Source organism: Periophthalmus magnuspinnatus, chromosome 21, assembly GCF_009829125.3.
Source record: "Periophthalmus magnuspinnatus isolate fPerMag1 chromosome 21, fPerMag1.2.pri, whole genome shotgun sequence".
Lineage (NCBI taxonomy): Eukaryota > Metazoa > Chordata > Actinopteri > Gobiiformes > Gobiidae > Periophthalmus > Periophthalmus magnuspinnatus.
The window spans coordinates 20848815-20988172 of NC_047146.1; the positions used below are offsets into that span (position 1 = coordinate 20848815).

Genomic DNA, 139358 nt, shown 5'->3' on the forward strand with positions numbered 1-139358 from the left:
AGGCCCTTCATTGAAAAAGTTACATAGTGCACTTTAATAACATCTCTGTCTAGATTTCAATGCAAAGCCTGAAGAAGGTTTTATACTTGGTTTCAAATTAAATTAAGAAGCTTATAATAGCGATATGACACTAGAAATAAAAAATAAAAATAAAAAGATATTAGTGTTTTACAAATTAGCAGCAAAGAGAAAATCGCTTTTGCCCCTTAGGAGAGAGTTTAAAATCATATGTCAGAAAATGCCTTTTAAAGACTGGTCAGTTTTAGTCAAACTTCAAATCCCCCCCAAATTTCAAATCCCTTTAAATTGTTAAGGAAAAGTGAAAAGAAAAGATGCAGTAATGTCGTGTCTTATGGCCATGTCTTATGCAAACAGTTCATTCACTCTCTATGAAGATGATATGTCAAGAAAATGGTGCAAAAATGTTCAATTTACAAACAACATCCTTTTGAAATTTAAAAATAAAAATAAAATAATGACAGAAATGGTTGAATGGCAGCAGTGCTTTTTTTCATTCTTTCTTTTTAACAGAAATTAGGCTATGCTAAATGGTACTTAAAATGAACAATTTTAAGGTTGTAGCTACATGTACATGTTTTTTTTCACCCTTTCAAATAATTGACCTATTACATTATCTGCAAAATTAATCAATTTATCAATATAAACTTAACTAAACTTTTCTTTTTTTTTTTTTTTTTTTTTTTTTTTTACAGTAGGAGGCTAATTAGCTTGTAACCCGTGATACAACTTACAGAATAACTTTATTTAAAAATTTAGAGAGGGGGTATTTTATTTTACTATAAATTTTTTACTGCTAATACACAACATATTTAGATCACCATGTTAGCTTTTATTGTTTTGAAAATGCTATATTTGCAGAAAACAATGTGTTAACATGTTTCATAAGTTTCACTTTCATTTTTGATGCTTTGAGTCTCCCTTCCCTTTGCTCTCCACACTAAGTCACTCCCCATTCAGAGCGCTAATACATTACAATTGGCCTACATCCCGCTAATGAAACTACTGCACACTGCAGCAGTAAAACTCTTCAAAAAGTTGATTTTGCATAATACCCCTCATTAAGTTACAATTACATTTGACAATATTTTCAATATTTATTTTCTTTATTATTTAAAGTTATGACTCTCACAATAGTTGATTCCCCTCCATCATGCCTTTAACCTATGAGAAATTTGTAATAAAATTTTTAATTTGGATTCAGAGGTCATAAAGATACACTACATAACTTTTCTAGTGGTGGATCCATTAAAGACTTTTCTCCAGGATGCTATTTAAGTATGATATTAAATTAAACTAGCCCCAAGCCTGAAATGCAAACAGGCTAAGTTCCAGGTCAGATCTGTGGATTCTGAGGAGCATTCAGGGGCAAAGCAATAATATTTTCATGGAGACAAACAGACTGTGAACCCATAGAAAACTTACATAATGTACCTTTAAATATTATTCTTTTTATGGGATATCTCTACTTTGAATTCTCATTTTAAGTTTGACCCAAACGTGCAGAAATATATCTATTTTCATATTCATGTACATGTAGCCAACCTCTACCAACATTTAATTTCCTGCTTGATTTTTTTAATAATTTGGTTTGTGTAATTTGTAAAGAATAAACATTAAGTTTTTTAGAGTGACAAAAATCTAACTTAGCACCAGCATCAGTGTGCACCTATGTGTTTCTTATGTGGCTTTCTTCACTATTCCACATATGTTTTTTACAGTGATATTCTGTCATTATAATACATCATATTCACAATATTATTACACTGTGGAGGACGTTTTCCAGTTCAAACTATGAATGTACAAAACCTACCCAAGTCGATGCTTTATCAGTGCTTTGTGTAAAGTTGCTAGTTCAGTTCCTATTCCTCTGGGCTTGGGTTGTTTGCGAATGGCAAAGTGACTGCGTGCTCTTGAGCCAGGGCAGCCAGCTCCTTCAGAAACTCACAGAAGATAACTGCGGAGTAGACAGCGTTCTTCATTCTGAGTGCTTCGGCTTGTTTTTCCAGTCCACCTGCTGCTCCTCCTCCTGTGCTCCTGAAGAGGGCGCTGTGCAGAGACTGGCCTCCATCCCGTACGTGGGCAAGGGCGATCTGGGCGGCGTGGCGGGCGCGCGTCGGACTGTTTGTATGGCGAAGGATGAGGTCGCCCAGAGACGGTTTACGGCTCTTCACTGGAAGGAGAGAAAGTATTGGTATTGGTGATATCTGAGGCTTTTTCTCGATATATCGTATCGGTCTGATATTAAAAATGTAGCTGATGTTTAGCGCAGACGTCCCAGTCTGTGTGTGCCCATGTGTTATTCTCAGATCGTCCTCAGTGCATCAGATTTGTCTTGTTGAACAGACTCATGAGTGAGAAAACGGAGACATCTGGCTAAATTATGGATGTTCGCGGACACATGCAACACATTTCCTTGATTAAGTAAAACGTTAATCTGTGTTAGCCTTCAACAGTTTTTCAAAAGTCTGTTTATTGCTCATGCAGCAAGAAAAACACTGAATGTTGATACTAAAAACTCCTCCAGGCTTTGTACGTAACAATTCTAAATACATCACTCCTGGAAGGGGCTATATGTCAACTTCCCTGTATCAGTACTCTGGCCAAACTCTGAAAAACCTCCTCTCCTCTCTGCGCCCTGAGGAATTACAGAGGTGTTGTGGTGTATTTCATACCCAGAGAGTCAGATCTGCGGAGTGGTGGCACAGAGGACAGGTCGCTCCAGTCCACTCGGCCTCTGAACACCAAGTACTGCTGCGCCTTCCTCAGCATCACAGGAAAGTCCTCATGGGAGGCAGCAAACGCCTCGATACGATTCTTCACAGAGCCCAACACCTGAAGCAAACACAAGAGGGAAAACAGAGGGAATGAAAAAGGGGGAGACAGAGGGAGAGACAAAGTAAAAAAAAAATTAGACTCAGAGATTTATTGTCATAGAAAAATGCCACAATTACGTTTAGAGCATTACGCAACACGGCATTAATAAAAAATTCATTAATTACCGGCTCTATAGTGTTACCTGTATCAGAGACTTGACACTCGGCTGGAAGACCATGTTGGTGTTGAGGAGGAAGGAGCGGAGCAAAGGTTGTGGGTACGCCGCCAGCTGAGCCACGATGCCAGTGAGCAGGATGTTCACATACAGAGAGTTCTGCAACATGTTCTCCAGTTTCGAGAAGATCACTACCATGAATGGACCTGCAGGGGGAGACAGAGGGTAAAACTCTTAAGACTCTAGCCCTCAACTCCTTTACCTTCAGAGCTACATCACGGGGTCAGCCATAACACTAATAGGTAGATAGGAGAAGGAGCTTCAGTTGCTTCTGGAGAATCAGACTGTCCTAACCAGTGGCAGGAACAACATAGTAGCCACATGACACCATTGCGGTTTAATAAAAAAAACACAACACCCACAAATGGACTACAGTTAGCTCTCCTCATTCTCCTCTACTGCTCTGATTTTAATTTCAACATGATAGTGTAGTGCAATAAACCTCACAGACTGTAGCTCTGTGAATCTGAGAAGTTTAAACATGAACCACCTCCAAAAATAGGATATGCTCCCATTCACAGGATAGTTAAATATTCCTCAAACTTACCGTCAGCTGCAGCCACTGATCTCTCCTCAGAATCAACAAATATTCCACCAAATCCTTTAGTCCGTCTGCAGCAGAGCATCGAGGACTGCATGGGGTACCATCAGCTCCATCAGGGGAATTCATGCAAATTAGCCATGTGGCTTTAAGTTTTCTATAAATGTATTAAACAATGTGTGCAATGTGTCCCTTATGTCATTATGTAGTCTACAAATAAAGCGAGTGAAGCCCTGAGATGGGCCTAAAGCTTTTATTGTCACTCTTACATAAAGTTAGGTTTATTCAGATAGTTTTAATGTATAATGTCTGTGGAAATAAAACTTTTACTGCATTATAAACTCTTTGTGCAGAGATCAGCCAAGTTTAGAAACCTTAGGGGAAAATATGCACTGTATTGTGGGATGCTTATAGCTCTTTACCGTTGCTTAAGAAGCTCCTGAGGTTCCTATGCTAAAGGAGGAAAGGCTCCTTTTTATAACTCCTTCCTAACTCAGCGAACTATTTGGACAGTCCTTATTATGGCAGATGGTGATGCACATCCAGTTTTGGCTTAAGGAGCTAGGAGCTTCGTAACATGAATTCGGAACCGAGATGTTGAGTGAGCAAAAAAGTAGGAAAAAGTAAGTACTTTTATTATCAGAAAGGAGAATGAGTCTCACATGAGGCTCTCATTTGGGGTGTCAGTTTCAATACTGAAATCCAGTTTGTTTAAACTTAAAATAGTTTTTCTGATCTGAATCGTCACTACCTAAACCCCAGCACCCAATCATTAATCAGTGCTGCAGCTCAGGGAGTGATTTCACATGAGGCACAGTCCATATACTGACAATGAGACTAACGCATGTCCCCTATTTGCAGGTTAAGGCACTGGCGGCCCAGGTTCAGTTGTGATAGTAGTGCCGTTTCTGTAATTTATCAAATCTAGATAAATAATGATAGAGAAATTAAACAATATATGTCCTTTAAAAAAATGAAAAATGTCTCTTGTTTAATATTCTGCAGGAAAATTGGGTAGTAATGACTGCTTTTAAATGTGAAATATATGAGCATTAGCTAAATTAGCAAGATCTATCTGCATTATTATTTAACCCTGGTAAACCATAACATACAGCCATAGTTGCTCAGGTGTAAACATTCTTTTTACCTGTATATGGCTGAGCTGTAGGCTGGTTCAGGGGTCTTGCTGGACTGCAAAGGCCCACCACACTGCTGTCTCCTCTCTCCTCCGCTCCTACTCCTCCTGTCATCCCCGTCTCGTCCTCCAGGGGGTGTTGCTGCTGTGTCTGCCTCTCCTCTTTGTTTGGTTCCTCTTGTTGGCACACCTCCTTCACCCTCTCCTTTACTCTATCCTCCAGCTCCCTTAGCTCCTGTGTAAATGCCTCAATGCTAATCCCCTGTCCATTCGATTCTATGGGACACTTTGAATCTTCTGGCGACTGCTCCAATAACTCCTCAATCAAACTTTCAACAGATTGGTTACCATCTTCCAAATCTTGCGTTACGATTGAACTACTACTTGTCCCTTCACTTGAATCATTACTAAAGATACTACAACTCTGTGACATGCATTTCGTAACAGACCCATTTTGATTTGCATTTTCGTCCAGGTATTGCCTCTCATCCAAGTCTCTCTTCACCTTTTTAACTTCTAAATCTCTATCTTGGCTGTCATTTTGCGTCGCCGTGCCGTTGAGCAAGGGTTTGTAGGTGACGGTAATGGTGGTAGATTGGTTATGGGAAGCAGGAGATGTGTGCGAAGTTGTCAAATTTGTTGTTGAAGTTGCAGAAATTGGCACTAAAGGAGGGACAGGTTTTGGCAAAAGTTCTTCTCGCTGCAAGCTACGTTTTTTCGATCTTGGTGTTAAACTTATACAATTATTTTTCCCGATAGTAACATCCCATTCGCCGCTATCTCGTTCCGAACTACTCCACTCCGATCTGGCAGCCGCTACTATCGCCGCTCTTTGATTAGGAGGTGTATTATAACTACTACTACTATTACCTTGTATGGAAAAGTGCTCAGGAAACATGGCCATAGATGGATTTGAAGTGGGAGGGGGAGGTGGCAAGAGGGCGGAGTTAGGGGAGGGGTTTTCGCCATCGTAAGGGGCGGACCAATTTCGGCAAGCCCAAGAGCAGAATTCCACACTTTTCCGGGCGTCTTTGAGGTACTCCAGGTATCCGCAGTCCCATTCCAGGCATTCGGTGAGGTTTTGTTGGGTGGTTGGGGTGGTCTCGGGGGAGAGAGTGTGGTCCGTGGTTGGCGGAGTGGACTGGGTGGAGCTTGAGGACGGGGTGGTACCGGTGCTCTGTTGTCTCATGAAGAAGGAGAGGCGGGATGGCGTGCTGGGTCGGTGTGGAGCAGGCGATTCGGAGGAGGGGCTGGAGAGCACTGTGATGAAAGAACAGGCAGTTAATAATGTAAATACACTGCCTGGCCAAAAAAAAGTTGCAATCCAAAAAGAAAAAGGTAACACACTCTAATATTTTGTTGGACCACCTTTGATTACACACATTCACTGTGGCATTGTTTTAATAAGCTTCTGCAATGTCCTAAGATTTATTTCCATCCAGTGTTACATTAATTTTTCACTAAGATGTTGCATTGATGATGATCGGGACTGACCACTGCACAAAGCCTTCTCCAGCACATCCCAAAGATTCTCAATGGGGTTAAGGTCTGGACTCTGTGGTGGACAATCCATGAGTGAAAATTATGTCTCATGCTCCTGAACCACTCTTTCACAATTTGAGCCCGATGAATCCTGGCATTGTCGTCTTGTCATCTTGTCCGTGTCATCAGGGAAGAAAAAATCCATTGATGGAATAACCTGGTCATTCAGTATATTCAGGTGTCAGCTGACCTCATTCTTTGAGCACAGACTGTTCATAAACCTAGACCTGACCAACTGCAGCAGGCTCGTACCTCTTTGCTTAGTTAAAGCCACGTGGTGTCTTTTTTTGGCCAGGCAGTGTAAGTAATAATGCCATATCGTGGAACATTCCCTGTGAAGCAATTATATCATTTGTAGCTGAAGTCATCAACGTTACCTGGGGGGGGCTCACTGGAGGCACTACTCTGTCTGAAACTATTACCCAAGTTGGACTTAAATTAGTTTTAACACCATCTGACCATAAACAACTGAATTAGTTGGAACTACAACAGGAGAGATGATTTTGTACTGTGAAACAAGTCCCTCTCAAATTACATTACAGTCATAAGTTGGCAAGGAACAGTGTTTCAGTTAGTGACTCTCACTTTAGCTGGAGCACAAGTCAAAATTCTGTGGTGGAATTTGCAGATATGTTGACCTGGTTTATGGTGAATATCCAATTCTTGGGGCTAGCCAGTTGAAACTAAAACTGGCACAAATTCACTGTCTTCTCTCTCAATATAAATAAACTAAACTGAAATAATTTTTTGACAATAGCTTCATGAAGTGGTGCCATTATTCAACCACAAAGACATGGTAGTTGTCTGTTGACAAAATAATAAGGTCCAATATCTGTTGATCACAAGTTTGGCTATTTCTTTCAAAAACAGAGTTTATGTAAACCTGAAATTGCGACATTATCAAATTCTAGATCATGAACACAACCTATTGCAGTCCATACAGGTTAATTTATTCTGACCTTTTCCCCAGAAGGCATTGTCATCCTCTCGGTCCATAGAGGGCGCTGTGCTCTGTCTGCAGCACTCAGGGATCAGGGACAGGAACTTGTTGGCAGATTTCCCATATAGGTCGGTCTCTCTGATGGCTCTGCGCTGGCTCAGCATTACATGAGTACAGGGCAGCAGATACCTGGAGAAGGCAAAGAGAACAAGGAAAAATGTATGTCAGGTTTATACAGGCGACAATAAGTCAAATTATTAAGTTATGATGTTATTAAACTCCATGCTTACTGATAGCTGACATGCTTATATCTATCCTTAAATGCTTTCTAATGCTATTTTAACACAAATTTAAAAGGTGTAGAATATAACTTTTCTGTTGGAAGGTCTGCCACCTGCTTATCTCAAAAGTAGAAGTATTGGCCATTGACCTTATTCCACCCCGCCCACTTTTGCCTCTAAACGCCATTAAACCATGTTGTGGTGGCACTTATTTGCTGTGATGAATGGCAGCTCCATGCAAAATAATACCACCCGAATGACAATGGTGGCGCCCACAACAACCTCCAGAAAAAGGAATAAAGTTATCCATCTCCATGGAAACACACAGCCAGACCAAGCTACAAGTGAGTACTATAGAGGCTCAATAAGAATGAGATAATACAACACGTTTTTCACTGTATGTTTCAAGGCAATAAAATCCCTTAAAATTAAAGTTACTTAGTGCGCCTTTAATGCCACAGACAACCATCAAAACACAACTAATATACCTGTTTATCTGGGAGATTTGCATTTACATTTTTGACAGCTTTTTATCCACCAGCGGCAAAACTGTTGTGTTCTTAGGCAAGACATGCCACCCCAAAACATAATTTAGTTTATTATACTTAAACTAAAACATCTTTAAGTTTTACCTGAGAATGAGCTGCAGCATCACGTCTTCACAATGTAAAGACAGAAGAGTCCTGAACAGGCTCAGAGACACCATACAGAGCTGCAACACAACAACATGGCACTGTATAACTAGTCAGAACAACTTGAATTAGAACAAAAAAAAATGTTATGATGTTTCCCAGTTTTATTCATTGTGGGGTATTTTTTATGCAAGCATTAACTCTTTATAAATGTGAATTCATAATATATGTGGATAACCATACTTTGGTTTATAAGCTAATAACTTATTATTTTACCATTTTAATTTAAGAACAAAAGTTAATATATTAGCAGTACACTGATATTTTCCAATCACTTCTTTGCTCCTGGCCCACACGCTGCCCACACAATGTTTGTCTAAATGTCTTCAGGCTTATTGAGACACACAATAAAGATTTGTTGTATGCTAATAAATAGTAAGAGTTTAAGTGATTATTTTCAATACCAAATAGCAAATATAATATTGGGGTAAAGGTAGGGGTTGTCTCTAATATTAAACTACTTAAAACATTTCCAAAGACACATACATTCATTTTCTGTGCAATGATTAATGTGATGTGTGAGTTTTACCACAAAATGGTACCATTATAAAATCTTGTAAACTTCAAAATAGTATAAGAATGTGATATTTCTGCCCCTTTATGGAAGAGTTTGCAGCCTTTTCACATTTGTGTGATACTTACATATTATACTGAATATTGTTAACCGGGATACGGCAACAATTATCCAAAATGTTGTCAATATTCCCCCCTCTAATCAGTAAGTTTGAAAGGGCATGTGACTCATTTCACTTAAACAGACAAAATACTTACATGATTATTACTATACCATTACTTTTTTACTATAAATCTTACCTATTTTTATCTAGTTTTTTTTGTCTGCTTCCTGGTTGGACATGAGCAGCAGATATGAAAGATATGGTTATCTAGCAACCATATTGTTAACAAGGGGTAAAATTATTTAAATTACACAATAGTTTTAATTGTGTAATTTAATTTTTTTTAATTTTGTTAAATTGCCAGAAAAAACACCTTCCTTGTGCATAAATTGTCCGGCATTCTGGATATAATTTTCTGTGTTGATGACATAAGAACAGGTATTCAGTTTTAAAACTCACTGCTGCTTCCTGTAATTTTGTGAGTTTTTCCAACTTCTTCTCCACAAACCGCCAACTGAAGTAAAACAATGATAAATATTTACCACAGTTACTATCCCACCCAAACAAGTCATAATTAGAAATCATGAAAACCTGTCATATGCATATTGATATCGTGACACCCCTGGTTCATAGATACAAACCCTGGAGTTGCTGCTGATTCGAGTGAGCAGAGTATCTAAGATGGTGTCGTTGTCATGGCGATGGAGCAGGATGAACCGGAGGAAAGTCCTGAGGAGAGAGGTCTCAGACACAGAGCGCAGAAACAGATCCAGGTACGCCGTGCTTGCGATCATCTCATCCACTGAGGACTGGAAAGAGAGAGGGACAGGAGAGTAACACGTGTTAAAGCAATACCATGTAACTTTCTCAATACACGATTCTATGGAAATATAATGTTAAAACCATACTTCAGAGCATTCTCCATTGAGACAGATAAGCTTTATCACATACTGTGAAATATTATAGTGCAATAAAAACATCCAAAATAAGTGTAGAGAAAATTTCAGCAGTAGTCATCTGGACACTGTTTTTGAAATCAAGATGTTTCAACTCCCATCCAGAAGCCATTTTCAATTGATGGCACTGGTTTGAGATGCAAGGATTTATACTAACTTATCCAAAATAATTCATCAATTTATTCTAATCTATTTTTTTTCCCTAAAAGGTTCCGTGTGAGACTTTAAATAAGGGCGATGGGGAGATGTCAAGTCACATTGAGTGACTTGACATCTGCAGGACAAGAGGTTTATACTGAGAAATATTCTGATAGGAAAAGGGCCAGAATATAGAGCAGTTTTTCATTTAAACAAGGGATAGAATTAGCATGAAAACTACATGAATAGTAATTGCTCTATACATAATTTAATATTTGTATTATATGATAATAATAACTGAATTCTGCTAGGACACTGCACTAACTAAGCATTAAAAAACAATCAACACAGATGGTTCAGGTGCAAAGTTTCACTTTTCTTCATGAATGTTATTGCTTTTGCCTGGAAGATAAACATGTCAATCTCTATGGATATACAGGTCAGACCTGTGGAGTGACAAAAGAATACATGTTTCTTCAGTAGTAAAAAAAAAACAAAAAAAAACAAAACACTTTCAATTCAACAAATGCAAGATAGGCAAAGCAATAACCACTGCATGAAGGACACAAGCCGGTGCATGTTTAAGAGAGTAGTTTCAAACAATTGATAATTTCTCAAAAGTAATTGACAAATACTTTACCTTATGGAGTGCGGGGCCCATCACTGGCACCAGGAAGCCATTGTGTAGGTAGTCAAGGAGCTGCGTTCGGACCAAAGGATGAGAGACTTGGACCACAGCGTTACAAAACTCCAGAGAATTCATGAAGAGGACCAGAGAAGACACACCCATCCAGTCCTCCCTCCTCAGCGCGTGCCAGTCATCCCCACGAACATCAATCTTTCTGGGCAGAGACGAGTAGAGAGCGCTGAGACCTGTGGCCAGCACCTGAAGGGGGAAAGGAAGAAGAAAGGAGTAAGAGGCTGAAAAACATTATAATGTTCACAAACTCAATAATGGACTTTACAGACTCTAAAACACATTTTTATACTAAAGACATAAAAAAGATTATTAAACCAAAATGTCAAAAAAGAATGTTTGCAATTTTCATAAAAAATACACTATATTTGTAAATATTTAGAAGACTTCAGTCTCATTTTTTGGTAGAAAATCAGTAAAAAACTAAATTATCAAAATACTAGTTGACTACTCATAAAAATAATCACTGACTAGTCAACTAAAATAATCATTAGTTGCAGCTCTATCCTCAAAATTATATCAGTTAAAAATAAGTATGGATAAACTTCATCTTCAAACAGCAAATATATTACAATTTTAATGGTGGGAAATAAATGATCGTGTTTTCTGTGTAGTTCAGATAAGACTGGTGTTAGTGTGGTTGAACGATGACTCACAGATAAAGACAGTGGGAGGGTTATGCAATATGCATTGCTTGTGCATATGCATATGTATAGGTCTGTGTGAGGCCAGCTAAAGATATATAAAATGTAAATGTGTCAATTTCGTCAACTGTTTGCTGTCATGCTCAGGTTTAGATGCCATATAACCAAATCCAATTCAGATTATGATTCAGCAGCAAGAAGGATCAAATATTGTATTATGACTGTAACTTGTTACTCATTTATAACAAGTGAGTAAAATCATCAGCGACATTTAAACTTTGCTTATAAACTCATTGTGGTGGAATGTATAAGGTAACTGAAGAATACATTTAAATTAACTTGTTAAATGAACAAATTTCTGTATCAGAATTAGTACGACCTCACACAGACTAGTATACACCCATGGACCACTATGGAACATGCCTGGATGACTGCGGCATTACACACATATAAAGGACAACGATTTAATGTTGAAAATAACATTCTGTTGTCTAAATAAATAGTGTTTTTAATTGTCACTGTGGTACTGGAGTCTATTCCTTAGTATCAAAATTGAGTTTGAAATTTTAGTATCGTGAGAACACTACTCACTGGACAGAAGTAGGAGTTCTCTGCGATGTATCGGGCCACAGCTTCATGAGAGGCAGAAGCCGCCATCACAAGCAGCAGAGCGTCCCTAGCCTGTTGCCCCAGAGCTCCGTCACGATGGATGAAGGGGACCAGGAGAGAGAAGATTAGGAGGTTTGTGGAGCCATGCTGAGCAGGAGCTGCTCTGAACAGGAGCTCCAGGACCACAGGCTGACGGGCCATAGTCACACACACCTGAGGAGGACAAGAGATATTAAAGAGATATTATTTTACTTATATGGAGTATTAATTGCTAACACATGGCATATTTAGACCACAATGTTACCTTCAATTTTTTTCATAATACTATATTTGCCAAAAACAACGCATTAACGCAATTAATTTATTTTATAAGTTTCAGTTTCATTTTTGATACTCTTTGCCTCCCCTCCTTTGCTATTTAATAATAATGGCTTACACTTGTAATGCGCTTTTTCAAAGCCTCTCAAAGTGCTACACTATAGTCATTATTCATTCATTTCCACACTTGGTGATGGTAAGCTACTACTGTAGCCACAGCTGCCCTGGGCAGACTGACTGATTTGTGCTAAGTCACTACCCCTTCAGAGCACTATCACAATCAGCATGCATCCCACGAATTAAACTACTGCACATTGCATCGTGGCATGTCGTGTTAAAGAAGGAGCTGAGTCAAAAGGCAAAGCTCTTGATTTACCGGTCAAGCTATGTTCCTACCCTCCCATGTGACCTAGATCGGCCACATGGGAGGAGCTCAGAGCAGAGCTGCTGCTCCTTCACGTGTATATATATATATATATATATATATATATATATATATATAAATACAGTATGATCACTGTACCTGGTTGAGCAGCAGCACGAGACTGTTCTCAAGTGCCGGAGGACAGCCCAGCTCAGTGTCCCCACAGGCCCCAAGTAGCCGGAGCAGAGGGTGGAGCACCGCTGTGTGCTGCAGCAAGGGCTGATGGGACTGTCCGATCAGCATCTCAAACAGCTTCAGCAGCGCCCCCTGGCTGTCAAGGTCCAGACCACGGCGAATGTGCCACTGCACCACTCTCTCCAAAACATTCTCCGTCACCACCAGCTCCAAGATAGGGCCAATAGGAGACACAGAGTCACCCAGATCTGGACTCTCACCTGGGGGGTTCATGATTACAAAATTAAACAACAGTTCAAATTATAATTTATAATGTCATCTCTAGGGATGTCACAATATCACATTATTGTCTTACAATTAATGTCAGAAGAAATATCATGTGTATTCACGATATACAATTATTGACACCATGAACACACAACAGTGAAATCTTACTGGGTACATTTACAAGCCTAGTGAAAATCTTATAAACTAGAATGTAATAATCCCATAATTACATCTGATTTTTGATGTGTGCACCGAGGTAATCCGATTATCAAAAACACTTGGCGACGTGTGTCAGTTAATCAACGAACTGTTGCATTAGGGGATTCATTAATTTTAAAATAACTTTCAATGATTAACATTCTTTCTTTCATTTTTGCCTTTACCACAATAGTTTGCCTTTTAATTTTCACATAATTTTCTTTGTCAAACCTGCACAAGTCTGAACGATCACATTTGGCTCTTTATGCAACATTTAAATCTGTCAAGTGTGAAGTCCAGAAATCAGATAATGATCAGATTTGTTGGTGTGGATGTGAACAGAGCCAATGTCTAAAATAGATCTCAATTCATGTCTTCTGTAAACAGCTTTATGAAATCACACTGAATGAATAAGTAATATTAATGTGACATAAACAAAGAGATACAAAAGGAACTTTACATTTAGAATATATTTGATTTAAATTATTTAATTTTGCTTTTAAAACTTTCACAATTATTATGTGAGCTGAATAATCATGATTATCAGTTAACCACATAATCTTGACAGGCCTAATTCAAGATCACACTCTTGTATTTTCCTAATAGTAATTTAGTAATTTAAAGGCTCCCTCATCACCTGGGCGCTCCTCTGCTAACAAACAGAGCATCTGATCTGTGTGGTTCCTCACTGCGGTCAGATCATCGCTGGAGGAGGAGGGCTCACGCTGCTCCAAGATCCAAGACGCCTGAACAGACAGGGAAAAGAAGGAAAATAATGTGTGAAATTTGCATATAAAGAAAACTATCTCATACATTATTAGGGTGGTCAATGTTGACAAAAATGAATCTCTTGATATTTTCAGGAAACAAATGCATCTTTATATGCTTTAGTTGATATTTAAGTGAAAGCTCTCTAAAATTACTCACAAAATTATTTCAAAAACCGCAGCCTTGGCAATTACATCCACTGAAACAGCCTTGTCAATTCAAAATGGTTAATGATTATTTGAGATCAATATTTTCTTTTTAAATTTTTTAAAATAAGCACTACACCCAATCGTAAAATCGTATTATTAACAATTCAGTTCTTGCCCTGCACTGTCGAAGCATTTCCAACACACCACAATCAATGTTTTTCCCTGTTTTGTTTTTGTCTTCAGTCCAGTGCACTATAATTGACTGTGATGCATGGTTAAACAGAATGTCTTCACTCTGTCTGAACTCACAGACAAATAGCAGAGTTTAGTAACATTATTGACTCAGACGCCTTGAGTCAGTGTGACCACAGGAGCCGATAATCATCACAAACTGGACCTGATCGGAGTGTTACAAAACATTTTTAAACCTTACACAAATATCATGGGAGAAAATACTTATGCTCCTGTCTGATCTGGATATTTGTTAAGAGTGAAAATATGTCTAATTTAATGATATTAATAATAATGCATTAGTCTTACATAGTGCTTTTCCAGATGCTCAAAGTTGTTTCACAGTTTCATGCATTATTCACTCACTCCACACTTGGTGGTGGTAAGCTACTATTGTAGTCACAGCTGCCCTGGGGCAGACTGACAAAAACAAGGCTGCCAACCTGCACAATTGGTCCCCCCAACCACCCCAAAGACTCACACCACATTCATACTAGGCAAGGGTGAAGTATCTTGCCTGAAGACACAATGACACTGTGGCACCTTGTATTCTCAGTAGTCCAGCAGTCTCTCACTGTAGTACTAACCAGGCCCAGCCCTACTTAGCTTCTGAGAACACAAGTTCAAGCTTTGACAAGGACAGGCACTGCTGGACATTTGGTTTAGTTTATTTTATGTCAATGGAGGAGCAGTAATAAGAGTAGTGTTGTTAAATAATTTATCCCTCCATTTTGACCAGGGTTCATCCAGTACTTATTGAAACAGAAATTTGAGTTGGTGCAAATATTTACCTAACAGAATGTCCACTGTAAATAATAACACACCTTATATCCCAAACAAAAGTCTTTCAAATGAGCACTAATCTATGAACAGATTCTTACTTTATGCACAACAAAAAAATCAAACCACATTCTTAATATTTGTCTGATAAATATGCAGCCATATTTTTATCTTAAAGTTGTACATGGTGTCACATGCTTGAGTATGGCGGATTCTTCTTATCTGTTCAAATCCACTGAAACGCAAGTCTATTTCACTATCTAAGTTTGTCCAAACATGCATACCAGAGAAAATCCTGCATTGCAAATGACATCCACAGCCAATCTCTACCAGTCCAAGTCAATATGATTCTTGTATTAGCCTTTTCTTCTAGAGATGTCACAATATCAATTTAACTGGTTTTCCAATTATGGTCCAATTCCAGACTCTTGTGGATTTGAACAGAATGTAAAAGGGACTGGCTGGTCAGGCAAGGAAACAAGCAGATGCAGACCCTCTATCAGAAAAAATGATATACAATATCAATATTTATCAGAAAAGTTACAATCAATAAATTATTAATCTATAAAATGTTATAAAATGTAAAATACCTTAAAAGATCGAGTTAGGTTTTCCCAGTAGCCTACCTGTCTCCAGTGGTTCTGAAACACCATGAGACAAGTCTCCGGGTCAGCAATGCAGTGGCCAGAGGGGGCAGTATTTCGCCCGGTTCTCACCCCGGGACCGCGCGGGTTCAACCTGCTCAGCCAGCTCATGGTCATCCAAGAGTTTAGTCAAGACTTATGAAGATGTCGAGTTAAAATGTAAAAATTAGAAGCAGAAAAGGGGAGAGCTTGAGGGTAGAGAGAGTGGGAGGAGGAGAAGGGGAAGAGGCGGTTGGAGAAGTGACCAGGCGATTTATTTGGTGTCAGTTTGTGGTAAAAAGTTTTAAGTTTTGTTCAGGAAAATGGTCCTGTCGTTTAGACAATGTCATCCAGTCTGAAGACAACTCCACTCCATATCCAGTCAGGACGCCACACAGCTCTGTGGAAACAAGAGGAGAGATGGAGGACCATTAGAACAATGACGTTCAACAAGCCTTGCCTAAGCCAAGCTTAATTTTGAAGTGTTGTGAGCAATTTTAAACCAAAACAAAACAACAATTAGCCAAATAGACACAGGGACAACATTTATTTTTGCAATAAATGGTGTAATTTGGTAATATTTTTGTGGGTGGATTTATAATATAATTAATGAGGAAAAACACAAAATGAACTCTCTTACTCCACAATATAAAACCATTTTCACCTAGCTGTCCCTGTCACTGTGGTTTCTGCAGGTTTGTTTAAGATGAGTGGATGTTCTGGTTAAACGTGTTTAAGGATTAACTGTAGTTAGTCCTGTATCTTCACAGCAGAGGCAGGAATAAACTGGAAAATCCCAAAGAATGTCAGTACTTGTTACGGACCACTCAATGTACATTCAACTGTACAAAGCAACCATCACCAGGGCTGAAAAATTTGGGAAAAATATCTCATAAATGCATTAATATTAAATTTAAATTTATTTAATAACAATTTCATGCCATTTTCAGATAAAACCAACTCAAGTTTACCTTTTTGGCAATGGTTCCAAAATGTATCAGAACGATTTAACATTAAGTCTGTGTTTAAACCACTTTTTAATATTATTTTTGGTACATTTAATGCATTTCAATTTTAACTGAGACAGAAATCTCCTAGCTATAAATAAGGTAAGCAGTATACTCAAATGATGGCCGCATACGGACAATAGATTTATGCACAATAGCAGGACTTTCCAAATCAATAAAGTTCATTTAGTGCAACAGAAGCCAGAGAGACGCAGCAATTTCCTGTGAGTGAGTCAACAAGTTAATGACGGTTTATTAAAAATTTATTCAATCAGATAGTGCCATGGTAACAACAGATGAGGATTATAAATACGTAACTAACACTCCAATATATTTTTATGTAGTTTATATGTAGAGGAGGAGAATAGTAGGGCTGCAATTCAAAGTTTCACAAAATGGATTCTTGTGAGCTTTTAGCCATGTTAGAATGTTGTTACCTCCTCAAAAATATACCTGGAGTTGTGTCTTTTTCATTCACACACGTGTGAGTAACCCTTTATTATTAGTCTGCCTACATCTCCAAAGCTCAAAATGCTCTGTTCCACCTTGTGATGTCATGAAACAATAGTTTGAGTTAACAGCTCCTTTTTTTTTAGTAGAGATTGGCAATTCCAGGGCTAAAATCATCCAAATGATGCTAGTGAAGGTGTGTGGAGTTCAAAAATACAGTGGAGCAGTTTTGTTTGTTTTTTTTATACTCAAGAGTAGTTGATTAAACATTGCAGCCTTTGCAATATTTGCAAAAAATTTTATTGTGACATTTGATATCATCACCATTCCCAGAGGTATGATAGGCCCTACTGTATCTGAGGCTTGTTAGACTTTAATCTGAGCATTATTTTAACACAATCTGATCAGAAAGAGCTGGTTTAGTTTGAACTACAACAGGTGATTTGCACTGTTAAACAAGTCCCTCTTAAATAAAATTACAGTCACAGAACAGAACCATGAACGCTTGTATTTATCACAAGCTCCGGAGAATTAGTTGTTTAAATCCATTTTGTATATTTTCTTGAGTTTTCAGAGTTATTTGGCAGTGTTTGCTAATGTATGCATAGTGTCACCATGGTAACTGCTGAATATTGCACCATACATATACATGTGGTCCACCCCAGCATGGTGTCACTAAAAAATATCAAAAGATCACCAGCAAAATGTTATGGCCCACCCCTAGTATACAGGATGAAATGTGAGGTGTTTTTAACGACTTGTTTGAACCTTGTAAATGCCATTTATCATATCCTGGTCATATACAGAGAAGCCATAAACCACTAGTCCAGAGTCCATAGTTCACCTAAGAATTCCAGGAAAGGGAGGGAGCTACATAAGAAGACTGTCAAGTACGTTTGGTATGTTATAATCGACATAAGACTTCCTTATTCCTTGGCTTGGAATGTTCCTCAGTATGGCATTAAATACAACTATCCTGCATGTACCTAATTACAGGTGGTTTTATAGGCCAAAAATGGAAAACTTGCATTCTCCCTGTGAGCAGGCTTGCCTCTGGCTTGGTGGTACTTGTCTAAATCGAGATCGGCAAGTTTAAAGCCATACAGGGAATTTTCCATGCAAAAGCAATAAGCATGTTTTGGACCCTCAAACAGAAAAGTTACAAAATGCACCTTCAAAAATTAAAAAACAGCATTCTTTATGGATTATGTGTGGGTTTGTAGGAAAAAATGACACTTTTTCACTACAACAACATGTAAGCTACTGCACAAACCGCAAATTTTCTTTGGCTTTCTCTGTTCAATAAACTTAACTATATGTTGGCTAAAATGTATCTTATGACTTGAAATTTACAAAAAGGATATACTTGGCAACTAAGTTCACATACACACCAAAATGTAATTATTATCTGATTTCTGGGGCTTTAAGACAATTTAAAAGACATTTAAAGCACAAAACCTGATGTGAGTGATCAGAGGGACCATGATCAGAAGAAATCAGATGATTTTTTTCTTTTCTTTTTTATATGCCATTTTAAATATCTTATAACTCCAAACATCTGATCATAATCAGACTTTGAGTGTGCATGTATGACAGCCACTGGTTAGCATCATTGTATAGGTGGCATAAAAGTGGAAACCTTAACAATGCTTTATTGATAACAGTGGGGAACATCTACTTACATGCCATTTCTGACATGAAAAACAACAGATCTACAAGCTTTGACAATCAACTCATCAAGTTGCAAGTACCGGCATTTCTTCTAAAAATGTAACCACACATTGCAGAATAGCCCTGAGTTTGCGTTTTGTTGACAGGTGTTTTAAACACATGTCCACAGTGACAGGTGAGACACAAAAACAGAGGAGCTGCTGAGAAGAGAGAAAAGACATTTTTACAAAAACCTGAGTGCAGCTGCTGTTACCCAAATACTTTATGACAGTGTTACACATTCACTACAACAACAACCACAAAGCTTCAAAGACACTCAGGTAGTAAAGCAGAAACTAGACCAGGACTGGAGGGAACGCATCTTTACTTTATTTACAGTTTAAAGTAATTTTTTCCATCAATGCTTAAGTAGAGATTATCTGGTATGGATTTTTTCAACCATTACTAACCAATGTATAATCAATACTTTGAATCTGTAAATTATATTCCTATTGGTTTTACTTTTTTAAATTATATGATACAACAAACTATCTAGTTTATAACCGATTCTGTTGTATTTTTCATGATGATATATAAATATAGGTAACAAGCTATAAATTCATTGCTCTGTCCCTGTCTGCCCAATCAACACTAAAAAAATTGGTGACTAAACACCAGGGCTGAATGATATGAGAACAACATCCTGTTGAAAAATTTCAACAAGCACTGCGATTAGATGTGTGATATATGTTTTAATAATAGGACTCTGTACAAAGTTCACATTTTAAATGCGTCCAGAAGAACTGAAAAAAACACTGAAATATTAATTGGATTTCAGAACATGTTTTCAAAGTAACACTGGAAAAACACTAGATTGGGTCAATGAATCTCCAATACCAACACACCTCTCAATACAATGTAGTCTTTTGCTTTTGAAAGTTGACTTATTAACAGAGTTGTCAGTTCAGTTCCTCAGAAATGAAAGTGGCTCTCCATATGGTAATACAAGATGAGTGTATTTTTCATAAGATAGCTTTAGTTACAAAAAGGACAAATTTGGTCAACTTTTACCAAATCTAATAAACAAAAATACTAAAACATACACCAGACACAGTTTATTGCTTAGTTAATTTAGCTTTGTTGTAAACTAGTTAGAATTTAAAGCACTTTTTAACGAAATCAATTGATTTTTCCATAAGTCATTTAGCTCTTTAAGCTTTCCCAATTTAAACTGTAAACAAAGCACAATATCTAGAGCTATAGACAAGAAATAATCATGTTGCAACTCAATGCAATACAGCAAACAGCTTACTCAAATGATCCTATGACTATAAACTAAAGTGTTGATGTAATGATTTGGAAATATGAAGTCTAGCCTACACTATTATGAGGATATTTCAATAACTATTAATCATTCACTTGCACTGTTGTTCTGCCCACACTGTATATTTTGCATTTGTATATCAACTTCTGTTTTTATTGACCTTATTTGAATGCATGTCCCTTATTTTTATTAGATCATAGCTTGTATTCACCATTACCAGTCATTGTTTTATGTTGCACCACAATGCCTAAACAAGTTTCTAGTTTGTGAATTTTGCTCACTGACAGTGGCACTAAAAATGATTCTGATTCTTAAATATATCACCAATTTTGTTACGATTTGGTTATTCCAGTTCTAATTCATAACTCGGTATAGACACAACTAAAGCTAAAAGCAGTTATATGGCACATTAGCACTTTAAACAAGTTTCAGAACAGATTTCATAATAATTAGCTCATGTGTTAGCACTGATGTCTGCTAAGAACCAAAAATCAGTTCAATCCAATGGGGAGATGATGTAGCAAGCTCCAAGGTACACCCCAACTAATTAGCACTTAGCTTAGAAATAACAACATTGCAATACGATTGTTCAAGTATTTAACGTGTCAGTTGCGTATACGACTAGAAAATATTTTATTACTTACCTTATTTGTGTGTAAATTGTAAAATTTCGGCTAAAAAGTGCTTTCCAGTAGGCTCGTTGATGCTAAGTGGTCGTAAGCGCTGCTCGGAGGCTAACAGCTAACTAATGTATTCACAATGTCAGATAGCAAAACGGGCTATAACAGCTCAGATATCTAGAAAACAGGGGTGTTGTTGCGGTAAACGGAGTCATGGCAGTCGGAACACGAAGCTCTCCTCTTTTAGGTTACTGTGCATCCCGTGAGTCACAGATAAACATCCGATTTGGTGGATTTTGAAAAGCTTTGGTCGCTCCCGCAGCCGCCATCTTGGTACAGTCTCCGCCTACTGTCATGAGTCAGAGCGGGCGCGAGGAGAGCAGAGGAAAGATTAGAAATGTATTATAAAAAAGTATTTATGTCAAACTTAATTATAGTACGTGGAGATTAAATGCTCTAAAATGTATAATTATAACGCTATATACTTAAATTATAGGTTTGTCAACAGTAAACTAATTATTTTAAACTATTACCTGGTTTTAATATGCGCAGCTATATAGCTTATACAAAGCTTGTAACTTTTTCTGATGGCTTGTCACAATTAAGCCGTTACTGCTTAGTCGGGCGTGCAAAATGCATAAAACCTCTCCCCCTAATCAAAAAAATAAATAAAAAAATAAATGTTGCAGTCTATTAGTCATGTCATGTCATGTTTGTTTGTTTTTTTTTTTAATAAATAAAATATGCACTATGTAAGTTTCAGGTGGAGAGTTAGCTACCTGCAACAGCAAAGCGAGTTGTGAACTTTGCTTGGAATGTGTCACAGTATGGCATTAAATTTATATCACTATGGAGACAGGTGTAATCTTTACATAGCAGCTTTAAAAACAGAGTTTACAAAGTGCATCACAACAAATAAAAAAAAAGGAAAAACAAAACAAAAACACAATACACACCCAGCAGATAAAATACAAAGATAAGATGCACATATTAAGTAGAATGTAAGTTTTATAATGCATTTTATCAATAAAAACACCCGCAATTGAATAAATGCAGGGTGGATATGTTTATACCATACTGCAGAACATTCCAGACAAAGCAAGAGCATCTCCATGGGAACAAGAAGCAAGAAGTAGTGGTCCCTCTACAAGAAAAAGTACACAGTGCACCTTTAAGTCAGCTGGGTTAATTGGCTTTATATTTTCAAAGAATTTGCAGCTATAGGTGATGTTTTAAAAACTTATTATATTGGACATTAATGTGAACTAATCCTCTTAACCATCACTCCCTACATTACCACTGACTTAATGACCCTCTTCTCTCCTCTTAGCCCCTGTAGAGCTGCTGTCATTGGTCTAACTGTGATAACATCACCCTCTGAGTGGAAGGAGCCTGGAGTTGTCCTGGAGAAGCTATTCCCCAAGGAACCATGGCACTTGTTGTTACCCTGCCCTCCTCCATGGAGACCAGTGTCACTCCACTAACATGTAATGCAAGTCAGCCGGATGCACATAGTCATGTGAAGGTGGAAAAACTACGAAGAAAAGCGAAATTTAGGGTCTAAAATCAGGTCACAAGATGGATGATTTGGGTAATGTCACTGTCAAGAGTAACCAGTGGCAAAGGCTTTTGAACTGGCACAGAAGGAGGAGGGTGAATGTACAAGAGGAAGGAGAGAATCGGCCAGAAGAGCTAAGCAAAAAATCGGATCGGCTTGCAAAAATCAAGTAAGTAATTTATTGTTTTGATGTTGTGATTTTTCTTAAGATTCTCTAAAGAATTAAACTAAATATCTTGCTTTTTTGATGTATTTGGTCATAAATGTGTTTCTTACTTCATAGTGATGATTCTTAGATGACACCAGAGAAACAGAGAATCATGTTGTATAAACACTGGATTTTTACTAAAAGGTGTACAACATAACGTTTCTGATGGGGGTCCTACATTTGCTCATTTGCTGGTTTTTCTGAAATGTTCCACAGTATGGCATTAAAAATACACTGTCTGGCCAAATAAAGGCCACCAAAAAAAAGATCACACACTAATATTTGGTTGATCTGCCTTTAGCTTTGATTACAGCACACATTCGCTGTGGCATAGTTTCAACTTCGCTTCTACAATGTCACAAGATTTATTTCCATCCAGTGTTGCAATAATTTTTCATCAAGATCTTGCATTGATGATGGTCGAGTCTGACCTCTGCACAAAGCCTTCTCCAGCACATCCCAAAGATTCCAATGGGGTTAAGGTCTGGACTCTGTGGTGGACAATCCATGTGTGAAAATTATGTCTCATGCTCCTGAACCACTCTTTCACAATTTGAGCCCGATGGATCCTGGCATTGTCATCTTGGAATATGCCCGTGCCATCAGGGAAGAAACAATCCATTTATGGAATAACCTGGTCATTCAGTATATTCAGGTGTCAGCTGACCTCATTCTTTGAGCACAGACTGTTGCTGAACCTAGACCTGACTCGTAGGTATAGGCGCGTACCTATTTGCTTAGTTAAATCCAGATGGCGACTTTTTTTTTGGCCAAGCAGTGTATCTGTCCTGCATATTTCATTTTGGATGTTTTTATTGCTCAAAAATTCCTTCCTTCTCCACAATCTGACCTGTAACATGATAGTGCAACCTGCTTACCTGACAGAAGTTTAATATTTTACTGCGGAAGGTTCTAGCCAAACCAATAACATTTCCATGGAGACACGCAGGTGACAAACCCTCTACCACAAAGGATACATAGTTGACTTTAAATCCACAGTTTTTAGTATCTACACTGGCCAGGATGACTACTCCATTTGTGTACACATTTTTTTTTTTTTAAACAATATTAAGTTTTGCAATTAAAGTATTTAAGTTGAATATTATTGAATAATCCTTGTTGTTTCCAGTTGGAGAGACTGGGTAGTGGACCCCGCAGAGCAGTTTTACTATGTGTGGCTTCAGGTTATAATCTTCCCCATTGTCTACAACTGGGTCATCATTATTTTAAGGTAAAACATGTCAGCAACATTCAATATACATTTGCTCAATTACCACTCCACATTAAGGAATATTTCTAAGAGTCAAAAAAACGCTGTCATTTCAATATTAACTTGATTGTGCTTTTACTGTGAGATATTTATGATTGGTGTTCTAATTAAAAACAAAACTCTGAATACAATACAAAAAAGGCAACAAAATATTTATGGAAAATCTTCTTACTCCATGGGCAAGTCCAAAAGGATAGAACCAAGAATTAAATAAATAATTCTAAGACGGTCAAATCTCAAATTTTGAAAGACATTTTTGTAGAATATACAGTTTACAGTGAATCTCTATAAACATGTCTTTCAAGGGCCTATATTACGCATTCGTCTGATCTATAAATGTATAAAAATCTGTCAACTGGACAAAACATTATAAGAGTGAAGACGTGTCGCTGCTCATCCGAGCCATTTCTTCAGTTCTGGTCAGATTACTGGTGGACACGTTTTTCCAGTTGACAGATTTTATATTTTTCTGATCTGTTATAATGTTGTTTCCTCATCAATAATATACCTGGGATTGTATTTTGTTTCATTCACACATGTTTAACACACAAATCCTGCATACTTAGGCTGACTTCTTCTCTCAAACAGAAAACACTCTGTTCCACCTTGTGATGTCATCATGTGGCGATATGGGAAACACTCCACTGTCTTTTTAAAACAGAATCACTAGAATTATTTGGATAATTTCAGCCTAGAAATATCCAATCTCTACTAAACAAAACATAAAAGGTAACTGTTTGCACCACTACATGACATCACAGGGTGGAACAGAGCATTTTGATCTTTGGAGATGTAGACAGACTAATAATAAAGGGCTACTCAAACAACAAAAAACACAACTCCAGGTATTTGTTGATAAGGTAACAACATTCTGACATGGCTAAAAGCTCGCAGGAGTCAGTTTTGCATAATGTAGGACCTTTAAACTTCTTTAGGACCTGCTTCACCTCCATTGCGCTGAACTACCTGCCTGTGTGGTTGACCCTGGACTATCTGTCAGACATGATGTATGTAGCAGACATGGTCATCGCTCTGCGCACAGGTACAGTTTTATATTTTAAGTAAGAATGGGTGATGTATCATATGGGGTGATATTGTCCAATTTGTTTGATATCGGTTGATACTGATATTTGATACCAGTATTTTTTGGTGCTGCCCCATTCTCTGTGTGCCCATGTGTCATTTCCAGATTTGTCTTTTTAAGGTAAAAGTCAAAATAGAATATAGAGTGTTATGTTGCTCGCCTCTCCAAAGATCTGACCTCTAACCTGTGTCCCGTGGTGCCGTCACCTTCTTGCCTCCATGGAGATAGATGCATTTAATTCCACGCTGTAGAGCATTCAAGAAAAAGCACTAACATCACCATGGAGACAAGCAGGTGGCCCCCCTCCACCAGAAAAGTTACATAGTGCACCTTAAATTATGGTAAGAAAAAATAGGCAAACTTTTACAGCTTACAGAATGATTTATGTATATTTATGCCCCATCCCATATTTTGTAACTAACCCCATCTTGGTCTTTTAGGGTACTTGGAGCAGGGAATCCTCATCACAGAAAGGTCCAAACTGAAAAAACACTATCTCCACTCCAGGTTTTTCCTTCGGGACATTGTGTCTTTGCTCCCAACGGACTTCCTTTACTTTGCATTCGGGATTCAGACTCCTCTAGTCCGGATAAACCGACTTTTACGCACTCCACGCCTCAACGAAGCTTTGGATCGCATGGAAACAAGAACTTCCTATCCCAACACATTCCGAATTTCCAAATTAATGATCTATATTTTTGTACTTATTCACTGGAATGCTTGTCTATATTTTGCTCTTTCGAACTACATTGGATTTGGTAGTGATAGGTGGGTCTATCCAAACATCTCCAACCCAGTTTTTGCTTCAACACGTCGACAATATTTCTACTGTTTTTGGTTTTCGGCACAGATTTTCACTACAGTTGGGGATACTCCACTCCCCGACAGAGAGGAGGAGTACTTGTTTATGATAGCAGATCTGCTCATTGCGGTGCTCGTGTTTGCTTCCATTGTAGGAAATGTGGGAAACGTGATTTCAAGTCTAAGGGACAGGGACAATGTCTTCTTTCCAAATCATGAGCTGGTAAGATTGATTTATGTCATTGGAGTAGAGACAGTGGCTCTAGTGCAAACTGTTGTTGTGTTCTTAAGCAAGACACTTCACCCACATTGGCTAGTATGAATGTGATGAGTGAGTGTTTGTTGAAAGGTCTGATCGCTACCCTCGCTACCATCAGTCTATCCCAAGGCAGCTGAAGCTACAATAGAAAGTGTGAATGAATAATGTACTGTAAAGTGCTTTGGGCAGTATACACATCAAGCATATTATTAAAAACACAACACTTATAAAGGATGCAGTAACCTACAGGTATAAGATAAATAATGCTCTTAACATTTATAGCATGATACAATATAATAAAACCCACTTTACATTGCAGTATTCAATATTGCAACTGTAGCTTTAACCATCCTGGGGCTGGATAAGAGAGAAATCACTACATACAAATCAGTCAGCTGTATTTACTTAACAAACTTGTCACATTAATCTTATGGATTTAAGTCCTATAAACTGACGATAATCACATCTTTGAGAATGATAGCACCATTTTCTGAGACTATTTTGAAACCATAATCTTACTTTTGTTCATTTATGCTGGCAGAGAAGACATTGAACTTTGTGAAAAGTTTTTATTTCATGTGGATAGGATAAGTAATTACAGAGATCTAAGCCATAAACCAGGTCAACAAATCTGTTTAACAGTTAAACAGCAAAATTCACCACAGTATTCTGACCTGTCCAGTTTAAACCAGGGACTACAGAATGTTGTGATGTCACGTGAATGCAACCTATGAGACCAATTTTAAGTTCTGTTCCTTGATCTGGTCCTGGAGATATTTGAAAGGTCAAAAATTTGTGGAATATTTATGTACTGGTTAAATTGTAATTTCTATGTAAATTACTCATTCTATTTTTTCCTTGTGTGTTTAGGTGAAGGCGTACCTGCGCAGCCACCACATCAGTAAAGAGCTGAGGCAGAGGATAGACAACTGGTACCAGCACCTGCACATCAACAAGAAGATCATGAGAGAAAACGAGATCCTGCAGCAGCTGCCTCTGCACCTGCGCACAGAGATCGCTGTCAGTGTGCACCTGCCCACCCTGTCGAAAGTCACCATCTTCCAAAACTGTGAGACCAGTCTGCTAGAAGAGCTGGTGCTGAAATTAAACCCACAGGTGACGAGGGGCTGAGAGAGGGGGCTGAACAATTATGTGCAGAGATATCAAAGCCAACATTTGTGATTCATTCATTCTAATCAAGATTCAGTTCAGATTCCACATTTTAAGCATGTCCTGGAGCATTTTAGAGTAGACATGCACGCGTACATGTTTCTAGATCTTTTAAAGGTACACTATGTAACTTTTCTGGTGGAGGGTTCGCCATCTGCTTGTCTCCATGGAGATATTATTGCTTTGCCTTCCAAAGTATATCATTAAATTTATCTCTATCTTTATGGAGACAAGACGGTTGCCATCAGGTCAAGTTACTGGTCAGATCTGTTCACAGTAAGAATATATGCGTTTCACAGTATTTTTATTTATGTATTCATTTTTTTTTATAAATACAAGATAAATAAATGTAATGCCTCCATGGAGACAAGTAGATGACCCTCCAAAGGTTACACTGTCCACATTTAAATCAGTCTGTGGTGAAATATTCGTAGATTTGCCAAGACAAATGAACATTCTTCTTCTCTGTAGTGCCAGTAAATGACTAAAAATACTATCTATTGCTTTAATTCTCCAAAACTAATTCTGCATAATACTTAAAAATGTTTTACAAAAAAGTCTTAATATTTTCAAAGTTAAAATAAAAGCACAAAGTACTGTTTCATAGCTTCCTCTACAGCAGGGGTGTCAAACACATTTTTATCGAGGGCCACATCAGCAAAATAGCTGCTCTCAAAAGGCCAGATGTAAAATAAATCAAACAAATTTCATAACTTGTTAATTAACTGTTTCTGTATTTATTATTTATTCAAGTTACAAATATTCCATATGCTTTTTCCTAGATGTAAAAATATGGCTGTGTAACTGTGTATCTCCTGATAAATTGAGATCTTAAGACCATCATACCTTTTAATTTACCCTGTCGAGGACCACATAAAATGATGTGGAGGGCCACATTTGGCCCCCGGGCCTTCAGTTTGACACATGTGCTCTACAGGCACAAAGTATAAAGAAATCTCCCTTCCTGCATTTAATTAATAACAGTACAAACTGACAATAACATAACATTTTTATATTGGATGAACTCGAACTGTGAAATTAGGTGAAATGTTTAAAATGGTCATTAAACAAAATAACATATGACTAACTTTTCCAGTGTAGCTAATGATCATGACCTATGGTGCTTTTCAATGCTTTTGTCTCAAAGGTGTTCAGTCCTGGAGAGTACGTGTGCAGAAAAGGTGATGTGGGCCATGAGATGTACATCATTAAAGAGGGCAAACTGGCCGTAGTGGCAGACGATGGAGTCACTGAGTTTGCTGTTCTGAGTGAAGGGAACTTCTTTGGAGAAATCAGCATCCTCAATATCAAAGGTCAGGTCATTGTTTACAATGTATAGCAAAAGAGAAACATACCAAAAATGTTATATGACCAATAACCATAATATCTTTCAACACTTCTTTTTTATTTGATTTAATTTAAAGGTCATGTACCCAATTTTTCTCATGTATTCCCATGAGCAAATTTTGTCTTACCCCAACACAGTTATATTGTATAAGCAGCTCTTGAAGTCTGCATCTATTACAAAACGTTTTATTGTCTGAGAATCAGGAAGTTCATATGCTAGTAGTTGTTAGCATTAATTGTCCCATCTTATTTCAGGAAACAAATCTGGAAACCGTCGAACCGCCAACATCCGCAGCATCGGCTACTCTGACCTCTTCAGCCTGTCCAAAGAAGACCTGACAGATGTGCTTTCAGAGTTCCCTGCAGCAAAGCGCCACCTAGAAGAGAAAGGGCGCCAAATCCTCACCAAAATGGGCATGCTGGAGGAGAGTGCTGAAGGAGGGGAGGATGAGAAAGAAAAAGTGGAGACAAGAATCAAGCGATTACAGGAAAACTTGGAAATACTTCAAACTAAATTAGCAAGACTTATGGTTGAATTGGAGTCTAGTAATAGAAAACTGAAAGCAAGAGTTGAGCAGCTAGAATGGGAAGTTGCTACACTGGCAGTCCCAGATGATGCATTGGAAATTGAGGATGAGGAATTAGGACAAGGCAGAGGTGAAGGGGTGGGTGGAGAGATTGAACTACAAAGAGAGGAAGCAGAGGGAGAAGAGGAGATCGATGAAAATGGGAAAAAACAAGCGCAAAATCAAGATGGTGGCAGTGAAGACATGGCCAAAGAAGGGGATGGAGAAAGCACAAAAAGTACCAAAGAAAATGGAGAGGGTGTAGGGGAAGGAGGTAAGGAAGGAAGGAAGGAAGCAAGGAGTCAAGTGGAGGAAGCAGAGGAGAGGAAGGAGCGAGGAGATGCCAGACCGGGACCAGGAGACGGAGCAGAGATAGAGAGCAGGGAGAAGAGTAACACAGGGAATACAGAGGAGGAGAGAGGAGAGGGAGAGATAGAAGGGGAGAAAGAAGAGAGAAAAGAGGAGAAAGAGGAGTGATAGATTTTGAGGGGAGAGGGGAGAAGAGGGAGAACAGTGGTAGAGTTTGAGGGGAGAGGGCAGAGGAGAGAGAGCATTGATAGAGTTTGTTCCTATTACTGACTAAACTGCTTTGTAAATAAATTAGGTATTTTCTTTTACAAAATAAATGTTGCATACTGGAATAAAAAACTGTTGTTGTGTCACTAACCAACACAAACAGCACATTGTGTGAGTACATTGCTGCACTACAGTCTATATAATACATTTTGAGATTCTAATCATAGAGATTAGACTAATATGTTATAACTGAAAATTGTCAACGTTGTAATATTTATACTTGGATGTACAATTCCATGAAAGACCACAAGATGACACCCTCGCTCTATTCATAGCCAAGTAGACCTATAGTTTGACCTATTGTTTGCTTTATATAAGATGCAACTCCAAGATGGAGTATAATGTCTTACGACCTATTTTCTTACGCACCATGTATCAAGTTTGATTTAGTTAAGATCTAGGTGAAAATTAAAATAATAATAATATAAAAAAAAAAATAATAAAAAAAATAAAGAGGTTACCTTTAGTGACGCACAGGTGACGTACTTCCCGGAAGTGCAGTGGGGACACAGGCCCCATCGATTCAACACAACTGCAGAGATAAGCACTTACTAATAATAAAGCCGCGTTTGTATGTCATTTTCATGGATCGGCACCGCTAACACATATGGAGTGTCCAGAGGAAAAGCCGATCATCTACACCATGGAGAACAAACCGATCGTGACATGTGAGTTTGTGCTACATTTCTCCTGACAGCTAGCTCAGTGCATTAGCTTTCCTTTAGCCTTAGCCTGACGATACCGAGCTGAGGGCGCCGCTTCGGTTTCATGTGTCCCGTTCATCTGTGCATGTTAGAGCTGTCTTTTTTAACGTGCTTTCCCTCCTCACTTATGTCTCTATACCGCGGATAACACGGGTGTTAGCCTGTTAGCATCTTAACCACTGAGACTGACAGGCCGTGGACACGTCAAAGCAAGATGCTGCAGTTTGAGGAATGCCCTTAACGTTTCCATAGCTTGTCAATCTTATAATTCACTTTAATTTAAAATCTATTTCCTGATATTATTTTCGACTTGTTTGTAGGTTTTCATTCATAAATCCCGGGACGTCTCTGGAATCTTCCTAAGTGGTTTATTTTAAGACTTGAGGGGCCAGTCCAGTGTCCACTTAGCGCTAGTTCCATTTTTAGTTTCAGTTCACAGGTGCGTGTCTTTGCTGCGCTGTAACTCGCATAAAATGATCTAAATCTCATCTGTCAGGTGTGGCTTACAGCTGCAGGCCATGGCATTTCAGTAATAACAACATAATAATATCACAGAGAATATGTAGACTTGAATAGACAGTTGTTCATGAGAATCTAGTACAGTGATAACAGCACTATGGCTGAAAGATTTGGAAATATATCTAACTGATTTTTCTTACAAGCATTGTGATTATTTTTTTTTTTTTTAAATAATAAGATGTTCAAAGTTTTAAACCCATCCAGAAGAACTAGCAAAAAGACTGACAAACTAATACAAGAATTACATTTCATCTTTGTACAGTTCTAAACTACAGGGTTTGTAATTTTATACAGAGTAAAACAGGAGATTTAGTCATTTGTAGAGGATGAAATGAAAAATGTCAACTTTTGCGATTTGCTAATTGCATCCCTTCAAATTGCAATTTCTACAGATCTTTTGATTGATCTTGCAGCCCTACATAGCACTGTTGTCAAAGCCAATAAAGGGAAACCATGCATAGTTTTCTTGTTAGCTGAACCATGTAATGTCTAATCAAGTACAGTATTGTTAGTATAGTATAGCCTGCATACCACAACCACAATTGGGTGACCATCTAAAATAGCTGAAGTAGAGTTGAAGAGTTGTAGTTGAAGGCGGTGGCACATGCAAGGACTGATTTCTGACCTTCTAAGCTCATCCTATAATATCTGTATAACACCTTATGTTTGTCAGTTGTTGAGTAAACTTAATGGATATCATGCAGATGAAGGGAGGGAAAGTGCGTGATGTTAAGGTTTTGCCAGTCAACTTTTAAAGGTGTTCAAAGTCTGGCTTAAAATTACTTCTGTTATAAGTGGATTCCATTCTAGGACAGAACATCCTACGATCAACTTGTTCCTATGAGCGGCATATGAACTTCCTAAGAACAACGCACAGAGGCATAACTCATAAACCCATTAATTTTCTATATTTTTTAGCCTTCGGTCCACAGATTCGCAGATTTTTTTTTTATGTCATAAGCTTCAGATTTTTAAACATAGGAAATCTTCGAGATGTGTGAAAAGCTACATATTCTTATAACCCATCAGCTGAGGTTTGGGTTTGGAGGAAAGTAAACTCTACTGTTTTGCCATTAAGTTGGCCTTTAAGCTCTGACTATAGGCCGCTCTATCGAGAGCTTTCGGGGACCAAGCAACCAATGTGTGTTAAATCATTGGATAGGTTACATTTGTGCAACAGCAGCTGGATAATCTGTCATCATTCGAGCGCTTAGTTTTGGGCACAGATGTGTAATGTAGGTCAAGTGTATGAAGTTCTCGTGACAGCTGTGTGTCATCAAGATGTCCCCTGTTTTCTCATTTATTTCAATTTTCTCTTGTCGTTCTGTTTTGTTTGGTCCATGTAGCCACTGAAAACTCTGCTAAATCCCATTCATGCAGAAGCCTGATCTGTAAAAAGTGCACTAAACAGAATACATTCCGCAAAATATGTCAAAAGCTGTAAGATCTTGATTACAACTTGACAGCGCTTGAAGTTGTACACAAAGCGAACATACAGCAGCCGTGCCATAAAACGCACCAGTAGGACTGATGTAAAGATGCATTAGAAAATTAGAAAACCTGGACAGCGCACTTGAGATCAATGTAACGGCTTTGATTTTTCCAGAACGTGTTAACTTGTTATTGAGAATATAAAGGCAGCTGTGTAAACATCTTAAGAAGGAACACTTCCCTCCTCCATAACGTCTACATTTTCCAGAGTTTGTACGAACCTGGGAGATTTGTACGAGTGAATCATTCATACGATTCATTGTGCCCTAGGCTTAAAGTGCTGTGCATGACAACCAAAAGAGGAACAATTGGCCACTCTAATCACAATAAACAATAATATTCAAATACTATATGCCAATCACACAATAACCCAAAAGCATGCTATACCCCATAAACCCATTTTTAAATGTTCAAAATCTGTGAAGCATGAGCTGAAGTAAAAACAAATAGTCAATTGAAACGCGTAAGTACCTATAATAATGTAATAGATGTTACTGATCGGTACCTCTTCAGCTCATTACAATTTAGAGGCCTAATACTTTAATTGAGATGTAAATTGTGGCCTCCCTAAGTCTGTACTTTCCAAATAGTTCTAATTACTGTAAATTTTGGACTATCGAGTGCATCTGAATATAGGCAGCCCCAGCTAAAATTTAAAAGAAGATACATTTTGTACATATATAGGCTGCACTCACATATAAGCCACGTTACAAATATGTTGTAACTGTGACTGAAAATCGACAGTACAGCATCAACATGGGATGAACATACCTGCAGGTTTAGAGAATAAAACAGCACCAACACGGGCCATCTGCTTTTATTTCCTCTGAAAGCTTTTGTCGTGTTTTTACATTGACTAAGTTCTTCCCACTGATGCCTCCAACATCTCCATCGATTCATTGATGCCAAACTTACGTGCAGTGGCTCCATTTCCTTCTTTGATGCCAGATCGATTGCTTTTAACTTAAAAGCTGCTTCATAGGCATTTCTTTGTATTTTTCATGATGAGGGTGTTTGCATGATGCACAAAATGACAGTTAAAAATCAAAACTTGTGTATTCTTGAGCGCATAATATTTCCCCATGTCTGTCTCCCTTTTGTGTTTACTGGTAGAGTGCCCCCTAGTGGCCGTTAGCCAGTAAAAATCTGTAAATTAGCGGCGACGTTGTATAGGCCACAGGGTTCAAAGTGTGGGAAAACAGTAGCGGTTTATAGTCTGAACTACTGTACAGTACTACAGCTAACATCATAGTTTGAATCTTTCACAGGCTATTGGTGGGTTATAGATGACATCGCAACAACTTAGTATTAGATACAGATGGATGGCAAATAAAATGAATATTGTTAGAATGCTAATTTTTGTTGTACTGAAAACCACTAATCATTACATTGGTCTATTTTATCTACAGTTGAAACCAGAAATTTACATACACTATAAAAAGACACAAACATTTTTTTTCCTCACTGTCTGACATGAACATGACATGACATGATTTTTAAAGACAATTTTGCATTACTTTGTTTAAAGTCAGAAGTTTACATAGAGTAATTACTACGCCTTAAAACAGTTTGGGAGCACCCAGATGATGATGTCATGTCTTTGGAAGCTTCAGATACTTCTGATAGGTTTATTGACAATATTAAGCTAATTAGAGACACACCTGTAGATGTATTTTAAGGCACACCTGAAACATACTGCTTCTTTCTGTAACATCATGAGAAAGTCAAGCCAAGATATCAGGAACAGAACTGTGGACTTGCACAAGTCTGGTTCATCCTTGGGTGCAATTTCCAGGTGCCTGAAGGTACCATGATCATCTCTTCAAACAATTATATGTAAGTATAAACATCATGAGAATGTCCAGCCATCATATCACTCAGGAAGAAGATGAGTTGTATGTCCCAGAGATGAATGTGCTTTGGTCCAAAATGTGCATGTATTAAATCAAGAACAAAAGAAAAAGACCCTGTGAAGATGATGACTGAAGCTGGTAATAGTTTGTCATTATCTACAGTGAAACGAGGACTGCACCGACATGGGCTGAAAGGCCACTCTGCCAGGAAGAAGCCATTACTCTAAAAGAAACATTTAAAAAAATCCAGATTACAGTGTGTAAATGCACACAGGGGCAAAGACCTTAATTTTGGAGACATGTCCTCTGGTCTGACAGAAAAAAAAAATTGAACAGTTTGGCCATAATGAGCATCGTTGCGTTTGGAGAACGAAAAAGGGGGAAGCTTGCAAGCCTGAGAACACCATCCCAAGTGTGAAATACAGGGGTGTCAGCATCATATTGTGGGGCTGTTTTGCTGCAGGAGGGACTGGTTCACATCATAAAATGGACCAAAATTCCTGCCAACTATTGTGAGCAGCTTGTGGAAGGATATCCAAAATGTTTCATACAGTTTAAAGGCAATGTTAACAAATACTAATGAAATCTATGTAAACTTCTAACTTACTACTAATGAAAAAATGCACAACACAAATCCTCTTATTATTCTGGCATTTAGCAAATAGAAAAAAGTTCATGTCAGACAGTGAGAAAAAAGTGTATCTGTGCAGGGTTCTAGACTAACAATTTGAGTTGGGTTCATCGGTGCGCCTAGGATTTTCATTTGGGTTCACCAAAACCCACCACTTATTTAAGCCATCGTGATATATTGTTCTTAAATTGCCTCAACAATAAGGGCTAAATAAATAGCTTTTACGTGGATATATAATTCATACTTGATATATCACACTTATTAAAGAAAAAACAAAAAACAAATAATTTTACCAATAAGTTTAGTTTTTGAAGCAAGTATTTTTTTCATAGTTTTTTATTAGTCAGAGTGAGAGGTCTGTGCTTTTAAGGATCTTTAGATTCGTTACAGTACGTGCAGAGTGAGCCCTCAATTTCTATAGGTGATCTTTGAAGTTTTTTGCCATTTAACTGCATTTTCTTTTTCATTTTGTGTGACAGTAGCCCTGCTTGAGTAACTAAACACAGTGTGGGGGGTCTGCAGGTTTGATGATGCTGTTTAAATGCAAATACTGGAAGAAAAAATGGAAGAAAAAAGCCAAACTTATGACCTCTGTGGTGCATTCAGCTCTGTGCACCAGAGTGTGACCTGAGTGCATGGGCCTCAGCTCGTCGGCTGTAGCGGTCTGGTCGGAGAGGGCAGAGCGAGTGAATTAATGCTTTTTCTTTTAGTTGTCAATTCAATCAAAATTAAATTGAGTGTATTCTATACTATCTAATCTACATTTATAATGAGCAGAAGGGACACAGGAGAGGGCATGTGATGAGGATGTGTCAGGTGCGTTGGTGCGATCAAATTGGTCTCGCTCTGGAGCCCTGGTGTATCATGGTTGAGTGCTAATTGCTCTTTCGTCTTTGAGGTTGTGTCTTGTGATGTTGCTGAGAAAGTTGGTGCTACGTTTTAATTGTCGTTTTGCTAGGTAATAATTATAGAGCAGTGAAAACATTAAATAAATGCTTCCTCTTGCAGGCCAAGTATCATTGCACACAAAAAAGCTAAATTTTATATAAGAATCACTGCATTTCCTAAATAGTAGGCCTGTAGTTGATTAAAGAAATTCTTGGTGGACCAAAAACGTCCTGCTGTTCAATTAGTCTTCTGAAAAGTGTCCGTGGCAAAATCTCTCAAAGCTGTTTTGTATCTGACCCAAACTTGACTCACAAGACTACACTACACCTACGTGGAAGTTCATGCAAAAACAAATATTTATACAGAAACAAAGTACTAGGAAACAATGTATTTATATAAAGACAAATTACACTTTTGAATCAGGAGTTTAATCTGCCTTTTTTATATAAATACCAAAAAAATGAAATATTCAGCCAAAGCACTCATTTCTGCTATTTCCCCATATACATCCTTATAATCTAAATAAAATGACTAATTGCCCAATACTATACAATGTGATCTGGCATGTGTTTAAAGGTACAATATGAAACCTTGATGTTGGAGGGTCTGGCACCTGCTTGTCTCCATGTAGATGTCAATACTTTGCCTGGAATCTTCTAAAGTAGCTATAAATGCAACATACTAAATGTATCTTGCATTTATACAATTACAAGTGTTTCGCCGAGGCTACACGTCGACCGGGGCGCAACCGTTGGATTGGGACACGGCATATAAGTGGGCTCGCCTCTCCACAGATCTGACCTGTTACTTGGTCTGGTGGCATGCTCATGGATAGGAAAAATACATTGGTGCTTATTTAACATATTGAGGATTAAAAGGATATATAGCTAATCAAAACAACTAACATTAGCGCATATAGTCATTGTCCCATTTCAGATGTGTTAGAATATCAACCAAAACCATATACATCATATTTGAAGACTTATTGGCGTTTAACTTGCTCTAAAACTAATTTGTGGAGGTTCTTTTTTTGACCTATATCTCAAAGGGCCTGTCCTACCTCCACTACATGAACACACTGTTGACTTAAGAGTGCTACAACCAGACAATGTTTGACTTTGAGCAATAACAAACTGTACTGCAAATATTTTTAACTGATAGATTTAATAAAAGTCTTACTTGTGCTCAGGGACGGGACAATAAACAATGATGTCGTTTATCGTGATGAAAAAGGTACACAATACTAGACCTGTCATAACAAATTTTGAAGCATTACATATCGCTACAGAGAATACTGCGATAAACGGTAACACTGAAATTACTTTATGCCACTGTTTAAGATTGAAATCATGCAAGAAAATCCCAGTAAACCATTTTTAAATAGACTGTTTCATTAAAAGACATGAGCTGCAACAAATAAATAGCAGAATGTACCAATAATTAGCCATAAAAGAGACTTACTCACCGCTCCACAGCTGAAATATTATTGTATTATAACAAAAATACTCCCCAGTTTTGTGAAGAAAACAAAGTACTAAAAATTGAGGTCTAATATATATTGTTCCAGCTTTCATATATTGAACGATAAGTCGATAGTAATGATCGTATCAGGCCCACACAATAATGGTTGGGACATTTTATATAATCATATTAATCGCCAACAAAGATAATCCCCATTATATCACGAGAATGTGCAGAAAAAGTATTTATCCATAATGTTCTCTTCTAGATCATTGTTATATATTCAATCTTCTACAGCTAAAATGTTCTCGTATTGCAAAAAAATAACAAAAATTATCAAAAAAATATTGTTCCAGCTTTCATATAAGTTGATACGGTTATTATCTTGACAGGCCTAGTACTGTAAGAGTAGTTTAAATTTGGAATTATTCATTTCCGTAACATTTTTAAACTGTCAGCAACTTTAATAATTGTCGTAATGTAATTGTCACAACCATGATCATCGTCGCACCAAATTCGGCCCGTGGCTATACTTGCTCAAATTAGTATCTAGTTTCGATGTTAGATTTAGTATCGACTGGTATCTGATTTTCAATGCTTTTATCAAACATACTACTAACCCATGTAGTCTGTTGCTTGTTAAGGTTGTTAAGCTTTAAAATGAGAAAACGAGCGAAGGTAGAGTTTATGGCTGCGGCTCACCCACTGAGAGAGCTCTCAGGACTGCAGGGTTCAGTTGAGGTGCCCTTTCACTTTCACTGCTGCTTTTATTGTCTCTGCAGTGAACAGAAATAGGACCACAGTATAAAGCTTCTCACAGGACTGGCACTCACACTGTTAAACCAGGTCTCTCCTTTGTAATTTACAGGAGGACTGAAGACACATTGCCAAAAATACTGCAGAATGGGGCTGCATTTTTACGTTGTGCTGATAAAACCCAAAATGAAATTGTTCAGGAAAGGGATAATTTTATTTGTTTTTAATATAGATACTTATATAAATTAGTATCTAGTTTTGTTACTAGTTTTATTATCAATTAGTTTCTGATTTTGGAACATTTTTGACAACCCTCGAACATGATATTTCTTAGGGGACTTTAGGGGATCTATAAAAATCACAATCATTAGTGTTTTGTGTTTTCAGAGTAGTTATTAGATGTTGTTCCCGGATGCTTCTTGTAAGAAAATGTCATGTGCTTCTATAATAAGTTTGAACTTGAAAAATGTGCATGATTCTAATTTGAGTTCTTTTTTGTAATTTTGGTAATAGTTTAAACTGTTGTAACTTTTATGCAGCCAATACTTACTCATTAGACTAAACAAAGTTGTTTTGTACAATTTGAACAGTTTGAATCTACTCTTGCCTGAGTTGAACTTGACTCTGTGCAGGCCAATGCTCGTCCAAACAGAGGCAGAATATTAATAGTCTCCTCTTTCTTCTCTTCACATTTTGCGATAAAACTGTCTAATCATTTTAACAGTCTCTGCTGTGACATGGCCTGATTCTGCTCAGAGGGGCACCCTAAATCCAATGAGCAATTGAAACGGTCCTTTTTATGACATAGATCTGGCAGGGATGTTACACTATGGGGCACCAGTGGCAAAAATTGTAGTTGTGTCCTTAGGCAAGACGCTTCACCCTCCTTGCCTAGTATGAATGTGGTGTGTGTGTGTGAGTGCTGCTGGTGCAGATTGGCAGTCTCATCTGCCCCAGGGCAGCTGTGGCTACACTTACCACTAAGTGCGGAGTGAATCAATGATGCACAAAACTGTAAAGTGGAATTGTGAAAGCTCAATTTTTCTAATGCATTATTCTTGTTACTCGTGCTCTCACATTACAATACTACTGTTAAAAGTTTACCCTGTAAAAGATATTCTATTTCTTTTGCCTAAGTTTGTCCCTCTGTGCTTCCCATCAGGTGCTGGAGACCAGGCTCTGTTTACGTCCCTCTACACCACTCTGGCCCAGCAGCTGCCCCGAGAGCCCATGGAGTGGAGGAGGTCAGTCCCAACGCAAACCTGATTTGATATTTTTCAAAAAATTGAACTCTGCATTTTTGGGGACAGTAACATCCAAAGATTTGTAAAGGAACCAGCATTTTACATTTTTTCTTTATAGCTCATACTGGCACATGTATGTCTTTTTTTTGCAAGTTGCAAGTAGGTACAGAGCTGTGGGTGGAGATAGTGGATAGGTGAAAACTGAAATTTTCAGAGCACTTAAGCCTCAGTGCCAGACAACAGAGGATTACTCAAACATATGAGTCAGTTTAAATACAACTGTAAGTAAGCTTGAGTGAACAGTCATAGCTGTCATAACATGATTAAAAGCAATTTACAATTTTACATAATGTCCCCTTTAAAGAAATGTTGATTCATTATGGTCCATGGTTTTGCCATCATGATATTTTAACAAAAAGCTGACAAAACCAACCAACTTATGTCTACATTTTTGAAGAGTTTGCAATGGGATTTTTTGTTTTTTTTAACCAGTAAAATAAAGTATATAATAGCAGTATATTTACATTTTATTTACAATTTATTTCTTCCCAAGCTTGTTTCAAGCTTGTTTACTGCCTAAATTGTCAAATATTATTTAAATATAAACATGATCATTCTGTTTGTTATGAATTCTTTACCTTTTTGGCATTTAACATTATAATCCCTTCAGTCTTTTAAACCAATGGTTCTGTGTGCTATTTCTATGCAGGACTTACGGCCGCGCCCCCAAAATGATCCACCTGGAGGCCAACTTTGTGCAGTTCAAAGAGGAGCTTCTGCCTAAAGAAGGAAACAAGGCCTTGCTCACGTTTCCCTTTCTGCACATCTACTGGACCGACTGCTGCGTAAGGACTAAACACTGCAAAAACATTATCGTTCATTCAGATTTCATTAATTTAACCAAAATGAAATGGAGATGTAGATTCAGTCATTTGTCAGGGATCAACTTGGGCGTTTTTTTTTAATGGATTTGGCTTTTTTTTTAATAGCCAGCGCTCCTCCAGACCACATGCTTTTACTAACAGACTTTGTGAACTTTTAACACAGATATCTTCCTCCAGTGTCCTGGAGAATTGGCCAAAGACTATCTTAAATATGAACTAATACAAGAATCACATTTCACAACATGTTTGTACAGATCTAAACAACAATCCTGGCTGTTTTATGCCAAATAAAACAGTATTTAGTTGTGATGAAAATGATGGTACTTAAAAAAATGGGGCTGTGCAATTGGCAAATCGCAAAGGTTGCAGTCTAACATTTATTGAAATATTCTAGTGTTACTTTTTATGAACACATTATTAGGGATTAGGATGAGAAACGGAGCCCCAGGGCATCTGTGGCTTCAGTAGTAACTCAAAGGTAAATGCACTTGTTGAAGCATATTTGGGAAAAAAGTAGAAGTACAAACAGCAGTGACAGGAAGCGCAGCTTTGTCAGCACGTGATGCGTTTAAGGAAGTTCGTAAACTTGAGTCATGAGTTTTCCAGGGAACATTCTGATCTGTGTACTGTTCAGTTGGACTGTGCAAAGTTCACTGTTTGATCTAACACATAGAACATGTTTTAAATGTAAATGAGAGTTAGCCCATATTCAGCTTAACACTCTTTTGAGCTTTTAAACGTTGTGTCATTCAACATTCCTGTTAAATTAGTCACAATAATTGATTAATTGTGTTAACACCCGGCAGTTACAAAAATCACATAATTGAGATTCAAATATCATTTACATTAACACTAAGTTTTGGAATAATTTAATAATAGTCATTTGATTTCAATTTCGTCCCTTTGGGATGCTGCATATTCAGCCAATTTTCTTCATGTTTTTACACTCCATTCATTTGAATTTATATGCGCATTTAGTATTGACACTTTGTAAAGTATTGTTGAGTGTCATGAAAGATGGTGTTAAGTAATACAAATTGTTATTACAAAAAAGAAAATGTGTTTGTGCCAGCTTACAGGATTTCCAAATTGAAAATACATTTACCACCGAGCAAAACATCAATCATTATAAATGCCTATTCTTAGATTTACATTCATACTATCACTAATCTATTCATTGCATTTAACAAAATTTGTTTGATTTATTTACTGTCTCAGGCATTTCACTTCTGTATTGTGGTGAACCACAGCTTGAAGTGAATTTTGTTTTATTGTGCAACAGGACTTTAGAGCTGGTGGAGCTGTCACATAAGAACCTATACAATAAATCAGATCAAACCTCCACTGTGTTTGGTCCAAAAACAGAACTATTTCAGGGTAAGCATTTATTGGCACATACAAACTGTAAAGCTAACATTATCAGAGAATAATTAACGCGATGCATTTGTGGTACTATAAAGTATCAAATATCTGTTTCAGGATAGGTTTCAACCAACTTCCTACTAGAGCCAATGCAATGATAATTAGTCACATAACACGTTTGAATCAGTTATGACATGTTTTAATGAAATGAATGCTATTTTTAGTTCCTGCTGGTATCTGTTGATATTGGATATTGGCAGATTCTTACACTAATGTAGCTTTTTCAGTTCCAAAATTGATATCACTTGTTCAGCTGTGTCTCTCTAAATAAATATTTTTTATCAATTAAATTAAGTAACAATATTTTGCTTTTTTAACAAATTATCTTAAAATTATGCTTGGAAAAAAACTTGATGAACTACTTAGAAAAGCATGCATATTCTTAAAGGGACAATATGTAACTTTCTGGAGGTGGTACGTCATCTGCCTGATAAAAAAGAGAAACTTAAACTCATACTCATAGAACATTCTCTATGGAAACGAGAACCACCAGAACACCAGGGCAACTGTATGCACAACAAAATACAAAGACTACCCACCCTAAACTCTGGTCTGGAAAAATAATCTGTTAAAATAATTAATGAGGTCCATTTGGCCTTTAATAAACAAGCCACAGCCTCCTTAGTCACATCTAACTTAGTCAAATGAATTGTGTAGTGGAGCACACGGTAGCAACTCAGATTTCATGTCCTTGTAAACAGTGATACATGAGTTCATATGTTTCAGTCTGGTTTTATAAATAGATCAAAGCCTCTTCTCTGGCAGAGTCGTTAACACCTGTCTGTCACAGTCCACACATGACTCTGCTCTCAACACCCATCAACACAGAAGTAATTTAAACACATGGAGGAGTCTGTGTAGGGATAGTTAGGTCTCTTGTACATTAATTATTTTGTTTAGCAGTTTTATTTTTCCACTTTGGTTACTGTTTATTCACAAGAGCTACAAATGCATTTATATGAGTTAGGAATGGTGTCTGGTGAAAATTTAACTGGGAACCTTTTCTTTAATTTTTTTGTCATCTCCTCAATACATTTGGAATTGTTTCTTTTACCCTTTAGCTAGTCCTAATAGGGTTGTAAAAAGTATTGAAAACCAGATACTAGTCGATACTAAACTAGTATCCTAACTAGATACTAATTTAAGCAAGTATCAATGTTGAAAAAGAATCACATAACTGGATAAAATTTGCCTTTTCCTGAAGAGCTTTATCTTGAGTTTTATCTGAACTAGCTTTTTTATTTAGTATCAAAATTGAGTTTGATATTTTAGTATTGTGACAACACTAACTAACCTGCCGCGCTACTAACCTGCACTTCTGTTGTTGTTGGCACATCCAGTTAAATGGGAATCACATTAATTTGAATGCAGAATTTGAGAAGTCACGCAGCTTTATTATATTAAGTACTAAAAGTAGGTTGATTCATGTAAAATGTTCAGTGTCCAAAAGCACAAACAAGTGAACAATGCCCCTTTTTCTGAGAGGCTTGAAAATTGCTTTGACGTCTGTATAGAATATTCTGTTGAGATTGGTAGCTCTATGCAAAAATACATCTGGAAAGATTATGGCGGCACCTGTGGCAACTTGGGGAGTAAGATCAATTACCCAGAATAAAATAGATCCTTGTCAAACCTCCTGTTTCTTCTCTGTCAGGACACTGAGGCGTACAAAGGCTCTGTGAAGGAGGACATGTTGCGGTGGCAGAACAGTTTGAGGACGCACGGGTCAGCGGACTGGGTCATCATTGTCGTGGAGAACAATGAAACCAAGAAGAAGAACAAGACCAACATTTTGCCGCGCTCGTCCATCATTGACAAGATCCGCAGTGACTTCTGTAACAAGCAGAACGACAGGTGAGGAGCATCTCTGCGGTGACACGGAGGCTCAGTGGCTAACACTTTAGCCTCACAGTAAGAAGGTTCTGGTTTTAACTCACTGCTCACTTGGGCCTTTCTGGTCCTTTCTGTGAGGAGTTTGCATGTTTCTCCCTCTCCTCTGGGCACTCCAGTGTTCCACATCAACCCAAAACATGCACAATAGGTCCAGATAAACCAGATAAAATCAGCTGCACTTAAATGTATGAGGAAACACTGTCTTTGACTTTGAATAACACAAACTCTGATATTGCAGTATGTGTAGGGCTCAGTGATATAGTGATAAAAATCGAATCATGGTCTCATCCTGATGACAATGTGCTATTTTGGTAAAATCATGTATATTCCCTGCTTTTTTGTTTAATGCAGCTCTGTGGTCAAAAAACAATGCTTTCCCCGCCTATTCCTCCCATTGTTCATCCTCCATCATGCTTTGAGTGACTGGTGGAGTTGAACATTCACAGTGAAACAGTAGCACAGCACATGGCTTTAGTTGCCTCTTAAAGGATGTATTGAAGGTACTAAGAAACATGAATCATGTTAAAAAATGTTAAAATCAAAATTGTGATCTGGCTCTAAGAAAATCATGTTATTGAGTTTTTTTTGCATATTACCCATCCCTACTTTGGTCCATTACTTTAACAGTATTTCTCTGGTTAATTGCAGGTGTGTGGTTCTGTCTGAGCCCCTTAAGGACTCCTCTCGCTCTCAGGAGTCCTGGAGCGCTCTGCTGTTGAAGCTCCGCACGCTGCTGCTCATGTCCTTCACCAAAAACCTTGGACGCTTTGAGGATGACATGAGGACTCTGAGAGAGAAGAGGACGCAGCCTGGGTGGAGCTTCTGTGACTACTTCATGGTCCAGGTAAAGGGAAAACACAGATACAGACAAGGTAAAAGTACTCATTCAGATACATATGAAAAGAGAGAAAAGAGAGAAAGCAACCTGGATGTGGCTTTTAATGACTACTTCATGGTTCAGGTAAAGTGTAGTAAACAACATCCAAAATATTCTAAAAAGATTTTAGATAGATATATTCAGATATAGATGATAAAGAGAGAGTTGGAGGGAAAGGCAGCTCAGCCTGGCCAGACTATGTCATGGTGTGAGGTAAAACAATAAACAAAATGAAGATATCACAAAAAGTCTCAGAGCTATGTCGGAAGAGATCTAAATTGTATCATGAAGCCACAGTTTGTAACTTTTTAGCATTTTAAAGCATGTTTCAGTTTGTTTTGTTGTCGAATTTTTTTGTTTTTTTCAATCCACTGAAAAACATGTGTTCTTATTCTAAGCAAGTGTGCATCTCCATAAACCTGACTCTTACTTGTCCTGGAGGAGGGCGTCCTCTTGCTTGTTTCCTTTGGCTTTAATATTCCACAAAATGACAAACAATTTATCTATCACCATTGAGAATATTCGAAAGTATGGGTTTATCTTTGTTTCAATGGAAACATCCATTTGACCTGCCACCTCCAGAAAGTTGCATACTGTACCATTTTAGATCACAAGTGACTCTGATTATTATGCACTGTTGCATAAATTTTACAAATAGAATTAAGAAACATTCTTAATTCTATTTGATTATTATACCCCATCTGCCAACCCTGGCTGTTGGCAGAAATTATCTATGTTGGAAGTGTCAGAATGCCACAGGTATTTTGATTCATTATAGGTGGTCAGCACTAGTTTTGCTTTGTGTTTAGTTTGCCCTGTGTTGCACACTGTTTATTGTATACATTTCCTGGTGTATTTTGTGTTCCAGGAGGAGCTGGCCTTTGTGTTTGAGATGCTGCAGCAGTTTGAAGATGCTCTGGTCCAATACGACGAACTGGATGCTCTGTTTACACAATATGTCCTTAACTTCGGAGCAGGAGGTGAATACCACATTATTACCACATATTATATACATTATTTGACCCTGGGAGCTCAATTTAATTATCCAAAGTTACTGAATGCCCTATTTTTATTAGGTTGAATTCTTGATCTTATCTTGTAGTAACATCTAAGAATCATCATGACATCATGAAATTAAAATATAAAACTTAATCTACTTTATGTTGGTTTTACCTTAAATATTGTTTGCTTGGTCCCCATGATGCAAGAGTGTGCAGATTTTAATTCTCACAATGTGGTAAATACCTGTAAACGTTGCAATAAAAACATTAAATGATGCTACTTTTCTTCCCTCAAGACACAGCAAACTGGTTGGGTTCCTTCTGTGCTCCTGTCCGCTGTTGGAACGGTCTTTTGCTGCGGCGGCCAATCGACATGGAGAAAAGAGACCTGATCCAGAGGGGAGAGGCCAGTCTGCTGGACCTCAGGAGCTACCTCTTCTCCAGACAGTGCACACTCCTCATCTTTCTCCAAAGACCCTGGGAGGTGACACAGAGGGCACTGGAACTACTGCATAACTGTGTACAAGAGCTACGACTACTGGAGGTATGATACCTGGACCTGGTTTGGTCCTGGTTTAGTCCTGGTTAGGCCTGTTTAGGGAATACAATTTGCAGTGGGCTCCCAACGTAAAGAATTCAGAGTGCCATTGCCATTGCACTGCACGACATGCAGTCTGACCTTGTTCTTTTAATTATACCACATTTTTGCAGTGTGTGCAGTCTGAGCCTGGGGTTAGTAGTGGTTCAATCTTGGTTTGAAATAAACACTTTTTACAATTTTTGAAAATAAAAATGTATCTTAATCTACCCCATAATCTCTCCCATGTCCATTATTGTTCATTTTTAACTAATTTTTAACACTAATAATTAGCTCTGGTTTGTTCAGGTGTCTGTCCTGGAGGGGGCGCTGGACTGCTGGGTTTTCCTCAGCTGTTTGGAGGTTTTGCACAGAATTGAAGGTTGCTGTGACCAGGCGCAGCTGGCAGCCAACTGTTCACACACTGTGGGGCTATGGGCCTATGCTACTGACAAGGTAACACATTATGATCTCTATTTACAGTCAGTCAATCAAAGTTTATTTGTAGGGCACTTTACAACAAACCAGAAAGGACCAAAGTGCTTGACAGAACAAAGGAACTTCTAAAAAAAAACAACACTGAAATACACACCTTTTAAAATGTTGAATGAAATAAAGGAATTAATCATAAAAATATTAAAAAGACCTCGAAGATGAACCAAAGAAGCCGCCATTTTGGATTTAATGGCCTGCACTCATTGGCACTTGTCGCCCACCTCATATTGACAGAAACGTGCACCACGTCATCAGTTCTGAGCAGTCGACGAGAGCATAGCGGGCACTGGCTCAAATCTTAACAACAAATCTAACTTTGAGATGCTTTGAGCATTTACATTTGTTTTAAAGTTCACATTGTGGAAATAGGGAAGAGTCCCTTCTGACCATTGTGAAAGCTGTAGGTCCCTGTCAGCCAAACACACTTTGATTTCACATGAATTCAATGTGGTCTATTGGAGAATTGTTTGTGGGCAGGAGCTGTGGAGCGGCTGCTAATTGAGCTCGATCAGGACAGAGAACAGACCGTCTTATTATAGATTATATAGATCCATGGTCTTTAACCTGAACTTAAACAGGGACAGGGAATTCACACACAGACTGAGGGGAAGACATTTCCACAATTTTGAAGCAGCAACAACAAAAGAACGATCACCTCACTGTTTATACTCTTGTTACACTTGTTCAGTGATTACTTAGAGATGCTTTGTTTTACAGTTGAAGAGCCTGGGGGAGTTGTGTGGGCTGGTCTCAGAGAAAGGGCCCACGTCTGAAGACTTGAACAAGACTGTGGATCTGCTGGCCGGACTGGGAGACGAGAGGCCCGAAACTGGTACAGACTTAAAGAAAACATGTTATACTTGTGTCAGTTATATAGTAATATTTACTGAAAAACACAAGTAATTTAATATTTTACATCATAATATTGATCTGAAAGATCTTAATAAAAGTCTGTTGTAGGGTTGTGGGTCGTTTAGTTGATTAATTGATCGAAAGTGTCTTAGTCGACCAATAGTTGTATTTGTCGACTAACTATTTTATTTAGATTATAAGATGAAGATTTTGCATTTTTGGTACTCTGCCTTTTTTCATATGTCTTTATATAGACAAGAATTTCTTTAGTTGACAACAGCCCTAGTTCGCTGCCTTCCTGAGGTTTCCTTCAGTTTGTTTTTTGTTTTTTCATTTGTGCCAAAATGGCTATGCGACATTGCTCAATGCTAATAAAGAACATGCATGAATCACTGTAACATGCTGTTACATATTTCAGTCTTCTTTCAAAGGTCAGTGCTCCCAGCCTTGTTTAAATTGTGATTTGTAAAAATAGCATAGTATAACTTACTGATAAAGAAAACATTTTAAATAATTGTGATCGAATATTTTAACTGTATTGTTCTTCTTTTACAGTAAACAGTCTACAGAGTCCTTACAAGAAACTAAAAGAAGCTTTATCATCGGTAGAAGCTTTTGAAAGACACTATCTTGTAAGTCTGCTCCTTATTGAGTTTCAGCGTATTTCAACTTTAAACATTTATTTTAATGTGTTTTATTTTATAGGAACTTTCTCATGCTGCTATGGAAATGTACCAGGCAATCAGTCGGATGAGGTCTGCGCGGCTGGTGGGCAAAAGCCTGGCTGAGTTTTACATGTAAGAAACAGAACTGTAATAATTAGAGATGGGCCGGTATATAGTGCTGATATTTGTACTTTTGAGCGTATCGGTTATCTGTCTTAAATCTCCAGCAAGGTTTTATTTTATTAATATGAAGAAATAACTGCACAAAATGACACTGCACAGCTCTAATGGTTTGTGGTAGAAAGGGGCTGTGGGTGAGTTGGTAGTGATTTTAAATTACATATTTTAGTGGAAATGATCTAAATCTGTTTCTCATATTGACCCAAAAATATTGGCAGAACTTATTGACCATCAATCGGTATCTACACTGACCATGAAAAACCACAAACATGGTCAGTCTTTAGTAATAATGACAATAATATTATTCAGTTCAGTTATTGTAAGTGCACTACTGTTTTGTTTTATTTTTTTATATTGTGAGTCTGTAAACACTCCCACACAGAGCCGTGGAGTCACCCGCACCACTATAATGGTGTGCTACTAAAGTGTTTAAATGGTAAATAGTAAAATTATCATGAACAAGTTATTACAGAGACTTCTATTTTTAGTAAAAAATGATTTATAACCACAGGCAATTTCACTAAGTAAAGTCTATCAGATGAATTTAAAGTTTAAAGTAAACTTCACATTTCACTAAAGATAAAATGATTAGATTTTTAGGATTTTTCTTCTTGGCTAGTTTTGACTAATTTGCTCATTTGGGGGAAGTTAATTTAGTAAGTAATTAATTGTACTTCCTGGTTGGGCAGCAGATGTGACGAACTGTTACCTCATCTAATTTACACAATATTTATGATTTGACGGATACAAATATATGATGACGTCTTTATTTAGTTAAATTAATGTTTAAACAGTGAGAAAACTGTGTTCCTTGTGCTTCAATTGGTTGTGCATTTTTGGACAGATTTTTGTTGTATTGATGAGACACAAAGAAAAAAAAAATTACTGTTAGTTCCTGAGATAAAATTACTTGTTTTTATGAACTTTTTTCCATCAAACTGCCATTTAACTGAAGTACTACAGGTATTATCCAATAATTTGCACTTAAACCATTCATGGGTGTTGCTATGACCACGGAGGATGATTGCAATAGAAACCAATGAATATGTGTTTTGTGCACTTGTGTACAGGAGGAAAGGTGACCCTGAGCGTGCAGAGTCCTTCCTGCAGGAGGCGCTAAAGTGTTATGTGTCAGAGGGTTGGAGTCTTCCTCTTACTCACACCAGGAAACAGATTGCACAGTGTCAAAGATTGCTCAACCGCACAGAGGAGTATCCTACAAAAAACATTTATAACAACAAGTGATACAGGTCGTTATAATAAGTGTAGAATCTTAGGTTTACTACTGTAATATTGTGTTTATGTTACTATACTACAGTAGTACTAGTGTTAATGCTTTGGCTGGAATCCCAGTATGGTTTTGTCATTATTTCTCAAAAATACTTAGGAAATACTTATACTGTGAGCGGGGTCTCATTTATAAAGTCACATTTGTACAAAAGTGTTTCATGTGTGACTTTCCATGTTAGGTTTGTGATCTATAAGAACATAACTTGATGTGTGGTCCAGTCTATAAACTTTAAACTTTGGGAGTGTTGCTTTCAGAGGTGAGACAGAAGGAGCTCAGAGAAACAAGAAGTGAGCAGAGGTTTATGTAAGTTCTTGTTTTGTCCATGCATACACTTTTAGTACGAATTCTGTAACATAAAATTTTATAAATGAGACCCCTGACCTGTAACTTCAAACTCCAAATACTTACTCCAAATACAGTAAGTAAATAAGCTTAATGTCTTATGTGGAATGATGCAGGTAAATAAGCAGCATGCAAGCAGGTGGTGGACCCTCAACCAAAAAGGTTACGTAGGTGGTTGGTTCTTACTCTAGCAGTATTCAGTATTGAACCTTAATGATGCGCTCAGTTACCTTCAGACCAGTGCCTTGCTGGCCGGTGATGAGAACCTGAGCTCAGAGGAGAGGGAGCACTTCTGTCAAGAAATCCTCAACTTTGCCTCAAAGTCTGGAGACCAGGGTGAGCCATATATGTATAGTGATTTTTTATTTATTTATTTATTTTAACTTTATTTTTTTTTACAAAATATCACTAACAATTGCCAGTAGATCTTTCAGTTTTTTATTTGATTTCAGCACCATCTTGTACAACCAGTATAAATGTATTTTTGCTAGAATAAATCAAACATTAAAACTAAAATGCCTTTCTACCCAGAACATCCACTATTTTGTATTCTACTATAAAAATAGCATCAAATTGGGAAAAATTAGCAAATGCTATATTGAGGTAAGTGTTGTCGCACCTATTGACTTTTAGTACATCTCACTATTTCTAACTATTAAGAATTCATTGACACATGCACCACATAAAAATGGGACTAAACCCGGAACTAAGCCTGGACTAGACCAAGACTAAAGTAAAAGATCAAACCTAAGTGTATATCAACACTAAACATGAGCTCAAACTATGACCAAACAAAGACAAATATGAACACACGTCAAAACTACTAATATATGTCCCTCTTCCTCCTCTTTAGCTCAGAAAGTCACCTTGTCTATGGGTGTATTTGCTCACCTCACCCGGCTCCAGTTCCACCCATCCACCGCCTCCGTCCACTCTGGTGCTGATCTGCAGGTGGAGCTAGTGCTGCGCTGCCTCATGCCGGTTTCTGTGCACTTACAACAGCTCGTGGCTAGCATCCATTTTGACATTGAACAAACCAGTGGGACATTGGGACGCTCCAAGGGGAGTCAGAGACTTACAAACCCTGGTATAGTTGAGTTTACGCAGACTACAAACTCCCCTTCTTCAAATGGGACGCCTGCTTTAGAGTTAGATGAAATTTACGATAGAAGTCCCACGGATAATTCTCTTAACTCTACTGGAGTGATCTGTAAAAATACACACCTGTTAATTCGGAGGCACAATAGCTCGTCGCCGTCAGAAACACCAAATGGTGCTAGTCCGCTAACGATGAAGGAGGAGGCGCAGATGCTAAAGGTCCACGATGTGACGCTACATCCAGGAATCAACAGCATCAAGCTAAAAGTACCGGTGAGATATGAACTTAAGTTGTGTCCTTAGGCAAGACACTTCACCCACATTGCCTAGTATTAGTGTGGTGTGCGAGTGAGTGTTGCTGGTTGTCATAAGAGCTGATGGCGCAGATTGGCAGCCTTGTTTCTGTTAGTCTGCCCCAGGGCAACTAGTGTGTGTGTGGAGTGAATAAAACACTTGAGTGTCTGGAAAACACTTTATAAGAAAAATGCATTATTATTAAAATCATTACAATAATTATAATGAATTTAATATAAGGTTCAGATGGCTGGACAAACAGCTGTGGTTTTACTGTTCTCATCAGACTGTTGATGTGCAGGTGACATATTAATCAGTTTGAGTTTCTGCAGGTTAGGAAATGTGTTCTTTTTTTTAAGTGGGACTAAACACTAAATCTACATTTTTTGCTTCTTAAGTGTGTCTTAGTAGCCTTTTTCTGTTCCTACTAACAATTTTATTGCAAACAAGGATAAACTCTACCACTCTCACAGTCATCCAGACCCAGCCCAGTTTAACAGCTCATTGGGATTGTGGATGGATTTGTTGACAGTTGTTCCTCTTTCTAACATGCCTCTCCCTCTTGTGTCAGAGCGTTGATCCAGGCACGTACACCCTTCGACAGCTCTGTGTGACTCTGGGCCAGGTGCAGTTCATTCTGCCTCATGTTTATCCTTCAGTTCAGTATGAAGTCTACTCTCAGGAGCCCCAGCTCACCGTCGAGCCGCTAGAAGGTTTGGAAACATGCCATTTTATTAATTCAATGTTCTACATAGAGCTACTGTTATCTGCTACCCCATTACGGGCTTCCTTTGACTGAACAAGGAAAGTGCCTCAAGCTCAGTTGCTGTTATTTCCTTGAAAAATGGCTAATTACCACTAAAAACACCACTCTCACATTGTCCCTCTTAGAGCCTCTGCTGGCCGGCCTGCCTCAGTTCGTTCAGTTCACTCTTCTGACGGGACACTACACTGTGAAGAAGGGCGACGCTCTGCAGCTCAGCAACTCAGAGTCTATGCCCATCCTACCCTCTGCCACCTGTAGCGCCAGGATCTGCAACACCGCTGGAGGTAATCAGGCTGAACTACAAAATATGAGACACTTAGTGTTTTGTAATATTTAATAAGGTTTAAATATTTCACTTTTTGTTTTTTTCTCGTTAAGCAGAGTATGTATGATTTGACAACATCTATAATGATCGAATATGTCTCTTACCCTCAGAACTTGTAGGGGAGCAGGTTTTGTCCATCCAGTCCTCAGAGAAGGTGACCAGTATCTCCCTGCCCCCCGCGGCCCCGTACCACAGCCTGATGTTCCAGCTGCAGGTCCTGTGTCTGATCCCGACTGGAGCTGAGAGACCCCCAAACGAGAGACTGACCAACGGAGAGGTCCGACACCGACCGCGGAGCTACAGCCACCCAGACACACCCATGACTGCCATAGACCAAAGGGTGAGGAGAATACCATTTTAATCCTGTATATCTTACTACAAATGTTTTATAGTTTTTAAAGTTCATATATATTTAGTTTGTGATTGTGATTGAAGCTACTTCTTCAGTTCCGGTCAGATTGCTGGAGGACACTGCCTCCCATAGATATGGATTGGATGAGGAGCAAAACGTCTTCATTCTTAAAACATTTTTTCCAGTTGACAGATTTTAATTTTTCTTTGATTGTATTATATATATTCTTGTCTTTTTCTCAGATGTCCATAGACTGTCCGTGGTCGATCTACTCCACGCTGCTTGCCCTCACCTTCTACATCCCCTTTAAAACCAAACACTCGTTGCTCTCTGCTGGAAACAGGTCTGTCTACAGCCCAAATACAAGATACACACATGAACAGAGCATGTTTGTAGACGTCTAGTGCAATTTTGGCATTATTGGACATACAATAACTAAATGTTAAAGAGCATACATTGCCAGTTTGGACACATTTCTTGATTAATTTACATGACTATTTATGTTGTAGAATCAAAATATGAATGGACACATATGGAATAAAAAAAAAAACATATACTTGATGTCTTCTGTATGCATAAAATGTAGAAAGTAGTAAACACACAGGGGGAAAAAATCATTGAATGAGAAGGTGTGTCCAAATTTTGACTGGTAGAGTATGACAGTTAGACTACTCATTTCACAAAAACATAGTTAACATGTTAATAATAATTATATTTAAGGATTTGCTAAAACTCTTGTCTAATTTTTCAGATTTTTTACTTTTGATGAAGTTTAGAGTGTGACATACGCAGAGGTAGTTCCATACTAAACCGGGCAAACATTATGTTGGGTCAAAATTTGTCTAAATTACACACTCGTTTCGTCGCATGAATAGACTAGTAAAAGTAACACATTTATTTTGTGAAATGAAGAAGTGAACTGTCAGAAACATACCTTCCTTGTGCATAAATTGTCCTCATATTTTGAAAGGAATCTTTTTAGAACTCACCGCTACTTTCTGTATTTTTGAACATTTCGTCTCAACTTTTATAAACGATAAATATTTAGTGCAGGTACTATCCCTCCAAAACAACTTATAATTGGAAAAATATGAAAATCTGTCATGCACTTTAAGACATTATACTAAGAAATTATGGCCTATGCATTTTGATAATTATGTCTTTTCAAAGTGTGGTTAAAACTTTTTTTGTTGTGTGACCAAACAGGAAGTATGTGCAGGTGTGTTTGCAGAACGTGTCGGATGAAGACTTTAAACTTGAGGAAGTAAAGCTATTGGAGAAAGAGGACTCTTCACTACAGCTGCTCTGCTTAAACAACAAAACACAACAGGTCAATATCACATCTATGTTCTTGCATTGTCCTTTTTAAAATGATTATAATTAATAATTAACTCTTTCTCAGTATTTATTGACCAACAATGACATTGAGAGGGTGACCAGTGCAAATGGCGAAGGCACTAACCAAAATAACAGTACTGTAGTTTAACTTTAAACAGATGATTCTGTCCATGATTTTAATGAAACCCTGATCTGTAACATATCAGTGAGCAATGATAGAAAATGCATCTGTGTGAAAGATAAATAACCTGTCTTTCTGGCCTCTTATTTTGTCTTTTATTTGCCTAAGTCAAACTTTTTGTTCACCTTTTTAGAAAGCCCAGGCCTACAATTCCTGTCTGTGTGTGTCCTTAAATATCACGTACGATCATCTTCCCCAGAGGGTAGTGAGTTAAAATGATGCATTTTATGGAAATATATTTAAAGGGTGTCGAACATCAAAACCTCAGCAACTTCAAAGACGAAATGAGGATTGAAATGAAGTTTTTCATCCTATGAAGAAGGCTCAAATTTGAGAGTCAAATGGTTTTGTTTCTAGGCCCAATTTATATGCATCCAATTCTAACTATAAAATGTGTACAGATGAAAATATAATAAAAGAACAAGACATGCATGGCAGACCATTTAGAGCTGCTAGACAAGAAAACATCCATTTGGGTCCGCACTAGAGCCATCTCACCCAGTGCGTCCTGTGCGTCGAGAATTTTCACTGTCTTTCATTTAATTCCATCAGATTCATAAACCTTTCATTCTGCTCCAAGATTTTCACACATATAGAAAAATACTTTATCTACAAAATAAGGAGGTAAGTTTCCCTGGTTATACTTTGGGCTGTGGACAGTTCACAAAGAATATAATACTCACAGATGTTGTGGCTCCAGGTGAGGTATCTGCTGTGATCGTGGATAGTGTTCCCTATACCTTCAGTGATGGGCCCATCTCTCTCCATGCATACAACCAAGAGTAAACCAGGGAGCTCCACACACTATAATACATAGTTCCAGTAGTACATTTGTTTGTCAACTTGTCTTGTGATGAAAAATATCCAGTAGTATCCCACCATGACCACGGCAGCCTGGCTCACAGGTCGGTCCCACCCGCCATTGAAATATTGGTTGGTACTGTATGAATACTAGGGTCTGAGAGGTTTCTTACTGCCTTCCTAACAGATTTATGTGACACTCTATCTGGTTGCGTGCGTGCAGTTTTCCACGCAGCATTTCTTTCTTTCTTATATTTACCTCAAGGCAGCTGTGGCTACAATAATATCTTGCCACCACAGAGTATGGTGTAAGTGAATAATGCACTTTATAAATCTGTTGCACGTTTGTAACAGTCTCTTTCTTTCTGTCTTTTTCGTGTGTTTGTGCAGACTCTGTGCAGCAAACACAGTCTGTTCTGTTTGTGGGAGGTGCGGTGGAGTGATGAACTGCCCTCTTCTCTGCACTGTCTCTTCTCTGCACACTTCTCACCCCTGAACCACGAGCTCTCAGGTTCAAAACCCTTCCACTACAGCTTCCAACTCGACCGTGTCACTGTGAGTATTAATCAACATATTTACACATATCAAATACACTGTTTTTTATTGGGATATTCTACAGTTCCCTTGAAACTTACCGGTAATCCTAAAATATTTTCCCCATCATACTATCACAAATTTTGTTGAAGTTGGACTATGTAACTTTTGCTGGTGGAGGGTCCGTCATCGTTTGTCTCCACGGCGATGTTATTGCTTTGCCTGAAATGTTACACAGTATAGCAATAAACTTGTCTATCACCATGGAGACACGCAGGTGGCATCATCAGGCCATGATACAGGTTAGATCTGTGACATGTGAGTCCACTAAATCTATTTTTGTTGCCAATAAACACGCCTGTAATTGAATAAATGCAAGACAGAAAAGAGTAATGCCGTACAGTGGCAGAGCAGTAACATGAGTTCGCAGTTCAACACACCAGAAAAGTTACACAGGGCACCTTTTAAAATTAAAGTTGATGTGGCGTAATCTTGACAAATAAATTAAATGAATGAATGGAAAATAAAACAAAAAAAATGTATTGAAATAAATTAATGTCTAAATGTGCTTTCTTCACCTGTCCTTGTTGACAGACCTTGTACAGCGTGAGAGCGGAAATACTGCCCCCTGCTGGAGAGTCTCACTGTCGCTGTGGTCTGCTCTGTGCTCTGGAGGTCCACATCACACGGCTCACTGATGCAGCTGAGGGGGAGGTGATCGAGGAGAGCAAAAGCGAAACAGAGGCGCCAAAGACCACCAAGCTCATGTATGAAGGTATGACCAGGCAGGAGGATGTAAGGATGTTCATCTTTGCATTATTATTAATAGCTTTGCAAATACATCACTGGGTTTATGCAACACCTTTTTGAACACCCAAACATGCAATAAAACAAGATAATAGATAAATAGTTTAAAATAATTTTAAAAATATACTTAAAAATAAACTAAAAATAGACTCTAATATAACATCTTCGTAAAGATCGATTATGGATCGATCGACTTCCTTTTCAAATTTGCGGAAATGACAGACCCCACCAGCAGATTTTAATGTACTTGTTTTCATTGTTCAAAACAGCAAATTCCACCAGAATTCCGATCTGTGCCCCGGCTCAATTTAAAACTACTGGGATTCCGGAATGTTGTAACGTTACATTATTTAGGTTGTTGTTGCCATGGTGACCCGTCTCCATGGTGACCCGTCTCCATAGTGACATGACATCATTGTCTTTTTCTTTGTGACTCAACAAAGCTATGAGACTTAAAGCACACACAACTGCAGGTACCATCAGTTCAACTACTACTGCTATTACTACAAGCACTACTGCTATTACTACAAGCACTACTGCTATTACTACAAGCACTACTGCTATTACTACAAGCACTGCTGCTATTACTACAAGCACTACTGCTATTACTACAAGCACTACTGCTATTACTAGTATCAGCACTACTATTACTACTACCAGTACTAGAAAAAGAGGCACATTCATTCATTTTGCCCCATTGAGAGAAATTCTATCAATGGCTACTGTTAACGGATTGCAGAATATATTGGACGCCATGACCCAGGAGCTGTATAAGTCAGCAAAGACGCACGGCCTGCAGGTTGAGGCTTTCTTTAACTGTTCGGTTCATTTGAAGGTAGGACATATGCACGTGGATGCTCATGGACCCACCAGACTTCAGGCTTCAATTAAAGCTGTAAAACTGGCCCTAGAAAAGCTACTGGACTTAACTGGGTCTGGAAGTTCCTTTGATAATATGTCAAGTGATAAGATCAGAGTAGAGCCAGGAACTGAACCATCAACTGCAGGATATTCTGTATCTGAAATCACATCTTCAGAGACCAGTTTAAACCTCAGCAGGGACAAAGTTGAAAGTGCAGAGGAAGAGGAGATTTCTGTATCAGAGTTACACCCCAAAGGTGCAGAGGAGGAGAAAGAGAGCGCTGATAAGGAAACAAGAGATGCAGAGGAGGCGAGAGTGGACTCAGAGGAGGCGAGGGTGGACTCAGAGGAGGCGAGGGTGGACTCAGAGGAGGAGAGAGTGGACTCAGAGGAGGAGAGAGTGGACTCAGAGGAGGAGAGAGTGGACTCAGAGGAGGAGAGAGTGGACTCAGAGGAGGAGAGAGTGGACTCAGAGGAGGAGAGAGTGGACTCAGAGGAGGAGAGAGTGGACTCAGAGGAGGAGAGAGTGGACTCAGAGGAGGAGAGAGAGGACTCAGAGGAGGAGAGAGTGGACCCAGAGGGGGAGAGAGTGGACTCAGAGGGGGATAGAGCGCACTTGTGGGAGAGAGCGCACTTGTGGGAGAGCGTGGACTCAGAGCGGGAGAGCGTGGACTCAGAGCGGGAGAGCGTGGACTCAGAGCGGGAGAGTGTGGACTCAGAGTGGGAGAGAGTGCACTCGTGGGAGAGAGTGCACTCGTGGGAGAGCACGGACTCAGAGCGGGAGAGCGTGGACTCAGAGCGGGAGAGCGTGGACTCAGAGCGGGAGAGCGTGGACTCAGAGTGGGAGAGAGTGCACTCGTGGGAGAGAGTGCACTCGTGGGAGAGCGCGGACTCAGAGCGAGAGAGCGCGGACTCAGAGCGGGAGAGCGCGGACTCAGAGCGGGAGAGCGCGGACTCAGAGCGGGAGAGCGCGGACTCAGAGCGGGAGAGCGTGGACTCAGAGTGGGACACAAAAGATGCAGAGGAGGAGGAGACTTCTGTATGTGGGTCAGATGATGAAATGTATGAAACCTCTGTGCTGCAGAGGAATAGTCAGAGCAAGATTACTACAGATTCAGAACTCCTTTCAAGTTTGTCTGAGGAGCTAAAAGCGTTCTGGGAAGAAGACAATGGTGAGGAGCAGAGGTACATAAATGGACTAGAGCAAAGTGCATCTATTCCCGCCTCCTCTGAGCTTTCTGATGAGACAGAGAGCTTAATTGATGAGACAAGCGATACAGAGTTCCACCCACAAGAAGCAGAGGAGGAGAAAGAGAGCTCTGACAAGGAGACAAAAAATGCAGGCAAAACAAGACTTAAAGAGAAGGAGAGCTTGAACTCAGAGGGGGGAAAAAATGTTGCAGAGGAGAAGACAGAGGACACAGTGTCATGCTATTCAGGGCAGGATAGAGAGGAGTCCTACTCTTCAGTGGAGGAGAGAGAGATGCAATTGAGCTCAAGGGACACTGACGCAGAGGATGACAGCAATGAATATGTTTATTTCTTTCTGGAGAGTCTGATCTACATCCCCAAAGATGACTCCCTCACTCCGCAGCAGATGAGACAACTGGGAGAAGACCAAGCCCAAGTGCTTCGCCATGCACCTCCTCTGCCCCAAATCAGTGACCCCCAAATCATCGCTTACGTCCATAAAGACCCACTGTTTGAGTACGAGCGTGGGGTCTATAAATGCAGAGAGGAGACAGAGGAGGAGAGACGAAAGATTAAGAAGAAGGTGAAAGTGTGCGCTCTGCATTGCTTTTTCAAGGTGCCCAAAAGTCATTCTGTGACTTCTGAGCAGATGAACATGTTGATGGCAGAGGCGACAAGAGACCTAAAGGAGGAGTTTAAGAGTCTTGAGGAGCTGGAGCGACTTGCACGGACCCCCAATGACCCCACCTTAAGGAAAGCCCTGTGGAAACACCTGCTCAAGAGATACAAGCATCTGAGGAGGACCATGGTACACAACCAGTGAGGCCTGGTCCGGGGGGAAGAAAGGAGAATGTACTGTAGAGAGGGAGGAAATGAGAGGAGTGGAGGGAAGGTTGACCAGGTTTAGTCCTGGCTCAGTCCTGATAAGGCCTTAGTCCTGGATTAGACTTTGTTTAGACCTGGTTTAGTCCTGGCTCAATCCTGATAAAACCCTAAGGTTTTATCCAGCATTAGACTTTGTTTAGACCTGGTTTAGTCCTGGCTCAAACCTGATAAAACCCTAAGGTTTTATCAGGTTTTTCTTGTTTTGTCTGATTTTTCCTGTTGTTTTGTTTTTGTGTGTAGGCGGCACGGTGGCTGAGTGGTAACACTCATGCCTCACAGCAAGAGGGTTTGGTTCGATCCCCGGGTCGCCAGGCCCTTCTGTGTGGAGTTTTTCATGTGTCTCCCCGTGTCTGGATGGGTTTCCTCCGGGTACTCCGGTTTCCCCCATCAACCAAAACATGAATGCCATTTGAGACAACTGTTGTTGTGATTTTGGGCGTTACAAAAATAATTGAATTGAATTTTATCCAGGATTAGGCTTTGTTTAGACCCGGTTTAGTCCTGGCTCAATCCTGATAAAACGATAAGGTTTTATCCAGGATTAGACTTTGCTTAGACCTGGTTTAGTCCTGGATTAAATGTGTTTTTATTTTCTATAATTTATGTTTTTTTTAAATAAAAACACCGAAACATCAATGTTTATGGTTATTTCTTGGTTATTTTAAACAATGTAACTTGGGCTAAGACACAAAGAGAGATATTCAAAGAATAATAGTAATAATAATAAAGAATGTATTAGTGCATTTTCTGTTCACTCCATAATCAGAGTTGATAAGCTTCTATTGCAGCCACAGCCGCCCTGGACTGAGGAGTCGAAGGCGCAGATTGGCAGGCTAGCTTCCTGCTTCAACTCCTCCGACCACCACCAGCACTCACACACACAGAGACAGAGAATGCCTAAACCTTGCTTGGTTCAGGCATTCTCTGAGTGTGGTATTTCTGTAAAAACTCGGCAAACATAGTATTAGGTGAGTTCTGGAGATGAGCGATGTATTGTCTTAAATCAAAATTGGTGTAATTAAAAATAGATGACCAATTGTATCTGTTAAAATGGTCAGAAAAAGTTGAACAGAAATAGAACTTGCAATGTCGGCTAATCTTTCAAACAAGGATATGGAGCGATATGTTCGCGATTTTGTGATCCTTTTGTTTTGAACTGATAAAATTTGATACTTTTTTTTTATTTTTAATGTTCTATCCCTAATTTGCATATTTTGCATATACTTTAACCTATTTTTCCCTCTCCTCTTCAGTGGCGGACAGCAGCAGTAACTGGGCGGTGTGTGGGCGTAGTTCTGGGATGGTCCTGATGCCTCTGAGTCCAAACGCGACACATAAAGTCCAGATCGAAGTCATGCCTCTGTTTGCGGGTCATCTGCCTTTCCCCCGAATCCAAGTGCTCAAATACCTGCCCCACTCTGCCGCCCCCAACATACAACCCGACCCCGGTGAGGAATACACTTATACTTTTTATTATGTATATCACCAAAAACACCAGTCCCCAACTTTTTTCCTCATAAGAACCTGTATTTTCGAGGTTCTGGCCTCTGCAAGTTGTGAGTTCATTGTGGTGGTAGCGGTGGTAGCGGTGGTAGCGGTGGTAGCGGTGGTAGCGGTGGTAGCGGTGGTAGCGGTGGTAGCGGTGGTAGCGGTGGTAGCGGTGGTGGTGGGGAGAGTAAATAATGAAGAAGCTATAGCAATGCATAAGGAAGGTGAGGGTGAGGACCACTGCAAAAAAAATGTGCTAGTTCTGTTTTTTATATTTTTTCCATGAACAACTTGAAAGGAGCAGTAACGACAGCAAAAAATGCATACAACTCCTAGTCCTACATAATCGTAAAATACAGGAACAAAAGCCATAAGAGCCATGAAGACACAGGGAAAGCAATTAATATTCAATATTGATAAAATCGTAAAATTCAGTGCAGTATAGATATATTGTAAAAGCAGCTCTTATAGTCAGAATGAGACCGATATGTGCTGTGTGTATCTAATTATGAAGCATTTTATTGTCAGTGAACCAGGAAGTAGCATTACTGTGGCATCAAAACTCTGCTATGGTCTCAGAGTTGTGAAACGTACTTATAAACTCATCACTGTGAATAATTAGGATGCTCTGTATGGATAAGGTAAGTGAGGAATAACTTTGGACAACTGCAAACCGTTTAAAATGAACTACTTCTGTTTTTCACATTTTTAAGACGATAGAATCTTATGTAAAAGATTCTTAAATACTATTTTTTCTCCTCTACAGACAGTTGTGTGGAGAATGACAGCCTCTCTCTCCTGGACAAATCTTTGGACGACCAGGCCGACACAGCGAGTATCCGAAGCCGTGGAAGTGTTCACTCTGTGGGCAGTAGCAGTGACCCCGCGGCCCCCTCCTCTCACCAGCAGAGGGCACTCAACATGCCCCGCCTCGAACCTTTTAGTCCGGGACAAGTTTTCAACCACAGCCTAACGCAACAAGTGCTAGTCCTCCCCACGTCGGACGACCACATAATGGAAGTTAACGCTACATGACACCAAAACTTTTACTTAATGACTAAACCAGAACTAAACCAGGACTCCAAAATCCTGTTCCAGTCTCCTTGAAGTCCACATCGAAGGGACTAAAGAGCAAGCTCTTTCAAAACGCTGGAGACAAGAGTACTACAGACCAGAGGAGCAGGAGTATTTAAATAGCGAGTTTCTTTGCCATATCTTGTACATAGCTCATTGAAAAAATATTTGTAGGTAATTCTAAATATATAAGAATCTATATTATGGACTTATTAAGATTGCACCAAAGCCCATGGATTATGTGTTTGACTGGGAGCGTCCAGGCTGTCTGTGGTGAAAGAGGAGATTAAAAAGGTTTGCACAAAATTCAAGTTATAGAAATTAAGAAAAATATGAAATTTAGGTGTTTCAATGTTAATTATTTACAAAGCTGAGAAGTTTCCCTTTTACATGTTCCATTGCATTTGTTCGTAATGGCTCTATTTCTTCTTAAAGGCAATGTAGCTTTTTTGGTGCTTGTCTCCATGGAGATGTTATTAATCCTGCTCACTTCATGCAGATGACTCCACTAGTCCAGGTTAGAAGTCAGATCTATGGGGAGGCGAACCCATTCATAATAAGAATGCTTGTTTTTAAGCTATTTCTAAGAAATCATGGCAGTTTCGTGGAGACAGGCAGGTTGTGTAACTTACACAGTGCACCTTTACATTACTACATCAAATGATATGTCTTGGTCAGATCTGTCGCCTCATTGCAGAAACGTCTCAAGTTTGATTCCTGTATCAGCCTCTGTGCGAGGTTTGCATATTCTTCCTGTGTTTCTTAGTATCCTTGTTTCCCCCGTCGACTCAAAACATGCACTGTAGATTTACTCATATATTTTAGAGCGAGCTTTTCTTTAACGTGCAATTGTGTTACAATATACAATATTTCAAAAACATACCTGGAGTTGTTTTGTTTCATTTGCACTTGAATAGTCTTGCACATTTATTTTATCTCCCTCTCCACAGCTCAAAGCTTGCACCCACCTAGTGATGTCATCAGGTAGTAGTCCAGAAGTGCTCCTCTGTGTTTCTTAAGTCCATACAACTTCACTACATTCACTCTGATCATGTCAGTGCTCAAATTGTCTTCACTACACAACCATGTCACGATCTGATCCATGTGACAATGTTTGGTTTTTTTTGTGTTTTTTTTTCTTTTGGGTGAAATTGTTTTAGAGATTCAGGGCTTCTCTGTTAAAAGGTGCACTGTGTAACTTTTCTGGTGGATGGTGAGTTTGTCTTATGACATGCGTTAAATGTTTCACAGTATGGACAACTTATCCATCTTTACTCTATTAAAAGCATTTTTGCTGTCAAAAAATACTTGGTTTGGTGGAGTCATCTGCTTCTCTTTATGGAGAATGCCATGTTTTATGCCATTACGTGAAACATTTCAGACAAAACATCATCCCCATAGAGACAGGAAGGCACATAATGCAGCTATTAAAAACAGATTGGAAGACCAAGATTTCCAAAAGTACTTTATAAACAATGCACAAATGTGACCTTTAAACCGCACTACCAGATATTGTTAATATTTTAGCGGTAGAAATGACTTAAATTAGTTGAACATTGCAAACCTTTTTTAATTCTCTCCTTTAACCCTGTTCCTGGTTTAGCTGTGTGTCCGTCCAGTTTTTTGTTTTGTTTTTTATGTGATAACTGTAGAAGGAATATCACTGTCTTTTGTGTCTTTATAATGGATGTATATTTATTGTGCGCGTGCATGTGGGCTGGGTATGCGCGCGCCTTGACAAATCCGTGTCCGAGCAGCTATGCACACGGCGCCCTCTGCTGGTCACCCTCTAGAAACACAAACACTGGACTAAAAGGACAGCCTAATGCTCTGATCACTGCTGTACATATGACAACTGTAAATACGGATTCAGAAATCACCTTTGGTTGCCAACTATATTAAAAAAAATCAACGGAACTCAACTGTTTTTATGAAAGTCTTGATTTAATAGTAGTTTTGTCTTTCACGGTCTAGATAATATTTTTGCAGATTAAAAGAAGTTAAATTAATGGTCAAAATGCAATAGAGGCAATGAGTGACAAGAAAAAAATGGCAAAAAAATACATCTTGACTACTACAATTAAGTTATTTTGTAGGGTTCCTATTTTAATGCATTTCCTTATTTCTTAAATTGCATTGAAGAAATTAGAATAACATGTACTTGAGTAAAACCAGAAATGGGTGGAGTAGTTTTAGGCCTACAAAACAATATTTCTCAAGTAGAAATACAAAGTAGTGGTCTAAGAAATTGCTCAAGTCAGAGTTAAAATGTTTGCCAAACCCAGAATGATATCTCTAGTTTTATACAGATTGCTGTCATATTGTGTATAGGATATAATATTCTGTATCCTAGTAAGTTCATCCTTGGGTACAATTTAACTAGTACCCAAGTAAGATTAACTTATCTGAATTATAATTTGAAGGATGAAATGTTAAATAATGTACAAAGTCTAGTATCTAAAATCTAGTATTTTCAAAGGATAGACCACACAAATTAGAAAAACTCAACCATATGTGAAGGAGTGCTGCAAGAAAAACAAATGTTCAAATCATTTAATATGCTCAACAAACCTTTTGATACTTGCAGGCAGTGTGAATACAAACCAAAACCTTTAGAACAGTGGTTCTTAACCTTGTTGGAGGTACTGAACCCCACCAGTTCCATATGCACATTCACCGAACCCTTCTTTATTGAAAAATAAAATATAATTTTTTTCAAATTCAAGACATATGTATGTTTTACTGGTGCACAAAATAAACCGTGTATTGACATCACTGTTTTCAAAGAATAAAACCAATACAATGCATAAACTCACAACAAATTACATACATACCTTTAAACAAAGACATGACCTTTTTTAATACTACCACACTGAAATTATTTAAATTTTGTATTGCATTATGTATTCCAATAATGAACTTACTGTATTTATGCTTTTTATTATTTTTCACATTTTAACACACACTCATCATCTAATTTCCATTAGGCTACAATAATGAATATTTACTGAAAATCAGTGTGACTTCTGCTGTTGCCTTTGAGACACCAGGTCAGAAATGCATGGCTTCACCTTGGCCACTCTCATGTCATTTTCACAGCAAAGTCTGTTCCTTTTCTTCATTTTTATGTCGTTGTATGTTTTTATGCCGTTCAAAGTGACAGTATTCAATGACCAATAGACAGAGAGGAATCTGTGTCTGCACACCCAGCTGCTCTATTACTGCAGATTGGCATTAGCTAATGCTAATGATTACACATAATACACATTTGACCCACAATTAAGTCAATAGCAGAATAAACCACGCTTACCGATCAGGAACAGCATCCAGTCCATCAAATCATAAGGTCCTCTGCTCCTCAGTCCATCATGAGATCTTCAGTCGGTTCCACGAACCGCTCCGGGTCCGAGATGCCTCTAGTTTAACTTGTACAAACATCCACAGTGTCCTCGGTCGCGTACTTCCTTTGTTTTGTCCGTTTCGTCATGTTTAAAACGCAAAACTGCTGCAAAACAGTGCGTAAAACGCAATTACGCGCGCGTAATTTTACGCGCGGATCTATGCCCGAGGGCGGGCCGTCGGAACATTAAGGGGTTAAACAGCACTTAGAATCTTCAGCGAGTTTTCACTCCACATCAGCCACATCGGCTAAAACTCTGGTAGCGGCTCATGAGGACGCCTGACTGGAGCAGCTCGTCCCCGGTCACACTCACTGACTCACCCCGAAAAATAGCGCAGAATGAATTGTTGTGTGTTTATTTTATTTTCAACTCCGGTTCGATTTTTCTGTGCGCGGATACCGTGTCAGCAGTGCGCAATTGAGCACGCGCGCAGCTTAGAGGGAGCAGTGTTCGATAGGCACAGCAAAGGGTGCATTTGTCGAATTAGGACACGGCCAGCGTCTGGAGACGCTCGCAGTCCGCGAATCATATGAGTCTGGTGCGTGTCTTGACCTCCGCCGAACCCCTAGGGTTCGATCGAACCCAGGTTAAGAACCACTACTCTAAGTACATCTTAAACAGGTACTTTCTTTGCTCCTCTATGTGGACTTTTACTTTTTAATTAGCAAAACTGAGTATTTCATCCACCCCTGGTTATAGGTCACGCAAAGATGCGCGCGTGCTGACGTCAGTGCGCACATGCGTCCTGTTTTTGTTGTGGTTGTTGTTGCCAAGCGCCTCACTGCAAACTTTGCAAACCTCGGCTGCGCCAAAACCTGCACTTGTGAACTTCATTTGACGATTTCATCGGAAAAGACATCACTTTGGGACCCAGACTTCACCCACACTTCTACTGACCACCTCCTGACTCTGACTGCGAGACTTCTGGGAGAAAAACACGTGAGGTTTGTGACTTTCCATGTTCACGTTAGTCCTTATGGCAGGGGTGTTCATTACGTCCATCGCGAAGGCATTTTGGGTAGACCACGTCCCGTCATCCATCCAGTCACACGACTAATATACAGGACAACAGTCAGATTACACCTGACCGTAGGTCACATCATGGGCGCTGCACACGCATAAACAAGCGCGAGTTAGTTTAACCCTATAGCGTCGGATCCTATCGTCGCCGATAGAGCGGGTTGCGGACTTTTCAGCAGCGTAACTCCGCAACCAGTCGTGCTCTCATGTAAATTCAAACGGCGTCTCAAAGCGGAGACATGGGGCTATCTAAATATTTTACCATCATTACAGTAATCTGCCTCTGTTGTCCCTCGAAGGTGACGAATGAGAGCGCGGGGCTGCAGGGATTTTCCCAATCATTTATTCGATGCGTAAAGGCAAGGCAAGTTTATTTGTATAGCACAATTCCTACACAAAGTAATTCAAAGTGCTTTACAGAATAAGAAGGACGTTAAAATCACACAAATAAAAACATGAATAATCACAAATAATCATCATAAATCATCGTAAAAGAAAAAATACGGATGGATGTGTAAAATAGAAGTAGTGTGAAAAAATGGCGTAAATTTTGATACTTCGTTTAACATGATTTTTATGGCTATAAAAAAAAAGACAAAACCGTAATCAACATGATTAGCTCTGTTATCGCTTTCAAACGGAAAATGCAATTTTACTCCTGGCTGGCTGTCAGAAGCTACTGCCCGAACTATGCATCCCTCACTCATCCCATTCAGTGTCATCAGAGCAGTAATCATCATTCAAGTAATTATGAACATGTAAGAGGTTCAATTGTGTTGTGCAGTATTATCTCATGACGTTGTGCAAGGTACATCAAAATGCACTGTACATGTAAGAATTCATAATACATTTACAAATAAATATATGTTTAACATTTTTGTATTAGGTGGTAGATCTTTCAGACGCGATCAGTGTGTGTGAGTTTATGATTTCCGTTTCATACAAAATGAAAATGATTAGGCTGTGTGTATAGGCCACAGAGGCTGGGAGTACTCAGTACTCAAATACAGTAGCATATTTACTCTAGTAACTTTTTAAAGAAATTGTAGTTATTTCACAGTGCTTTTCTAGCAACATACTTTTACTTGAGTAATAGCTTATTATTGGAGTAACAGTACTCTTACTTGAGTAAAAGTTTGGGCTACTTTCTCTTCTCACTGTGAGTAAGATTACAAGTTTTTGTTGACAATACAGTACTACATTGTTTGAACATTTGTGTTTCTTGCAATATGCCTCCAGATGTGATTTCATTTTGCTAATTTTTATGGTCTGTCATTTGAAAATACCAGATTTTGTGCATTATTCAATATTTTGTCCTTTCAAAAAAACTATTAACCTTCTGGACTTAACGTTAGACTCCCAGGAGACCATACGTTTTCACCTACTGCTTTTTGCATTGTTGCCTTTCAGTGGCTGAGAATAAAGTGTTGTACAGGACACTTTTGAGGTCCACACAGTGTGTCAAATGAATGTGTATGTTGAAATAGAGATGCACTCACTAATTGGGTACCTCTGTGCATAAAAGCATTGTAACATGTGTAACATGTCTTCGCTCTACAAATATAGTTGACCTTAAAACATGACAAATTCACTTTATTAGTTCAGAGTAATACATAAGTTACATAAATCAATCAAAGTACTGTTGATCAAAACCACTGTTGATCTAGTACTGCAGACACTGTGAGGCCAAGCATATATATATATATATATATATATATATATATATATATATATATATATATATATATATATATATAGTGAGGCAAATAAGTATTTGAACACCTTGTGATTTTGCAAGTTCTCCCACTTAGGCTGTCATTTCTCAGCGACAGCCCAGAAACTTTACTGATCTAGGGAAGATCTGTGTGGAGGAGTGCGCCAAAATACCTCCTGCAGTGTGGTGGTGAAAAACTACAGGAAACGTTTGACCTCTAATTGCAAACAAAGGCTACTTTACCAAATATTAGCACTGATTTTCTTAGGTGTTCAAATACTTATTTGCAGCAGTAACATACAAATACATTATTTAAAAAAATCATACAATGTGATTTCCAGATTTTTTTTTATTATGTCTCTCACAGTGGACATGTACCTAAGATGAACATTTCAGACCCCTCCATTTGCTGTATTCTTGTATGTGAGCCCTGTTTGCAACATCAATGTCTGACACAAATGTTTCTCTCCACAGATCTGTGTGAGCCAAAACCCAGACCTCCTGCTCAGGTCCAGACCTCCTGCACAGGTCCAGACCTCCTGCACACGTCCAGACCTCCTGCACAGGTCCAGACCTCCTGCACAGGTCCTCATATCTGAAGTCCTCACACACTCATGGACACACTCGTATACACATTTAGGCAAACACACACCTACATAAGCATACACATGTACACTCACCCACTCATGCAAACACACACACTGCCTCCTTCTTTCACTGCTCCTGCTATGCCCACCTTTGCTGCTCCTTCTGTGCCTCTCCCTCCTGCTATCCCCCTCGCTGCTCCTGCTACCCCCATCCCTGCTCCTCCTGCTAGCCCCCTCCCTGCTGCGCCCCTCCCTGCTGCTCCTTCTATGCCTCTCCCTGCTGCTCCTGCTATTCCCCTCCCTGCTCCTTGTGCTATGCCCCTCCCTGCTCCTCCTGCTAGCCCCCTCCCTGCTCCTCCTGCTAGCCCCCTCCCTGCTGCGCCCCTCCCTGCTGCTCCTTCTATGCCTCTCCCTGCTGCTCCTGCTATTCCCCTCCCTGCTCCTTGTGCTATGCCTCTCCCTGCTACTCCTGCTAAGCGCCGCAATGTTCCTCTTCTTGTCCCTGCTCGTCTTGCCATGGCCCGCCCTGTTCCCTTTGCTAAGCCCTGCGTTGCTCCTCCTGCTACTACTGCTGTGCCCCGCCCTGTTCCTCTTGCTAAGCCTCTCCCTACTGCTCCTGCTCTGCCCACCTCTGCTGCTCCTGCTATGCCACTCCTTACTTCTCATTCTCTCTCCGACCCTGCTCCTCCTGCTTTGCCCTACTCTGCTCCTCGTTGGCGGCTCAGGCTCCCCCCTGCTCCTCCGACTAGGAGACCAAAGTACCCCTTTCCTGCTCCTGCTCGACCTAAGCTCATCATTCCTACTCGTGTAAATTCTCTCGCTGCTCCTCTTGTTGAGTTCCTCACTCCTCCTCCTCCTCCTCCTCCTCTTAAGCCTTTCTTGGATCCTCTTCCTATGCCCCTCTTTCCCTCTATCGCTAGGCGTGCAAAGCTACCCTCTGCTCCTCCTACTGTGTCTCTCTTTGCTCCTTCTGCTAAGCCCCGCCCTGCTCCTCTTGCTAAGCTCCACCCTGCTCCTCTTGCTAAGCCCTGCCCTGCTCCTCTTGCTAAGCCCCGCCCTGCTCCTCTTGCTAAGCCCCGCCCTGCTCCTCTTGCTAAGTCCCTTCCTATTCGTCACCCTGTTCCTTTTGCTAAACCCCGCATTGCTCCTCCTGCTAAGTCCCTCTTTGCTCCTTTTGCTGCTGCTATTGCCTGGCCCTTCAGACCATTCATCTCCCATGTTCTATCATTTCTGCCCTGGCACTCCACAGATCCCAACTAACTATGACACACATTATATTGTACATAGGTGTGGGGGAAAAAAAAAAAAAATCTGTAGTTTGTTGTAAATAATGTGGTTCTTGAAAAAAAAAAATATATATATATATAAAAAAAAAAATATGACAGATGTTTAGTATAGTGTTGTGTGTTTTAGTTATCATTGTGTTATTTCTGTTGTAAATCGATTGTAAATAGTGTGATTGTTGTGTTTTAGTGTGAAACAAAAAACAAAAAAACACAAAAAAACAAAAAATTTTTTTGAAATCTGCCAAAATATGACAGATGTTTAGTATAGTGCTGTGTGTTTTAGTTATCATTGTGTTATTTCTGTTGTAAATCGATTGTAAATAGTGTGATTCTTGTGTTTTAGTGTGAAACAAAAAACAAAAAAACACAAAAAAAAAATTTTTTTTTAGAAATCTGCCAAAATATGACAGATGTTTAGTATAGTGCTGTGTGTTTTAGTTATCATTGTGTTATTTCTGTTGTAAATAGTGTGGTTCTTGTGCTTTAGTGTTAAACAAACAAAAAAAACAACATAAATAAGATGTTAAGGATCAGATATTGTGTTTTCTGCTCCTCCTCTTCTTGTGTTTGTTCTTACAGAGCTGGTGGTGACGAGGGCTCCTCCTGCAGCAGACCAGACCAAGCTCCCCCATGCAGAGATGGAGAAAGACGGATGGCCCAAAACAAAAAAACAAAAAAAAAGAAATATCGATCAACTTACAACAAAAAATTACTTTAATAACATTGTTTTTTAATCTGTAACAGAAAATACGTAAAACGCATCAATTTCCCTAAAATTCATAAACAATATAATCCTCATTTAAACTATAGATATTTTTTAACCAACTGATTTTCGATACTGAAAAAATATATATAATAAAATTAAATAAATATCAAAATAATACATTTAAATTAAATATCAAGCTAAAACATTCAAATTAAATAAATGTCAAAATAATACATTTAAATTAAATATCAAGCTAAAACATTGAAATTAAATAAATATCAAAATAATACATTTAAATTAAATATCAAGCTAAAACATTCAAATTAAATAAATATCAAAATAATACATTTAAATTAAATATCAAGCTAAAACATTGAAATTAAATAAATATCAAAATAATACATTTAAATTAAATATCAAGCTAAAACATTCAAATTAAATAAATGTCAAAATAATACATTTAAATTAAATATCAAGCTAAAACATTCAAATTAAATAAATGTCAAAATAATACATTTAAATTAAATATCAAGCTAAAACATTCAAATTAAATAAATGTCAAAATAATACATTAAAATCAAATAAAATCAATAAACTTTTAAATTAAATTAAATTGTGTTTGTTTTTTGTGAGTTTTGCCAAATGCCATTTGAGAGAATAAATAAAGTTACTTAAAATAAAGTTCACAGTTTTTGTCCTTTGTGTTCAATGCACTTTGTTCAGTGGAATATTTCTTGTGAAATATATAGAAAAGTTACAAACTACATTAACTTCCATTACCTGGTTTTCCTGATTAAGAATCACTGTTGTATCATTTGTGTACACTGCACATAGGGCCTTTATGTGTGGAGTTTGCATGTTTCTCCCTGTGTCTTGGTGGGTTTCAATGAGCAACACAATAAACTTTAAGGTGAGAGAATTTTCCTTGTGTTCAAAATGATAAGTGACCAATGAGCAACTTTGTTTCACGCATCGCTGAAATAAACAAATCTGTTTGCACAGTAGCCTACTGTCTGGCTTGAGGCACGATGAGGGAGTGGTGCCCAGACCAATACCCTGTTTAAAAATACAGAGGTGTATAGTGTGGATTTGCCAGGTGACTAGTTAAAAGTAATTCCATAGTTTGCACAACACCCTTGAGGTCATCACTCACTACTCTGGCACGTGACCTGTTTGGTTAGAAGGTGGTTAATTTACCAAGGATACACCTTACATTACCCATAATTCACCAAAATAATTTAGAAGAAAAAAGAGGCATGGATACATATTGCCTTTGAATATATTTAAGTTTGATTAAATAGGCTAAAAACTAAAACAAGGTGAGGTAAATAGGACAAAAAATCTTCAATTTTGCTATATCAATTTGAAACTTGTTTACTTAGCCTACATAATTACAAGTTTTTCATCATTAATTAATTAATATTTTCTCATAAAATATATAGGCAACATAAATATCCCAATAATCCTAAATAAAAAAAAAAAAAAAAGATCCTGATTTAAATGTATCTATTTTGTTGACATAAGCCTATTAGGGTATTTTGGATATTTTTAGAAATTGTTTTTTTTTTTTTTTTTTTTTTTTTTTAAATTACATGGGATCCAGAAGACACACTTCCTAATCCTTCATGAAGATGTGACTGAACACTTAATAATAAAAGGTATACAACATGTGTGGCATATCCATAAGATTTAGATTGTCTATTACAGTTTTATGTCTTATAGCATCTTTCTTTTCCATAAAACTTACAGATGAGAAAAAAGTTCTTTATGAAATATGAGGAAGGATGGTTTGTTTTTTTAAGAACGTACACTGAACATACAAAGAATTTACCCATAACAAAGATTACAAGTTTAGAAGTTTTGTAGTAGGCCAAAAACATGTCTAAGTTACTCATCAAAATGCACTTGGTTGGTCGACTATGTTTTCTGGGCTTTTGTACTTAGAGAGACATATAATATTGTTTTATATGCTAAATGTTTGTTTGTTTGCTTGTTTTTAGTTTATTATGTATATACTATTTAAATACAACCTACAAAAACTAGACGATTTGAGCTTTTTCTAACTGATAAACTGATTTTTATCATTTGGCTTACCTGTCTAGATAAGATGACCCCACCCCTTTCCGTGTTATCATCGGGGTCACGGGGTCAAACACTCTTCTAATTCGTTCATATCTCCACCTCCAAACCTCCAGCCCTCACTGTCCCTCACTCCCCCTCACCATGAGACCCTGCGTGGCGCGCGTCGTGGCGTGCGTCCTTCTGGCCTTCTGTCTCCTCTCCACGCGCTCTGCTCCCTCTCCGGGGGATCTAAACGCCCAGGAGCGGCTCTTCCTCTCCTCTCTCGGTCTGAGCTCCAGACCGCGGCCCGCTGATTCTCGCCCGCAGCGTCGCCATGTGCCATCGGCGCTGTGGAGGATGTTCCGGAGCTCTGAACACCGGAAAAAGGCGCAGGACAGTGACCCGTGCACCGTGGCTGAATACGGGGTGAAAGGAAACATCATCCGCTACGTGCAGGACCAAGGTGAGGGTTAAATAAAACATAATCACTGGAATATATTGGCTGAGAGTGGTCTAGAGTTCGGTTGGTCTGTGGTGTGGATTGAATTTAATCTTTCTGTCCTTATTTCATCCTTTGCTTTTAGTTTTATGTAGGCCTTTAGATAAATTAGAGTCTATGTGTGTATTGCATCAGTTCATTTTTGTCAACACGTGGTTTTAGTAGATTTCCTCACTGTTAAAGGTGCAACATGTAACTTTGATAGAGGGTCTGTCAACTGCTTGTCCCTATGAAGATTTTAATGGTTGGCCCACAGACTTCCACATCATTTGGTGGTGGTCACTTCTACTTTCTCTTTGAATCCAGAAGAATCTAGATTTGGACCATACAGTGTGAAAAAACTATGTTCTAACTTGACATGGCCAACCACAACTACTCATTTGTTGCACATAATAATAATAATAATAATAATAATAATAATAATAATAATAATAATAATAATAATAATATTCATTCCATAGAATCTCAGAGTGCAACAATAAAACAGGAACTTTAAACCAATACTAAATTGCTGAATGCTAAAAACACCAACAATAAGCTTTTCTAAATAAAAAGGTCTTTAAATTAGCCTTAAAATAGTCCAGTCTCTGTGTGGCTCTCAGCTGGACAGGGAGGCAATTCCAGAGTTGTGGTGCAGCGGGACAGAAGGCTCGGTCCCCCATTATACAGAGCCTAATGGGTGGGGAGGACCTGAAGGAGCCACCTGAAGATCTGAGGGTGCGGTTTGAAGATTGCAAAGTTGCTCAGGTCTCGCAGATACAGTGGTGCATTTATGGGTCAGCAGAAGGATTTTTGTATTCAGTCCGAGATGAAACGGAGCCAGTGCAGTGATTTGAGGATAGGAGTGATGTGTTCAAATTTTCTGACTTTCATTAGGATTCTGGTGGCGCTGTTTTGAATGTATTGTAGTATTTGAATGTCCTTGGCAATAATCCCCCCCAAAAAGTCCATTGCAATAATCCAACTTTGAGGAGGTAAAGGCATGGACAAGTTTCTCTGCATCTTGGATGTTTAGGTTAGTGACATGTGTCTCATGTAGAAGATGTCTCCTCTAGAAAATCTATAACCGCTTTTACCTGAGATAAATAACAGTTTAGTTATTTCTGTCAAATCAATAATTGATATCCTGTGTGTGTATATGTTGTTTGTTTTTTTGTTTTTTTTGGTAAGCTGCTGTGTTTGTTCTGATTAGATGGATCTATTCATCCATTTGTTAAATATATTTGTAAATATTTACAGATAAAATGTATTATTGATGAAAATTTGAAATAGTTTATTCTTTTTGACATTTTGATTTTAAAAATGCCACTGTCTTTGTTACAAACAGGTCTTTTTGTATTGTATGTGTTTGAGTAAGTACTATAATTATTTTCTAGTTGACTTGTCATGATTAACTCATTAATAATTGCAGCTCTTTTAACCAGCTCAATTAACAATTTATATCTTTTTAATATGAAAATCTCAAATGTTGCTTATAACAGGAAGCTAAAACCCCAAGAAATCTGTGTGCCGTCACAATGTTCTCACTATCCTCTACTTGCATGGATCTATTGAAATTAGTTGGGGCACTTTTTAGGGGGTATGCAATTTTTAGTAGTGTTCAAATCCAGTGACTGAAAAAGCTGTGCACTCAAAATTTCTCACAATGCACCTTGAAAAGTAGTGCCCACTGCTGGTGATTTCATACCAAGCCCTGAGGCCTAAACATGAAGCCACCTATTGAAGCCAATGGGCCGTGCTCAATGGCACATGATGCTAGTTTAGCCTTTAGCGGCTAGGTACATCCGGCCCCGCCCTGCCCATTGACCATGAGCAGTGGAGCTACTGCCCACGAGACTTTGCATGAAGGAGGCAAGGGAATAATAAATAATGCATTTGAAATTGTTTATGCTTTCAGAGAAACATGTTCTAAAACCTGCACCTCATTTATTACATTGGCTCGTTCACATCACACATGTCACTCGTTCATGTCGTACCACGTGACCGCTCTAACCAATCAGCACTCGAGCTTAGCAAGAGTGGATATAGAGCATGGTTGAAACTAACGATTAAAAAGACAATTTTATGATCTGAAAATGGGTATGTGTGTGTGTGTGTGTATATATATATATATATATATATATATATATATATATATATATATATATATATATATATATATATATATATATATATATATATATATATATAATGTGTGTGTAAACACCACAAAATTAGACTCTGTGAAAGCTGTAGGTGCTCTGTCAGCGAGCAGTTTGTGATTGCCTTCCATGACAAAAATAATTTCTGGACAGCAGGGATTTTTACGTTGTGACAACTAATCCAACTGAAGACAGCTCTAAGCTAGCAATACCCTATCCAGTTATTTTAACAGATCCATGTTTCATACGTATTAACCCTCCTTGTTATTGTTGCCCCCTGCAGGTGGAGAAGTGCCGAGCTGGAATGGTTTGGAGAAGCAGCTCTTTTTTAACATGTCGGTTCTTCAACCTGTGGAGCAGTTGACTCTGGCTCGACTGGAGGTTCGATTCCACTGGGGACCTCTGCTCTCCTCTGAGCTCCTGTCTTCTGACCGTGGGCTCAGTGTGACCCTCTACAGGGTTATACGCGCCACACTCAAAGGTGACTAGAAAATGTTTTGCTTGTTTTTTTATACATATACTCTACCAGTCAAAATTTTGGACACACTATCATTCAGTGTTTATTTTCTTTGTTTACTTTTTACATTTGTTATACAAGCGTGCATTTCATTACTTTCTTCTTTTAGAAGTTTACACACTGGGATAAATTTGGGAAAACCCAGATGATGCCATGTCTTTGGAAGCTTCTGATAGGTTTATTGACAACATTTGAGTTAAATAGAGCCACACTTGTGGTTGTATTTCAAGACAAGCCTGAAAAACACTACTTCTTTTTATGAAATCATGGGAAAGTTAAAAAAAAAGCAGCCAAGATATCAGGAAGAGAATTCTGGACTTGCACAAGTCTGGTTCATCCTTGGGTGCAATTTCCAGATGCCTGAAGGTGCCACATTCGTCTGTTCAAACAATTATACACAAGTAAAAACACCATGCGAATGTTCACCTTAGGAAGGAAGGAGACTAGTTCTGTGTCACAGAGATGAACGTGCTTTGGCCCGAAATGTACATATCAACCCAAGAACAAAAGTAAAAGACCTTGTGAAGATGCTGCTGAAGTTGCTGCTAAGTGTGTCATTGTCCACAGCAAAACTAGTACTGTACCGACATGGGCTGACAGTCCACTCTGCCAGGAAAAAGGCATTAAATCAAAAAAGCCAGATTACAGTTTGCAAATGCTCACAGGGATAAAGACCTTAATTTCTGGAGACATTTCTTGTGGTCTGACAAAACTAAAATCGAACTGTTTGACCACAATAATCATTATTACTTTTGGAGGAAAAAGGGGGAAGTCTACAAGAAAACCATCCCAACTGTGAAATACGGGGGTGGCAGCATCGTGTTGTGGGGTTGTTTTGCTGCAGGAGGGACTAAAATAAAATAGATGGCATCATAAGAAAAGACCATTATGTAGAAACACTGAAGCAACATCAGCCAGGAAGTTAAAGCTTAAGCACATGTGGGTCTTCCAAATGGACAGTGGTGTGAAGCATACAGCCAAATGGGTTACAAAGTGACTTAAGGATAAAAAAGTCAATGTTTTTGGGTGGCATCACAAAGCCCAGATCCTGACCCTATCGAAAATGTATAGACAAGGCGGCCTACAAACTTGGCTCAGTTACACCAGTTCTGTCAGGAGAAATGGGCCAAAATTCCTGCCAACTATTGTGAGAAGCTTGTGGAAGAATATCCAAAACATTTGACCCGTCATACAGTTTAAAGGCAATGGTACGAAAGAGTAATGAAATGTATGTAAATTTTCTTGTGAAGAAAAGAATGAAATTAAAAAAAAAAATCCTTCTCTCATTATTTTGAGAAATAATTTTGGTGTGACCTAAAACAGAAAAAGCTTAGTCTAATTTCATTTCACAGTGAGGAAAAAAGCCTGTGTATTTTTATATAGTGTATATAAACTTCTAGTTTCAACTATAAGGGCTGTACCACCACAAGCAGGTACAGCTGCTCAACCACCTCATGTCATGTAGCACCCGTTTCCAGATGCTACTTATGCTCTGGCAGTGCTACCTTTGTCCTACCCTGGTTTAGAGACAATGAGTGCCTCCTCCTATGGTATTCTCAAACCAGCACTTCTCACCTTTGACACTGGTCAAGAAAGTGATTCTATTCAACTGAAGATGGCGTCGAATGACCTTCATCAGTCCTATCTGCACATTCCCATTGAGTTTCCATATACTGAACTCGTCAAGAATGTCAAATGCCTTTGGTATGTCGATACACTTGCATATGTCGGCAAGAAAATTCAATCTTGTTCTAAACAGGATTAGCAACCGTTCATCCTTTTACATACCTCTGAACAGGTGTCTTTTGATGGCACCCAGCACTTCGGTACTCCTCTCTTGCCCCGCCAACCAGTCACTCCACTGTGTGCGTCTCCAGACGCCCCGATGCCCAATCTATGCAACATGCACAGCCTCTTACTGCAAGGACATGGATAAACTTGTTAGTTATGTCATTGAGATCCCCTCTGAAGAAGCAGAAGGAGTGAGTTGTCTTTCGGGACAAACCTGTAGCCCTTGTTGTGCAGTGTACGCCCTACAGCAGCACCATGAGCCACCAAACTCTTTACACAGAATGAGCACTTGATCGCTTGCATGAGCAGACAACTGCCTCCATAGTATGAGTCAAGCTGAAGATGCCAAGGCCCTGATTGACAAACTGTGCACACTGCTCAGCAAGGGAGGATTTGGCAGGGGGCTTGCAATGTGTCCGAAGTTCTCAGACATGTCTTCAGTGTTCATGCCAAGCTGTGATCCACTAGGCTGCATTGAGCCATTCACCACCAGATGTAAGGTGCTTAGACAGACATGTGGAAGTCCAACTGGGACGACCAGATCCAACCCACAGATTTACTGAACAAATGTTTGAGCTGGGTACAGGAGATTCCTGCTCTTTAGCGTCTCAAGTTGCCATGTCCATCTGCCCCAGCTTCCACTGATGTATTTGACGCTTTCACAATACGGAAGACATCAAATATATGAAGCAAAATATATGGAATTGAATTATATAGCAAAAGAAGAAAAGGAACTTGACTAAATATTTTTATGTTTTTATATTCAAATACTCAAAGTAGCCACCCTTTGCTTTGGTGACAGTTCTGCAAACCCTTGGCCTTCTCTCAATGAGCTTCATGATGAAGTCTTCAGAAATGGTTTTCAAAACCATTTTTTTCTACATTCCATATGTGTATATTCATAATTTTGATGTCTTCAGTAAAAATCTACAGTATTAATAATAATCGTGCAATACACTTAGCACTTTAGAACTCGTGCAATACACACAGCACTTTAGAACTCGTGCAATACACACAGCACTTTAGGACTTGTGCAATACACACAGCACTTTAAAAGTTGTAGTAACCCTCCTGAGTTTATGTTTTTGACTTGGCTTCTGTCCTTTTTCTGTATTTGACTGTATTTTGTGTATGTGGTATTTTATGTTAAATGTGACTATCAACCTGTCCAGGGACAACAGATGGAAACTAGCCTGTGGCTAAAATCTGGCATATTTACATATGTATCTTATGTTCATTAATATGCACTGTCCCTTTTCTAAATAAATAAATCTGAAATAAAGGGGAATTGTAAATGAAAAAGTGTGTCCAAACCTTTTGTTACACTTGTAGTATACATTAATTATACACTTTGAGTTATACAAAAGAGACGTTAAATTACGCTCAATATTATATCAAAATATTATTCAAAATCTGCTAACTCCAGTTTTTAAATCTCTAAAAACAGGAGTTGATATTTGTCTTATCTCAAATATTAATGTTCCTTGATATTTTTTCAGTTGTCTTCAGTTGTACATAAATTGTAAATCTAATCACAAATACTTGTTTACAGAGGTAAGAAATATCCCTATCAAAACTATTATGTTTTGAAGGGTGATGGGATGCTGAAACCCATGATTAATATTGAAAAACAGACAATATCTTTATCTGATTTAAAGGTGCAGACCGTCAGACAAACAGACGCCTGCTCCTCTCACAGTCTGTGCAGCTCCAGCCTGAGTCCACTGCCGTGACCCTTGACCTCACTTCTGTGGCAGAATCCTGGAGGAAACCCGGGAGGAACTATGGCCTGGTCCTGGAGATGGTTCCTCTCAGCATACATCCAGAAGAATTACTGGCATTTCACCCAGGTAGAGTCAGGAGGTCATATTTAGTTTTGGGTGGGCACTAAACAATAATGGAATAACATATGTAAATATTTTTACATAAGTAACTGTACTCTATTGTAGGGACTGGGGGGAAAAAAAAAAAAATCCTCATATTTTCTTTTTGTAAAGGCTGTACACTGTATTCTCCCTGTGAAGAAATTTGTCCTTTGCATTTGACCCATCCTTCAATTTTGAGCTAGTCTTGGTCAGGACTATCTTGGCTGGAAGATTTGACCTACTGTGTATGTTTTAGGCTGATGTGGGAAACGGGAAGTGTTGCCAGTAAGACTAAATCTTGCAATTTTTTTAAGTTCACAAACTCATCAGCTAGAGTTGAAGAAGACGGATTCTGAAGCGTTTGCATGAAACTGACCAATCACAGAGCAGCCTGGACGACCCAGGGAGTTGAACTTCCTTGTTTTGTTGTTGGCTTGTCTGTGTCTCTGTGGAGCCCTATTATGCATAAAACCTGCACTTTAACCTCTACAAAAAGTACATATTTCTCTACAAATAGTTTTGTCCTTGTTCTTAGTGACCCAAACTCTCTCCTCCTCAGGCTCTGTTCAGCTGGACTTGTCCCTGCCCCTGGTCCAGTCCTCTCTGGTCCTGGTCTCTCTGAACCCAGAGCAATGTCGGTCTCGTCAGAGGAGGAGCGCGGTGCACCTCCCTGTGTCCCCCTCAAATGTGTGCAGAGCCCGGAGACTCTACATTGACTTTAAGGATGTGGGTTGGCAGGACTGGATCATTGCTCCACAGGTAACACTGGGACGGGGAGCTTTTCCAGAGACTCAGTCTCAATTTTCTGCACCATTCATTCATTCTGCACTTGTAGTGTGTAGTGGTAAGCTACTATAGATATACGGAATTGCTGCCAATCTGTACCATCAGCCCCTACATTGACCCCTACCAACACTCACATACACCACATTCATGTGGGTGAAGTGTCTTGCCAAACAGTTTTAGCCATTGGCGCCCGACTGTGGCACCTGGTATTCCCAGTGGTCTCCCATCCAAGTACTAATCAGGCCCACCCCTTCTTAGCTTTCTGTTTATATCTGCTTTTTGTGTATTCACACCTTGGCTAAAAGCACTGGCCCCCGCTGGGAGCTATTACCCTCCAGGGTCCACTTCAGACCCCTCAAATCGGGCAGTATGGTTCACTTTAGACAGTGGAGACACTTGTGACCCGTACCAATCCATTCCAAAGTTAACCAGTGGAAAGGAGGCTTATTCGTTGGCTAAATCCCCCCTTATATTTTTTATTTATTTTATTTACTGTGACACGGATAATGCAGTCAGTCATACATAGTCCTGTTCCTGTCCCAGTTCAAACTCTCATTCCCTCTCCTCAGGGTTACATGGCAAACTACTGTCATGGCGAGTGTCCGTTCCCCCTGAGTGAGACTCTGAACGGAACAAACCACGCCATCCTCCAGACTCTGGTCCACTCCCTCGACCCACAGGGCACCCCCCAACCCTGCTGTGTGCCCATCCGCCTGTCCCCCATCTCCATGCTCTACTATGACAACAACGACAACGTGGTCCTCAGGCACTACCAGGACATGGTGGTGGACGAGTGTGGATGCAGATAGTGATAAAGCCATACTGCTACTGTCTCCCTCCCTTTTTTTCTTTTCCCTCTTTCCTTTTTCTTTTCCCATCCTTACCCATCTTCAGTGCATGAGTTACTAGGCTTTTAAATTGTATATTTAATTTAGTTGTGTTTTTATGTATAACAAAAATTGTATTATATTAAACTACACATTTTCCGATTACACACCGTAATGCTATTCATGGGGTTCAGTCTTGAAAATAATTTTTAAAAAGGTGGTCTGAAAATTTGAAAACGTCTAAAATTTCCAACAGACCACATTCTTGATTTCGCTTTTAATTTTCTTATTCCTTGTAGTTTATGCTGCCATGTTGTCCAGCAGAGGGCACTGTGACTCCAGCTGGGGGAGCATCATATGAAGCCTGTATGTTTGTCACTGGGGGTTATTGAGTTCATGTGTGATTCATTCAGTAAAACGCAGTAATAAAAATAAATTCTATTCTGATCAATAACATCTGAATTTGTATAACTGATTAATTTAGCTAATGCAAATCAGGCTGTTTAATATTGTTACCATACTGTTACATAGTAAATGAACACTTTTCATTATTATAATCTACAAATAATGAGGAGTGGTCCCCTTTTTTGAGCCGATACAAATAACCGATATATTTGAGTACACTGATATTAAGATTTTAAAAGACCCACAGATTTAAGTTAAGTTATAGTAAAGTTCCCAAATGAACTTTCTTTTCTTTCACTCTCTTCCCTCGCTTCTTTCTCCTTGAACTTCCACACAGCCTCATTGCTCTCCCTCTCTTTCTCCTCTCCCCTCCTCTCTTCTCCCTCTCTCTTTCTCTCCCTTTCTGCTACTGTTTTCTCTCTTCCCTCTCATCTCTCCCTTTGTTTTTCCACACTGTCTCCATTTCCATCTCTTCTCTCCTTCTCCCGTTCTCCCTCCATCTCATGCTTTCACCCTCTCTCTTGTTAAAACCCCCTCTCCTTTGACTCATCTCTCAGATGTATCCTAATCATCCCTCTCTTTTTCTACCCATCTCCCCTACTTTTTTCTAGTTTCTGTATTCCCACCCCTCTCTACCTTTTTATCTCCCCACTCTCTCGCTATTTCTCACTCTTTCTCTTCCCCCTCTAGTTAAAATCTCCCTCTCTCCTCCCTCTCTCTAGTTAAAATCCCCCCCCCCCCCCCCCCCCCCCCTCTCTCTCTCTCTTTGGCTCGTCTCTCAGATGTGTCCTAATCATTGATAATGTGCTGTGAGTGTTTTCTGCCCGGTAACACCGCGACATCTGACATTTACAAGCCTCACGCGCAAACAACAAGGTCTGTGCCGTCCCCGCTCAGTGAAGAGGTTGCGGGTTAGACTCCTGATCTCTCTGAGCGGAGCGTGCATGTCCTTCCTGTGTTCCTGTGGCAGAGTGGTTATCTTCTCTACACTTAAATAGCTTCCCTCTTGTATCACTGACTCTCAGTCCTCTCCATAGGACCTCAGTGTTGTGACCTTTCTGTCCCAAACCACATGTGGATAACTACAGGAGGGATGGAGGGATGCGCTCTCTCGCTCTCCTCTTCTTCCCCCAATCTCTTTCCCTTCCCTTCCTCTCACTGTACTCTCTATCTTTCTTTCTCTATCCTCTCTTTCCACTCTCTTTCCTCTCCCACCCACCTTTCTCCCCATCTCTCTCTTCTCCCCCCCCCCCCTTTCCCCCTTCCTCTGTCTCTTTTTTGCCCTCCTCCTTTACTGTGCTGCTCTTCTCTCTCCCTCATCCCTTCATCCTCCCTCTCCCTCTCTTCTCTGCATGTATCTAAACAGTTTTTGGGGCAGCAGGACGCATTAACCGGACACAGGTCAGTGAACGCACCATGAGACAGGTGTGGCTGATAGACTTCATTAAAATCAGTTTTGTGTTAAAAGTGATGAAGGAGAGTTGACAAGCGAGGAGGGAATGACGGCAAATGAGGACGTAAATTTTACCGTGAAATTGGAGTGAAAAACTGAAATCTATTAACGCCTTTTTAGAGCTTTATAGAGACATGCATATGAACCAGCAAAAGCAGTCGTCTTTTTGGAGTCAGTTGTGTTTCTGGAGCGATTCGTGCATGTTTGAGCAATCTTTAATCGCTTATTTTCAAGATGCCAGTGCAGTGTAGTCTCTTTAATAACTAGTGTGATGTGCAGCTATCCACCGAAGGGACAGCAGCTGCACAGCTCTTTGTTGCAGTGATGTTTATGGCGACGTTTATCAGCTCCCATTGGGCACCGCAGTTTTCTAACGTGGAAGTCAGTGGGCTTGTTTCTTTTATCAAGTTGTTTTAGATAAATATTGTGAAATATTGGGACATTACGTTATGATTTGTACATTTTGCACAACAGGTGTTCACAGGTAAATCATAACTATATAGCAGACACAAGTAGAATAGGTCTTTAAAATCAGAAGGTCTAAAATGAGTTTGGAGAACAGATGATGGTGTAAAAATGGCACTTCTCTGTAACTTCTCTGCTCGGTCAGAAAAGTTGTGTAGTGCACGTTTATGCTGTGAGGAATACCAAAGCCAAGTAGTTTTAATAAAAATACAAAAAGGGCATAATAAGTGCCTGTAACTGAACTTAAACCATGTGTTACCTGTCTTATATCTTCTGTATTCCCACTACTGCTACTGCTACAAAACATCAAACCATATTTTTGGTGCTCCTCTGAGACATGGGCAGGTGATCATCGTTTAATTATTTTTTGCATCTTTTGAAAATCTAAAATCCAATTTGTTTCCTGGAGCAGAAAGTCTCATGTCTACGTATCGACCGCCCCGTATGTGATTTTGCACGGTGCATGTCTGTGGCCCTGTGCTTAATATTCCAGTCTCGAAGTAAATGCTAATTTAATCAATAGGCCGTACATCAGCTTGCTGCTTACTCACGCTGGGCTCGCACAGGTCCCACTGGGCTATCTTCACACACTTTATTGTTTGCAGGTTTATAGAGGACGTCCTGTGGGCTGAAAAGGTTATGGGAGAATTCTTAAAAACATAATCTGGGGAAGAGTCTTAGGAACTGATGTGGATTTTGGTCAAATATTTTAAGCTGTGTGTATGTGTTCATTTAGTCCTGGTCTTGTTTTTTTTGTTTTCTATAGGGGGGGAATAAGAACGAGAGGGTCGTGTCCCTGCGCCTTCGGGTCGGGGACAGGTCTCTCACTGTTGTGCCGGCCTATGGGCCAAACAGCAGTGCAGAGTACCCGGCCTTCTTGGACTCCCTGGGAGGGGTACTAGACAGTGCACCAACCAGGGACTGTTCTCCTGGGGGACTTCAACGCCCATGTGGGTAACGACAGTGATACCTGGAGGGGCGTGATTGGGAAGAACGGCCTCCCTGATCTGAACCCGAGCAGTGTTTTGTTATTGGACTTCTGTGCTAATCACAGTTTGTCCATAACAAACACCATGTTCGAGCACAAGGGTGTCCATCGGTGCACGTGGCACCAGGACACTCTAGGTCGGAGGTCGATGATCGACTTTGTTGTCGTGTCATCTGACCTCCAACCGCGTGTCTTGGACACTCGGGTGAAGAGAGGGGCTGAGCTGTCAACCGATCACCACCTGGCGGTGAGTTGGATCCGCTGGCGAAGACAGACCTGGCATACCCAATTGTATTGTAAGGGTCTGTTGGGAACGCCTGGCAGAGCCCTCTGTCAGGGGGGTCTTCAACTCACACCTCCGGGAGGACTTCTCCCTGATCCCGGGGGAGGCTGGAGACATTGACTCCGAGTGGGCCATGTTCTCCACCTCTATTGTCAATGCGGCCACTCGTAGCTGTGGTCGTAAGGTCTGCAGTGCTTGTCGCGGCAGCAATCCCCGAACCCGGTGGTGGACACCGGAAGTAAGGGATGCCGTCAAGCTGAAGGAGTCTTGGCAAGCTCCTCGGTGGTAAGGCTCCGGGGGTGGACGAGATCCGTCCCGAGTACCTCAAGTCTCTGGATGTTGTGGGACTGTCTTGGCTGACACGTCTCTGCAACATCGCGTGGCGGTCGGGGACAGTACCACTGGAGTGGCAGACAGGGGTGGTGGTCCCTCTGTATAAGAAGGGGGACCGGGTGTGTTCCAATTACAGGGGAATCACACTCCTCAGCCTTCCCGGTAAGGTCTACTCCAGGGTACTGGAGAGGAGAATCCGATCGATAGTCGAACCTCGGATTCAGGAGGAGCAGTGTGGTTTTCGTCCTGGTCGTGGAACACTGGACCAGCTTTATACTCTCCATCGGGTCCTCGAGGGTTCATAGGAGTTTGCCCAACCAGTCCACATGTGTTTTGTGGATTTGGAGAAGGCATTCGACCGTGTCCCTTGTGGTGTCCTTTGGGGGGTGCTCCGGGAGTATGGAGTCCGGGGCCCTTTGCTAAGGGCTGTCCTGTCCCTGTATGACCGGAGCAGGAGCTGTGTTCATTGCCGGCAGTAAGTCAGACCTGTTCCCGGTGCATGTTGGACTCCACCAGGGCTGCCCTTTGCCACTGGTTCTGTTCATTATATTTATGGACAGAATTTCTAGGCGCAGCCAGGGGTCGGAGGGGGCCTGGTTTGGGAACCACAGGATTTCATCTCTGCTGTTTGCAGATGATGTTGTCCTGATGGCTTCATCAAGCCAGGACCTGCAGCAGGCACTGGGGCGGTTTGCAGCCGAGTGTGAAGTGGCTGGGATGAGAATCAGCTCCTCTAAATCTGAGGCCATGGTTCTCGACCGGAAAAAGGTGGTTTGCTCTCTCCGGGTGGGTGGTGAGTCTCTGCCCCAAGTGGAGGAGTTCAAGTATCTCGAGGTCTTGTTCATGAGTGAGGGAAGGATGGAGCGGGAGATTGACAGGCGGATCGGTGCAGCGTCTGCAGTGATGCGGTCGCTGTATCGGTCCGTTGTGGTAAAGAAGGAGCTGAGCCCAAAGGCAAAGCTCTCGATTTACCGGTCAATCTACGTTCCTACCCTCACCTATGGTCATGAGCTTTGGGTAATGACCAAAAGGACAAGATCGCGGATACAAGCGGCCGAAATGGGCTTCCTCCGCCGAGTGGCTGGGCGCACCCTTAGGGATAGGGTGAGGAGCTCGGTCACACAGGAGGAGCTCGGAGTAGAGCCGCTGCTCCTACACGTTGAGAGGAGCCAGCTGAGGTGGCTCGGGCATCTGCTCAGGATGCCTCCTGGACGCCTCCCTAGGGAGGTGTTCTGGGCATGTCCCACCGGGAGGAGGCCCCGGGGACGACCCAGGACACATTGGAGGGACTATGTCTCTCAGCTGGCCTGGGAACGCCTTGGGGTCCCACCGGAGGAGCTGGAGGACGTGTCTGGGGTGAGGGAAGTTTGGGAGTCCCTGCTTAGACTGCTGCCCCCACGACCTGGCCCCGGATAAGCGGAAGAAAATGGATGGATGGGGAATAAGTTATTGCTTTACCTGACATGAGAGACGACCTCCTAACCAAACAGAGGACACATGCCAGAGTAGTGAGTGATGACCTCAAGGGTGTTGTGCAAACTGTGGAATTACTATTAACTAGTTACCTGGCAAATCCACACTACCTCTGTATTTTTAAACAGGTTATCGGTCTGGGCACCACTTTCTCATCGTGCCTCAACAGTAGGCTACTGTGCAATAAGATTTGTTTATTTCAGTGATGCGTGAAACAAAGTTGCTCATTGGTCACCTATCATTCAGGAAAATTCACTCACCTCAAACTCTAGTGTGTTGCTCACTGAAACCTACCAAGACACAGGCAGAAACATGCAAACTCCACACAAAAAGCTCTATGTGCAGTGTACAGAAATGATACAATAGTGACCCCTAAATCAGGAAAACCAGGTAATGGAAGTTAATGTATTTTTGGTTTGTAACTTTTCTATATATTTCACAACAAATATTCCACTGAACAAAGTGCATTGAACACAAAGGACAAAAACAGTGAAATGTATTTTAAGTATCTTTATTTATTCTCTCAATTGGCATTTGGCAAAACTCACAAAAACAGCTTCAAGAATTGTATGTAAAAGGTTAATTTGTTTGTTCTCTTTAGCTTGGTTAGCGAATCATCGGAACATATTCTTTTGAACACGTTTGGGAGGGGGCAGGGGGCAAAAGGCATGTTAATTTAGCTCAGAGCTTCTCAAATGGTGGGGCCCGATATCAAGTTTATTGATTTTATTTCATTTTAATGTGTTAATTTTATATTTATTTAATTTTATTATATTTTATTTTTTCAGTATCAGTTAGTTAAAAAATAACCAACTGAAAAATATCTATAGTTTAAATGAGGATTACATTTTTTATGAATTTCAGGTAACAAATAAAAAAATTGTTATTAAAATATAGTTGATGTATAAGTTGATCTATATATATATATATATATATTTTTTTTTTTTGGTTTGTTTTTTTGTTTTGGGGGGTGGCGTTGGTCTATTTGCATGCATCTTTCTCCATCTCTGCATGGGGGAGCTTGGTCTGGTCTGCTGCAGGAGGAGCCCTCGTCACCACCAGCTCTGTAAGAACAAACACAAGAAGAGGAGGAGCAGAAAACAAAATATCTGATCCTTAACATTTTATGTTTTTTGTTTAACACTAAAGCACAAGAACCACACTATTTACATACTATTTACAACAGAAATAACACAATGATAACTAATACACACAGCACTATACTTAAAATCTGTCATTTTTTCAGATTTCTTAAATTTGTTTTTATTATTTTTTGTTTCACACTAAAACACAAGAACCACACTATTTGCAACAAAACATATATATATATATATATATATATATATATATATATATATATATATATATATATATATATGCGCGCGCGCGCTAGGCCACTCCAGAACCTTGATATCCTTCTTACAGAGCCACTCCTTGGTTATTCAGGCTGTGTGCTTCAGGTCATTGTCATGTTAGAAGACCCAGTCACGACCATCTCTAACATGCTTCACAGTAGGGATGGTGTTCTTTGGATGGTACTCATCATTCTTCTTCCTCCACACACGATGAGTGGAATTAAGACCAAAAAGTTCTATTTTGGTCTCATCTGGCCACATGAGTTTCTCCCATGACTCCTCTGGATCATCCAAATGGTCATTGAGAACTTGCAAAATCACAGGGTGTTCAAATACGTATTTGCCTCACTGTACATGTTATATTAGAAGATACTGTTTTTTTTTAATAACCCCAAATGTGTGTGAATGTTTTGGCCTGTTTTGTTTTGTTTTCATGTACTTTGCCTCTCAGTGTCTAAAAGTGTGTCCAGTACTAGATCAACAGAGGTTCTGACTGATTTATCTAACTCTTATGTATTACCCTGAACTAATGTAGTGAAATTGTCATGTTTTAAGGTCAACTATATTTGTAGAGTGAAGACATGTTAAAATGCTTTTATGCACAAAGGTACCCAATTAGTGAGTGCATCTCTGTTTCATCATACATATTCATGTGACACACTGTGTGGGCCTCAAAAGTGTCCTGTACAGCACTTTATTCTCAGCCACTGAAAGGCAACAGTGCAAAAACTAGCAGTTGAAAACATACAGTTTTCTGGTAGTCTAAGAAGTCCAGAAGGTTAATAGATTTTTTTTGAAAGGACAAAATATTGAATCCACAAAATCTGGTATTTTCAAATGAAACAAAATCACATCTGAAGGAGTTTTGCAAGAAACACAAATGTTAAAACAATGTAGTACTGTATTGTCAACAAAAACTTGTAATCTTACAGTGAAAAGAGAAAGTAGCCATAATTTTTTACTAAAGTAAGAGTACTGTTACTTCAATAATAATCTATTCCTTAAGTAAAAGTATGCTGCTAGAAAAGCACTGTGAAATAACTACAATTTCTTTAAAAAGTTACTAGAGTAAATAAAGTAGTCTGCTGAGTACTACCAGCCTCATCATTTTCATTTAGTATGAAAAGGAAATCATAAACGCACAAGGGCGAACATTTCTTTGAATAAACTCACTGTAAGCTTGATCTGGGCTTTGTTAAAATGTAATTTTGATATATTGGTTGTATTCTGTGTAATACCCCAAAAGGACTAACGTCAACATGGAAAGTCACAAACCTCACGTTTTTTTTTCTCACAAAAGTCTCGTAGTCCGAGTCAGGGGGCGGTCAGTAGAAGTCTGGGTGAAAATGTCCCAAAATGATGTCTCTTTTCTGAAGAAAACGTCGAATAAAGTTGACAAATGCAGGTTTTTGGCGCAGCCGAGGTTGCCAAAGTTTGCAATGAGGCGTTTGAAACACGCGCTTGGCAACAACAACAACAGCATGCACGTGCGCACTGACATCACCACGCGCGCATCTTTGCGTGACGTATAACCCACAGCCTGTAAAATATGATAGTGATTTAGCATTTTTTGTTTTTTTGTTTTTTAATCAAACTCAGATTACCTTTAAATATCGTAGGATTACTGTCGCTGCTAACTGCTGCTAGCCTGTCTGACCATTTTCATCCACACTACTGCACTTTGCTCCAGTAGGCCCAGGTGACAGTGGCGCAGATACATGCCCCAGAATGGAATAAATATGATCAGGATTGTATCATCCCACACAGATACGGCCTGACTGACAGCCTGACAGGTGGGCGCATGGAGCAGCTAATAATAATCAATAATTTCAATAAATGCATTGTAAACATGATCTGGGTTTTGTAAAAATGTTAACATATTAGTTGTATTCTGTGTAAAACCCCATAAGGACTAACATGAACATGGAAAGTCACAAACCTCACGTTTTTTCCTCACAAAAGTCTCATAATCCGAGTCAGGGGGCGGTCAGTAGAATATGCAATATCCCACTTTATGTACAACCAATAAGTGTTCTCTGGTTTATAGACAATGAATGTAAAAATGATATTGTTACCTCTGTGTCTATTACGTTTTCACAAGGTATATTTTGTTAAAATTATGTAGAAACTACAGTTGGGAAAAAATCACCTCGAATGTTATAATTGACTATTGATATTCAAAGGGAAACATTAATTCCTTAAATCTAAACAGAAATAAACGTCTGCGACGACTTTTCATCTGTTAAATAATAATTAATTAAAAATAACGTACGTATGGTACACGCAAAGACGGCGGAGGAAGTATGGTCGTGGTGTAGGCCTGTCCCATTTTGGCAAGATGGCTGCTACACTGAGGAGTACACATTTTCGGTGGGGTACTTTGAAGAGTACTTGGAAGAGTATGCATTTGGTGAATTGCGACACGGTCATACTGAACCTTTAATTTTGTCTGATATTATACCTTTAAATCCAACTAGAGCTTTATACTCAGGAACACACACAGGGACATATAGACACACAGACACACACAGAGACTAACCAGACATACACACATCCACAGCCACACACATACACACACACACACACACACACCCACACCCACCCACCCACCCACACACACACAGTCTACCATATCAGTCAGACTCGTATAGATCAGATAAGTATTTCTTGTTATTTCTCAGAGACTCTTTATTTTCTTCGGCCGTTCACTATTTAAGTATTTGTGCGTAGATATGAACAGTGACATGATTGTGTGCGTCACCTTTGAGGCCTCAGAGGTCACCAAACACAATATAACACGGTATATTTTACTAGAGGGTCACAAAAAAAACAGATATTGCTTCTGTTGTTTTTGGATTTAGCACATTTTTTACAGCTTATTTTACAATGGATTCACTTTTTGCGTGATACTTTACATACATGTTTCTGCACATTTATGATGAATTGGTAAAGCATTGTCTGAATATTGTCCTGTATTCACACTTTGTGCATTGGATCAAATAGGATAGATTAATTGTTCTAGATTTGATTGTGTTATAATCTTAGTTGTTCAGGAGCCTGCCTATCAATTTACCTTTTTTTTTTTAAAGAACTCTGCAAACAAAATAGTTTTAATCGTGATTATTTTGACCTCAGATTCAGTACCTCATGGACTCAATTTTAATCACAACAATACTTTTTTAATTATGGTTCACAAAAATTGACAAAATTGGCTAAGGATTTCATCAACAATATGTAGCAAAGTCTACTCTAGAATTTCGACCTGTCTTAGTGTTAGTTACTTTATTTGAACATAAAAAAAACAATACGTGCCTTCAATACTTATAAAACACATTTAAAATCATACATAAACCCAATAATTTAAGAAAAAAAAAGTCATGACAACATGTGAAGGCAGCTTTTTTATTTTGAGACGAGACAATACCAAGTACTACAGCCTCTACAAGTATTGTTTCTCCAAGTGTGTATTACTGTAATTGTTTGGGGAGCCACTTGTGCACAATCGGTGGATGAAAAGATAACTATTTGATCATAATAATAATATTGTTGCTGCCTTCTCTGCTCTTATTTGTCATGGGAGCAGTGTAACCTGGTTAATAAAGTTAGATTGAATCCTGTGTTATTATTACATAGAAAAATTTGTCCTGCAGATATAGCCTCAGACTGGAAAATGGAGTTGAACTGGGAATGTACCAGAATAGAACATAAAATCCATTTACTGAGAGGGACCCTGAAGGCATCACAGCTCTTCTATCACACAATACACATATAAACAACATGTACCCCCTATAGCACTATGATAACCTTATACTATTGATTTATGGGGATACTGTAAAAAAGACCCTGTTTTGGCTAGTGTTATATGGGATCAGGTGCAGGTTCTAGTCCTAGTTTGGGATTTTCAATTCAATGTGTCTCACACCTATGTAGTCCAAAAGGGTTGGTCCTATGTTGTCACAGTGTCAAGCTTTGAAATTTGATTTTGATACTAAGAAATAACAAACTCAATTCTCAATTCATTTTTGTCAACTGGACAAAAGTTTTAGAGTAAAGACTGCTCATCCAAGCCGCTTCTTCAGTTCTGGTCAGATTACTGGTGGACACTGCCTTATATCTGTCTGAAGGGAGGAGCTGACTACACTGAAACTGGAAACGGCTGTTGTTTACAGTTTCTGTACGTAGACTAGGTCTAGTCTGAGTGTGAACTGTTCCTGAATCATATTTTGCATAATCATTCAGTCCCATAATGGGTCCTCTCACACCTATTAGCATCCTGGCTGTCACTATTGTTTTCCTTGTTTTGATTTAGGTTTGAGCGTGGAGTTATAAATGAGATAAATTATGTCTAAGCCCTCCCGTTCCAGTTCAAAGAAGGATTGTCTTTCCAAACAAAAATGTCTTCTTTAACTCTCCTCTAAGACCATTTATTTTCTTTGGCTAAGATCTGAATCTCACTATCTTCAAAGGAGTGGTTAGTGACTTTGAGATGGAGATATACACCGGACTGGGGTCCAGAGGAGCTCTCGGTGTTGGTACATTCTCTTATGGTGTGGCTGTTTAGTTTCTCCAGTGTTAACACTCACTGCACTTTTCACTACACTGAACGGAGTAGACCACATACCTTTGTTTGTGACTCTGGGTTTTGTCCTTTGGGTGAACCAGTTCCTGTCTTAAAGTGTTTGTAGTTTTGAAATATCCATGCTGTCTGAAAATCCTCTGCTTGTTCCTTACACAGCTGGCATCTGAAAAGCTTCAGAGAGGGTTTTCTGCATGTGTTGCTGTTTTTTCACTTTTTCCTCTGTGTTTGCAGGAACCACTTGAGCTCTGTGTTGTAATGCTCAATTAACACTAAGTTTGTGATTCAGTGGATCGTGTGAGACAAAAAGTGAGAATAGACTTGATACTCAATACTGATTCCAATACCGTGATGATAATTAACCCTTAGACAGTAGAATATGATTTTCAACATTGCTCTTTTATATTACCCTGTGGCCTTTTATCTGTGTGATCCCTCAGTTGTCCAGGTATGTTCCATCATGGTCCATGGGCGTGTACTAGTCTATCATTCTAAAGATACCCAGGAAAGGTTCATTTCTGTCCTGTGAATATGACTTCTTAGTATCATTACTTGCTCAAATAAGTAGTTTTGATACTAGTTTTATCATGATTTTTATCGTCTTAAAAATCTGAAAAACAGAAATAGTTCATTTTAAACGGTTTACAGAGGTCCAAAGTTATTCCTTCAGTTACCTTTTGCATTCAGACTATCCTAATTATTCACCACTTTGACTTTTCACAAGTCTGAATCCAGAGTGGAGTTTTGCCTCACAGTCAAGCTGACAACTAGCATACTAACATGGACTTCCTGATTATCAGATAGTGTATTTATTATTGGATACAGACAGCACGCAGCAGACTTATTTTGACCTCGGGAGCTGCTTATACAATATCTGATCTGAGGCAAGACAAATTGTGTTCAAATTCATGGGGAAAAATCAAGTAGAGACCCTTTTATCGAGTATCTTTCATCCTAAATCAGTGATTCAAAATTGTGACCCATCGTTTTTATAGCCTTTCTCTGTGCCTCCAGGCTGTTTTTTTTCCCCCTCTCCCCTCACCCCCGTTTTACTACACTACCCACAATGCATCACTCCTCGCACCGGTCCCCTCCAGCTCTGCCCCTCCCCCTTCTATTTGATTCTTTTATGGGACACTTTGGGAGTGATTGTTGTCTGGAAGAACGGACATTTGGAAAGGGACAATAAAGTGCTGCGAGCTGATATTTGCGGACTTTGGGAATGGGCTCACTTTGGACACCTATAGATTCTTGGAGGAATTCTATATTGAAATTGTGAGGAAAGTCAAGAATACATGGAAGACTGACCTATAAGGGATGAATGCTTTAGGGAAAATATATAATTGTGATTTTTCTGACAAGCATTGCAATTGGGATTAGATTTGCGATTTAGGATTCTGCTTATTTTAAACAGAAGAATTTACAAAAAGACTGAAACACGAACTGACTAAACTAATACAAGAATCACATTTCAGAATATGTTCCTACATATCTAAACTTGAGGGTTAGCAGCTTTTATGCAGCATGAGACCGGATATTTTGTTGTTTAGGGAGAAAATTATTCTTCTGAAATTTCAGCCTGTGTGATTTTGTAATTGTGTCCATTCAAATTTAGATATTGATTTGACTGTGATTAATCTTGCAGTCCTATTGGCTGTTGTACATGTTTTCAGTTAGCAGTCCCCAAAACTATCAGAAATCACAAGTTTATAGATATGGATTTCTAATGAACAAACTACTGTCTACTTGTCTTACAATTGTTTTTGTTTTGTTTTTTAAATTATGACATTCACATATCATTATTTTGCATTTTTCTTCATTGTTAATCACAATATTGTTCTCAAACTGCTTTATAACAGAAACGGGTTCATTGACTTCCATTTAAAAATTGCAGAACGATGAAGTCCCAGCTCTTTAGAGTGGCATTTGACTGTAGCAAGCAGATTTTCCTTGCTTTTACTGTTGAAGAACTGCTATGCGACATTATTAAACCCTACATGTATGAGTTGGAGTGTGACTTTTTTTTTTTTTTACAGGGAAGTGGGCGGAGATAGGGGGTAGGTAAAAACAGGAATTTTCAGAGAAGTAAAACCTCAGATGCAGGACAATAGAGCATTACACAAACAAGCAGGAATCAAAATCATTGATCAAAATACAACTCTGATTAAGTTAATGGTGACTGTTATAACATGGTTAAAATCTCATAAATGTCCTGTATAGCACGCCTAGACTTTTATTCTTTTTTTTATCCATAAAAATCATGTTAAAGGAATCAGAATATACTGCATTTTTTTTCCACACAACTACCTCTAGTTTACATATCCATCCATATTTTTTCTTTGACGCATCGAATAAATGACGGCACCTGCGCTCTGATTTGTCATCTTAGAGGGACAACGTAAACAGATTACAATAATGACAGTAAAATAAATAAAGAGCCCCAATCCTCTACTTTGAGATACCGTTTGAATTTACATGATTGCACAATTGGTTGCGGAGTTACGGTAATGGAAAGTCCACAGTCCGCTCTATCTGCGACAATAGCATCCCCCACAATAGGGTTAGTAAAGATATTATAGAACAGTAATCATTATGAAATATTTTATAAAAACAATTAACATCCCATCCCTTCATTACAGTTCAAGCAGTCCATTAGTTGAGAGATACTATTTGGGAGTCGAACCCAAAACTATTACGCTTTCAGGCAGAAGTATCAGCCACTCAGCCACCATGTATACTGTAGGTGAGTGTAAGCGATCCAGTGAGTAATGATTTAGCCCAGATGCCCTCCCTGTTGAACCCTGTCTGCTCTGTCTAATTAAAGGCTTCCTCTGTAATGTTTATGCTGACAGAGGGATCGATATCTGCATAATGCTTTACTGTGTGGAGGCCAGAAAGCTGGGGTTTAAATAAGGGACTAACAGGATCTGAACCCGGACTAAACCAAGACCAAACAAGGACTAAACCAGGATTAAACCCAGACCAAGCCAGGAGAAAAAACAGGTAAAAACAAGACCAAACGAGGTCTAGATCCTAAGTAAGTTGACAGGAGGGCTAAACTTTACTGAATCAAGATTGTGATTTGCTCTTACTACGTGGCAATAGGCTGAATTATATTTATAACATGGTGAGATGTGTGGAAAAATGACGTAATAATATACAGTTAATGTTTTGAAATATGCTAAATTAGTATAGGGCGTATCGTTACTGTCCTTTAATTTTTTGTGTGATACACTTGAACGTACACCATAGACCAGTGGTCCCCAACCACCGGGCCGGGGACCGGTACCGGTCCGTTACGCATTTGCTACCGGGCCGCACAAAAACTGTAAATAATTTATCAGCGACCCCATCCTCTCCTACGTAACTTTCGGCCGTCCCTCATGACGCACTCATAAGCTCGTCCGTAGTGTTGTGAGATGTGTGTCTAGCTCCTATGTGCTTTAGTTAAGTGTGGTGCGTTAGCGTGAGTGAGAGATGACGTGCGCGTGCATGTGGCGCATAGTGTGGTTCAACCCGCGGAGAAGCGGCGAGTGTGAGAGTGTGAGAGTGTGAGAGTCTACAGATGCACCTGGAAAAAGACAGTGTGTGAGTTAGAGCAGAAGTGATGCGTTATTACAGTGCAGTACAGATAATAAAGACACCAACTCTTGAGCAACAAACTGGGGTCTTTGAGCTCGAACCACACTCCAAACAACTTTGAGGTTAAGAACAGGGAGTTAAACCCCGGAGGAAGAGTGACCCTTCGTCTCCCAACCACGGTCAAGGGACCGAAGCAGGAAAGGTTTAACAGTAGATATATAATGACAATCCTGATGGGAAATCGCCACAGAAATCTATTTGATGTAGTGGCAAGTTTATTATATCTGTGATAGATCTGCTCTTGTCTCCGCAATGACGTATCACATATAACGCATCAGACACGTCTCCCAAAAGTAGAGCCACAAGTGAGAGAAAATGAGCCAAAACAAAAGTCTTTGGAGAGCTTTTTAACAAAGGAGAAAAGGCCAACTGAAGAGTCAGAAGAGGAGACTACGACCTCCAAGAGAAAGAAAGCTATTTAAAATTTAAGAGACAATATCAGGAGTCCTACTTAAAATATGGGTTTGTCACTACAGGTGACCCACGTGCAGAGTCCGCTCTGTGTAATATGCGGGAAAAGCAAATGAGGCAATGAAACCTTCAAAACTGCTTTGGCACATGGAGACCAAGCACCAGGGATTAAAAGATAAGATTTAGAGTTTTTTGAAAGAAACAAACATGAGCAAGAAAGAAAGAAGAATCAAGCGCAGACCTCCCACTGATGCGGCAGTATACTGTGGTGAGTTGTATTTTTTATGCACTTTTTTGCCATATTTATCTGCCACACGTAGAAGGCCGGTCCGTGAAAATAAAACCTATATTGTTCCGGTCTGTGGTGCAAAAAAGGTTGGGGACCACTGCCATAGACTATATAAAGACGCGGACTAAGGGACTGTGACGTCACCCATAGTGTTCGGCGTCGAGTTCCACAATAGGAATTTCGACTGCGAGCATCATAGTAACCAAAGAGCCAATCTGGAGCGAAACTGTTGGAAAGTAACACCCCCTTCCCGCCCACATCGCTGGTTTGGCAGGTGCTTAGTAACGTTGTCAATCAAACCTGTTGCTACGCTAGCGGGAGCAACCTCGGGGAAAGAAGGCAGCTGATTTGTCTTTTATTAATGTTCATATTTTGAGTTATGGAGACAGTAGCAAAAAAAACAAAAAACAGAATCATGTAGAGCAGGTTAATCTGAACATTTTAAGACCAAACTGACGAGCCTGACAGCAGCAGTTACAGAGAGAGGGGTGATGTAAAGTGAACTGGATCCAGAAAGAGCTGATGGAACCGGAAGCGCGCCCATGATCACTTCCTATTTGGAACACTGCAGCTAACAGGTTAGCTATATCCATTTTTATATATACACTCTATGACCTACACCACGACAATTACAACCATATTTTCACAGATTTCTATTGCTATAAAATCATTTAAATATCAATGTTGAGATAATTCCCCATTCCCTCCTCCATTTTTTGTCCTCTCCCCTTGTAAACAGTCTTTACATAAAATTGTCAGTCTCCATTGCTCTTCCTCCTCCTCCTCCTCTGTCTTTGAGCCCAGTGCAAATGTTAGTATTGGAGAAGTCATTATTCTCACTAAAGCAGAGGTTATGTTTATGAGAGGGTCAATTCTCCTCATCTGTCAGACTATTCTATGCAAATTATCGTGTATTTAGCCACCGACAGCCCATTAATAATGTAGTTTAGAATTAGCTGTATGAGCCATATGTATTAGTGAGACCAGGCACATGAACACATGCAGAGAAATGGTATTTTTACTATAGTTACAAGCAGATAGATTGTAGTACTTAATCACAAAAACATAGTTAACCACATTATAATTAAGATTTTACTAAAATATTTCCCCAGTTTTGTCCCGTTATTTATTTTTGCTTTATATTTTTACTTCCTGGTTGGATACGGACAGCAGATATGACATACATAGAGATAATGAGGCTTTCTGTTACCTATAGCAACCACAATGTTAACAAAGGCCAAATAAAATTGATGTCAGCACCTTTATTTTGTTAAATCAACGTTTAAATTATCAGAAAAATGTGTTGCTTTTGATGTTTTGATGACATAGGTAAAAGAATTCTGTTTTATAACTCACCACTACTTCCTGTATTTTTGTAATACTACAATAAACATTTACCTGAATTATTGAAGATGAAAACCTGTATATAATTTGGGTCGAGTAGTCAAAAATTGTGGTCAGGTAAATATAACATATGTCAAAATATTATTACTCAAGTAGAAGTACAAAGTAGTGGTCCAAGAAATGATCCAACTAAAAGAGAGACTAGTTATTTAAAGTAAGAGTACCAGTATGAGTAACTGTCCAATTTATCATTTGTAGCCTATGTATCTTTTCTAGAGGGTTGACTACCTGCTAGTTTCCATGGAGACGTTATTGCTGTACCTGGAATGTTCCAATTTATGTATTTAAACATAGGTATTTAATATATTTAGTGTTTTACTTACTCAAAATACCTTGAAAAACATGCATTATTATTATCCTGCATGCATTATGGGCTTGCCTCTACAGAGATCTGACCTGTAACTTGGTGTGGTGGTGTTCTCTGCTTGTCTCCATATATAAACACCAGAAACAATCAAGACTCATGCTAATACTAGTAAAGTACTCAAGTTCCATTCAGTTCAGACACAGCTGTAATACCGCCACTGCAAATAAACATGTTTAATGCCATACTGTGGACTATTCCAGGCAATGCAGTCACATCTCCATAGAGACAAGCAGGTGGCAGACCCTCCAACAGTACACCTTTAACCAAACTCTTTGCAAATACCAACACCGGAGTCTGTGACAAAACCTTCAGAGTGAATGGAGTTTTTGAGTGACTGCTCCTTTCACTGAGGACCCTGGGGACATGACCTGTGCAGAAGAGACACAGCCAAATGCCAAGGTAATAAAAGCATTTGGTCCACACAATATGGACCCAAACTGAGAGACTAGACTTCCCCTGTGTGTATAAAGGTCAGAAATACTCTAGTGTCTCGAATAGGCAGAGCAATAACCTGTAAGGAGTGTCTATGGGGATGGGCATTTTATTACTAACTTCATATCACTGTCACACATGATATAAGGCTGCTATTTGAGTTTTAAAGGTTTATTGGGGACATTTTTGGAGAAAAAGTGTCCACATTGAGAAGGGTCGGGCTTAAATCTGCTTCTTGTCTTCATGGAGGTATTACTCCTTTGCCTAGAATGTTCCTCAATATGACATTAAAGACGATGTGACAGATTTTTACAGTCTTAAAAACGTCTTCAAACTAATTCTTTTTAAACAGTTCGCAGCGCTTCAAACTTTCCGAACGCATTCCTAGCATCCTAATTCTTCGCTTCTTTTTACAACGTTCTAAGGCCAGAGCTAACATTGCACTTCCTGGTTCGCAAACAAAAGCGCTTTAAAGTTGGATGCAGCAGTCTCATTTTGATCCTAAAAGCTTCTTTTACAATATATATGTACTGGACCAAAATAAATGTTGTACAGTGACAGTTCCTTTAAACGTACCTGCCCTTGTTAATATAAATAGCTTGAAAAACCTGCATTCTTACAGGGACTGGGATCACCTACAGACCTGACCGGTAACTTGGCCTGGTAGTGCTACTTTCTTGTCTCTATAGATGGACCAATGCCATACTGTGGAGCATTCCAGGCAAAGCAATAACATTGTTCAAGCTAAATTGTATTACTTTGGTCGGCATGTGGGTAGTGCCCTTGTTTTGTGTCTGTAGAGGGCAGGTAATGCTCGCAGTTAGGTGTGCGACCCAATATGGGCCAATGGGCTAAATGGAGTTAGAATTTGACTTTTTATGTACATCCCAGACGTCTTATGGACTTATGTGAAAAATGGTAATTGGACACACAATAGCCAGCCTAAGCGTGTCAGCCATTGTGCACATTGCAGTGGCAGAGGGTCAGTTTGGCCACTACAAACATGTTTTAAGGAGACAAGCAAGTAGTGAACCTTTCTTCAGAAAAGTTACACAATGCACCTTTAAAGACTTATTGTTTTCACTTTACAAAGCACTGGCCTTTAGTGTCGCCCTGAAAGACCAATGGAGCAGATGGATCCTTAACACTGGTGTGAGGAGATAAAAGTGTCGCTGGTTTATGTGGTTCATTCTCACAGTTTATGGTCCCAGAGTTTGGGTTTACCTCAGGCTGCTCTGCTCAGAAGAAAAGTACAAAAAGACTGGAAGTAGCGGAAAGTTCTTAAACAGAATCATCCACTGTGAAAATTATATCCAAAATGCAAGGACAAATTACGCACAAGGAAGGCATATTTCTGGCCTTCCTTGCCATCGACATTAAAGGTGTTGCCATCTATTTTTATTAGTCTAATAATAACTATAGTGTAATTTAATTTTTGTCCCTTGTTAACATTATGGTTGCTAAGTAACTGAACTGGAATGACCTCCACATATGTCACATGTGCTGCCCATGTCCAACCAGGAAGTAAAAAATATGAGCTTCACAAGAATAAAAAAAAAGTAGTAGTAGTTTTTGTTAAAAGTTGATTATTTTACTTCCTGTTGTTTTTGTATGTAGGGACAATAAGTAGGCAAGGCACGTTTGCTAGTTTAGGACAATTTGTACACAAGTAACTATATACTTAAAACAACATACACAATCTAGTCATATTCTTAACAATACAATATAAAGCACATTTTCACTAGCGTCATACCCCATTTAATGCTTTGCCTCTGCACAGTGACCGGCCTCTGGGTCCGGAAAGTGATGAGCCGCTCGATAAGAGAAACATGGGCAAAAGGCAAAGAAAACTCCCTCTTGTCTGTGATAGAAAGCCCGGTCCCTCTGAAGCATCCACATGCAGAATGAAGGGTTTTTCTAGGTTGGCCCTTTCTCTGGGGACCATTTTCTGCAGACTTTGGTCATAGAGGGATTTTGCTGTTCTGGAGAAATCTGAATGTACGATCTGTAGTAGCTGAGGAATCCCATCAACTACCTCACTTCTCTGGAGAGCTTGGGCAACCTCTTTTACTTTGGGGTTCATTCTGTAGCTTTCAGTTGAGAATATAAACCTCACGCTTGAAGAACTTGCTTTGTTGGTCTCAGTTTAATTCCAGCTTATTTTTGTTGTTGCAGCTCTTGTCTCACATTGTCTACATGTTGGCTGAGACTAGGACATTGTTAAGGTAAGGGACACGTACCTCATCCCTAAGATCCCTCAGACAGCTTTCCATATAGCACTGAAAGGTGTATTTGTAAGTCAAAAAGGGATCCGTACTCATTCATAAAGCACCGAACGTGTAGATGGGCGGCTCCGTTCACTCACAAAGCCATGACAGTATTCATTTCCTTGGTCCAGAACCATGAACCATGAGTTGCCTAGAGATTCTACAAAATCTCTTCAATCCAGGGGACAAGATGACGATTGGGCAAAGTCTTTTGGTTCAACAGCCTGTAATCCACACAAAGACAGAGGCTCCCATCTTTCTACCAGACTCAGACAATAGGTAAGGAATAGTGTAAACATGTTTTCGGGTCACCCAATGTAATATCTCTGTCTGTTGTATTTACTACAGCCACATTGACTTGTGTCTTGGGCGAAAACTGCACCTGCTTTCTTATTTTTAGCTCATTTGGCCGTAACGACTCTGTGTAAGGCTCCAGCATAGACGAACACATTCATAATATTGTTTTTGGGGATGGCCACAAGGTGCTAGCTGAGGCGGGCAATGTGGGGGGTACTCTCAGGTGTGTGCTGCTTTAATACAGAACAGAAAGACCAGTGCTGTGGCTCACCTGTAGGACTGAAGAGATTCTCTGGACCATGTGACCCACTGGATTAAAATTCCCTGAGGTGTCACTGGTTAGGGCAAGCTACTCTATGGCACTGAAGCCAACAATGGGACATTCCAGATCACTGCTGGCCACAGGAACTGGAATAAGTACTGACTACTCACTCATTCCTGGGACAGCCTTGGGGGACAAAGTGAACTCCACTTCCTCGAAGTAGGTGGTCTCTATTGGGACCTGAAATTTTTGCTGTGTGGTTGTCTGAGCCTCTCTGGCAGTGGGGGTCTTGGAGCTTGGTGGAGGTTTGAGAGGTGGGTGGAAAACTGTTGAATAGCTGGACATATCACTTTATTGTACTGGTTCACTTTTTCCAGGAGAGTTTCATGTTCTTTGGGTTCACTGGGCTTGTTGCAGTTGGTTGTAGTCAGGGCTGGGGTCTCTCTGTTGTTAGTATTGAAATCTTCCTTCACTGCTGCAATTCATGCAGTTTGTGACTTGGAATACAGAAGTACTTTTAATCAGTCCTGATTGTCATCTATCAGAACTGTAAGCACTGTCTGCAGGAATTATTTTTTGATTAGTTCAGGGCTATACTCGAGTCCAGTCTCAGTCCTTTCAGATGCAAACAAAATCTGCAGCCTTAAGTCCATTCCTCTGAGGACAAAGTGTATTGGTGTCCCTCTGGGGTTCTATGATGCTTTAGTGAGAGAGTGACACAGTTCGGTAACATCCTTTTCAATGAAATGTGACCTCAGAATTTGTCTCAAGGTGCTAAGAGGTAAATCCGCTCTGCTTTCAAGGCAGTGCTTTAACTTTATTCCTGGAGCAATTGTCTGAATTACAACTTCCATAATGTCAGACTCGCTGTATCCTTTGTTTAGAGCTTTTTGGATTTGCCTCTAAACTAGTATATCCAAGATTGTCCTTCTGATGTGGTTCACCAATTTACCCCACAAGTTTTAATTCCTTTCTGTACCACTGGTGAACAAAAGCTGGATTGGCATTATAAACAAACACTCATATTAGAGGCAACAACTTGACCACTGGAAACAGTAGACACATTGTGTCTTGAGTTTTGAGTTCATCAATGTGGTCACAAACTACAAGCAATAGAAACATCCTTTCATCCTCCCGTGAGGATAGTGGCCTGTCAGCTGGTGGCTTGTAGGCGGTGCCTCGACCTAAATCTACAAATTATTTGCAAAACCCTTTTATTTTGATCCTATTAACACTTGATAATATAAGAGAGTATGTAACCTTCTGGAGGTTACCTGCAATGACTCCATGGATATATTTATGTTTTATGCCATACTGTGGAAGATTTTAGCCAAAGGAACAATATTTCCATAGAAAGAAGCAGGCTGGCGCTCATCCAGGCCAAATAAGTGTCAGGTTTGTGGAGAAGCAAGCTCGCTTATAGTAAGGAGGAAGGTTTTTCAAAGTTTTTCAGTACAACAATAACAACCAAGATTAAAATAAAAATGCTTTGCTTTTGCTTTTTGCTTCCCTACATATTTTTTTGGCTGTAAAAGTTACATAACTTTAACCTTCAGTCAGTTTCATAGCCTTTCACAGGGAAGTATAAAGCCTAGGTTCACACTAGAGTCAGAGTACTTCTCACAGTTGGTGGAGCTAATTCAGGGCAAGGATCACAGCGCTAAACTTAACAAGTACAATGTCTCCTGTTTAAGTGTCAGTGAACTCAACGGGCACATCCTGTAATAAAACAGTGCACAAAAATGACTCTTATTTCAAACTTTGAGAAGGGTTAAACCATATTTATATTATTTAATATGATGTTGGATTCCCCCAATAACAAAAATTCACAACACCAACAGAAATGAGCTAAAACTTGTTTTGACGGAGGCACAAAGATCACAGATATACACACTTCAAACTGCGGAGTGGAGTTTGAAGTGTGTGTATCTGTAATTAAAAGGTTCAATATTTTTTGGATGAGTCTGGTGATGATATATGGATCTAAATACTGTGCAGGGCTTTTACCTGTGACGTCACAGTCCTGGGAAAGTTCAAATTGTGTTTTTTTTTTTCTTCTGATAGTCAGAAAGCAAAGGACTTTTTACTGAAAATGGAGTGAATACAACTCCGGTTGATTTTTTGATGAAGGAACTCATAAATAAAACATGGTTAAAATCTGAAAATGTATTTATCATATTGTGTGTATTTACACTGCAGTCTGTCCTGCAAGACCCAGCTGCAACCACAATAGTATTTCAAAGGACTTTCAAGAGCATCAGGATAATGGTATACATATTACATATTGATCCCCACATCATACTGGTGGTATTTTACATGTATACCTACGGTGGAATATTCAGCAGTTACTATAGTGACACAAACCACACACTGTTAAAGACGTTTGGTCTAAAAACTCAAGAAAAAATACAAAATGGATTTAAACAACACATTTTCTTGAACCTGTGATTAAAACAAGCGTTCGTGTTTCTGTTTAACTGATTGTTGGGGAAATCCTCTCATACAGATGGAACTAGTTTATGTCTTTTCTTGTATGTTCTTATGTGATTTGAGTTTTATGCAGCTGTGCTTCTGGTTCTGGTCTGGACTTGGTTGTGGTGGTCTCCATCATCTGAGCAGCTGAATGCAGCTCTCCAGTCTTCATCATTATCAGTGTCAGGAGAGTGCTCCATGTCTCTCTCAGTCTCTGGGGGTAAACGAGGCTCTGAGCTGATGTCCTCCCTCCATGTTTCCTCTTTGGGCTCAGTTTGTTGAAGCAGTGAGGACTCTTCTGTCTGCACACACACAATCTTGAGAAGGAAGAATTAAATTAATTATCATGTTAATCTAATAGATATTAGTACACAGTTTGGGATCAAAAGATCAAAAGCATCTGTTAGCCGCCATTTTTCTCACTAGCCTTTCTTAATGACTTATAAATGATCGAAATATTCAATCCTGGGTTTGATTATTAGATTTTAAATTAATACTGCTGTTCACTGACATTAGCAACTAGCCCAAGTTAACTCTAGTTTATGATAGACGTGCACGTGATGGTGTTTAAACCACTAAACTGTACAATGAAGACAGCAAATATTTCATTTAACTTAAATCTGACAACAACAAAAAAAAAGAAGAAAAAAAAAGAGAAAGAAAGATGGAGTTATCCTTAATTTACATAAAAAATAACACAATCCAAACTCAATGTTGGGGGTAGGAATAGGCTGTTTGTTCTATGAGAAATACCAATAAAATTTAAATGATGATGAACATATATGATTCGTATTTAAGGAGTAGTATCGAAAATAAACTTTTTGGAGCTTTCTACCATGTTATAATGCATATCCCTGCATGTTTGAGTAATCTAGAGATCTCTACCGGGTCTTATTCAAACCCTCTTTACAGTTAACAGCACGATTCTGTAGAAGACTCAGCCCACGAGCCGCCGTCACTCATGCTCCCACATGGCCATTTTTCATAAATACACAAACGCATGATACAAAACACTACACTACAACCTGACAAACCTGATGCAATGTGCGGTAGTTTCATTATTGATTGATTGTAATGTGATAGTACTCTGAAGTGGGAGTGACTTAGCATGAGGAGCAAGGACCAGATCAAATACAAAACTGAAACTAAATAATAATTAGACAAATATGGCATATTCAAAACAAAAAAGTAACATAGTGATCTAAATGTGTTAATTAATACCCCATAGTGTAATACCCTTTCTGTAATATTTACCACAGATCCTATCCCACCAGACCAACTAAGAAATAAGTAGAAAAACATGAAAACTTGTCAGACTTGAAATTCATACCATTCTATATTATCTTATATGATGAAAGCTGCTGAGATAAATTCCTATAAACCGCTTGAACAACACTTTTCAAGGCAAAATTTTTGGCTAAACCCGTCATCCATGGAGTCCCAGCTGCTCTGTAGTTGTGCCAGCGCAGACAGGGGCCGTATTACTGAGTTAAAACATGAACAAATCAGGTTACTCCAAAACACATGGTACAAAAAGTGAAGATTCATAATGCAATTTTCAATAACACATGCTCAACAGCTGCTACTCAAAGGTGGGCACAGTACTCAGTTACACTTTGAGTCACTTTTTAATAAAATTACTTCTTGGAGTAGTTCTCAGACACTTTTAATCCTACTTGAATAACAGTACTCTTTACTTTACTTGAGTTAAAGGTATTTTCAAAGGATAGACACGAAAATGAGAAGTACATTATATCTTTTGCCACTTGTAGATAGAGTTGGGTAGTACTCAGTTACATTTACTCAGTTACATTGACTTAAGCAGCTTTATAAAGAAATTGTACTTTTCAGACTATTTTGCTAGTAGCATACTTTTACTCCTACTTAAGTAATTTTTTTAAGTACCCTGAGTAAAATTTTGTGGATTATGTTACATCCCAACTGTTAAATCTTGAAGTAAGTCATACTTGAGTACTACTTTTCCCAAATACTTGTGTAATTTCTTGAACCACTGCTTTTTACTTCTAATTGAGTACTATTATTTTGAAGTAACATTACTCACGTACTGTATCCACCTCTGCTCATATAAAAGAACAAATAAATGAAATGAGATATAGAGGAGAGGGAGGACAGAGCCTGCGAGACATGACACTTGGACACATTTAGACTTATTCAGACTGAGAGGTGTTGAAATGTCCCTCAGGATGGACACGCTGTAACATCGTCCTCCATTCTGCCCTCACGCCCCTCCCTCTGACCGCCCTGTCACCCCACCTCCCTTCTCTCCTCCTTTTCTCCCATCTACTTTTCCAATGACCCCCTTCCCTCTGGTTGTGGTTAAGCCTTGATTTAATTCTTAGCCTATAGCCTCGTTTGCATTGGTTCACTTGGAGCAGATTGGTACGGGCCCAAAGTGTCTCCGCTGTCTAAAGAGAACTGGACCGACCCATTTCAGGGGGTACTAGCTCCCAGAGGCGTCTAGCTCACATCGGCTCGGATCACTTCAGTTATAAGTAGGAGCTAAGAAGTAAAGCAAGATGATTGGACAAGAGAGAACGCAGACTCGGGTGAAAAAGACGACCAAAACTAAACGTAAAATAATAATCTTTCAACAAACACTGGCTTGATATTGTGATAAATCTCTGTATTTCTAGTGATGGTGACTCAGTTGGTGTGTAGTCCTGTTTTAGTCCTGGTCCAGTCCAACTTTAGTTCTGGTTTAGTCTCTGTGTCATCCAAGTATTGTCTTGGTTTAGTCCAGGTTTATTTCGGGTTAAATCCTACTTATACCTAGTCCTGGTTTAGTTCTGTTAACTTAGTTTAACAGTTTAGTCCTGATGTAGACTTTGATTTGGTCCTTTTCTAGTCCTAGTTTAGTCTTGGTTTAGTCCAGGTTCACTTTCATCTTCGGTCCCACTTTAGTCATAATTTTAGTGTTGTTAGTGTTTTTAGCATTACGTGAGACTGTGAACGCACCTTTAGGTTAAAAGTCTGGTCGAGTCCTGGTCTAATCTTGGTGTACTCCTGGTTTAATCCTGGTTGAGTACTGGTTTAGATTAGTCATGGGACTTTTGGCTCTTTTATTAGATCCAAATCCTTTGGACCTGTTCATTTTAAAGAGCCATTCCAAAGACTGTCTCTTTTATTATTTATTTATATGACAAAAGCCAATGTGAGAACTCATTTAAACAACTAATCACAGAGAGAAATAATCATGACTAAAATGTGTTTGAAATGGTTCAAACTGAGAGTGACAATAATATGTTTAAAACTAACTATTTTAAATATCATGTCAAATGTCCTATTTTAGTCTTGGTTTATAGTCTTGGTTTAGTCCTGGTTTAGTCCTGGTTTAGTCCTGGTTTAGTCCTGATTTAGCCTTTGTTTAGTCCTGGTTTAGTCCTGATTTAGCCTTTGTTTAGTCCTGGTTTAGTCCTGGTTTAGTCCTGGTTTAGTCCTGATTTAGCCTTTGTTTAGTCCTGGTTTAGTCCTGATTTAGCCTTTGTTTAGTCCTGGTTTAGTCCTGGTTTAGTCTTGGTCAGATGTATTTTCTTTTCACACTCATGTTGTCTGCTCTTCTTCTGTGCTGGATCCACCCGTTCATGTTAAAGAGCCATTCTAAAGAGCCGACTCACTCACAAATGCCCTTTTAGTTTGATTTTTGTCCTTGGTCAGAGCTCATTGTCTACACAGGCCTGACTTTTAAATCCCGCCTCTGCGCTGTAGCCCCGCCCCACACTTCACACGTATGAGCTCTATATGAATTCTTTTAGCTGCAGCTGCTCTTTGAGTCTAATGTCTTTTTCATGTAACATTATTTTTGGACGGTATTTGAATGTTTCATGATTTCGGCTGCTTTTGTAAGAGTCACAGGCAAATTTGACACTGAAATATATTAGCCCAAAATTCAAACATGCACAGTTTGTTTTACGGTATAAATTATCTCTAGAGTTTTGAAGTTTTAGAGTTTTTTTTGCTGGTATGTGGAAAGAAATATTTAAAGGGAAAATAAACAAATGGCCTGTTCTATATTTTATGCAACCATATAAAATGTGGGATAGGAATTTAAAATGCAAGAAAAAAAAAAAAAGAAAAAAAAACGTTTATTCCTGGTTAAGTCTTGGTTTATAGTCCTGGTTTTGGTTCTGATTTAATCCTGGTATAATTTAGGTTTGGTCTTAATTTGTAGTCGTGACTTAGTCTTGCTTTAGTCCTGATTTAGTCCTTGTTTAGTCTTAATTTAGTCTTGGTTTAGTCCTGGTTTAGTCTTGGTTTATAGCTTGGTTTATAGTCTGGGTTTAGTCTTGGTTTATTCCTGGTTTGAACCTGGTTTAGTCCTGGTTTAGTCCTGGTTCAGTCTTGGTTTAGTCCTGGTTTAGTCCTGGTTTAGCCTTGATTTAATCTTGGTTTAGTCCTGGTTTAGCCTTGGTTTAGCCTTGGTTTAATCCTGGTTTAGTCCTGGTTTAGTCTTGGTTTATAGCTTGGTTTATAGTCTGGGTTTAGTTTTGGTTTATTCCTGGTTTGGACCTGGTTTAGTCTTGGTTTATTCCTGGTTTGGACCTGGTTTAGTCTTGGTTTATAGTTGTGGTTTAATTGTGATTTAGTCTTGGTTTATAGTCCTGGTTTAGTTTAGGTTTGGTCTTGATTAGTTGTTCTGGTTTAGTCCTAGTTTAGTCCTGGTTTAATCTTGGTTTATAGTCCTGGTTTAGTCCTGGTTTAGTCTAGGTTTGGTTTTAATTTGTTTTCCTGGTTTAGTCTTGCTTTAGTCCTGGTTTAGTCCTGATTTAGTTTTGGTTTAGTCCTGCTTTAGTTCTTACTCTTAATTTACTCCCTGGTTCCCTGGTTTAGTTCAGACTTTAGTTAAACCCTGGTTAAATCTTTATTTAGTCCTGGTCTCTTTTCTCATACAGATTGGTCCAGATTATGAGATTATGGTAAATGACATTATAACAGTTGTAACCCAAATGCAAAGATAACACAAAACTCTAAACATAAATAAATAATGAAAGAATCCAGAAAAAGACTCCTTGCCGTGTACTTGGCAGTAGTGGTTGATAAGATTGCCTCACACCCATCAAAAGTTTTAGGCAAGTTCAACTACCTTTCTGTCATGAATAGTGTCCACCTGGCAGCAGCAATGATTAGATCAATGCAACAGAAAACCACTACCATGAGCTGTGGAACCATGTTTTCCAAGCTCTAGAATCATTTCCAGTCCTTCCCAGCTGTACCAGTCCTCGTTAGTATAGTGGCCAGTATCTCCGCCTGTCACGCGGAAGACCGGGGTTCGATTCCCCGACGAGGAGTGCAATTGACCTTTTTCAACCTGGTTAGGTTCACAGTTGAGTCTAACCATTGTGTCGAAAGATTTCATCAAAATTAACTTTGGTGAAGTAGCTTACAAGAGGTTCTTGCATGTGGTTTATGTAGTGTAGTGATCATCAAATTTGCCTCACACCCATCAAAGGCAGGTTTCAGCAAGTTTACTTACTTTTCTCTCATGAATAGAGTCCACCTGGCAGCAGCAAGGACATCAATGCTAAGCCATTGTTCTTCTGCACAAGTAACAGAAAACCACTACCATGAGCTGAAAATGATTGTATCATGAAAGCAGGGTTATGGTAGGGCTAGGGTCTGATGTTCAAGGCAAGTCCATCTGGCAAGATGATTGTCTATCATGAAAAAACTGCCAGGGATATTCCAGGGAGTCCAAGACTTACAGGCTCAACTGTGAACCTTACCAGGTTGGTAAATCATAGCATTGGATTGTTCGCCTTCTGACACAGAGCTCCAGTAAAGTAAGATCTTCTTATCAAACTGTATGCTGTCCTCTGGATCCTATTCAGACATCTTCATGGCTTCCTTTGTTGAGTTATGCTGGCTCAGGTGAGGGAAGCCCCACCTTCTTTTCAGGGTCTTAAACGACTGTGCTAATGGCTGGCAGAGCTACTTCACCAAAGTTAATTTTGATGAAATCTTTCGACACAATGGTTAGACTCAACTGTGAACCTTACCAGGTTGGAAAAGGTCAATTGCACTCCTCGTCGGGGAATCGAACCCCGGTCTTCCGCATGACAGGCGGAGATACTGGCCACTATACTAACGAGGACTGGTACAGCTGGGAAGGACTGGAAATCATTCTAGAGCTTGGACATCATGGTTCCACAGCTCATGGTAGTGGTTTTCTGTTGCTTGTGAAGAAGAACAAAAGATTAGCATTGATCTAATCATTGCTGCTGCCAGGTGGACACTATTCATGACAGAAAGGTAGTTGAAGTTGCCTAAAACATTTGATTGGTGTGAGGCAATCTTATCAACCACTACTGCCAAGTTGTCAACATAGGAGCTTCTGCCCGGTTTCAAACCGGGGACTTTTCGCATGTTAAAGAAACGTGATAACCACTACACTACAGAAACCACATGTGAGTCGTGATGTCATGTTTCTGTCATGAATAGTAAGGCGGTGGTGGTTGGTGTGGATCACAAATGTACAGAAACAGCATTCTCTCTCTCCTCTTCATTTCCAGACGCATTACTTTCTGTTGGCGGTGAGTGGAGTTGAAGTTTTCTGGTCCAGTTCTTTCGAAGAGTTTAGCCCCAGTCTCTGTTCTGATCTGTGGGTTAAAACATGACACTTAAGGCTCCCTCCTCTCTCCTCCTCCATCAACACTCATCAGAATCACTGCAAAACATGAGGTAAAATGACATGAATTCAAAAATAATGTTGATTTGAGTAGGCTTGGTTTAAAGTTGCATGTTCTCCCTGTGTCTCGTGGGTTTTTGACTTAAAGGGGGACTACACACCTTAATTCCACGACAAATTTAAATAGAGCTGCCAGAACGTATGCGGCGGTGCGACCAGGACTAAAGGGGAGGAGGGGCGGAGTCAGTGGAGTGGTGAGAACTGTGTCCCCTTCACTTCCTGTTTGGAAAAAGACATGTTTAAATCATCAAGTGTAAATAAAGACATCTAATGGCACAGTGGCTTCGGGTTCAGAAGGTCCTGGGTTCAACTTCCAGGTGTTTTTGGAACTTTCTGGAGCGTGCATGTTCTCCTTCAGAATGTCCACATTATTCTCTCTTTAGGGCGCTGTTTAGTGGTCACGCCATTTTTAGTGGTGTCCAGTGCACTCAAATTTCCCACAATGCACCTTGAAAAGTAGAGTGGGGAAAAAAGCAGATAGCGGTCTTAGTTTAGTCCTGGTTTAGTGCTGGTTTAGTCCCGGTTTAGTCCTGGTTTAGTGCTGGTTTAGTCCTGGTTTAGTCCTGGTTTAGTCTTGGTTTATAGTCCTAGTTAGTCCTGGTTTAGTCCCAGTTTATAGTTCTGGGTTTGTGTTTGTTTATAGTCCTGGGTTAGTCCTGGTTTAGTCCTGGTTTAGTCTTGGTTTAGTCTTGGTTTAGTCCTGGTTTAGTCTTGTTCTAATGTCCTGTTTAGTCTAGGTTTATTCTTGGTTTATAGTCCTGGTTTAGTCCTGGTTTAGTCCCAGTTTAGTCTTGGTTTAGTTCTGGTTTAGTCTTGTTCTAATGTCCTGTTTAGTCTAGGATTATTCTCGGTTTATATTCCTGGTTTAGTCCTGGTTTAGTCCTGGTTTAGTCCTGGTTTAGTCCTGGTTTAGTCCTGGTTTAGTCCTGGTTTAGTCTTGGTTTAGTCCTGGTTTAGTTTTGGTTTAGTCTTGGTTTAGTCCTGGTTTAGGCCTGGTTTAGTCTTGGTTTAGTCTTGGTTTATAGTTCTGGGTTACTCTTGGTTTATAGTCCTGGTTTAGTCCCTGTTTAGTCCTGGTTTAGTCCTGGTTTAGTGTTGATTTAGTCTTGGTTTAGTCCTGGTTTAGGCCTGGTTTAGTCTTGGTTTAGTCTTGGTTTATAGTTCTGGGTTACTCTTGGTTTATAGTCCTGGTTTAGTCCCTGTTTAGTCCTGGTTTAGTCTTGGTCTATAGTCCTGTTTTCTTCTTGGTTTATCCTTGTTCTGTTGTCTTGTTTTCGTTCTGGTTTAGTCTTGGATTATATCCTAGTTTAAACCAAGTTTTGATTTATAGTCCTGGTTGAGTCCTGGTTTTGTCCTGGTTCACTCAAAACAGCGACAGACAGCGACAGGTCTTTAACTGGACACAACACGACTGAAGGAAAGCAGATATAAACACAGCTTTAACTAGGCACATTTGACTTACAATTATGAATAAACCGCTCTTAAATAAACCGCTGCTGTGAAAAGTTTCTAGCGTTACCCGTTTACCTTATCTTGAGACATATCCGTACTGCTAAAGAAAAGACTGCTCAGCTGCATAGAAATGTATTTGAACACAGTGTGGGTTTTGTAAATAATTTTAAATGAATCTTGAGTTGTAATGTAAATAACATCTATGAGCTTAGGCTGTGTAAACTAGGTCAGAATCACAAAGACCTCCCTCGAAGAAACTGTGAACTTGTCTCCTTCAATATGAATGCAGACACATCAGGAGAGAGGGAGGGAGGAGAGGGGAGGAGGAAGAGAGAGGAGAGGGAAAGAGGAGAGGGGGGAAAGAGAGAGAGAGGGAGGAGAGGGGAGGAGGAGAGGAGGAAGAGAGAGGAGAGGGAAAGAGGAGAGGGGGGAAAGAGAGAGAGGGAGGAGAGGGGAGGAGGAAGAGAGAGGAGGGGGAAAGAGGAGAGGGGGGAAAGAGAGAGAGGGAGGAGAGGGGAGGAGGAGAGGAGGAAGAGAGAGGAGAGGGAAAGAGGAGAGGGGGGAAAGAGAGAGAGGGAGGAGAGGGGAGGAGGAGAGGGGGTAAAGAGAGAGAGGGAGGAGAGGGAAAGAGGAGAGGGAGGAAAGAGAGAGAGGGAGGAGAGGGGAGGAGGAGAGGGAAAGAGGAGAGAGAGGAGGGGGAAAGAGGAGAGGGGGTAAAGAGAGAGGGGGAAGAGAGGAGAGGAGGAGAGGAGGAAGAGAGAGGAGAGGGAAAGAGGAGAGGGGGTAAAGAGAGAGAGGGAGGAGAGGGGAGGAGGAGAGGGGGTAAAGAGAGAGAGGGAGGAGAGGGAAAGAGGAGAGGAGGTAAAGAGAAAGAGGGAGGAGAAGGAAAGTGGAGAGGGGGAAGAGAGAGGGAAGAGAGGGGGAAGAGAGAGAGGAGGGAGGAGAGGGAAAGTGGAGAGGGGGTAGAGAGAGAAGGAGGAGAGGGAAAGTGGAAGAGAGAGGAGAGGGGGTAAAGAGAGAGAGGAGAGGGGAAGAGAGAGAGGGAGGAGAGGGAAAGAGTAGAGGGGGTAAAGAGAGAGAGGAGAGGGAAAGAGGAGAGGGGGTAAAGAGAGAGAGGAGAGGGAAAGAGGAGAGGGGGAAAAGAGAGAGAGGAGAGGGGGAAGAGAGAGGAAGGAGAGGGAAAGAGGAGAGGGGGTAAAGAGAGAGAGGAGAGGGGGAAGAGAGAGGGAGGAGAGGGAAAGAGGAGAGGGGGTAAAGAGAAAGAGGGAGGAGAGGGAAAGTGGAGAGGTGGAAGAGAGAGGGAGGAGAGGGAAAGAAGAGAGGGAAAAGAGAGAGAGGAGGGAGGAGAGGGAAAGTGGAGATGGGGTAGAGAGAGAGGGAGGAGAGGGAAGGAGGAGAGGGAAAGTGGAAAGGGGAAGAGAGAGGAGAGGGAAAGAGGAGAGGGGGTAAAGAGAGAGAGGAGAGGGGGAAAAGAGAGAGAGGAGAGGGAAAGAGGAGAGGGGGAAGAGAGAGAAGGGGGAAAGAGGAGAGGGGGGAGAGAGAGGGAGGAGAGGGAAAGAGGAGGGGGGGAAGAGAGAGAGGGAGGGGAGGGAAAGAGGAGAGGGGGAAGAGAGAGAGGGAGAGGAGGGAAAGAGGAGAGGGGGAAGAGAGAGAAGAGGGAAAGAGGAGAGGGGGGAGAGAGAGGGAGGAGAGGGGGAAGAGAGGGAGGGGAGGGAAAGAGGAGAGGGGGAAGAGAGAGAGGGAGGGGAGGGAAAGAGGAGAGGGGGAAGAGAGAGAGGGAGGGGAGGGAAGGAGGAGAGGTGGAAGAGAGAGAGGAGAGGGAAAGAGGAGAGGGGGAATAGAGAGAGAGAGAAGGAGGACAGGGGGAAGAGAGAGAGAGGGAGGGGAGGGAAAGAGGAGAGGGGGAAAAGAGAAAGAGGAGAGGAAAAGAGGAGAGTCGGAGAGAGAGAGGAGAGGGAAAGAGGAGAGGGGGAATAAAGAGAGGGAGGGGAGGGGAAGAGAGAGAGGGAGGAGAGGGAAAGAGGAGAGGGGGAAGAGAGAGGAGAGGGAAAGGGGAGAGGGGGGAAGAGAGAGAGGAGAGGGAAAGAGGAGAGGGGGAAAAGAGAGGGAGAGAGGAGAGGGAAAGAGGAGGGGGGTAAAGAGAGAGAGGGAGGAGAGGGGGAAGAGAGAGAGAGGGAAGAGAGAGAAAGAGGAGAAGGGGGAAAGAAAGAGGGATGGGAGAGAAAGAGGAGGGGGGAGGAGAGGGAAAGAGGAGAAGGGAGGAAGAGAGAGAAGGAGGGGAGAGAAAGAGGAGAGGGGGGAAGAGAGAAAGAGAGGGAAGGGAGAAAACAGGGAAGGAGGAGGTGGAAGGAAAGAGATGCACATGGTGGTGAGAGAGGGTAAGAGGAGAGGGGGAATAAAGAGAGGGAGGGGAGAGAAAGAGGAGAGGGGGATAGAGAGAGAAGGAGGGGAAAAAGAGAGGAGATGGGGAGAGGGAGGTGATTGAAAAGGGGAGCAGGAGGTGGAAGGAAAGAGACACACAGGGAGGTGAGACAGAGACAAACGGAGAAAGAGGGAGTGTGAGGAGGTAAAGGAGAAGAAAGATGGAGAGAGTGGATGAGGAGATGGGTGAAGAAAAGTGCAGAGATGAGAAAGAAGGACGAAGAGCTAGAGATGGAGTTGCGGAGAGACAGTACAGAAAGACAGATGTAAAGGAGATGGATGGGGTGGTAGAAAGGCAGATGGAGGTGGGAGAAGAGGGGAGAAAGAGTGAGAGGAGAGTGAGGAGGTGGAAGGACAGAGTGACAGGGAGAATGGGGCAAAGAGAGAGAGAAGGGGATGGGGAGAGAGCGCAGAGGTGAGAGAGAAGGAGAGAGGGGGAGAAAGGAGGTGGACAGAAAAATGGAGCAGAAAAGAGACGGCGATACGGACAGGTGTAAAGAAGGTGGATGAAGAGTGAGAGGTGAGAGAGAGAGAGAAGGAGGGGAGAAGCGGGAGCGAGAGGGGTAAAAGGCAGAGGTACAGATAGAGGGAGGAGGGAGGAGAAAGAGGAAGGAGAGAGTGTGAGGATGTGGGGGGAGAGAGAGGGAGAGAGGATGGAGAGATAGAAGGACACAGACAGGTATAATGAAGGTGGATGGAGAGAGGCGAGAGACAGAGAGATAGATGTGAAAGAGAGAGGGAAGGAATGGAAAAAAGGGTAGAAAGAGAGAGGAGAAAGAGGGGGAAGTGTCATAGAGATAGAAGGATAGACAGAGGGAGGGAGAGAAGAAGGGAAGGAGCATAGATAGGATATGTTATAGGCATAAATATGATGAAGTAGGGCTGAACGATTTCATTTTAATAAAAAAAAGATTCTGTTCAAAGTTCACATTTTATTGACAAAAAGACTGAAGTATAAATTGACAAACACAAGAATCACATTTCAGAACATGTTTGTACAGATCTAAGCTACAGGGTTAGCAGTTTTTAAGCAGAATAAGACAGGAGATATTGTTGTTTGCTAATTGCGTACATTCGAGTTTCGATTTGTGTGTGAAGAAGCTTACAGCACTATACTGAAGTCCAAAATCTGTCCAGGTTTCCAAGATTTAGACAAGCAGCTGTTGGACCCTAATTTGAGTATAAATGGATAGAGTCAAGTATTATAGCCAGAATATCTTTGCTTCCATCTGGAGAACTGCAGTGTCCTGGTTTTGTGCAGGTGGAGTTAGTTCATTAAACCCAGATTAAAGATTCATGTCACATTTTTAGGTTTTAGTCGAGTCAGCAGTGTCCTACGCTCCTCAAACGCACCAGGTTTAACCCTTCACTAGACAGGTATCATGCAGATTCACTCATGCAAGGGGCTCGTATATTGCAAAATTTAAAGATGGACTATGCAACTTTTCTAGTAGAGATCACCTGCTTGTTAATACTTCCAACGTTTCATGGTATGACATTAAACTTATCTTTCATTTATTCAATTATGGGCATTTTTGTTCGTAAAATAGTCTCATACTTGTCTCCATAGAGGTTAACATGGAACATTTCAGGCTTACTGGGAGGAGGAGACAGGAAAACCACTCTGCCGCTGTAACACAGGGAGAACATGCACACTCCAGTCCATCAATCATGTCTTCTGTCCTTAGAAACATTGAGTTAAATGGCTGCACTTTAGGAGGTCTGCTCTTGTCTGCTCGGAGTCATAAATCAGAGATGGCCAACTGGATTTGATTCTAACATCCAGAGGTTAAAGGAACGGAGATCGGAATCAGGCAATAATCAGGAAGTGCACGTTCTTATGCTAGTTGTTGTTAATGTTATCGTCATGGCAAAAATCCGCTCTGGTGTCTGAGAGTTGGGAAAAGTGGTTATAAACTCATCATGGTGAAGAATTAGGGTGCTCTAAATGTGTAAGGTAAGTGAGGAATAACTTTGGACCACTGCAAATAATTTGAAATTAACTCATGTCTTTTTTAACATAGTAAAAATCAGGTACAGCACATTTATCATAATAATTTGACACTTTTTTGACAATTTTGGCACACCGCAAGAATGCACTGGAAACAGGACAGAATATATATTTTACCAGGCTGATCAAGAACTAAACCAGGGCTAAACCAGAGCTAAACCTGAGCTAAACTTGGACTAAACCAAGACTAAACTAGGGCTAAACCAGAGCTAAACCACGACTAAACTGGGGCTAAACAAGAACTAAACCAAGACTAAACCAGTGCTAAATAAGAACTAAACCAAGGCTAAACGAGGACCTAACAAGAACTAAACCAAGAGTAAACCAGGGCTAAACAAGAACTAAGCCAACACTAAACCAGGACTATGCCAGGATCAAACAAGAACTGAACCAGGGCCATTTAAGGGCTAAACAAGAACTAAACCAGGACTAAACAAGCTTTAAGCAAGGACTGGACTAGAATTAAACCAGAGCTAACTTAGGACCAAATCAGGACTAAACCAGGACTATGGGTTACATAAACCATTCTCACATTTGATCGACCCTACATCACTCTTTAATCGTCTGTCATTTTCCCTAAGTGAATTCTCATCTGCTCCTTGTAAGATCTTATAAAACTTCCCCTGACATGCAGTACAGTACAGCCTGCCCCTGTATACGTCCACATTAATTATATAGGCCTTGTTTTGTCCTATATATATATACAGCTATCAGCGAAATGGATGAAAGCTATTACTGTGAATAATGACTTTACACAGCGCTTCAATTACAGCGTATAGATCCAGCCGCAGACTAGACAAACAAACGCCATTGTAATGAGAACGAGGCTGGGACACATCCACTCAATTCAATTAGGTTCGGTGCGGACTATTTCCTGGCATAGATCATTTGCCAAAGTCAGAAATGATGAGACTAAAAACTGGATGTCTTGTATTATGATGAGTTTATAAGTGAAATTATTGTTGACCTAACTGCGTGCCTAGATACGAGGTGGATATATTCAAATCAAGTATAAAATTTACTGATGACAATTGCCAAAAACACAAAAAACATTGGACGACGATGATGGTTCTCAAGAAGATTATCTGATCAGAAAGAAGAATGAGCCTCACCTGAGTCTCTCATTTGGGTTGCCAGTTTTGATGCTGAAATGTAGTTGGTTTAAACCTAAAAGGACTGTCTCCGATCTGAATCCAAGCGATCATTAATCACTGTACAGTATCTGCAGGTTTAGACACGGGAAAGCCAGGTTCTGTTGTGATTGTAATACACATTTAAAACGTTTGACTTTATTTTTATTAGAAAAGTTTCATGTTCATTTATAGTCTGTCGTATAGAACAAAATACAACAATAATAGTCAGACCAACAGGACAAAAAATAAAATAAATAAACAAAAAAATGAAATGGGGAGCCACCAAGCTATGTGACATCTGCAGTCATATATAGAAAATTACAATAAAGTGCATATATTAGGATTTGTTTTGATTATAAGATTTCCACTTTTTCACTTTAATTCACCTTCATCTGAGGAGTGTCTCAAGGAAAAAAAAAAAAGTCTCCTCTAGTTTCAGTCCTGTAATAAGCTTAATATTTAAATGATCTGTGTCCAGTAGGGGGCAATCTTGGGACATTATCAAAAAATGTCATATGTGATTTCCAGCAACTACCCTGCTCCACAATCTTAGCCTGATGTTCTTTAGTTTCCAGGGGTAATATAATATCCCATTGTGTTCTTCCACATGAACTCTCTCCATAACTTAGAACTTGAAGTTGTTACGATGGTTGTACAAATATTTAACCAATCACCATATGTTTAAGTGATTCCCTGCCTTCTTTTCCGATTTCTGTTTAATATACATGCTAGAATTTGTCCAGGGACCGGACAGCCCTTAGCAAAGAGCCCCGCACCCCATACTCCCAGAGCACCCCCCAAAGGACACCACGAGGTACACGGTCGAATGCCTTCTCTAAATCCACAAAACACATGTGGACTGGTTGGGCAAACTCCCATGAGCCCTCGAGGACCCGATGGAGAGTATAGAGCTGGTCCAGTGTTCCGCGACTAGGACGAAAACCACACTGCTCCTCCTGAATCCCAGGTTCGACTATCGGTCAGATTCTCCTCTCCAGTACCCTGGAATAGACCTTACCGGGAAGGCTGAGGAGTGTGATTCCCCTGTAATTGGAACACACCCTCCGGTCCCCCTTCTTATACAGAGGGACCACCACCCCGGTCTGCCACTCCACAGGTACTGTCCCCGACCGCCACGCGATGTTGCAGAGACATGTCAGCCAAGACAGCCCCACAACATCCAGAGACTTGAGGTACTCAGGACGGATCTCATCCACCCCTGGAGCCTTGCCACCGAGGAGCTTGCCAACCACCTCGGTGACTTCAGCCAGGGTGATGGACGAGTCCGCCTCTAGGTCCCCAGTTTCTGCTTCCTCCTCAGAAGACATGACAGTGGGATTGAGGAGTATTCCTTCAAAGTATTCCTTCCACTGCCCAACAACATCCCCAGTCGAGGTCTGCAGCTCTCCACCCGCACTGTAAACAGTGTTGGTGAAGCATCACTTCCCCCTCCTGAGGTGTCGGACAGTTTGCCAGAATCTCTTCGAGGCCGTCCAATAGTCCTCTTCCATGGCCTCCCCGAACTCCTCCCAACCCCCGAGTTTTTGCCTCTGTGACTGCCCGAGCTGCGGCACGCTTGGCCCGCTGGTACTCATCAGCTGCCTCAGGAGTCCCACGAGCCAACAAGGCTCGATAGGACTCCTTCTTCAGCTTGACGGCATCCCTTACTTCCGGTGTCCACCACTGGGCTCGGGGATTGCCGCCGCGACAAGCACCGCAGACCTTACGACCACAACTACGAGCAGCCGCATTGACAATAGAGTTGGAGAACATGGCCCACTCAGAGTCCATGTCCCCAGACTCCCCCGGGATCAGGGAGAAGCTCTCCCGGAGGTGTGAGTTGAAGACCCCTCTGACAGAAGGCTCTGCCAGGCGTTCCCAGCAGACCCTCACGATGTGCTTGGGCCTGCCAGGTCTGTCCGGCTTCCTCCTCCGCCAGTGGATCCAACTGACCACCAGGTGGTGATCAGTTGACAGCTCAGCCCCTCTCTTCACCCGAGTGTCCAGGACACGCGGTCGGAGGTCAGATGACACGGCAACAGAGTCGATCATCGACCTCCGACCTAGGAGGTGCCACGTGCACCGATGGACACCCTTGTGCTCGAACATGGTGTTTGTTATGGACAAACTGTGACTAGCACAGAAGTCCAATAACAAAACACCACTCTGGTTCAGATCGGGGAGGCCATTCCTCCCAATCACGCCCCCTCCCCTCCAATCAGGCGCAGGGACGTGACCCTCTCGTTCACTGGGGTGAACGCCAACACGTGGTGGCTGAGCTGTGGGGCAATGAGCAAGTCCACACCAGCTCGCCGCCACTCCCCGCGGGCAACGCCAGAGAAATGGAGAGTCCAACCCCTCTCAAGGAGTTGGGTTCCAGATCCCAAGCTGTGCGTGGAGGTGAGGCTGACTATATCTAGCCGGTAACGCTCAACCTCCCGCACAAGCTCAGGCTCCTTCCCCCCCAGCGAGGTGACATTCCAATCGCCAGAGCTAGTCTCCCTGTCCGGAGATCCGGTTGTTGAGGTCCCCACCTTCGACTGCCGCCCAGATCTCTCTGCACCTGCCCCTCATGGCTCCTGTCGCAGGTGGTGGGTCCACGGGAGGACGGCCCCACGTCGTTCCTTCGGGCTGGGCCCGGCTGGACCCCGTGGGGAAAGGCCCGGCCACCAGGCGCTCGCTGCCGAGCACCCACCCCAGGCCTGGCTCCAGGGTGGGGCCCTGGTAACGCCAGTCCAGGTGACGTAGCTTGTTGTTTCTGTCTTCATGCCTCCTGGACGCCTCCCTAGGGAGGTGTTCTGGGCATGTCCCACTGGGAGAAGGCCCAGGACACGCTGGAGGGACTATGTCTCTTGGCTAGCCTGGGAACGCCTTGGGGTCCCACCGGAGGAGCTGGAAGACGTGTCTGGGGTGAGGGAAGTCTGGGAGTCTCTGCTTAGACTGCTGCCCCCGTGACCCGGCCCCGGATAAGCGGAAGAATATGGATGGATGGATGGATGGTAGAATTTGGTTTTTTTTGGAGCATGGAGGAGATATGCTTTTCGGTAAGTTTCCCCTTCCTCACATCTAAAAAAAGCCCAATGAAGACACACTCCTCTGGTCTCAGGGTCTAATATTTACATTAAAATCACGCCTTAACTGAAGATACTTTCTCCAGTTCGTATTTATCTGCTAATTGTTGAAAGCTTTTAGCCTTTACTTTTCAATATGCAGTGACACCTTTACTGTACCAGATTTAAAATTAGCTGTCAATTTTGGAAGGAGTAAATATGTCATATGGCCACCGCAGTATCCTTGCATTTCTTTCAGCTGTTTCATGTCTGTTTGCTCTGAGCCATATATTCAGTGATTTTTTTGTATAGTCATTTACTTTATGTGAAAGTAACTGTACCTTTTGTTTATCTCCTAAATTAGAAGGAAGTGTCACACCCCATCTATTCTCTTCCATTTGGCATCATTTAATGGATCACACGGCAAAATCAAAACACTCAGCTGTGCGACTTTATAATAACTTTGAGACACGGGAGAGCCACGTCTCCATCTTTCCTAGTTAGTTACATTGTTTCATAAATTATTATTTGTCTTTGCTTATTCCAAATAATTCATAAATATCATTCTGTTCAATTCAGTAAATTGCCTGGAGGCCAGATGCTAAAAATAAATAAAGCAGTTTAGGTAATACTGTCATTTTTTATCAATTCTATTGTGTATAGTCATTGGTACTTTGATACTGGATTTTAAGGGAACATAATTGTGTTTACAAAATTTCAGCTGATGAGCTTTGGGTGTTTGGACTCCTAAGTATTTCATTATGCAGTTGTTCCAGTCACACTGTAAATGTTTTAGAAGATATTTGTTTGGTTTATAATTAAAAGTAAGGATTTGTGTTTATGAAGGTTTCATTTATAACTAGAGAATGAATCAAATATATTAAGCAAAGATAATAATGCCGTCACGCTGGCATCAGGCTCAGTAAATGTAAGCACTACATCAGACATGTCAGACTCAGGCCCGCGGGTCAAATTTGGCCCTCGATATAAATATATTTGGTCCGCGAGATCATATTAAATATTTATTAGACACAGCGCATGTACCTCTAATACTATGAATCCCAGAATGCTTTGCAAATGTGTTAGCGCCGGCCCTCACCACGTCTGTTGACACTCATTAGCAACTGCTACGTGTCACCTCACTCAAATTTAATCCACCCCTTCTGAAAAACATGCAGATGTTGAAATGTTTCAATAAATATTTATTTTGGCCCACGACTTAGCCACAGTTTTTAATTTGGGGATTTGGGGATTTTTGTAAATTTGAGTTTAACACCCCTGCACTATATCATACAGGCAAATTTTATACTCGGTGTAAAATCTAATTTTAGACTCAGTGTAAATCACCCTCCGTCTCTCTCCCATAATGCTCTCTGATTGTCTAATGGCTCTAATGCAAAGAGACTTGCACTAAGGGAGCAGCCTTGTCTACAGCCTCTTTTAAGTAAATCTCCATAAATTTGATCCGAGCTGTGGGTGAGATGTACAGGGAGTTCAAACTGTCAATAATCTGAACATCAAAACCAAAACATTTTAGGTTCAAGAATAGGAACTCCAGTCAAACAGAGTCAAATACCTTTTCGGCATCAGTGATTTACATGCAGGGTACATCATTTACACATGTAAAACCATGTGCATTTAACTTCTCATTCCCAAAAAATCTCCAGCCTACACTAAGGAAATCAAACTCATAACTATCTAAATATTGTATGCTTTTCTCGCTGTGACGTCTTTATCCCTAAATAAGCTTTCAGCCTCCTCCCTCCTTACCTCATACTTCTCTCCCTCTCTCAGTTTCTCTCCCCCACCCCCTCCCTCCATTTCTCTCTCCCTCCCTCTCCTCCCTCTCCTCCCTCCTGCTGTCTGTTTGTGTGTCTTTGTGAGTAAATGCAGCGGACGCACTCACCTTCACCCATTTCCTTGACCCAGTTTCTTGTTGTTATTCTGAATCTGAACAGAGACAAATCCATTTAAATCTGCTCATATCTGACCTGCACTGCTCTACTGCACTGTAAAAAAAACATACTTTGGAACATTCTCTATGGCGATAGATACTTACTTTACACAAAAAAGTGACATACTGTGGCTTTAAGGTTTGCGCATGTTTTTTGTCACATGTTTGTCTTTGTTCGGTTACATTTTTTCACCCCATTTTGTTCCTGGTTTAGTCCGGCTTTGGCTTGAACCCAGACAACACCGCTTTGCTTGAGGTTCTGATTAAGTCCACACTAAGAATGTTTTTTTCCGTGACCATAAGCAGTACTTGTACACATAAGCAGTACTTGTACACATAAGCAGTACTTGTACACATCGTCTCTGTGTGTGTCCTGTTTCCGCTCGGCTTCACTGCAGAATTTGGAAAGCTCCTGTTGAATTATTCAGGATCAGACCACCTCACGCAGAGGAGAAAAGAGCAGAAGAGAGGAGCAGAGGAAAGAGGAGCAGAGGAAAGAGGAGCAGAGGAGAGAGGAGCAGAGGAGAGAGGAGCAGAGGAGAGGAGCAGAGGAAAGAGGAGCAGAGGAGAGAGGAGCAGAGGAGAGAGGAGCAGAGGAGAGAGGAGCAGAGGAGAGGAGCAGAGGAGAGGAGCAGAGGAGAGGAGCAGAAGAGAGGAGCAGAGGAGAGAGGAGCAGAGGAGAGAGGAGCAGAGGAGAGGAGCAGAGGAGAGAGGAGCAGAAGAGAGGAGCAGAGGAGAGGAGCAGAGGAAAGAGGAGCAGAGGAGAGGAGCAGAGGAGAGGAGCAGCGGAGTAAAGATCAGAGGAGAGAGGAGCAGAGGAGAGGAGCAGAAGAGAGGAGCAGAGGAGTGAAGACCAGAGGAGAGAGGAGCAGAGGAGAGGGGCAGAAGAGAGAAGCAGAAGAGAGGAGCAGAGGAGTGAAGATCAGAGGAGAGAGGAGCAGAGGAAAGAGGAGGAGAGGAGCAGAGGAGAGGAGCAGAGCAGAGGACCAGAGGAGAGAGGAACAGAGGAGAGGAGCAGAGGAGAGAGGAGCAGAAGAGAGGAGCAGAGGAGCAGAGGAGAGGAGCAGAGGAGAGAGGAGCAGAGGAGAGGAGCAGAAGAGAGAAGCAGAAGAGAGGAACAGAGGTGCAGAGCAGAGGAGCAGAAGGGAGGAGTAAAGGAGAGGAGAGAGGGGAGGAGGAGAAGGGAGAGGAGCAGAAGAGAGGAGCAGAGGTGAAGAGAGCAGAAGAGAGGAGCAGAGGAGAGAAGAGAGGAGAGCAGAGGACAGAGTGCAGAAGAGCAGAGGAGAGGAACAAAGACAGGAATAGAGGAGAAGAGAGAGGAGAAGAGGAGAGCAGAGGAGAGAGGAGCAGAGGACAACAGAGGAGAGCAGAGGAGAGGAGTTGAAGAAAGGAGCAGAGGAGAAGAGAAAGGAGAAGAGCAGAGGAGAAGAGAAAGGAGAAGAGCAGAGGAGAAGAGAAAGGAGAAGAGCAGAGTAGAGGAGAAGAGAGAAGGGTAGAAGAGAGGAGAAGAGGAGAAGAGGAGAGCAGAGGAAATGTAAATATTTATCATAGTTTTACATGAATTTACTGTCAGTTTCTGGGGGAAAAAAGTTGAGGAGAAAAGTCCACAGTAACAGTGAGCTCTAAAACAGAATAACACTATAGAATATAGAACGACATCAACACAGAAAGTCCCATCTAAAACAACAATATACAAGCAATGAAGGGATTTTTCTGTCAGTTTAAACATTCATTTAACAAAACAAAGTGCTGTCGTATATTTATAGGAATCTAATCATAACTGTTGTGAAATTTAGACACTTTTCGGTTTCTAAGTAACAATAAAGGAATTATGTATGAAATATCTGCTGAACGTGTCCAAACAGAAAGTAAAAATAAAGACTTCTCAAAAAAATGTCAAACTAGACAGAACAAGGCAGAACTAGTCACGACTTACAGCCCTGACCTGCATTAGATATTTTTAATACAAAATGATGAGCAAATATATGTTTCTCTCTCATTCCCCTCTGTCTCTGCAGCTCTGAGCCCTGTCGGTGGACGGGCCTCTAATCGCTTACACAGCTGTCTCTTCATATATTTTTCATTTTAACGCCCTCTTCCCTCATTCTTTCTCTCCTCTTTTCCCTGTTATTTTAGCATCACTTCTTCCCTCAGGCCATTCTCATCAGACACTGCCCCTGTGTGAGGCGCAGAGCAGCAGGTGACCAGCAGGAGGGGCCCATCACCCCACGGGGTTTATGAAACAATAGCGAGATCTTATGTGGATTTGAAGTCATATTTATACTATTACATTTATCAGAGATGTTTAATATGGCCACCCGTTACTTTACTACACCCTCCACTTTTGGCATTTCTTGACCCTGACATGATATGTTTTTAGGACGATCTGCAAAATTAAAACCGTTTCAGGAGACTTTATCAAGAAGCTCATTGAGAGAAGGACAAGGGTTTGCAGCATGTGACTTTTTAACAACTTTTTTCTCCCCTACACAATTCCATACATCTTGGATCATATATTTGATGTTTTTCTTATGTATAAAATTTAGAAAGTATAAAAAAAAAAAACTAAAAAAAAAACCTCTCTCGGCTGGCCTAGAGAACACCTTGGGGTCCCACCGGAGGAGCTGGAGGAGGTGTCTGGGGTGAGGGAAGTCTGGGAGTCCCTGCTTAGACTGCTGCCCCCACAACCCGGCCCCAGATAAGCGGAAGAAAATGGATGGATGGATGGAGTAAAAAAAAAAACATTTGACTAGTTCATACAGTGTTAATTTTGTCAAATATTTCCCATATAGTTTTTGTTAGTGTCACATCTTTGTTGACTAAAACTAAATAAAAAATTATCATAATGACTAAAAGTAAGAATTTTCATTGACTAAAACACTAATATTTTGAATAATGAAAACTAAATATGAATGAATGAAATATGAATGAGTCCTACACCAGACCACAAATGAAACTCAACATCCAAACAACCTTAGATTAGATTTAACCAACTAAAAGATCATGACACTTTTGTGAATGAAAAACTAAAAAGAATAAGTGGACCAACTCTTGACTAAAACTAAATTTAAATTGCTGTCAGAATTAACTGTGGGGATGAACTCTGCTTTAGTTGTGGCCCTGGTTTGAGAGAAACTGCTGTCGTGTCCTTAAGCAAGACACTTCTCCCACCTTGCCTATAGTATGAATGTACTTTTTTAGTAAGTGATTGGTTTTGGCATTGTTTTGTTTTTGTTCACACTTGCTTTAATCTTACTTAGACCTGATTTAATCCTTGTTTTGTCCTGGTTAAGGCCTGATTTATACCTGGTTTAATCACAGTTTAGTTCTATAGCCTGAGAGATAGTTTTTTCTAGGGTTAAGTCCTGGTTAAAACATAATTTGTATGTGATATAATCCTGGTTTAGCCCTGATTTAGTCTTTCTTCTACTTTTATTTATTTGTTTATTTAACCTGTATTGCTCCTTTCCCTTTACCCAGGCTTAAAACTGCTAAAAAAATAAACCTAGAAATACTTGTTTAACATTATTGTGACTCAAATGAACTTCTTGTCCGTTAAATGTGTCGGCCATCTTGACAGCGACGCGGATCTGGTAGCCTGGAGAGCATCACAGCATGCTAGCTAATATCTGCGCCGCCTGAACAGATGTGACCGCTGGGCTAATGGAAACGCAGGCTGCCAGACTGAAGCGAGATATAATTACATTCAAGCAAATCTGCGGAGGAAAAAAGCGACAGAGTAAAAGTGGTGCAACGGTCTCCTGTGGTGGTGGAACGGAGGGGAGAGAGAGGAGAGAGGGATGAGGGGAGGAAGAGGAGAGGAGGAGAGGAAGGGGGTGAGAGGAGGGAGGTAAAAGAGACAAGAGAAAGAGGAGGGTAGAGGAAAGAGAGAGGGATGGGGGGGCATGAGGAGATGGGAGAAATGAGTATGAGAGGAGGAGGAAAAAGCTGGAAAAGAGGAGGAAGAGGAGAGAAGGAAGAGGGAGAGAGGAGGATAACGGGGATGAGGGGAGGAGAGGAAGAAAGGGGGAGAAGAGTTGAAAAAGAGGAGAGGGGAGACTGGGGAGGAGAGGAGAGAGGGATAAGAGGGGGAGGTAAAAAAAAAGGAAGAGGGTAGAGGAAAGAGAGAGAGGAGAGAGGAAGAAAAGGGAAGACTGAAGGCGGAGAGGAGGGAGAGATGAGAGGGGGAGGTAAAAAAGTAGGAGGGTAGAGGAAAGAGAGAGGGAGGAGAGAGAGGAGGAGAGAGGAAGAAAAGGGAAGACTGAAGGGGAAGATGAGGGAGAGAAGCCCAGGAAATGAAGTAGGGAAGAAGGGAGGAGGAGAAATGAAGTGGAGGATGAGAACAGAGTGAGGGCAAAGGGGAGGAGAGAAGGAGAAAAAGGGGATGAGCGAAGAGAAGAGAAGGAGAGGGGGGAGGATGAGGAGAGAGCAGAGGAGAGAGAGGCCATGAGGTGATCATAGTTTGGTTGTTACTTTTCTCTGATGTAGTTAGACTTGTTTTTTTTCTTGCTACTCCTGCTAATTCTGACCTATGTGATATATTTGGATGTTGTAGTCCTGGTTTAGTCCTAGTTTAGCTTTATTTTAAACCTGGTGAACTCCTTGTTAAGACCTGGTGTAGATCTGTGTCAGTTGGTTGACATCTAGTTTAGGTTCCTGGGCAAATTTTTGATAAATTGATGATGAATAGTGAAATGATAGTGAATTTTGGATGTACTTTACTCTTTGAGGCCCCTCTGAACAGGAAGGCCTCAAAAGCTACCAGCACCACACCTGACTGTGTTCATGAACTTGAACTGCAACTGAAAAACTGAAGTTATGCACCAACCATAATTGTTGGGGACTGGAACAAACATCACCTAGAATCTGTAAAACATGGATTTGAACAGTTTGTTTAAAAAAAAAAAAAATCTAACAAGGAAAAATACCATTCTTTATAAGGGCTTTGCAAATATTTAGAATGTTTATGCTTCAAAGTGCAGACCTCCAATGTTGAACTCAAAAATGTTGTTCATATGATTCCTATTTACAAAACCAAATTTAAGAGTAAACCATAGAAGAAAACCTGGACAAATGAAAGAAAGGAGCAGCTCAGGACATGTTTTGACTGGACCAGCTGGCACATATTCTATGAGGGCTCTGTGCTACTGAGCCCTTTTGATGACCTGCTTGAAAAAAGATACTAAATGATGAGCTTGAATTATGATTTCATTCCCACCATTTAGCCAAAGTGTACAAATGTGTGAATAGCATATTGTAATATCAACACTGCCTGTATTAATTAATTGTTACATTTATATAAAATAAAACTGGATAATATGCATAAACGCCGCTGATGGTCCCCATGCACTGCTCTATGCTCTGCTGCAGACAGACTAAAGGATTTGGTGGAATACTTATTAGGTCAGAGGACAAAGCAAAGGCTGCAGGAGTCTGGAGAATATTTAACTGTCCTGTTCACGGGCGCATATCGAGATGTTGGAGGTGGTTTATGTTTAAACTTTTCAGAGTCACAGAGCTACAGTCCGTGAAGTTTATTAAAGAGTGTTTTTTTTTTGGTTTTTTTCAAGCGCAAACACTGGGGTAATTTAAGTACACTATTATGTTGAAATTTTAATTAAAATCAAAGAGGTAGAGCAGAATGAAGAGCGCTAGTTGTGGTCCATTTTGTGGGAGTTGTAGTTTTTTATTAAACAGCTTTAGTGTCACATGGCTGCTCCGTTGTTCGTACCGCTTGATTCTCCAAACGCAGCTGAATCTCCTTCTCCTGCCTGCTTAGGACCCTTATCATTGACCCCATTACGTAGCTCCAAAGGTAATGGAGTTAAGGGCTAGGAGCTAGGCGCTATGATCTGAACAATTCGGGAGGAGCCACATTTTAATCACTAACCAGAAGTTCAGCTACGCTATGAGGTAGTACTTCCAGCTGTACTTAAGACAGCTCCCGAAAATGGACAGAGTCGGCTTAAAAAAGCTTAAAACAGGACATTGTGAAAACTCTTACACTCTTACATGCTGTGGGAACAAAATCATAAATCGAGGCACAACTTAGATTTTTTTTTTTTTTTTTTGCGCAGGTCATCAGGCAGGCTCCGTACTATTCAAGTATTCAGATGATACTGTTCTGCTAATGCTGCTGACTGACTCAGACAGGCCTGGGTTGCACCAACAGGGCGTGGACGTGGTTGTGGCACGGAGCAAAAACAATGCTCTGGAAATATACACCAAAAAAACCCAAAACGAGGCAGTAGTTTTCAGCACCGAATTCATACCTGCAGCACTCACTGTTATTAATGATGCGGTGGAGTCAAGTGTTTTGTGTAATGATTGACTCATAACATTATCTTGGAAACATATCTGTAAAAAGACGAGACAGAGAATACATTTCCTCTGTCGCCTCAGGTTATTTAGGGCCACTCAACAGGTGCTCCTTCTGTTCCTCATCTCTGTCGTTCTCAGTGTGATGCAGTACTTTACTCCTCTATGGTACAACTGCCTCTCAGTCACTGCAAAATCTGGAGTCAAACATTTGATTACAATATGTTCGAAGATTGTGGGCCAACGCTCGGATGGACCGTTTGAGGCCACGTACCATAATAACACCACGGGACTGGCCAAGAACACCAACTCTGACCCCAGCCATGTTCTAAACACAGAATGTGTGCTGCTACCATCCAGACAGAGGAACTACGTGCCACGCTCTAACAGGGTCAGGCTCAGACAGTCCTTCAAACATCAGTCTATCCTGAAGCTAAATGAGGAGCTTAATCTATAAAATCAGTGGGAGAGAAAGAGGGAGAAAAAGAGAAAAAGGCACAGAGAAAGAGGGAGAAGGAGAGAGAGGAGAGCGAGACAGGAGGTGTGGAGGCGGCAGGGCACTGAGACTGCCTGTGTGTGTGTGTGTGTGCGTGTGTGTGTGTGTGTGCGTGTTACACTGTGTGGATGGACAGAAGAGTGGGAGGAAGAGTGGGACAGACAGACTGAGAGGAGGATTCTGGAGCCACACATTTGTAAAAGCAGAAAATGATACAGGGTGAAAATAAATGTAAAATTACACGAAAGAACACATATTATTGTACAGACTTCTTCTGTCATATTTGACTGCTAAGCCCACAGTTTTTCATACTCAAAAAATGGTCAAATTCTCAAGATATGCTCTATAAATATATTATAGAATGCTGTAATTATTTTAGAATTTCTTAATCAATATATACTCTTACTGATACTTTGCAGTGACTTCACGCTGGGGGGGCTTCCGCATGTATGTCTATGGTGGAATGTTCAATTGTTACCATGGTGACGTGATGCACCTATTAGCAAACCTAATAATAAGCCTAATATTCCTTTTGGACTTAAGAAAAATACAAAATGGATGTAAAAACTTTTTCAGAAGCCTGTGATCAATATGAGCGTTCATGGTCCTGTTTATTTTTATTTTTATTTTTATTTTTATTTTTATTTTTATTTTTATTTTTATTTTTATTTTTATTTTTATTTTTATTTTTATTTTATTTTATTTAATTTTTTTTCATCAAAAGCTCAAAAACGGCGAGACTAAGAAAAAAATAGGTTAATGCTTTCTAGCTTTTTAAACAAGCTGAAAATATACTTCAAATTTCACCTCTAAAATTCAAAATAAAAACAATTCAAACATGTTTTATCAGAGTAAAAATCCAAAGTGAAAAATTCTGTTTTTAAAATTCAAAATCTGATGTAATAAATGATTTTCCATATGAGAGACTTGTTTAAGAGCACAAATCTTCTCACGTGTTGTAGTTCCAGCTGAAAATCAGTTCTTTATGGTCAGACTGTGTTACACAAAGACTCATATTGAAGTCTAACAAAGCTTCAGACAGAGCAGTGCATCCAGTTAGCTTCAGCCCCGCCCCTCCAGGGAACGTTGATGACATCAGCTGCGAAGTATCGATGTAGATCCTGCAATTTTGTTGAGCTGTTTTTTTCCCAAGACGTTGCTCTCATTCAGTGAATCCTCAGAGTCTTCCCCGAAACATGACATCATCTTTGAATAAAACATGCCACACCCCCTCCCCCCCTCTCTCTCTTTCTTTCTTTCTTTCTTTTCTCTCATCCCCCCATCTCCCATCCTCCCCCTTTTCCTCCTAACAGGTCTGTGGGCCCAATGATCTCATCGTGAGTCAGACTCATCAGATCTTAAAGTGCACCTGACAGGACTTTGAATCAGAATTGCTTAGTGGAAAACTACATGGGATTAATATTTATACTTTTATACCAGTTACTTGCAGGAAAAGTTGTGGAAAAGAGATGAAAAATACAGGAAGTAGTGCTGAGTTCTAAACAGATGTGGGTAGATGAGCCAAAAATTGTACTCAAGTAAGAGTAATGTTACTTCAAAACAGTGGTGGAACGTCATAAAGTAAAAGTAGTAAAGTACTGTGCTTAAGTATACATTTTAGGTATCTGTACTATTAAGTATATTTTACAGTGGACACTTTTTACTTTTACTTCACTACATTTGAGAGCAGTATCTGTACTTTTTACTCCACTACATTTTGGAACAGGACTGAAAAGTAAAAGTATTTTTTATTATTGTTTGAGACCTGCTGAACAGGCTGAGGGGTTATTTTTAACACGTTCATAATTTGAGAAAAGAAAAATGTACAAATAAAACCACCTAGATGAAAAGATGGAGAGAGAGAAGAGCGAAAGAAGAGGAGGAAGAGAGAAGAGGTAGAAAGAGAGGAGAGAGCGAGAATCAGAGAAGAGAGGGGAAAACTGATAGAGAGAGAGAGAGAAAGAAAGAAAGAGAAAGGAAAAGGAGGAAGAATGAAAGAAAGAAAGAAAGAAAGAAAGGGGGATAGATTAAGAGAGGGGGTAGAAAGAGAGGAGGAACTGAGAGTGAGAGAAGAGAGGGGAAACTGATAGAGAGACAGAAAAGAGAGAGAGAAACAGAAACAGAAAAGAGAGAGAGAGAAAGAGAGAGAAAAGGAGGAGGAAAGAAAGAAAGAGAGAAAGAAAGGGGGCTGATTAAGAGAGGGGGTAGAAAGAGAGGAGGAACTGAGAGTGAGAGAAGAGAGGGGAAAACTGATAGGGAGACAGAAAAGAGAGAGAGAGAGAAAGAGAGAAAGAAAGAAACAAAGAAAGAAAGAAAGGAAAAGGAGGAAGAATGAATGAATGAAAGAAAGAAAGAAAGAAAGAAAGAAAGAAAGAAAGAAAGAAAGAAAGAAAGAAAGGGGGATAGATTAAGAGAGGGGGTAGAAAGAGAGGAGGAACTGAGAGTGAGAAAAGAGAGGGGAAAACTGATAGAGAGACAGAAAAGAGAGAGAGAGGGAGAGAGAGGAGGAGGAAAGAAAGAAAGAAAGAAATGGGGACAGATTAAGAGAGGGGTAGAAAAGAGAGGAGGAACTGAGAGTGAGAGAAGAGAGGGGAAAAACTGACAGAGAGACAGAAAAGAGAGAGAGAGAAAGAAAGAGAGAAAAAGGAGGAGGAAAGAAACAAAGAAAGAAAGAAAGAAAGAAAGAAAGAGAGGAACCAAGAGTGAGAGAAGAGAGGGGATAAACAGATAGAAGGACAGGGTGAGTGAGAAAGCGAGAGAGAGAGAAAGAGAGAGAGAGAAAGAGGGAGAAAGAGAGAGGAGGAGGAGGAAAGAAAACAAGATGGCACGAAAGAGGGGAGAGACCAAATTGGAAGAGAGGAGAGAGGGAAAAACAGATTGATGAGAGAGAGATTATTAAATCCTGTTTGAGTTGGTGATATATTAAGTGATATATTCAGACCCTGTAAACACTCATTATCGTACAGACCAAACAAGGCCATATATTGTGCAGATTAATTATGAAAATGGCTGATTATAATTGTTCTGTGAGAAGAGATAAACGATGTCTGGAGACATATTTGTGTTAATATGGTTTACACATGATTAAATTAGTAAAGACAAGACACAAACAATGCTTATGAAAATATATTGTTTTGCATTTGTGGAAATAATAATACCATTAGTAAGATTTATTACGTCTGCCGCGTTTGACCCATCCATTTTTACTCCTTAGCCGCCATGTTTGTTTTGTCATGAATGAACGTTTCTGATTGGCTCATGCGACTGTCAATCACGCCCATCAGAGCTAGAGAAGAAATTACGAGCTGAAGGTGCATGAAATACAGAATTAAATTTTAAATGGTTTGTAGTGGTCCAAAGTTATTCCCCACTTACCTTTTTTGCGTTCAGATCATCCTAAATATCACCATAATGAGTTTATAAGTGTTTTTCAGAACTTTCAGAGACCATTGTGGAGTTTTATCGTCAATATAAACCTACGTATGTAAATCTATCAGTGTCTTTAAATCCAGATGTTTTTTATTTATTTATTTATTTTAATAAAGGGTGAGAATGAGAAAGAGGAGAGGAGAGAGAGAAAAGAGCAGATGAAAAGATGGAGTGAGAAGGGAGGAGAGTAAGAGCGAGAGGTTGAACGAGAGGAGAGTCTGAGATGGATGAGAGGAGAGAGGGAAAAACTGAAAAGAAGCGGGCAGAGAGAGAAGGGGTAAATAAAGAAAGAGTGGGTAGAAACATGAGGAGAGAGTGATATAGAGGAGAAAAGAGGGAGAAAGAACAGTAAAAAGATGAGGAGAGAGGGGGGAGAGAAGAGAGAAAAAAAAATTAGTAAACTAATTATTCACCACAATGAATTTATAAGTGTTTTTCAGAACTTTCAGAGACCATTGTGGAGTTTTATCATCAATATAAACCTACGTATGTAAATTTATTAGTGTCTTTAAATCAAATTTTTTAAATTTATTTATTTATTTTTATTGATCAGTACAAGAAATAAAAATACATATGTTTTTTACATACATATTTTGTTTTTTATTTTATTTAAATTTTTTTTACCATATTGTCCTGCCCTGAGTCTGTGTACGATATATTACTTTTTCACAATGGTCTGAGAAGCTAGAATTGTAGTTTAATACAGCATCTTGCTCAAGGACACAACAAGAACACTCAGAGGGAATCAACCCAGTATTTCTTCAGTAAATGCTTTATATTTTAAACTGATAGTAGCACAGTTGTAGAGCGTTTGTCCACAGATTCAGAGGTTTTGGTTCAAATCCTGCGCTCGACATAAACATCACTAGTAGAATGGACAGATCCACTGACCCACAGGTTGGCGGTGCGATCCCAGCCCCCACAGATGAACGCTGTTGTTATGTCCTTGGGCAAGACATTTAACTTTGCCCTCGTACCCGTGGATGAGCGTTTCCTTGATGTAAAACCGTTGAGTGCCTTGAACGTGGAAAAGCGCTATATAAAGAAATTGGACCATTTACCCTTCTGCATTACCACATCAGTCACCTCGATAAAATGCTGATTATTTAAAAGTTGAAAATCTAATAAAACCAATTCATTTTTAGACTATATATTGTAATTTTCAGATGCCCCTGTTTCTATAAAGGACTCAATCACTCATCTTTAATTTGTGGACCAAGACTCAGAAACGTCAACTCAGGTAAATTGGCAATAACACACTTCCATTTAATAGATTAGGCTACTACATCTAACGTGACATTCATTTTGAACCCAGACGAGGAGACAGGAGGAGGAGCCGTGGACTAAAACCCCATAGAGACATCACGATCTTAATGATGCTATAAAACAAAATGGCCGCCCCTCCTCCCTTTATGTCGAAGCACTAACCTTGACGTGGAGCCATTGCTTAGGGCCTTGTAATAGATGTTTTTACATACCCCCATTCATAACCATATCATTATGGACACAATAGGAGCACATAGGGACATTATCGGCCCCGGGGAGAGTGTTTGACTGATAAATGTGCAGCCTTGTGTTACAAATCCCAGGCTTACAGGTGAAATATTGGGCGTTATTTAAGTGCATGTGAGAGGTGTGCAGTTTCTGGAGAAAAGATGAAAAATATGTTGAATTCATATTGATTAAAAGAGGACATATTGTGCTTGAGTCTGCATAGTTATAATTTATGTCACCTGTGGATTATTATATTATCATTTGGACATTTTAAATCGCAACGTTCATCTAAAATTGCTTATTAAAAGAAAAGTGCGCTGACTTCCGTGTTATAAAACTGCGGTGACCAATGGGACCTGCCATCGCCGTAAATGTCAACATAAAAAAGAGGCACTACAGAATCTTATGTGTGACACCGATTAAGAAAATAAAATTGGAAAATTAATTAAGTACAGAGCAGTGGGCGTGTAACGGTGGTAGTGAAAACGGGGGTCAATCAGAAGCAATGACGTCGTGAATACGGGAGAATAAACATTACTCAAACCGGCATCTGTCATGATCACTGTCTGTCCTGCCTTTTTGCACTGTTTTCCTCCTCCCTTCTGTATCTGGAGCTGAGTAGAGATTTGGGCTCCTTCCGTTCACACTGCACCTGGGGAGGACAAAAAGACCCAGGACCTGACACTCAGCGCCAGATCGTCCGCGTTTCCATTGTGGTACAACTCTGCTTGGCTCAGTTTCATGTTTTTGCTCTTTGTGACTCGTTCTAAGTTGGATGTTTCCCACTCCCTGGACCCGCTGTGCTCCTCTGTCTCCGACCCAGCTCTCCACAACCGGTACGAATCTCACCTTTTCTGACCCAGCTCACCTCTACCGGTACTGCTCACCTCGTCTCTGACCCCACTGCTCACGCTCTACTCTTGGACCACGGCAAACAACCCCGCTCTCAACTCCCTGATCGATCTAACTTCATCTAAAACTGTGAATAAACATTGTTAAACTTTTCCCCGAGTTCTGTCTCTTTGGTCCCCCTTGTCAGTCGTTACAACAGCATCAGTCCAAATACAACTTTGAGAGGGTAAATGAGAAGGGAAACAAATATAACAACAACTATAATATTACACTTTATTAGACACACACTATTATTACCCTTGAGGATTTGACCTATGCTGCTTCGGTTGATCGGGAAAACATGCAAACTCTGCACCAAAAGGCCCAGGCCACACTAAAATGACCATCCATCCAGATGTTTGGTAGAATTTTCATATTTTTCGATGACCATTGTAAATACAAAATAAAGGTGTTGCCATATATTTCATTAGTTAAATAGTAATGTGAGTGTTCATTACAGAAGTTGCTGTCATGATTACAGTCAGGAAGTAAAATTATAAACCTAAGCAACTGCTAAATCAGGGCAGAATTTATAGTATTTTTAACACAGAGAGAACATGCACACTCCATTCAAACAGGAGTCTAACCCACAACCTCCTCACTCACAGGATAACCACTTTGCTACAGTAAATGAATTTAAAGCCTACACAATTGTAATGGATGTTTTTGCATGTGAACCATTAGTAACAGTATTATTATTGTACATTATGAAGGCCCATTACAGCCCGGGCCTCTCTCTTTGGCGTGTCACATCTGCATAAATCTCTTCATGAGGATTTGCAGCGGAGGATTCATTATCAGGTAATTGTGTCAAACATATTCATTTACAGCAGATTACACATAGCATTAGCGCGCTGGTTATTAGCTGTGATTATATTTTTGTATTAAAGGCGCAGAGGCGGAAAATAGGCTCAGAACCCCCTCCACACACACACCTCTCTCTCTCTCTCTCTCTCTTCTCTCCTCTCTCTCTTTCTCTCTCTTTCACTGCCCTCTCTTCCTTCTGTCTGTCTTTCCTCTCTCCTCTCTCTCTTTTTTCTCTCTTTCCCACCTTTCTCTCTCTCTCTTCTCTCTCTCTCCCTCCTGTCCTCCTGTCTATCTTTCCTCTCTCTCTTTTCTCTCGCCTTTCTCTCTTTCCCTCTATTCTCTCCCTCCTGTAGTCCCGTCTATCTTTCTCCTCTCTACTCTCTTCTTTCCCTCTTTTCCTCCTCTCTCTTCTCCCCGTGTCTCTCTGTCTCTACCCCCTTGCTCTTTCATCTTCCACCTGCTCTTCGCTCTTTTCCTCCCTCTCTCTCTCTCTCTCTCTCTCTCTCTCTCTCTCTCTTCTCACCTCTATCTTTCCCATTCTCTCCCTCTCCATAGGTGGGTATATAGCCACATAGTATTTGTGTAGGAATTTACATATAATTTACATATGTATATATAAAACAAAACAAAAATCTACTACTCTACTACTTGAGAGTTTCTTACTTGACAGTAATCTGGATGTAAAATCTGATTTGTAGTGAATGATAACTGTAAAATCAATTCAAAAATGAGAAAAAATATATATATCTGCTCAACCCCGATTGGCGTCAAAAATGTGAAATATAAAACAAGTGTGGTGATGATTTATGGACTTAAAACTGAGCAGGGTTTCTAGCTCTGACACAACAATCCTGGAAAAATTCAACCTTGTATTTTCTCAGAGGATCAAAACCAAAGAGCTTGAGGTGATGTAGAATAAACTGTAGTAGCCTGAGAGTTGGTAGAAAAGTCCAGTGCAATCCAGTCTGTCTATGCTTCCACTGTAGGGAGTATTATACCTCTGATGACGTAGGCCAAGACAACATGGACTGAGCTGGGAGTGTGGGGCTGGAACTAGGTTGACTGAAGCTAAACACAACTCCACGTCTGTTTTAGATGAGGAGACAGTGTGTAAACAGTGTATGCACGGTTAAACGTACAAAAAACATCCATAGTGTGTCCTTTAAAACTGCCCTGTGGAATTTTATCATTGAGTTATCCCTTTGCCTGGAAGGTTCCGCACCTGTAATTTAACACTGGTTTGGATAAGCGCAAAATTTCATCTTGTTGCTCTATTGAATTTGTTTCTATCAATACCCGTTGCATACATTACAGCTTTAATTAAAAATGCCACTGGGGAATTTGCATAATGTCAATATAGTCTTCTCACGCACACTTCAGTTTAAAGAGGAGTTTTTCCGGCACTTATTAAATTACAACATAAATACATCATTATTTAAAATTGCTCATTGTTAATGCAATATTGATCTAAAGCTGCTAGTAAAAGAAACAGGTCCATTGATTTTCTGCTTAAAACTGGAAATGGCCTGGTCTATTTTTCACCCTCACATGAAGCAGATTTTTATTTATGTGGTTTTATTTTTTTAAGAATATATACCAAACATAATTTCATCTTTGTATATGACTCAGTATCTTTTTTTTAAATTTATTTATTTAGTTGTTTTTTTTTTTTATTAATCACAACTAGGTACAGGGATGTGGGCGGGGATAGGAGATAGATGAAAACAGCACTTCTCAAAGCACTCAAGCCTCAAAAACAGGACAATACAGCTCCAAAAAAGCTCCAACAAGATGTTTCTGTATATTTCCGCTTTAAAAACACTCACACACACCCGCACACACACAAACCTACACTCCACCATTCAAAATTCAACACATTAGCTCAAACCCAAATCGTATTTTAACCACTGCACCCAAAAGCTATTGTTGTAGCTAACGCATCCCTCATTTTGCGCCGCACACACAGAGGACCTAGAGGCATGTTTTTCTTTATTAAAACGCAGAGAGCACAATTAGCCTCAGAATACTTTTGACCCTGGATGGCTCCCTTAGCTGCAGGATAGACTATATTACTCTTCACGATGTTATTAAAAATGTTACACAGAAGAGGAGGAGGTGGTGTATAGGAAATAATACTATGCTTATAAAATGGGGGAGGGGAGTTTTGTATACAGAAATATACAGAAGTTCAAGTTATTGCTTGGGTGCACCAGGGGGAGGTGTACTGTGTATTGCATATGATTCTGAGCTTTAAAGAAGTCTGTCTACAGTATATGGGGTGAAGTGGTTTGTGGATTGGTTCTATTTGGGGGTTTTATGCCAGATGCCCTCCCTGTCGCAACTGTCCAGGCTTAGAAGAAATCAGCCACCACGTAACTATATATAGTATTTTTTGGTTATTTTTGTTGTGGATTAACCTAAAATAGGACACATTATTGTTTTATTTGTGCATTTAACCATGTCATATTGCTTTTCCCCTTGTCTGCGTTTTGTTTCATTCTTAAAAGTTTCAATAATTCTGTTCCCCAGGCCCTCTCGCTCCAAGCAGTTACATTTTCAACTTTTACAACCTACTCACTTGTTTTATTGATACTTTGCAGATGTCAGCAACCTTCCCTGGGGGTTGATGCTAACTGGAGGCACTACTCGGTCTGAAGCTCAAGTTAAGACTTTAATCTGAGCCTTGGTTTAACACAACATGTCCTAACAAACTTAGATTTCCTACTTTTATAACGTTCTCACTCCTCTTATTGATACTCCACAGCTGATGCCATCAACCTTGACGCTACCGTGATGCTAACTAGAGGCACTGCTCTGTCTGAAGCTTCGTCACTCAAGTTAGGCTTTAATCGGAGTTTCGTTTTAACACAATCTGTCCATAAAGAGCTGTCCTAGCTGGTGAGGGGATTTCAAATTAACATGGTCAATAGCATGTTTTGTTGAAAATCAAACCCTTAAACAACACCATGAATGATCATATTGATCACAGGAACTTTTTTTTTAAGTTTTCAGACAGATCTTGCTAACATGTGCTTTGTGTCACCATGAAAACTGCTGAACAACCCTCCATAGACATAGATGCAGTCCCCCCCAGTGTGATGTCACTGCAAACTATACCCCAACTATAAGCAGCAGTTGTAGTATTTATTTATGGACAA

The 139358-nt window shown here is 40.1% G+C and overlaps 4 protein-coding genes across 4 annotated transcripts; 3 read left to right on the top strand and 1 right to left on the bottom strand.

The window, feature by feature from the left end:
• Positions 1-708: 708 nt before the first annotated feature.
• fhip1b (FHF complex subunit HOOK interacting protein 1B) lies at positions 709-21167 on the bottom strand. Its single transcript, XM_033987289.2, has 13 exons — positions 20831-21167; positions 15759-16155; positions 13842-13950; positions 12704-12999; positions 11845-12075; positions 10553-10798; positions 9460-9627; positions 8142-8221; positions 7248-7417; positions 4759-6006; positions 3038-3216; positions 2694-2853; positions 709-2191 (listed from the first exon to the last, which is right to left on the bottom strand). The coding sequence occupies exons 2-13, from the start codon at positions 15891-15893 to the stop codon at positions 1881-1883; spliced, it is 3333 nt and encodes a 1110-aa protein (XP_033843180.1). The 5' UTR covers positions 15894-16155; positions 20831-21167; the 3' UTR covers positions 709-1880.
• A 1217-nt stretch (positions 21168-22384) lies between these two features.
• Positions 22385-29486, top strand: cnga4 (cyclic nucleotide gated channel subunit alpha 4; the record flags this gene model as incomplete). Its single annotated transcript, XM_033986473.2, has 7 exons — positions 22385-22533; positions 23702-23803; positions 24778-24884; positions 25367-25950; positions 26857-27102; positions 28304-28469; positions 28759-29486. Coding segments are annotated over exons 1-7 (2082 nt in total), but the record flags the coding sequence as incomplete, so codon positions are not given.
• Positions 29487-30128: 642 nt separating this feature from the next.
• On the top strand, positions 30129-63586 carry trappc10 (trafficking protein particle complex subunit 10). The gene is made up of 23 exons (XM_033986936.2): positions 30129-30313; positions 39111-39192; positions 39902-40037; positions 43153-43352; positions 44040-44235; positions 45137-45248; positions 45566-45813; positions 46156-46302; positions 47059-47173; positions 47749-47825; positions 47899-47990; positions 49109-49249; positions 49898-50007; positions 50525-51042; positions 51635-51776; positions 51955-52113; positions 52265-52494; positions 52749-52849; positions 53713-53836; positions 55217-55381; positions 55955-56135; positions 60358-60552; positions 61359-63586. Exons 1-23 carry the CDS (start codon positions 30253-30255, stop codon positions 61625-61627), a joined length of 3801 nt encoding a protein of 1266 aa, XP_033842827.1. The 5' UTR covers positions 30129-30252; the 3' UTR covers positions 61628-63586.
• Positions 63587-72603: 9017 nt separating this feature from the next.
• gdf3 (growth differentiation factor 3) lies at positions 72604-81290 on the top strand. Its single transcript, XM_055230389.1, has 6 exons — positions 72604-72904; positions 75365-75562; positions 79048-79244; positions 79772-79775; positions 79814-80013; positions 80610-81290. Exons 1-6 carry the CDS (start codon positions 72604-72606, stop codon positions 80847-80849), a joined length of 1140 nt encoding a protein of 379 aa, XP_055086364.1. The 3' UTR covers positions 80850-81290.
• Positions 81291-139358: the final 58068 nt, after the last annotated feature.

Excerpts from the sequence above, each read along its gene's own strand:
- gdf3 (XM_055230389.1), top strand. The coding sequence starts at position 72,604 with ATGAGACCCTGCGTGGCGCGCGTCGTGGCGTGCGTCCTTCTGGCCTTC. Across the intron at positions 72,905-75,364 it reads CCGCTACGTGCAGGACCAAG|GTGGAGAAGTGCCGAGCTGG; the intron begins GTGAGGGTTAAA and ends TGCCCCCTGCAG. Across the intron at positions 80,014-80,609 it reads ACTGGATCATTGCTCCACAG|GGTTACATGGCAAACTACTG; the intron begins GTAACACTGGGA and ends CCCTCTCCTCAG.
- trappc10 (XM_033986936.2), top strand. The coding sequence starts at position 30,253 with ATGGAGTGTCCAGAGGAAAAGCCGATCATCTACACCATGGAGAACAAA. Across the intron at positions 39,193-39,901 it reads GAGCCCATGGAGTGGAGGAG|GACTTACGGCCGCGCCCCCA; the intron begins GTCAGTCCCAAC and ends ATTTCTATGCAG. Across the intron at positions 46,303-47,058 it reads GGGCCTATGCTACTGACAAG|TTGAAGAGCCTGGGGGAGTT; the intron begins GTAACACATTAT and ends TTTGTTTTACAG.
- fhip1b (XM_033987289.2), bottom strand. The coding sequence starts at position 15,893 with ATGACCATGAGCTGGCTGAGCAGGTTGAACCCGCGCGGTCCCGGGGTG. Across the intron at positions 13,000-13,841 it reads GTTAGCAGAGGAGCGCCCAG|GTGAGAGTCCAGATCTGGGT; the intron begins GTGATGAGGGAG and ends TGAACCCCCCAG. Across the intron at positions 2,854-3,037 it reads GTGTCAAGTCTCTGATACAG|GTGTTGGGCTCTGTGAAGAA; the intron begins GTAACACTATAG and ends TGTTTGCTTCAG.